General features: G+C 37.5%; 2 protein-coding genes across 2 annotated transcripts in view; both read left to right on the top strand.

Moving 5' to 3' along the window:
* The first annotated feature begins 37640 nt into the window (after positions 1-37640).
* LOC105033396 (uncharacterized) lies at positions 37641-93232 on the top strand. The gene is given in 11 exon segments (XM_010908168.3): positions 37641-37963; positions 38106-38267; positions 38270-40605; positions 40853-40982; positions 41090-41178; positions 47592-47827; positions 59537-59623; positions 60076-60175; positions 79331-81739; positions 92368-92509; positions 92711-93232. Coding segments are annotated over 8 exon segments (5013 nt in total). The 5' UTR covers positions 37641-37963; positions 38106-38227; the 3' UTR covers positions 81326-81739; positions 92368-92509; positions 92711-93232.
* A 43625-nt stretch (positions 93233-136857) lies between these two features.
* The window catches only part of LOC105033395 (probable aldo-keto reductase 1), a 7416-nt gene continuing 94 nt past the window's right edge, over positions 136858-144179 (top strand). The window contains 8 exon segments of the mRNA XM_073250416.1: positions 136858-137754; positions 137877-138044; positions 138143-138346; positions 138437-138595; positions 139789-139801; positions 143791-143888; positions 144022-144079; positions 144082-144179. The exon segment at positions 144082-144179 is cut by the window's right edge and continues 94 nt beyond it. Coding sequence (XP_073106517.1) covers positions 137695-137754; positions 137877-138044; positions 138143-138346; positions 138437-138595; positions 139789-139801; positions 143791-143888; positions 144022-144079; positions 144082-144179 — 858 coding nt within the window. The 5' untranslated portion in view covers positions 136858-137694.

Genomic DNA, 144179 nt, shown 5'->3' with positions numbered 1-144179 from the left:
GTCGGTAGCTAGAACACTTATTTTTCGAGTACAAGCCAACCAATACAATCCGATTCAAGGTTCAGACAATCTTTCTAATTTTGGAACCTTCCAAAATTAAGATCAAGACAAAACAGAGTATGTGAGTTAATCACATGAAAATATAAATTTAGCTCCTTTAATGAGCAAATAAAACTTTAAATGCACTTACATAATAAGAAGAGAGCTTTTCTGATTTCTCTCAAGGTGGTTGAAGACTTGAATGAGCTCTTGAGGGGTTGGTGAACTTGAAATGAAAGCTTCTTTAACTTCAAGAGGGCTTTTGCTTAGGCTGAAATTAATGCTTGAAGATCCTTATTTATTCCTTCTTTTAAGTGTCTTTTATAACTTCAAATGATGGTAGAAGTAATCTGAACTAAAATAAAACGTTGGAGATCATTAAATGAGCATTAAATGCAGCCAAAATGAGCTGAAACTAGCCGTTGCAGAGTTTTTCCGTCACAGGGTTGACTCGTAGGGTCGACTCATGCACATGAGTCGACTCATGGGGTGACTTCTGTGGCACAGAACAGAAAATGACTGTTCTGTAATTTTGACGTACACAGCAACAGAGGTCAACTCAGAGGGTCGACTCATGCACAGGGGTCGACTCAATTGGATGTGCCAGTCAAAAAATTAAGGTGCCATTCAGCCCCTTTTGACGTGAGTCGACTCATGGGATCGACTCAATTTTATAAATATGATTTTCTTTCAAAATACACTTCAAAAATATTGAAATTGCCTCCAATAGATCACAAATCTTTTTCTTGCTCTTGAGGCTTTCGAGTTAGGACTTGGTGAAATTACAATTTTATTCTGAAAAATAATAAATCTTTTTTCAAACCAAAATTATTAGTAACCCTCTCAAATGCTTTGTAATCATCAAAATTAATTCAAGGAGCAACAACATTGAATCATGTACTTTGTCATTCTTTTCTTTCTTGGATATTACTACCTCATATTTTGCTATATTTATTTATGTTTAAATTTCTTAGAGTACATCCACCCAACATCATGGACCTAAAAATCATTCGAACACCCCTCTTCCCTCACAAGTAGCATTCTACTATAAGCACCTCAAGGGGACCACCGGCATAGAGAACAATCTTGATCTTGATAGGATAGCAATAGTTTTGACCCTCATTTCTCTAGTTCCTAGTATATATCAAACAAATTATATATAGAGAGGCAATATGTCACCAAAAAGACTAAGTTATAGAGAGTACCTCAATTGTACCCTCCAAGAGTAAATCCACCTTAGGCCCTAGTTCTAACCAGCAATCTCAAATTCCCCCTTGAAGAATTTGATGCATCAAATACTATATCATAGGCATTATCTTTTGATAGAGTCTTATTCTATCATCTGTTATTGACATGGTATAAACAGCCCCTTCTTTTATGTACTCTTTGATTTAGTGGTGGTGAGATGAGAATGAAGGATGAGGAGTGGAATGAAGCCTTAAAGGTGAAGCACTCGAAGACAAAAGTCACTGGCTAAATACCGATTGAAAAAATCTTGAATCCGAAAGTCGACAATCAATATTTTTATGATGTGATATTTATGAACTTTTGGTGTTGTATATAACTATAAAATGGTCAATACTAAGCACAGAATCCTAGTGAAAGTATTTTGAATGGTTTCTTGTTGTCGAATATGAACTTCATGGATGAGTGTATTGTTGAGATAGGTTTTTAATTGGACGCATGTGGATGGTTGTTGTTGTAATAAGACTATTTTATGGGATGCCAAATGGATATAGATTTCTTGCTATCACTTGCTAAGCTTTATAAGTTTTTTTCCAAAAGATTGTGCTTAGTTTAGTACTGAGCCTCGGACAGATGCCAAGTTTATTTGATGATTTTTAATTGAATATATTCTTAGCACTCTAAATTGCTAGATGGTTGTACTCAATTTATTGATGAGATTAAAGCGTTGTTTAGTGTTGAGTTTTGTATAGCAAAATGGTATTTGTTGAATGATTTGGTGTTAAGTTTTGAGCATAAGTGATACTTAAAATTATAGAGTAGCCAATCAAGCTTCATAGTGGTTTTAGGTATCATCTGTAGTATCTAAGTTGGAATGTATTGGGTGAAACATGGATGAATAAATTTTCATAACATGTGTCAAGTTTATAGCTCAGTTTTGTACTAGTCTTATGCCACTCAGTCTGACTCAAGTTCAGTACTAGTTTTTATATACAGCCACTCTAGTATTCTTTGCTATTTCTCAATGTTTAATGCTCCTATTTATACTACATTCTAAATAATAATAATTCCCAAGGATGAGCATATGCAAGGACACTTGGCAATGTCGAGGCAAAGCAACAATGAAGATGAAGCAAGGAATTACAGAATAGGTTGAATAGCTTTAAAGTTATAGATAAAGAAAGGATTTACCATATTAAATTTAAGGCCGATTAAGTATGATAACCTACAAGATTTGTCCATCAGCCAAGCAAAGGGATCATGACATAGTATAAGATATAAACGGTTACCCGAATGTGTGAGTAGGAAACAGCAGGTTCCAGCTACTAGAACCATTAGAATTAAAGGTTGGGTGTGGAGATAGTCAGTAATAAAAACAAGTAACTGCTTGATCATTTAGAAGAGTGTATATAAATATTAGATATAATCCTAGAAAAAGATCTTTGGCCAATCAAATATATATCAATTATCTTTAGAAAAAATTATGCAGATGCCCCCTTCAACTTTTCACGATTTGCACTTACACCCCAAATATTTCAATTTTTTAATTAGATCCCAAAAGTAATGAATTGGTTGTAGTGTGGCCCCAGTGTGGCACCAAATGTCCACCTAAGCTCTAACATCATTAATGTGAGTATGAAATGACTAATATACTCTTAGGTTGCTATTCATGCTAAAACACAACTCTTCTTTTAATTCAGTTGATAAGAGTATTAATTGAATTTTGTGTCTAAACTTACCTTACGTGACAATCCTGTATTTATAGATCCTCATGGAGATAGACGACTAAGCTATATTGCAACCAAAACCTAAGTTTTAGAGTCTAACTGAAAAAATTATAACTTTTGGGAAGCATGTGCAAAGCATGAAAAATTGAAGGGGTGCCACTATAATTTTTTTCTTATCTTTATTTACTTTTGTGTTTATTTTTATTTATTTTTTTATCCTAATTTATCCTTAGCTTATAGTTCTTAATCTAGATCCGTAACCCTAGCTACCTCCTGCTTCTTCGATAAGGTGATGCCTTGGTAGTAAAGGTTTTTGAAGCTCAAGGTGGTAGGATCCACTATCATACTTCTATCTTTCCGATTCTGGACATAGGTGGCATTATGCCCATGTTGTTGCATGACCTGGACAAAGATGCCTGCACACTTTCTCCAATAGAGAAAATGTTTATATGCCTTTTCAAGAATACCTAATGGGACAACACAGGTTGCTATTGAAATGCCACCATGAAGGAAAAATGACAGTCAGTTAACAAGACTACTAGAAAGTCCACTTCACCATTCTTTTGAAGAATCTCAGAGCTCCCAAGCTAAGCGGAATGGATAAGCCCTCCGGCTTAGCAAAGAATTGAAATTCTTGGCGACTAGACCGACTTTCCTCCTTTGGATCTTATTTTCGAAAGCTATCTTTTTAAGGTAGAGGTAATTCACCTGCTAGTCCATAGCAAGATATGTTTCATAATTCAAGTTCTATATGGATGAAAGCTAGTAGGACTTATAGAAGTTAGGATAAATTACAAAAACCCCCTTTGAGGTTTTTGTTTATTACACTTACATCCAGTAATTTATAAAACCTACATTTACATCCACATAAATTAACAACATTAGTAAATTGTTTATACAATATAAAAAGATAAAAATACCCCTGAGGTCTCTCTCTCTCTCTTAATTTTTTTAATGATGCTTCTCTCTCAAATCCGAAAAAAAACCTATTATCCTCCTTCCATTTTCGTCCCTCCTACTGCCCTCTGCCACCTCCACCCCACCTCCCTCCTCTTCATGGCTGTGTTGAGGGTTGCGAGGCATCTGGTGATGGTGTCATCAATATAGACAAGTTCTAAGTATATCAGGGTGTTGTCGGGGTTGAAGAAGACAATAACAGTATCATGGATCCATAGAACTGGGGCATGGCATCAAATATAGGGTTGGATGGAAATATGTCGAGGACATAGCTTGTGATGGCAGACTCAGCATGCTTGGGAGCATCCATACATGGTTGTCTTTTCATTGATCCACTAGAGCTAGCGGGTGGCAAGTGGGAACAAAATAATATACCATTAGACATCAGTTGGAAGAGGAACTTGGCAAGAACTAGAAGAAGGAATATCCCAAAGGCCAGAAGAATGATGAGGACTCATGAAGCTAGGCAACCAACTATGCAGATGATCAGATAAAAATATCATCCCATACATAGAAACCTAAAAACTATTAAAGTACATAAGAGAGGAGGTTGGTCCAAGACATGGTTTCACTAAAAGGATGGGTCGCAGGGAGGAAGTAGTTATGTAAAGTAGGTGAGGAATGGTGAAGCAATCCAGCCATCACTTGTAGGCAAAGCATACAATGCCTTTGTTATGATTCCAATTTCAGTTTTCTTTAATGAAACAATCTATAGTTGGATTTATCGTAGTTGGCATCTCAGAGCGATATGGTGCTGAACCAAGAAGTAGTGATACCAATAAGCTTGCCTGCCATAAAGCCAAAGAATAAACTTACCAATACCTGATACTGATGTTCCACATACCAAGACCTCCCTCTCACTTTGGCATGGGGCAACAAGATGGTGATGGTGTCTATAGAAAGTGATAGAAATATATAAAAATAAGCCATCAATAACATACCCAAATGTTCCACATCCAAAAGATCAGTGACCAAAACAAAAGTCATGAAGGATGGCCTTGGTGAAGGTGAAGTAGGCCATGTGGGGGTGGCCCCATGGCCATTGACAATGAAGAGGTGGATGGTGGTGATGGAGAGGCCATATATGTGGCTGTAGGCATAGGTGATCTCCTCGGCAGTCTTCTTGCCAACAGCGAAGAGGGTGGCAGGGCGGTCATATTAGATATATATCTTAGAAGCCAATATGGCTGACACATTGTAATAAATCTATAGCACAATTTTATACTTAATACATTGATCAACAAAAAAGTAAATTTAATTTTTATTCAAGTGTGATGTATCCTTGAATCGTCCATGAAATTAATACTTCGATACATATTCTCAAAGTATTAAGAATTAGAAATATGTATAAAATTTTTAAATACTTCCGATCATAGTATCATCACGAGAATGATGATCGATCTGGATAGACCAGTACACATATCACTTTTTTTGAGATAGATGAGTCTCTAATGTATAGTGTAGAGATACTGAATAATAAGTGTAGATAGTTGTTAGAGAACAACTAGTATTGAGCGTGACATACGAGAGATCACTTAAATTTTTAATCAATCATCAGTGATTGTCACGATCCTGTAGTTGTGCAAATGATCTTTTGACCTATGATGGTATGACTGCTCATAGTGAGGCTACTAAAATTTAACTGACATATAAATATGACCTCATTGAAATATTGTAGTAGATGTTGGCGACAGTTGATCCACTGTAGGAGTAAGATGTGCATCTAGATGGAATCTATCAACCTTGATAGAGAAATAATTCTATAAAATTTAGAACCTAAGTTTGAAAGTATTGGCTACAGCAGTATGATTGATAGAAAAAAATTTTATGAGGATCACAATTGGACTTGAGCTAATCGAATTTATCATATGACTGATGATGAGATTTAACAATTTATCCATGACCTGTCATCTAGTCGAGACTCATGATAGAGGAACTGAATTATATGTGAACTATATCTTGAGGTTCTTTTTCGATTCTACTAGGTTGCCACTATATACTGCTAGGTATCACTTGTGGATTATGAGAGCTCACTAGGATTGCTCTGGATCGATAATCCTTGATGAGTTAGAGTAGAATTTTTCGATCTATTGAAAAAATTTTAATGATACTATAATAGAGATCATAGTATATCTCACATCAGATAGAATTAAACCTATAGGGTCACACAATAAAGAGATTAGATCTGGAATAAGCTATTAGGCTGATGAAGTTTCAATTGATTTAGAGAACCCTATTGAGTTTAGGATAATCTTACTAACACATGGTTGAATTCAATTCTTCTTTACATTTGAATTTTTTATTTGATAAGATTAATTCAAGTTAATTACCTACTAATAACTTAAATAAATTAGATTCATTGGACTCTAATTATTAGGTGTCTAAAATTTTGGATTATATGAATTAAGAGATCAAATCCTTAATCAATTTTTTTGATTATTTACATGGGATGTCACTTGATTTGATCAAGTTGGGTGTGCCCACCTAAAAGAGGGTGTGTGGGACCAGCATGGGACATCCTCTAGGCTCCATGTGGCATGTGAAAAAGTGGATGCAAAGGCTCCAATATTTGGCGCCTAATAGATCTCCTAAAGGGATTAAATTTCTAAAGCAATAAGGATTCCTAATGCAAGTAAGACTTGTATTAAGAGGCTATTTGATTTTGAATAGAATTTAAATCTCTTGCCTATTTAAAGAAGTTTTCTCTAAGGCTCTTTACATCAAATTTCTAGTAGCCCATGCCTCCCATAAGATCCCCCTATGCCTCCCTCTCTTCTCTCCTTTAGATCCAATGCTCAAAGGAGTTGGGCGTCCTCCATCTCCATGGCCAAGAGGAGCTTGGGCATCCCCTCTTCCTTGCTGATTTTTAAACATTGATTGCTTTATAATTAAAGAAAGAAAAGTAAGAGAAGAAGAGAAGAAAAAGATCAAGAAAAGGATCAAAGAGTTGATCGTGATCCAGGCTTCGTTCAAATTCACAGAGTGATTATTCTTGGAGAAAAAAGATCAACATCAAAGAGGACTATTCCAGACTGTTCCTGAGTAGATATCCATAGAGGCTAGATACTTGCATGGCTTAGAGAGAATCTACTCTCTTTTAGATTTAAATTTGAAGAAAAAAATTTTAAAATAGGTATGTTATTCGATCACATATTTAATTTAATATAAAATTCAGCATGTGTTTAATTTCAGCATATGATGTAAATTTATATATTTTTTATTTTATTTATATATGATTTAAATTAAAAAATATTTTAATCTTTTATTCTACTATGATGTTTAGAAAAAAAAATTTGAAATATACATACATTCTCTGACATGAAATTCCAATAGTGGTATCAGAGCCACGAATTTTATATGCATGAAATTGACATACATATTTTGAAAAGAGTTTCATAATTTAATTTTTTTTAATGCATGATATATATAGATGATTACTTTGAATCTAAAATTTATTTTAGATTTAATTTTTAGATGATATATTTGATATGTGAAGGTATGCATAGATCTAAAATTTATTTTAGATAGGTTTCTAGATCATGTATATATGATATATAGATGCATGCATAAATTTAAAAATTATTTTGATCTGATTTATGATTCATACATGAGATGTATGATTGCATATTTAGGTTTAAAAATTAATTTCAATATGATTCATGATTTGTATATACGACATATGATATCATGTTATGATCTAAATTTTTGTTTAAATCTGAATTTACATACATATATGAGATATATACTTGTATGTTAAATTTAAAAATTAGTATCATGATTTAAAACTTATTTTTATATAAAGAATTTAGATCAAAATTTTGATTTTAGAATATAAAATTTATATTTGTGTATGAGGATTTTGGGCATAGGTAAGTCAATAATTAGATCATTAATTAGATTCATCTAAGATTTTTAATTTAAACATAATGGGTCTAATTTGATTAAGTAATTGATCAAACTGAGTCAAGTATTGATTAGGATTAGATCAATTAAGTTTAAAATTATACAATTATTATTGATCTAATCGATTAAATCTCATATGTAGAATTGATTAACCTAAAAATTAATTCGGCTTGATGGCTTGAGCCTGATTCACTCAAGCTAATCTATTTGGATCGATTAACCTATAGGTTCCAAGACAAGTAATTGGAAGGTGGTTGTTTAATTGATACATTCACTTACCTGATCAATTTATTAGTATCTAAAGAAAGCAATAGGGGGATCCCCATCGATCTCCATTTACTTGGCTAATTTGAAAGATTGATTCTTAAATAAGGTTGTCTGACGGTTTGGTTTAGCCCATGCCAATTAGATCGATCATATGATGACTGATTAGATGAGACATAAATCTAAACCTCTCCATAAATATTAAGTCCATGGGTCTTCCACCATTATAGATGTGTGGGTGTGGTATTGATGTTGATTATTCTCGACTGATCACAGTAGTTCAGTTACACCGAAAACACACAACCACTCTATTAGAAAGAGTTACTCCAGGATAGAGATGTGGTTGGGCCCAATAACTATAAGGTGAAAAATTCAATAATGGCTTTATACCTGCTTGTGAACGATGGATTAGATTTAACTAAAGAGTATGGTCAATAACTGTTAGGTAAGCCTACATAACTTAGAGATCAAGTCGCTGCAACATGCTTAGAGAAGTATCTGAGTAAAGAATTATCCATACATCGATGTGTATGTTACCAATAACTGTTAGGTGAGATGCATGGCATCGGTGGGACCGCGCACCAACTAAAAATTCAGTTGTCATGTTAGAATTTTTGTTTTCCATCTGAAAAGTGGAGGGATCCAAAAAATAATGGAAGTCTTTGTTTGCTTCTTAAAGTTTTTAGAGCAAATATAAATTTAAAGTATAAAAGTCTAACTTGAATTTCTACTCTCATAGTTAAATCATGTCAGCTTCAAACCCTCTAGCCCACATCCTTGAATCAATTATTTGATCAAAATTAATTATAAAGACTGGCTTAAAAAACTCAAATTATCCTGATTTCTAAAAAAATTAGATCGTGTACTCGATCAAGAACCCTTAGAGTTACCAAACTGTCCTACCACTGAGCAAAGAATAGCATATGAAAAGTGGATAGATGAAGACAGTCGAGTCAAGTGTGATGTGCTGGCTTCCATGTCAAATGAGTTGTAGAGCCAGCAAAAGTACATACCCACTGTCAAGGCTATGATCACTCACCTGTAAGAGTTGTATGGTGAGCAGAGCCACATAATGTACTTCAAAGTGTCTAAGAGACTCTTCAATCTGAAGATGCATGAAGGACAGTCAGTCCATAAGCACTGTATGACAGTGATCAAGGATATTAAGGAGCTTGAAAAGCTCAGACTTGATATGCAAAAGAAATTACAGATGAATTTGATCTTTCAATTTCTTACGAGTTCACATAGTTAATTTATTATAAATTTTCTTATGAACAAACTTGATTGCACTATATCCGAACTAGTCAACATGTTGGTCACTACTGAGAAAATCTTAAAGAGTTCAAGGAGAACTATTCTCACTGTGGAGTAAACTTCTTTATCCAAAAAAAGTCTGATTGGAAGAAGAATAGTAAACCTATGAAGAAACAGAAGAAAGAGAGTAAGCCAAAGAAAGACATTCCGAAAAAGGCTAAAGTAAAAAAAAATATTTCCACTATGATGCTGAAGGCCATTAGAGGAGAAACTGTCCACTCTATCTGGAAAGCCTGAAGACCAAAAAGGATAACAAACTTTTAGAAAGAATGCTCGTAATTGAATCTAACCTCACGGTTTCTTCCACTTCTGTTGGGTATTGGACTTTGGTTCGAGTGCTCATATATGTACTTCAATGCAGGATTTAATAGAAAGTAAGAGATTGAGAGAAGGTGACATGATCTTTCGGATCGATAATAGAGCAAAAATTACTACAGAAGTCGTTGGCACTTATCCTCTTTGATTACCGTCAGAATTTAGATTATATTTGAAAGACTGTTATTTTGTTCCTATAGCTAGTCAGAATTTGATTTTTATATTTGTACTAAAGTAGGATGATTTTTATTTTAATTTTAATAAAATTTTTATTTCATTTATTTATGAAATAAATTAATTGCCTGTGGTCTTTTAATTGACAGTCTTTATTACTTATATATTCATGCGAATGTAAATCTAAACGAGCAAATAGTAAGTGCTGTAGGTCAAAAGGGATCAAAGATGAAATTAACTAAAAGTACTTATGGCATCATAGACTAGTCATATTGGAGAGGACAAAATAAATAAACTGAAAAAAGATGGGATCTTTGGTTCTTTTGATTCAGAGCCATACCTAGCTTGTGAATCTTGCCTTCAAAAAAAATAGCCAAGTTATCTTTTGTAGGATATAGGGAAAGGGCCACCAAGTTACTTATCATGGTACACATCGATGTGTGTGGGCTATTTGATATGCAGGCCAACGGTAGTTATAGCTAATTCATCATCTTTATCAATGATCTATCATAATACGGATATATGTATCTGATGGAACATAAGCCTGAAGCCTTTGAAAAGTTTAAAAAATTTAGAAATAAATTAAAAAAATAAATAGACATACACATTAAGATTCTTCGATTAGATCGAAGAGAAGAATATCTTGATCAAAAATTTTAGAATATCTTAAAGACAATGGCATAGTCTCTCAATGACTCTTTTGAAACACCTCAGCTCAATGGGGTATCTGAAAAGAGGAATATGACCCTATTAGATATGGTCAGATCTATGATGAGCTTCACTAATTTATCTTTACATCTTTGAGGAAATATCTTATTAATTGCAATTCACCTATTGAATAGAGTTCCATCAAAATCCGTTCCTACCATACCATATGAGATATGGTATGGTAAGAAGTCGAGTCTAGATTATCTTAAGACTTGAGGATGTCCGACCCATATCAAGAGATAGATGGCTGATAAATTAGAGAATAGATCTATAATAGCTCATTTTGTAGGTATTTAAAAGAATCAATGGGACATTATTTCTACTTTTCACAAGATCACAATATGATTGTGAGTCAGAATACTATATTCTTAGAAAAATAATTTATCCAGGATGATGGCAATGGGAGGTTAGTTGAGCTTAAAGAGAAGATCTCTGAAGAGCAAAGAGCTATAAATCCTTAGAAACCTATTATTCATGAGTCAATAGTTGATATTCCTAAATCACCTCATAGATCTAGTAGGATCTCTCGATCTTCAGAAAGGTACATGGATATACTTACGGAGGAAGTAAAGAAAATATTGCTTATGGGAGATGAGAGTCATGGTGATGATCCTAATATCTTTGATGGGATAATGTCTGACATTGATTTTGAGAAATAGTTATATGCAATGAAATCAAAAATTGACTCGATTCACTCGAACCAAATATAGACCTTAGTGGATCCGCCTAAGGATATAGTATCTATTGGGTATAAATGGATCTACAAAAGAAAAATAGGTGCCGATGGTAAGGTAGAGACCTATAAAGCTGGACTCATGGTAAAAGATTATAGTTAGCGTAAAGGCATTGACTATCAGAAAATCTTCTCATTCGTAGCCATACTGAAATCATCCACACTCTGCTTGCTATTATAGTTTATTATGATTATAAAATCTAACAGATGGATGTGAAAACCATCTTTTTAAATGAATATCTTGAAGAAGATATCTACATGGAGCAGCCTTTGGGTTTCACATCTAGTGATGGTGATCACCGAGTCTGTAAGCTGCAAAGGTTCATATATGGATTAAAGCAAGCTTCTTGAAGTTGGAATCTTCATTTTGATGATGTGATCAAATCATTTGGTTTCATCAAGAATGAAGAAAAATCTTGTGTATACAAGAAAATTAGTGGGAATACAATTATATTTTTTGTATTGTACGTGGATGATATTCTCTTCGTTGGGAATGATATTCCCATACTGACCTCGATCAAAAGATGTTGTCTAAAAAATTCTCTATGAAAGATCTAAGAAAAGCATCTTATATTCTTGGAATAAAAGTCTATAGGGATAGTCTATAAAGACGCTAAGCCTATCATAAAAGCTATACATAGAGAAAGTGCTGAAGAGGTTCAGCATAAAAAATTCTAAAAGAGGACTCTTACCTCTTAGACATGGTATTCATCTTTTCAAGATGATGTGTTCGATCACATCTGAGAAAATCAATGCATGAGTAGGATTTATCATGCCTCAACCATAGGGAGCTTCATGTATGCTATATTGTGTACTCGATCTGATATTTTTTTTACTGTGAGTGTCACAAGCAGGTATCAGTCGAATCCAGATAAGGAGCACTGGATAGCTATGAAGAACATCCTTAAGTACTTGAGAAGAACTAAAAATTTATTCTTGATCTTTGGAAGAGCTTCTGAGTTGCGAGTCGAGGGATATACTGATTCAGACTTCATGTCTGATCCTGATAATAGAAAGTCTATGTCAGGATAAGTGTTCGCATGCAATGATGGTACAATCAGCTGAAAGAGTTTTAAGCAATCCATCATAGCGGATTCGATCACAGAAGCTGAATATATTGCTATTTTGGATGCTGCAAAAAAAGGCTTCTGGTTCAAAAAATTCATTGCAGAGCTTGGGGTAATGACATCAAATGCCATACCACTTTATTGCGACAACAATAGAGTCATAACACTTGCTAAGGAGCCGAGGTCTCATCAGAAATCAAAGCACATCGAGCGGTGGTTTTACATATACGTGACTATCTCAAAAAAAATATATTTAAGTATGAAGAGTAGACTCTACGGATAATGTGGCAACTCACTGGCAAAGCAATTGAGCCAACTAAAGATGGAAGTCCATTTTAAGAATATGAGACTTAGATTAGTGGCCAATTGGCTTTAGTTCAAGTGGAGATTGTTAGATATATGTCTAGAAGCCAAAATGACTGACATATTATAATAAATCTAGGGACAATTTTATACTTAATACATTAATTAATAAAAAGATAAGTTAAATTTTCATTCAAGTATGATGTGTTCTTAAATCATCCATAAAAATAATATTTCGATACATATTCTCAAAGTATTGAGAATTAGAGATATGTATAAAATTTTTAAATGCTTTCGGTCATAGTATCATGTGAGGATGGTGATCGAACAGGATAGATCAGTGCACAGATCACTTTCTTTAAGATAGATGAGTCTCTGATCTACAGTGTAGAAGTACTGAGCGATAAGTGTGGGTAGTTGTTAGAGAATAACTAGTACTGAGCATAACAATATGAGAGATCATTTGGATTTTTAATTAATTATCAGTAATTATCTTGGTGCTATAGTTGTGTGAATGGTCCTTTGACCTGCGATGGTATGATTGCTCGTAGTGAGGCTACTAAAGTTTAACTGACACTTAAATATGGCCTCATTGAGGCTTGTAATGAATGTTGGGATAATTGATCCATTGTAGGAGTAGGGCATTCATCTAAATGGAGCCTATTGATCTTGATAGAGAAGAGTAGTCCTATGAGATTTGAGAGGCTAAGTCCAAGAGTCTATGGCCACAGCAGTATAATTGATGAAAAAAAAATTCATGAAAATCATAATTGAACTTAAGCTAATTGAATTTTTATATGACTGATGATGAGGTTTGACGATTTATCCATGACCTGTCATCTAGTCGAAACTCATGATAGAGGGACTAAATCACGTATGAACTATATCTTGAGATTCTTTTTTAGTTCTACTAGGTTGTCACTACATACTACTACGTGTCATTGGTGGATTTTGAAAGCTCACTAGAGTTGCTTTGGATCGATAATTTTTGATGAGTTAGAGTAAAATTATTCTAACTTATTGAAAAAAAATTCAATAATACTATGATAGAGATCATAGTATATCTCACTACCAGATAGAATTGAACCTATGGGGTCACATAACAAAGAATAAGATCTAGAATAAGCTATTGGGCTTATGAAGTTTCAATCGGATTTAGAAAAATCCTATTGGGTTCAGGATACCCTTGCTAGCACATGGTTGAACCCATTTTCTCTTTATATTTGAATTTTTTATTTAATAAGATTAATTTAAGTTAATTATCTGCTAATAACCTAAATAAATTAGATTCATTGGGCTCCAATTGTTGGGTGTCTAAATTTTGGATCATATAAACTAAGGGATCAAACTCTTAATCAATTTCTTTGATTGTTTGCATGGGGCGCCACTTGATTTGATCAAGTTGGGTATACCCACCTAAAAGAGGGCATGTGGGACCAACATGGGGCATCCCCTAAGCCCCATGTGGTGTGTGAAAAATGGGTGCAAAGGCTCCAATAGTTGGCACCTAATAAATCTCTTAAAGGGGGTCAAATATCTAAGGCAATAAGGATTTCTAATGCAAGTAGGACTTGTATTAAGAGGCTATTTAATTTTAAATAGGATTTAAACTTTTTATCTATTTAAAGGGGCCTTATCTAAAGTATTTTACATCAGATTTTCAGCAGCCCACACCTCCCATATGATCCCCCCACACCTCCCTCTCTTCTCCCCTTTGGATCTAATGCCCAAAGGAGTTGGACATCGTCCATCTCCATGCCCAAGAGGAGCTTGGGCATCCCCTCTTTCTTGCTGATTTTCAGACCTTGATTGCTTTATAATCAAGGAAAGAAGAGCAAGAGAAGAAGAGAAGAAAAAGATCAAGAAAAAGATCAAAGAGTTGATCGTGATTCAGATTTCGTTCAGATTCGCAGGGTGATTGTTCTTGAAGAAGAAAGATCAACATCAAAAAGGATTGTATCAGGCTAATCCTAAGTGGATACCCATAGAGATCGGATATTTTCGTGGCTTAGGAAGAATCTACACTCTTTCAGATCCAGATTTAAAGAAAAAAATTATGAAACATGTATGTGATTCGATCATATATTTAATTTCAGCATAAAATTTATTATATGTTCGATTTCAGTGTGTGATGTAGATCCATATGTTCTTTATTTTATGCATGCATAATTTAGATTAAAAGATATTTTAATCTTCTATTTTGCTATGATGTTTAGAAAAAAAATTGAAACATACATGTATGTCCTGATACAAAATTCCAACAGGTCGGTAGGATCGGACTTGACAACAGGGGTTGAGGTTGGGTTAAGGCCATAAATAGAGGCAGAAGAGGCCGAGACGATGGCTGATAGGGAATTAGTGGCATGGGCGGGCTCGAGAAGAGTCATAAGGGTGTCAGCATCAACACAAGCAAAGACGGCAAGCTTGAGGTGACTGAGAGGGGTGTTGGCAGGGAGGGAGGCAAGCTGGAGGATGTGGGTGAAGGGCATAACATCAAGGAGCTTGCTGAAGAGGCCAGGGTTGGAGAGGTCACCATTGACGATGAAGATGTCGATGCAGATGAGAAGGGCATGATAGGCACACTTAGGAGATGGGTCGTAGGAGTCATCAACGAGGTTGAGATCGAGGACTCCACACCTCAACGGTGGAGGGTGACGGAGGCATGGGCGTCGGGGAAGCAGCGGCATCGATGATGAGGATGTGTGGGAGGGCAGAGGCACACATGCACTTTTTCCAAGAAGTGCCACTCTACAAAGGGGTGGTGGAGGTGGCACTGACGACGATGGATAAGGGGTGATGGGAGAACTGGAGGAAGGCGATGAAGAGGGCATAGGCAAAAGAAGATAAATGAAGCGGAGTTTCCCACTTTGATTTGGCCATTTTGTGGTTCAAGGCTACTTTTGTCATTTTAAAATTTATTTTGACTTGTCATTTCAATCGTATTTAATATTAACGATTTGACTAATGGCATGGGTTAAAGTGTAGGTTAAAAATAAACCTCAATAATATAACAATAGATTTTTCAAACTATTAGATGTTAGTGTAATTTATACCTAATCTCAGGGGATTTTTGTAATTTATCCTAGAAGGTATTATCTATCAAGTGGCCTTTATTTTAGGCTATTTGTTTGGCAACATGAGGTAGGTTTGGCTATGATAGAAAATAATTCTAAAGATGTAGAGGACTGAGACTTTGATACCAATATGATCTGGCTTTCAAAGATGTAGTTGTGATATCAACTAGATCAAGTTCCCATGGATGTGGAAGACCGAGGCTCTGATACCAACTTGCTCCCATAAATGTAGAGAAATTTGGCTCTTACGAACTTGATCTGGTTGAAAAGAATGAAGAATTCTCTCAACCTACTCAACTTGAATTTCTTAAAAAATATCAAAAAATTATGAAGGTAGAGTTACATCCCCATTTTTTTATAGTCCCTATTTATAATAGTAGTAAGGTCCTCCCTTGCACGATTTAGTTTAAATTCCTCTCCTAATTCAAATTGGACCAGATTTTCAAAAATAAATATGGTCAGTAGAAATAAACATGAAAATAAAACTAAAATCCTAAGAATGTAGATTTTGACTTCTGTATCAATTTTATCTTCTACCAATTTGCCTAATTTTTATAGATTAGGAGATATACTTAGTCAAAAGCTTTTCATAATTTTTTTTTACTTTAATAAACCTATCTTGAGGCTCAAATAATGGAATTTCAATCCATTTTAGCCTCCCCAGGGATCGACACTAAGTCATGTATGCATCTCGAATCGTACATCTTAAAAAAAATTATCCAATTTTAAAAGAAAAAAAGTCATCTTAATTAGGCATCACATGATCAAGTTATGGTCTTTAAAATTTAATACATGATTTGACTTTTTGATATAGTGGATCTTACGTCTAGATTCTATCTAATACTATCCATAGTACTCAAAATAATCGACATCGAGTCTGGTGATCCTTCTGAATATCTATAATGGCTAGAGTAATCTTCACTATCCTCCATGTGGCCAATATCATCTTCATCTTGATCTTTTTTTGGGGCTCTTTTGAGGAGAGAACAATCTATCTAGAAATAGTCGGGCTTCTTGCACTCATAGCATAAGGCTTCCTTCTCTTTTTCCTTACTAGCTTTCCGCTTGAGCAAAGACTTCTTCTTGAACCATTGTTTTTTCTTCTTCATAAATCTTTTAAATTTTTCATGATTAGTGCCATCTCCTAATCTTCATTTTCTTCTTTTACTCGTCGCTATGCTTATCATTTGCAATTGACTTTAATATCTTTTTTTTTTCCTTGACTTCTCCTTACCGTTTGACATCACAATTAGCTTATGAGTCATCAAGAATCCAAGCAATTCTTTTGAGCTTAGCTTGTTGAGGTTTTTGACTTTCTGTATTACCATTACTTTAGCCTCCCATGATCTTAGTAAGCACTTGAAGATTTTTCAAACAAATTTGCTATTAGTGTAAGATTTACCAAGAATTTTCAATACATTTGTAATATCAATAAATCTGATAAATATTTTAATAATGGACTCATTTTGTTCCATTTTAAATAATTATATTTATGTATAAATATATTAATATTAGATTTTTCTAATCTGGTTGATACCCTCATGGATAAATCTAGCCTATCCCAATTTTTTTAGTTGGAGTACAAATAGAAATTTTATTGAATTCATTTGAATCTAATAAATAATATAAGATATTCATGACCTTAAGATTTAATTGGGCTTTTTTTTATCTTTATCATATTTTCTTTCAGATTTGGATGAAACAACATCATCAAAATCAAGATGGTGGGTGTGTGAGGTCCATTGATTATGACTCTCTACAAATCATAATCAAATGTCTAAATAAAATATGTATGCATGCTTTTAATAGATGTAAATAATGGAGGGTGATTAGTTGATTGACCTTCAACAAGTAATAATCCTATTTGAGTTGCCATCTGATCTTTTTCTCTTGATTGTTAGATCAAAAGGGACAGTGTACGAAGCTTTCATACCCCTTGTTGCCTAGATGTAGTAACCTAAGAGGAGAGGATGATTTAGATTTTTAAAATTTAAATAAGAACGTGCATCAATTTTAGTATTAAGATATGAGAGTGAAGTGTATGCACTGAGATTTAGCAATAATAACTAAGAAACATAGAACAGAGATGTAAAAATATGGCACGATCACAACTACAATAAATTTACAGCAGTTTGATGCCAAACTCAGCATCTACATCCACTCTCCAAAACTCATTACTTAGAAATTTTAATATAATCATCTAATATTATAGTTGATTGTTTTAAATTGGGCTCACAATCAATTCAATTAATTTTTCTCAATAAATCAATCAAAAACTATTCTTAAGACACACTCAGGCTTGTTAATACATCATCAAATTTTGGGCTAGACTATTTATGTCCCATAAGTTTGTATCCCAAGAAACTTGTAAGAAATAGAAGAAATACAATAGAATAAAAAATGAATGAGCTAAAGCTCAAAAATAAGAAAATCTCATTGAAGCACAGAGAAGTCGATGATTGGTTGCTTGTGAAAGCTTTGACTTCCTTTTCGATGAATGAGAGGCCTTTAATAATTATTGTGGATGTTCTCTTAGTCGCTCACTCAATTAACACTCTTAATTTTTTTCTTTTACTCAAGGGGTTTAATGCACTCTTGTACTTCAAAACTTGTTTGAGTATCTTAACATTCATTCTTTTACTTTTCAAATTGAATCTAAGTCTTAAATATTCTTTATTTTGGTTGAAAGAGGAAACATGGCCATCAAATAGGCCAGTAGCCATTGGGATCCATTTCTATCCATTGAAAGTTCTAAAAAAAACTAGTTGATATGCTATTAGACATGGAGGGGTTGACTCCTCTTTTTCAAGAATTAACTCATCATCATATAGGGTCGACACGTCTATCCTACAAGTGGGCACTTGAAGCACTTTTGTTTTTGACTATCCTTAGTATTGTGTTTGTGACCATTCTAGGGTGACTCTTGGTGAAGCTTTGGTCAACTTGTATTTACCATGAGTTGATTCTTGAAGTGTTAGGGTCGACTCCCAAGGGACTATTTTTGCTTTCTATCTTCTCTCTGAGATCATCCTGGGGTCTACTTATCTCATCTTGGGGTTGACTCGTCCTTATTTGGAATTGAGTCTAGCTGCTCTGGGGTCATCTCTTTAGGAGGTTGATTTTGTAAGATTTTTATTTTTTGGCCTAAGACTATTTCAAGGTCGACTCTTGTAAACATGGGGTCAACTCATAGAAAGTGCCAATTTACTCCAACATGCTAGGGTTGACTCATGCATTTTGGGAGGTCGATTCCTGGAACCTCCAAAATCATGGATCTTTTTTTTAAGTCTACAGATATTTCAGAGTCGTTTCTTTACCCCAGACACTTGTGTCAATGATCTTAAAAGAACTTTTGACTTAGTTTATTTAAGAGGATTGCTTCTTTAGTTTGATGGGCCATAATGAGCAATTGAGAGATCTTACAACCAAACTTCAAACACATAACTAGTATCATTTGTACTCAAGTATTTTGGTATCATCAAAATCAAATCTTAGGTCAACATTAAAGTGTCCTATAGTAAACCTAGCAATAATGGCCCTATATTGGACAAATTCACTAGTTAATATCTTCGACATGGAAGCATCAGAATCTTTGAGAAATCTAACCTTCGAAGTTTATAACCTATGAAAAGGGCAAGATTGAATAGTGCCTTGATTATGCCAAAAAAAAAGCCTTGGAGAGTCCTTAGGATCTAAAGTTTGAGGTGTAGGAGAGATTATCCTACAAGTAAAAATATCAGATTAGAAGATCAGACCAAACATGTAAACACAAATGTTTGAATATCAGATTGATACTTGAGCCCAAGGTTGAATGGCCATCCTAATTGATAGATGGCTATTAGAAAAAAATGTTGATGGAATGGTGCTGATACAAATTTCTACTATTGAAGTTAGTCATCCCCTAATGGCAACAGATATAGGGCGCAATTCTATCACCCTATCATACAGCCTACCCTTGTTCTAGGGGCAAGGGGACTGCTACATCAATGAGTGCCACCATTCTTTCTCTGGTGATAATGCAAGTTTAGGTTGAAATACATGCAAAAAATTTTATTTAGGCTGGAAGTCAATTATTCGACCTATTAGGCATCCCCATATTGAATATGTGTGAAACAAATTCTTGTATTTTGAATACAGTACATAGTGATATCGATTGGCCATCAAATGAAATAATTTTTCATTGTATATGTTGTTCGGCCAAAAAAGCCAATAAATTAGTCTAGCTTAAAAATTCATAGTTTTACAGGATGAAGGGTGTCTCTAGGCTCCTAGCTATGCTCTTAATCTATTCTCATACATTTTAGAGTTGCTCAGTCTTCTCCATGGATTCGTCCACTCTAGAGAGAAGTTTAGAGAGTTAGAAATTACAATCATGGAGCTGAGCTCGTGCTTTATCTAGGCCCTAACTTCTCTTCACTATTCTTCTCCTACTCAACTTGGACTACTTTCGGAGCCTTCAACCTATCACGAGCTTTGGTCAACTAAATTTATAAGGAGGTAATCAAGCACTTTGCTGATCGAATCTGCTCTTAGGGGTCATCATAGCATTCAAGATAGGTTTTAGCTTGTCTTTGAGGATGGCCACTTCAAACTCAAGCTCTTCCCTTTAAGAAGTCACTCTCTCGATATCCTCAACCAATGAAGCTAATAATTGGTGAGTCTAAATGAAGTATGAAAGACATCTTTCAAATTGATGAAGTTTGTCACTTGATGAACTAGGAGATCGGTGGTGTACAAAAGATTGTAGATCGTGCTCTGAGCCATTTTTTGAGGACTAGCAAGGCCATCAAGATCATGATTGATGACACATTGAATTTTCCTCCTTCCCTTCAGAACTTTAGCTAAGGTGTTAGGAAAAAAGGGCCATTGATTGTGGGCACTTGGTTGAGTGCACGATCAGTCAAGTTTTGTGTGAGTTAGTGAAATAAAGATGGAGGAATTGCAACCAATACGAATCTACAAGCAAGAGTTGACTCATTAGACTAAACCATATGCAAAGAGATAAAGTTAACTACTTATTTTAACTCTTTGGCTAGTGACAGAGGAGCTCAAAAGTGATAGCTTAGAAGCAGATTTTGGAATAGGTCTATTAGAAACAAAAATGGTAGGGGCTCTATGGTGTTAGTCAAGCCAGCCTCAGCTTTTATTTTGGATCTCAAATAGATAATTGTTATTCTAAATGAGACTGTTAAGATGACTTGGTATGTACCAATCAATCGAGGGAATGGGTTGGATCCTCAAAAAATTTGTTGGTTAATTATTCTCAAAGTTAAGGGAGTTCATGGTGGGATTTGACTGATAGTGAGGTAGTGACATTAGCTGAATCATTAACTCTAGATAAAAATCTTTTGTTAGACCTCTCACTATCCTCTTAGATTATTAGAGGGTCAGATGGTGTATTCTCGCACAAACTTGTAGCTTGCTTCCATTTATATTAAGGGTTTGGTAGAATAATTGGTCTGGATTTATGTTCATAGCCATCTTTGGCTTAAGGACTAATGACTCGGCCGCGAGCTAGGCAAGTTAAGCTAGAATGGCCTCTAGAGGAGTTGTCAAATAAAATAGGAGGGTGACTTAGTGAAGGAATGGTATTAATCAAATTATTATAAACTCATCCTTATAGTCAGGGCTCATAGAAATCATCCTGTGATAAGCCTGCAATATTCAAATCAAGCAATATAACCCAGTTAGAATGATGGAACTATCAATATTGGATTCAACAGAAGCTAGTAAGTCAATAATCCTAATCTAACAATAGGCCTTGGTGTTGACATCCAGCCAACCATGCGTGACATAGCCAACCATAAGTCAACTATTTACACTCCATCTCAACAACTTAGAAAGCAATAATAGATGGGTGTCTCATGGACTAAATTTGATAAAATTATATGAATAAAAGTCAAGTGATCCTTGCTAGGCTTGATATAGTTTACTCATGATATACTCCAAGGAAGGATAGATCGAAAGATAAAGATTCAGCTATAAGCAAGCCGAATGATCAAGATAATAGTGATCAATCACAAGGATGGGAGAATTGGTCTCAATGATGTTCCAAAATGTAGAAGACTTGGATATATGATGGTTAAGAAAAAATGTCCAGTAGAATAGGCCAAAGAAAATAAATGATAGATCAAGATCGATAAATATATATGAATATTAGTTTGCTAATTAATCGATCCAAATAATTATGCAGTAGTATAAAGACAACCATATTGGTTATGAGAACCACCAAGAGTGAAAATGAGACATGGATGACAATTGTCAAAGTGGATAATTATTTTATTTTATCATAAATAATTGGATTATACTCTATATTGAGGTCCTTTGACAATCAATCCAATGAATCTTTATCTTTTATCTTTGTTTAATCTATTTTTTATCCTAGGAGTAGATGTAACTGTGCTTTCTATCATAGCTTAGTACTACACCTATATGGTTGCCCAGTGCTATGCCTCTTAGGCTCTTACAATAAGCTAATACTACACTCTTGTACTATGCTTCGTGCTATAACCCCTTATCCACTTTCGAATAGTAATGTGATAGCAGTGAAAGTCTTTGAAGGTCATGGCACCAAACATATGCTACTTTCTATCCTTTCTTTGATTTCCATCATCATCTTTCCAACTGATCAAATATTGGTGGTACACCCATGCATACTATCCCTATTGCTGTGGAAGAATCAATGTCTTTCTTTGCTAATCAACTAAATTTCCTCACACTCATTGAGATGGGATAGAAAAATGTTAAAACCAACTAATTTATATATACATTGCCAAAACCATTTCTTCCTGTGTTGCTCTTTATCTTAAATTTTGCTCTCAAATTAAGCTTGGTTTTTAATTTTTGAAGCTATTAATGGATCCCAATGACCCAGCATATTTAACAACATAGAATTTTTTAGATTTCTTAATAGCATCACAAAAAAGTCTCGAAGGATAATTTTGTTCTCGAAACATACTAAAAATGCTTTACTTGTAGGCTATGAAACAAAAGAATCATTCATTGACTTCTTTAGTAGCTAAGAACACCTACTAAATTAGAAGAGTCAAGGATGGTGGTCGCTTATTCAGACTGAATTTTGACCATGTAGGCATCCCACAAGCCTAAAAAGTTCTTGGCCATAATGGGTTAGAAGTAAAAGGGAGGAAGGTAGAATTCAAGCATGATCATTAGAAGAAGAAATCAACTAAAGTTGCAAGTCTATGATTAAGAGTTGATCATACAAAGAAAATAAAAAATACAAAGATAGGTATGAAATTGCCCTAGGCCAGGTCAAATTAACAAGCAAAATAGTTTAAATGATAGTACTTGACTGCACACTTGTTGTTCTCTGATTGCTTCGATGGTAAAACCAACATGGAGATCTCTATAATAAGGAAGTATCTCTATAGTTCTCCCATAGCTTCGGCCTCTTTAGTGGACATGCTAACCGAGGAAAGATGAGCCATGAAGGTGTTAGCATCTAAAGGAAAGGATAAAGAAGGGAACCAATATGTCAGATTAAGTTTGCGTAGAACTTTTTGAAGTAATCTAAGAATGGGTCTTATCAAATGATCATTAAGAAGAGAGATTAAAGGGACTTTAGGGAGGTCAATTGTAGTACGTAGGGGTGGCAAAATAGATAATCAAGTTGGATTCATATTGAATCATATTTGGGTTGACCCATTTATGCCTCAACCCAAACCTGACCTATTTAAATAAACAGGTTAAACAAGCAACCTGTTTAACAAATAGGTCAACCCAACCCAACCCAATTTAACTTATTTATCTATATATACAAATTTTATTGATAAATAATAAGTATTAACAACATTTAAATCTAATCCCATAAAAATAATGAAATATAAAACTAAAAATACAAACTTAAAACTTAAAAGTCGCAAGCAAGTAGTAGAAAATTACAACTTAAGTTCAATTAAAGTCTTACAAGTTACAAATTAAATCTGACAAATAAAGTTCAATTAAAGTCTTACAAGTTACAAATATTCAAAAAAAAATATAAGCACTAAATGTTCAACACAATAGGATAGAGATAGAAAAGTTCAAGTTCATTAATTCAACTTAGAATTGGAGTACTCAGTTGGCAAAGTCTCCTCTAACTCCATAGAAAATTTGTTGATGTCACAGCACAAAATATCTTTGGTAAGATCCTCCAATTTCAACTTTGTAAGCTCTACAAGAATTAACAAATAATAATTATCATTTATCTAATTTAAAATCAGTTGAATATAATAAATTATTTAATAGAGAAGAGATAAAAAAAATAATCATCTTGTTCTCCAAATAGCCAACCTCTAGTGCAAACTATTACCTTAACTATATCTGGCTTAAGTGCACTATGAAATTGATCGATCACCCATCCACCAATACTAAAAGTAAACTCAGATGCAACTATAGACACAAGAATGCTTAGAATATCACGAGCCATAGTAGCAAGCTCAGGATACCGAAACCGATTTGCTTTCTAAAAGTTTAGAAAAACTAAACTTACATTCCTATCTACTCTTGGTTCATCCAAATAAAGCTCTAATTGACTCTTTTTGGCAGATTTAAGTATATCATCACTTTCATATGAATCAAATTTTCACGAAAATAATTAGAAGATAGATTAAGAAGAATTTCAACCACACACACAAAATATGTAAATAAACTAGTAAGTAATTTAGAAGATAATAAAAGCAATGAAAATTATTTCACCTGCATAAAATTGCTTGTGTTGCAGCCACAAAATGAACTGAGTTGAGATTGACTAGCATTGCTACTACCAATATTTTTAGAAGATATAAGTGCCGGAGAAGACTTGGTTGTATACTCCTCAAAGAGTTTAAACAATTTGTCATGAACCTGAGTATGTTCAGAAAACCACTAGATCCATAAGCCTTCTTATAACTAAAATCCATAAATTGAAGCTAGTAGCGAGGATCTAGAGCAACAGCTATTGCTAATGTGACACCAAATTCTTTCCAATACTTCTCAAATTTATCCACCATTCTTTTAGCCATAGCTTTCCTGTATAGATCATCATTTCCCTCTTATTGTTTTAAAGTTAGAAAAGCCATGAAAATAGATGGAAAATACAAGTTGGCTGTAGGACAAGCAGTGCCAAAGAAATGCATTGTAGCTGTTGGTTTTCCGTGTAGAGTGCATGCATGTGCATTTCAAAAAAAAAATTTAAACAATACAGTGAAATTAAAATTAAAATATCTTTTAATTTATTACGTGCATATATAAAATATAAAACATATAGATCTACTTCATATGCTGAAATTGAACACATGTTGAATTTTATACCGAAATTAAATATGTGATCAAATCACATACCTATTTTGCTTTTTCTTTCTTCAAATCTGGATATAGAAGAGAGTGGATTCTTCCTTAGCCACACAAATACCAATCTCTATGGATATCCACTCAGGATCAGCTATTTAAAATAGCCCTTTATGGTGATGATCTTTCTTCTCCAAGAACAATCACCCTGCGAATCTGAAAGAAGCCTGGATCGTGATCAACTCTTTGATTTTTTCATGATTTTTTTTTCTACTTTTCTTGCACTCCTTCCCTTAATTTAGCAGCACTAAGTTTGGAAAATTAGCAAGAAAAGAGGACCGTCCAAGCACCTTTGGGTGTTGAAGATGGTGGACGCCCAAGCACCTTGAGCATTGGAACCAAGAGGGAGAAGAGAGGAAGGCATGAGATCTTGTGGGAGGCATGAGACTTGCTAGAAATCAGATGCTAAGATCCTTAGAGAAGGATCCTTTAAATAGATAAAAGGTTTGAATTCTATTTAAAGCCAAACAGCCCCTTAATGCAAGTCCTACTCGTATCAGGACTCCATGTAGTCCTAGATCTTTGACCATGCCTAGGAGACCAAAAGGTTGGCATCCTTTAAAAAATTTTTACACACCAACTAGGGCTCAAGATATGCCCTAGTTGGTCCTTCACACCCTCAATTGATTGGGCATGCCGAACTTGATCAAATCAAGTGGTGCCCCATACAAACAATCAAAGAAATGTTTAAGAGTTTGAACCCCTAATACATATGATCCAAAACCCTAGACACCCAACAATTAGAGCCCAATGAACCTAACTCATTTAGGTTATTAGCAGATAATTGACTTAAATTAATTTTATCAAATAAATAATTCAAGTACAAAGAAGAAATTGGGTTCAACCATATGCTAATAAGGTTATCCTAAACCCAATTTGGTTTTTCTAAATCCAATTGAGACTTCTTAAGCCCAATTGCTTATTTCAGACCTAATTTCTTTATTGTGTGAATCCATAGATCCAATTTTATCTGATAGTGAGATATATCATGATCTCTATCATAGTATCATCGAAATTTTTTCAATAGATCAGAACGATTCTACTCTAACTCATCAAGGATCGTCGATCTTGAACAATCTAATGAACTCTCATAATCCATTAGTGACACCTAACAATATGTAGTGGCAATCCAGTAGAATCAAATAGAATCTCAAGAAATAGTTAACGTATAATTCAATCCCTCTATCATGAGTTTCGAATAGATGGAAGGTCACGAATAAATCATCAAACCTCATCATCAATCATATAATAGATTCAATTAGCTCAAGTCTAATTATGATACTCATGAAATTTTTTTTTCATCAATCATACTATTATGGCCACAGACTTTCAGACTTAGCCTCACAAATCTCATAAGACTACTCTTTTCTATCAAGATCGATAGATTCCATCTAGATATATACTCTACTCATACAGTGGATCAACTGTCGTCTACATTCACTATAAAGACTCAATAAGATCATGTTTATGTGTCAGCCAAACTCCAGCAGTCTTACTGTGAGCAATCATGCCATTGCAAGTCAAAAGATCATTCATACGACTATAGCATCGAGATGATCATAACGATCGAATAAAAATTTATGTGATCTCTCGTATGGTCACACTTTATACTAGTAGTTCTCTAATAATTATCCACACTCATCACTCGATATATCTACACTGTAAATTAGTGACTCATTTATCTCAAAAAAATGATCTGTGTGTTAATTTATTGGGATTGATCATCATTCTCATGTTGATACTATACCGAGAGCATTTAGAATTAATTATACATACCTCTAATTTTCAACATCTTAAGAATATGTATATAAGTATTAATTCTATGAACGATTCAAGGATACATCACTCTTGAATGAAAATAAAATTTACTCTTTTATTGATCAAATTAATATTTTAAGTATAAAATTATATCTTAGATTTATTATAATGTGTTGGCAATATTGACTTTTAGGATATACATCCAACAATCTCTCATTTAGACTAAAGCCAATTGGCCACTAATCTAGGTCTCATCTTCTCAAGGTGGACTTCCATCTTTGGCTGGCTCAATTGTTTTATTAGCAGGTCTACCATATTATTCACAGAGTCTACTCTTCATACCTCGATATATTTTTTTTCAAAGTAGTCGCGTATGATATGAAGCCACCACTCGATGTGCTTCATTTTCTGATAAAACCTCGACTCCTTAATGAGTGCTATGGCTCTATTATTATCGAATACAATGATATGGCATCTGATGTCATTGTCTCAAGCTCCATGATAAATTTTTTGAACCAGAAGCCTTTCTTTGCAGCATCCAAAGTAGCGACATATTCAGCTTTTGTGGTCGAATCTGCTATGATGAGTTGTTTGAAACTCTTCCAGCTGACTACGCCACCATTGCATATGAATACATATCCTGATGTAAATTTTCTATCATTAGGATCAGACATAAAGTCTGAATTAGTATAACCCTCAACTCACAGCTCAAATCCTCCTCCAAAGATCAAGAACAAGTCCTTAGTTCTTCCTAAATATTTAAAGATGCTCTTCACAGCTATCCGTACTCCTATCTGGATTTGACTGATATCTGTTCGTGACACTCACAGTAAGGATAATATCAGATCGTGTACATAGCATGGCATACATGAGGCTCCCAATAATCGAGGCATAAGAAATCCTACTCATACATGAACTTTCTAAGTTGTGGTCAGACACATCATCTTGGAAAGTTGAATACCATACTTGAGAGGTAGAAGTTCTCTTTTAGAGTTTTCCATGCTGAACCTTCTCAGTACTTTCTCTATGTATAGCTTTTGTGACAGCCTAGCATCTTTTTAGATCTATCCCTATAGACTTTTATTTCAATAATATAGGATACTTTCTCAAGATCTTTTATAAAATTTTTTTGAAAAAACATCTTTTGATCGAGGTCAACATGCGAATATCATTCCCAATGAGAAGAATATCATCCACATACAATACAAAAAATATTATTATACTCTCACTGACCCTCTTGTATACACAAGTTCCTCTTCATTTTTGACGAAATCAAATGATTTGATGCTTCATCAAAATGAAGGTCCAACTCTGAGAAGTTTACTTTAATCCGCATATGAATCTTTGCAGCTTGTAGACTCGATGATCACTATCACCTAATGTAAACCCAAAGGCTGCTCCATATAAATATCTTCTTTAAGATATTCATTTAGAAAAGTAGTTTTTACTCATTTGTCAAATTTATAATCATAATAAGCTACAACAGCAAGCAAAGTGCAGATGAACAGCATGGCTACAGATGAGAAGTTTTCTAAGAGTCAATACCTTCATACTGACTATAATCATTTACCACGAGCCTAGCTTTATAGGTCTCTACCTTACCATCAATTTATTTTTTTTTGTAAATCATTTACACCCAATGGTACTATACCCTTAGGTGGATCCACTAAGATCTATACTTGGTTCGAGTATATTAAGTTAGTTTCTACTTCATTGCATCTAATCATTTCTCAGAATCGATGTCAGATATCACCTCATCAACGGTATTAGGATCATCTCCATGATCCTTATCTTTCATAAAAAATATTTTCTCTACTTTCTCCATAAATATATCTATGTACCTTTAAAGAGGATGGGAGACTTTACTAGATCTATGAGGTAGTGGAGGAACATCAACTACTGGCTCATGAATAATGAATTCCTGAGGATCCATAGCTTTTTGCTCATGAGAGACCTCTTCAAGCTCAACTAACCTCCCACTGCCACTATCCTGGATAAATATTTTTTTAAGAATATGAGTTCTGACTCACAATCACATTATAATCTTGTGAAAAGTAAAACTAGTATCCTATTAATTTTTTTAGATATCAATAAAACTAGCTATTACAGATCTATCTTCTAATTTATCGACCATCTATCTTTTGACATAGATCGGACATCTCCAAGTTTTTAAATAATCTAGACTCGATTTATTACCGTACCATATCTCATATAGTATGGTAGAACAGATTTTGATAGAACCTATTCAATAAATATATAGTAGTTAATAAGGCATGTCTCCAAAGATATAATAATAAATCAGTGAAGCTCACATAGACAGACCATATTAAAAGGGTCCAGTTCCTCCTTTCGGATACCCCATTGATCTGAGGTGTTTCAAAAGGAGTCCATTGAGAAACTATGTCATTGTCCTTAAGATATCTCAAAAATTTTTAACTAAGATATTCATCTCTCGATTAGATCGAAGAATCTTAATGGATTTATCTATTTTTTTCTACTTCATTTCTGAATTTTTTAACTTTTTAAAAGCTTCAAACTTATGTTTCATTAGATATACATATCCATACCATGATAGATCACTGGCAAAGGTGATGAAGTAGCTATAAACATCTCTGATCAGTACATCAAATGGCCCACACACATCGGTATGTATCAGGCTAAGTAACTCAGTGGTCCTTTCTCCACATCTCATAAAAAGTAACTTGGTTATTTTTTCTCGAAGGCAAGATTCACAAACTGGGTATGACTCTGAATCAAAAGAGCTAAGGATCCTATCTTTTTAAGTTTGTTTATCCTATCCTCTCCAATATGGCTTAGTCTATGATGCCAAAGTACTTTTGGTTAATTTCGTCTCTGAGCTTTTTTTGACCTACGCACTCACTATTTGCTCATTTAAATTTATATTTACATCAATATTAAGTGATAAAGGCTGTCATTAAAAGATCATATGCAATCAATTTATTTCATAAATAAATAGAATAAAATTTTTATTGAAATTAAAATCAAAACCATCATATGCTAGCACAGACATGAAAATCAAATTTTGACTAACTATAGAAACAAAATAATAGTCCTTTAAATCTAATCTAAATTCTGACAGTAATCGAAGAGAATAAGTGCCAACAGCTTCTGCAATAACTTTTGCTCCATTGTCGATCCGAAAGATCATGTCACATTCTCTCAACTTTTTACTTTCTATTAGATCCTATATTGAAGTACATATATGAGCACTCGAATCAAAGTCCAATACCTAATTAGAAGTAGAAGAAACCGTTAGATTAGATTCAATTATGAGCATACCGTTGAAGATTTGTCATCTTTTTGGTCTTTAGACACTTCAGGTAGAATGGAGAATTCCTCTTCTAATGGCCGTCAGTTCACAGTGAAAATACTTTTTCTTATCTACAGCCTTCTTTGGAACATCCTTCTTTGGCTTGCTCTCCTTCTTCTGCTTCTTTGCGGTTTCTCTTCTTCTTCCAACCAGACCTTCTCTTGATAAAAAGTCTACTTCACAGCGAGAATAGTGTCCCTTGAACTTTTTAAAGTTCTCTCAGTAGTGACCAACATGTTGACTAGTTCGGGTACAGTGCAGTCCAGTTTGTTCATATAAAAATTTATAATAAATTGACTATATGAACTGGTAAGGATTGAAGGATCAAATTCATCAGTAATTTCTTTTGCATATTCAGTCCAAGCTTTTCAAGCTTTTCTATGTCTTTAACCACTGTCATACAATATTTATGGACTGACTGTCCTTCATGCATCTTTAGATTGAAGAGTCTTTTGGATACTTCGAAGTGTACTGTACAGCTCTGCTCACCATACAACTCTTGTAGATGAGTGATCATGCCTGATAGTGGACATATGCTCATGCTGATTCTGTAACTCATTTGATATGAAAGCCAGTACATAACACTTAATCAACTATCTTCATCCATCTATTTATCATATGCTACTTTCTGCTCACACTAGGATGGTTTGATAATATTAGAGGGTCCTGATCGAGTACATGATCTAATTTTCAAAGTCAGGATAATCCTGAGATTTTTAAGTCAGTCTTTAAAATTGATTTCGATCAAATGATTGGACTCAAGGATACTGACTAGAGGGTTTGAAGCTGATATGGTTTAACTGTGAGAGTAGAGATTCAAATTAATTTTTATATTTTAGATTTTATATTCGCTCTAGGAACTTTAAGAAGTAAATAAAAAAAACTCACTATTTTTTCGGATCCCAACACTCTCTAGGTGAGAAGCGAAAATTCTAATACAACAACTAGATTTTCAATGGGTACTACGGTCCCATCGATGCCATGCACCTCACTAACAGTTATTAGTGATATGCACACCGATGCGTGGATAACTCTTTGTCCAGATACTTTTTAAGCATGTTGTAGTGATTTGTTTGCTAAGTTATGTGGACTCATCTAACAGTTATTGACCATACTCCTTAGTTAAATCTAATCCACTATTTATAAGCAGGTGCAAGGCCATCATTGGGTCCCTCACCTAATAGTTATGGACCCAATCATATCTTTATCCTGGAGCAACTCTTTGCTAATAGAGTGGTTGCATGTTTCTGATGGAACTAAACCATTGGATCAGTCGAGAACAATCAACACTAGTAGCATGCCCACACACCTACAAAAGTGAAAGACCTTTAGATTGGGTCGGGTTGGGCAACCTACCCAACCTGAAAAAATTAAATAGGTAAAATCAAATCATTTTCAGGTTAGGCAGGTTGACCCAAAATGATCCGAACCCAATTGATTCTTAAACAGGTCGACCTATTTCCGAACCGACCCAAAAATACCTAACCCAAACCTACTAATTTAGCTTGGGTTCGTGTTGGATTGGCGGGTTGGGTCAGACATTGCCACCTCTAGCAGTATGGATCTTCAAAAAATACACATATAGCTTAATTGGAAGATCTATAAGAGCCTCCACAACTCCAAATGCTAGAGGTAAAATTCTTTATGCTTTGATATAGGTAGGCCAAAACCAACGATGCCAAAATATAGGTCAATTTTCATCTAAGGTAATGGCCAGTCGACTGTGTGCTTTTATGGTTTTGACTAATCAAGAACAAAGGAGCTTACAAAGCTCGACAATGATGAATGATATTCTCGTAAGGAGACCAATTCATCTCAATGGCAAAAAGCCTTTATGTAAGAGGTACAATTGCTTATTTTGCTAAAATTTAGACCAAAGTCATTCTTAGGAATTTTGATAGGATGTTTGCATAAAACACCTCACTAGTAGGTCTAAGATTTAGGCATACTCCCAAATCCAAAAAGTTGGGGCAAGATATCTCATAATTAAGATGTAGTGAATTAGTTTAGGGAGACTAGAAGCATAGAGTAGTAAGCATCAAAAACTGGCTAGCAAAGAGGGAGAAACTCTGAAAGGAAAAAAGATGTCTAGAAGGCTATTTGCTTTCCACACAAAAGCTTTGTGCAGTAAATTCATTGTTTCCAAAGATTGCAAGGATAGATCTTGGTCAACCAAGGATCTCGAACATAAATTCATCACACCTCCTCTGAGCAATAACTTGAAGGGCCTCCAGATTCATTTTGATGGATAGTGGTCTAAGAAAAAATAAGAGTGACAACAAAGGTCTGAATAATGGAGGTTATAGGGACAACAAGGATGAAGAAATAAATTAAGCTGCAAGAAATTGGTGCTTCATACTAAGGTGTATTCCAACAGGATTTGGTTTGATTATGAATCTTCAAAAATTGGGTCATAATAATTTTTAAGGAACAACCAATACTATATGAACATGTGGCCACTTCATGGAGGAAGAGAAAATATTTTGGGCGGTACCTTAAACAGATGTGAAGATAAACATTAGAAGGCGCAGAAATCCTATAGAAGAATTTATTTGAAATACTTCATCGGCACTGATGTTTAATGCAAGTATAGATATGATATTTGGTACATCCTATCAATCTTCTAACCAACAATTGATAAGATGTGATGGACATTATTTATATCACATCTAAGTAATAGTAATACTCAAGAATGAGCACGTGCATGGTCACATGGCAACATTGGGACAAAGCAATAATTATGGGCTCTCAAACCAAGTATACAAACAAATGGGATAATTTAATAGCTTAGAGGTCAAAGTTTTGACACCTTAGGTTGCACCTAAGGAACAAACTGAATAGCTGAGGGACAGCTCAACACACATATACCATATAACGCTTGACAGATTGAATGGAAGAAATATGGGTCAAGATAGGTTGAATAGTTATTCAAGGCATAATAATTGAGCAAAAAATTATCATGGAAAGCTTGAGGTTGATTAAGGATGATAATTTATGAAAATTTGCACATCAACTTAGTGAAGGGATCGGTATAGAATGTGTATAGTTACTAAAATATGGGACTGAAGAGTGATCGGTTCTAGTGTTAGAACATCATAAGTGAAAGGTCCAATGTGGACAATATCATAATAGAAATAGATAATTGCCTGATCATTTATAAGAGGATGTGTAAATATTAGAATGTAATCTTAGAGAATGACTTTTAGCCAATCAATACATATTATATATTTTTCATTATATCAGATATTTTTTCATATTTACATTTATCTTCATTTATCTTGCTTTATCCTAGCTCACCCTTAGCCCATAGTTCTTACTCTACATTTGTAGCCCTAGCTAACTCCTCTAACAAGATGATGGTGCCCTAGTAGTGAAAGTTCTTAAAGATTTAGATAAAAGGATCTACTACCACCTCTATCTCTTGCCAATTTTAGATATTGGTGGTATGCCTTCATGATTGCATGATTAGCTAGAGATGCGCATATCCTTCCTCCTGATGGAAAACAAGTCAATAGTTGCAAAGCAATAAGTGACTAAAAAATAATGGCTCATAAGTTTTTGTAATAGTTTTAAGTATCAATTGTAGTATCTAAGTTAGAATGTGTTGAGTGAATTTTCATAATAAACTAGAATTGCTAATAGATAAAATTGATTTTATGATGTCAAAAGTACTATAATATATCATTGTAGTTTGCGAATATCATGGATAAGGATAGAGCTAACATTAAATAGCTAACTTTTTGATTCATTATGTTCTTGGCAAAATACAAAAACCCCTTCAAGTTCAATTAAGAAACACTTGTAACTCAATAGCTTAAAAACTTTCCGCTTCCTTCTCTATTACTTCATTTGTAGGTGCTTATGGATCAAAGCTCTTTGTGCTATAACCATATCATCCTACTTCCTAACACTCCACTTCAATGCTACCACATGCCCTTTGACCATCCAAGAAGCAACTAAGCATTATGCCAACAGTTTCTACTAGCTTTATAGTCCTAAATTTATTTTCTAGATTTGACTTTTTTGGATCAACTTGTTGAAGCAAAAAACTAATTTTGATGAGTACAAAATGTTAAAATATGATACTAATAATTGTGTGTTCTTAGAGTACTTAAGTTATTTTGCAAGGAAGCTAAATAAATTGCAAGTGATTTGAATTCTTAGAGATACATTAGAGTTAAATTTTCTAAGTTGGAAAGAATTTTCACAAGATTAATAGTGTTCTACAGTGAAAGAGTTGACCCCGAATTGAGTGGAGCTAATCCTTGAACGACCATGGACTTAAATAGTGAAGTACTAAAATTTAGGATCTTAGGAGTTGGCCCAAACATAAAGTAGTTAACTCTAGCATAACAGTCAACCCTAACATGCAGTAGTCGATTGGACGAGTCAAGAATCGACCCCAGTCAGGTAAAAGTTGACCTCAAAATGTCGTATAGTAAAACAAAAGCTAAAATTTTGGCACTTCAGGAGTCGACCCCTATAAGTCACAAGTTGACCTCAAGAAGCCAAAAGTCAAGTGCAAAATGGTGCTAGGGTGAAGAAAAAACTATGATTTTCAATTAATTTAAGATTCCACTTTAGACAAACAGGGTTGATCCTAATCTAAGGAGTCGACTCCTTTATATGTAACAGTTCTAACAGCTAACTTTTTCTATATATATAGTCCGAATATAATGGCCTATTAGTTTCAGCTCTCCAACAGTCCAAATATCTGCTCCAATCATTATTGAAGATATAAATGCTTTAATATTTAATTGGAGAGTAAGAGTATTGAAGAGTTTGAAGGAAAAATAAGAGAGGCATTAAGTTCCACATTCATACTCTTCATTACCATTTCAAAAGCATTAATTGGAGATTTTTTAAATATTAAGTGTCATGCAAAGAAAGCTTCTCTCCAACAAATCAAAGAGTGCTTTATTGATTTTAATTTAGCTCATTAGGGAGCATTATTGTATTTATTATTTTTTGATTATTTCTCATCATATTTGTGGATGACATAGGTTGATCCATGCCTTAAAAATGGAGTGTAAATGCTTATCCATATCTATAAAATGGAGTAACTAGCTTGGGTTAAGCTAGAGGTTTTGGTAGATGGTATTTGATATTTGTATTCATCGTAATATCAATAGTAGATTGAAAATTTTTAAGGAGAGAGCCTTAGAGAGTAGGTGTATGTGTCTGGTTTGGCATCAAACTGCTACAAATCTTTATATTTACGATATTATTAATTGTGTTGCTTGTTATACTCAAATATGAGTTAATTAGCTACATATATTTGCTTTCACACAACTCATACACTCTAAAAATTTGTTTTTTGTTGCACATAGTTGTAAAGTTTTTTGAAAAAATTCAATCCATCTTCCCTTTTAGATTTCTTATCTAAGCAATACAACTTGTTAATGACCTCTCTCATATATAGTGAGGATGGAATATCATGTAATGGAAAAAAATCTATATCCTCTTCTTGTTTGCATCAATAATTAGAAGAGATTTATGAGATATCAGTTAGATTAGAAATCAGCAAGCGTCATTCTTTGTACATTAAGCATTCACAAAACTATCATCTACAATTAGCTATGGTCCATGTGGTTTTCAAAGGAGCCTCAACCTATAGTTCCAATACAAAAAGAAGCTTTGGTCGGAGTTTTCACTTAAAGCCATCATGGTTTCAGAGCTTTAGATGAATTTCCCTCCAAGGTTTCCCTATCACTCTACTCCCTCTTCCTTTTTAATTATATCTTCACCCCACTCAACCAAATTAGGATTATCTACGTACCATGAAACCTTATTTTGAAAAAAATTAGTTGGAAGGGAGAAAGGAGTCACATGAGTGTTACGGGATCTTCTCCCCTTCATGCCAAAATTAAAGTCCAGTTCTGAAGTAGTGGAAAGGACATTGAAAGAATAGGTCTGTTAAGTTATTATATGACAATTGGATGACAATGATTGCTAAGATAGATGGATGTTTGAGCTATATTGATTCTAAAAAAAATATTTTGTTTAGTGAAAAATTTAAATTTTTAGAATAATATATATATATATATTTCTTAATCAAATTTGAAGAGATGTTTTCATAATTTTTCATATAATATATTACTTAGATGAACTTATTTTTTCCTTTCTCTTTTATTGTGAAGCACTTGTCACTTAATAACAAAAGTTTAAAAGCTATAATCATCATTAAGTGTACGGTGATCAACTAAATGACAAAAAAAAACAAAAAAAACTAGTCCTTAATATTGAAAGGACCATTTTGATTCAATTAGGATGATAATTTATGACTTAACCTACAATTGACCTAGTTTAAGCAGATTTGGATTTCGCATAAATGGATTCAAATCATAAACGAGTCAAGCTATTTAGACCTGCTTATTAAAAAAATCAGATTCAGGTATAGGCCTCTGACTTGTTTAACTTATTTTGATTTGTTTGATAATTCAGCAACTTGTTTAACTTGCTCTTGACATATTTAACCTATTTAAGACCTATTTAATTTGTTCTAAAATTATTTAATCCATTAAAAAAATATTTAGTCTGTTTAATCTATTTAGCCTATTTTGATAAATCTAATAATTAAATTATGTATGTCGAGTCGGATTACCTATTTGCAAAAAGAGGTTGGGGTTGAATATAGATTTTTGACTCTTTTGTAATAAATAAATTAGATTTGGATTGATAAAGTTTTGATCTAACTTGTATCTAACTCAATGCAACCTGATCGCTAATTTTAGTCCCAATGGTGAAAAATTATTCAGTATATATATTTTTGCCCAGAGAAACAGCATCAATATTAGTTTACAAACGACTACAAGTACAATTCAAAAAAAAATCAAGATTTCAATTAAATATATAAAATTAAAAAAGATGTGTTTACCAGACAACTCAAGATATACTAACTCGTAGAATTGAAACCGGATCAGATACTATCATATCTATATCCATATTTATTTTATCTAACAAATACAAATATGGATATGAATATTATTCGGATACAAAAATTCATATCTATATTTATTTTAAACAGATGCAGATACAATTTGAATACTAAAAGTACAGATATAATTATAGATATAATTTAATAATTAAATTTTATAATTATAGAATCAAAGATATTACTAAATAGATGATAAATCAAATTAATAACATATTTATATGATTGTATATATTTTTTTAAAAATTAATAAATATTATATAAAATTATATAGAATTATATATAAATTTAAATATTTAAATATAAATCGGATGATTATCTATTTATATTTATATTTAATTTTTTTGATAAATATATTATCAATATGAATATTAATCGATTCTCAAAATTCTATCGTTATCCAACTAATTCGGATACAAAATAAATACGGATGGATAATAACTATACCACTTTCACCGCTACCAACTGGGATATCAGAGCCGTCCATCGTGTCCCTTTAATTGTTGTCGTTATTTTAGCCGAGCAGAGGTCCATCCCCCGGCCGGCCACGCCGAAGCGCGAAGCCTGGAGGGAAAGAAACCGAAGAGACGCGACAGACCAGGGGCCAAAAAAAAATTTTACACACGGAAAAAACCCACACCCGGCCCGGAGGGAGGGGCGGCTCGAAGCCCAACTTCAATGCTCCAACCAAGTGTTTAAAAGCTCCCCGAAGAACCCCCCGAAATCGCTGTTTCCTCGTCTCTCTCCCTCTCTCTTTCTCTCTCCTCCCGAGTCCTGATTTCCTCTCCCTCTTCTCCCCTTTCCTCGTTTTAGATCGATTGTATCCTCTCGAAAGCTGCTGGAATTCTAGGTACGGGGTTTTTTTTCTTCTTGATTTTGGTTTTGATTTCGGGGTTCTATTGGATTTTTTGATCTGTTCTATTGCTTCAGATATTTTGTGATTATTTTCTGTTTGCCTTTGGTTGATCGATTGATTAATGGATTGGGGGCAGGATGGATGGCGGTGGCGGTACGGGCTTCTTGATTTCTGGATTCGATCGGTTTTCTCGATTGGATTTGGTTTTCGAGTGATTGTTTTCATCTGCGTATTGAGATTAGGTCAAGTGGGATTGGGATGACTTGCGAGGAGAAAGAGAGGGGCATTGGGAAGAAGGGGAAGGGCCCGCGGACGCTGCATGCGGACCCAAGGTTATCAGGAAGGAGAAGAAGAAGAGAAGGCTGATCCTAAGTGATTCGGAATCGGACGAGTTTCTGATTTGTCCTCGCCGGAAAATTGATCACGGAGTTGATCAGAATGGAGACAACTCCAGTGTTGGAAAGAAGAAAGATAAGCGGATGAATCAGAAAAACGAGATTTTGGTGCATAGAAAGAAGGCTATGATGTCTGATGCTGAGAAACAAAGGGAAGTAGCGGTCACTGATAAGAAAAGAATGACCGGTTTAGCTTTAAAGAAAGAGAGGAGAGAAGCATCTGATTCTGAAATCCCTCCGAAAAACATCAAAATAGATTCTTTGAAACGTGGCAGAGATAAAATTGAGGTAATGGGTGATAAAAAGTTGAAAATTGATTCTTCGAAATGTGGTAATCAAAGAGGAGATATTAGCATTGGTCGGGCTCTGGGCTCTAGACCAACTTCTCCTGCTGGTAAGGAGTGGGATGACATGAAACAAAAACAGACGCTGTCTAATCTTATTAAGAGTGGCAAGATTAGCAAGTCAGAAGCGGAAAAAATAAGGTGGAAGGAACGTCTGGGTTGTCAAACTCATCGGATCTCAAAACATAAAGGCCATGCTGCAAATGCTGACAAGAGACTGGAGGGTGGTATCTTGCTACAGAAAGGTGTCAGGATTCAAGGCAAAGGTGGTGTTCTGAGGTTTTTACCAAGTAACAAGAAGGTGTCTGGGCTTGAGAAAGTCCATAACCAAAGGGGTGGTGAAGAAAGATCAAAAACTTTAGGGTCCCCTGGCATTGCTAAACTCCATATGACTATGCAACCTGCCCATTCTGGAGAGAGAAAAGTTCTGAGAAAATCAAGTTCCACGGATGTGCCAAGCAAAAAGCAATTGAACAAAGGAAAAATTTCTTCACCAGAGAAAGACAAAGTTTGTGAGCCTAAATCAGAGCACCAAATGTTATCCCCACAAAGAGAATCGAGTTCCACAGATACATCCACGCAATCTTTCACTTCTGGAGGAAGAAAAGTCCTTAACAAATCAACTTCCACCAATGCAATAGGTAAAATTCAGTTGAACGAGGAAAAAATTCCTTCATCTGAGAAAAACAAACTCCATGAGTCAAAGTCTGAGCGAAAAATTGTATCTCTGCAAAGAGAATCAGAGAATTTGGATGTGTCACATGGCAAGACTGACCTTGTCATCAGAGGGGAGAGTAGCTCTAGTTTGAAGACTCCGCTTCTGACCAAGCAGAATATGAGTGAAGCAAGTGTAGGTCGTAATACTGCTAAGCAGAAGATTAGAGATCAGATAAGGAAGATGCTTTTGAATGCTGGTTGGAGGATCGACTTAAGGCCTAGGAAGAACAGAAAGTATGAAGATGCTGTTTATATATCTCCCCAAGGGACTGGATATTGGTCAATTACAAAGGCTTATGAGGTGTTTCAGGATCAATTAAATTGTGCACATGATGATGAAAGCAAGGATATGTTTGAAAAGTCATCTAATTTGCATTCTGGGAGCAGTCCCAACTTTGAAGGGACAAGTTTTCAGTCTCCTGCCATAACGGTGAAGGAACTGAGTATGTTGAGGAGGAAGGTGGTGAACAAGAGAGGACATAAAGTGAGGTTTGAAGAATCTGAAAACAGAGTTGGAGATAGCACAAACAGAAAGACAAAGGAAACATCTAAGATGAGAGACCTCAATAGACCTTTAAAACATAAAATTACAGGACTTAAAGGGAGAAAAAAGTCAAACTGCACTTCATGCATTGGTGTCTCCACAGCTCATAAACATCTTCAAACAGGAAGAAATAAACAGAGAGGGTGTGCTCTGTTGGCTCGTGGTGCTAACCAAGAGACAGAGGTTGAGATTGATGATTATGTTCCATATGCCTGGAAACGGACCGTTCTCTCATGGATGATAGATTTGGGAGTGGTGCCTGAAAATGGAAAAGTGAAGTACATGAACAAGAAGAAAACACGAGCAAAGCTACAGGGTTGGATCACTAGAGAGGGCATTCGTTGCAGTTGCTGTAGTAAAATTCTTACTGTATCAAAGTTTGAGCTTCATGCTGGTAGCAAACTTCATCAACCATACCAAAATGTATACGTGGAGGATTCTGGACTTTCACTGTTGCAGTGTCAGCTAAATGCATGGGAAAAACAGGATGAATCTGAAAGGCAGGGATTCTACAATGTAGATATTAATGATGATGATCCAAATGATGATACCTGTGGCATCTGTGGAGATGGTGGTGACTTGATCTGTTGCGATGGTTGTCCTTCAACTTTCCACTTGGACTGCTTAGGCATTGAGGTACGGGAAAATAGGTACTCTATACATTTATGAAACTGCTTATAATATCGAAAGAAATTGAGAGGAGTGGGAAAAAGAAGGTTACCTAGAGCCAGTATTTTTTTATGGCCCCCATTGAAATTTCTTTAACTTTGGTTTCTGGACCTTTTATTTTCTTTTTCATATTTCCTGCATCATCACTCTCATCCTGGTCTTGTTTGGAGCAGTATAGTTGTTTTCATTGAGTTCCTAACCATTCTTTTTGTAGATGCTACCTGCTGGAGATTGGCACTGTACAAACTGTTCATGCAGGTTTTGTGGGTTAGTTTCTCCTGCTGTTCAAGAAAGTAGTTTACCTCCTTGTCCATTACTCTTGTGTGCACAGTGTGGGAAAAAATGTGAGCATTCTTTATCATATTCTTAATTGTATGTTCTTTGTAATTTTTCTATTTTTAGACCTTGATAGGTGGCAAAATATGATTAAATTTATTGGCATATTTTGTAGATCATCAAAATTGTATTCCTGAGGCGGATGCTATCTCTGTTGGTTCCAATTATTCTGAAACTTCATTTTGTGGGGAGAGCTGCAGAAAGGTATCCCCGATAATTTTATGCTGTTGATGTTTATTATCCCAATCCATTCAGTTCATATGATATCAATTATATTCTTCTATCAAATTTGTAAATTGCTTGTAGAAAATCTGGAACGTCTCTAGCCAATTATGAAACTATTTTAACTATTCTACATACTCAAGTGTGCTAACCTAGGCTTGCTAGCTTCTGCATAACTTGAATTCTGAAGTATTGATTCCAGTACTCATCTTCAGTATGCAGCATTATTAGATGTTTGTTTATATACAAGTCAGGAATTCGGGATTGTTTTCTAGCCCAGCTCAGTGATGGTTTGTTTTCCTCCAACACCTTGCACATAACTGAGATGTAATGCTTTCTGGATTTTATAAGTTATGAAAGATCAGAGGAACTTCTTTACAAACACTGGATGCTGCATTATTTCCTCCATAGTATGGAGCTTTGCTTTTGGGTATTGAAAATAACTTGTAAAAACCTTACAATAATCACCGAGTTTCATCATAGATTTATTGAAATCAAGGTTTCTAAAAGTGCATGGTCTGCCTACCACTCCATACTAAGTGGCACAGGATGCAACATAGTGTACCAGTATCGAACCGCTCCATACCAAGTGGCACGGGGTGCAGTATAGTGTATCAGTACCGAACTAGTATGGTGTCTCATACTATATGGACACTCGATATACCATCTTGTATTGTACCGAACCACATATCGACACTGTAATAAGATGGTACTGGTATTTGGTCTGGTACCGAGATGGTGAACCTTAAAAAGCAGCAAATTATTTAGATGGTCAAGATATTAGATAGTACCCGAGAAAAATGTTGCTTAAGCAGGGGCCTATGTGGCTTGTTTTCCAAAATAAATGAATTCATATCAATGGACAAATTAGAAAACTAGAAATAAGCGAGTAAAAAAAAAAAAGAAAAATGATAAAAAATGTAAAGAAAGTGGATGAGGAGAAGAGAATCTGCATAGGTGGCTTAGGCATATGTGGGCCATTTGTGTGTGTACGTTGAAGGCCATCCACATATATGGGCTGCCTAAACCCTTATGCAAAGCAGCTATGGAGGTTCTTGTGCATATGCAGTGGCATAGACTGGTTTCTGAGGCTATGGGTCAGCTTATGGTAGCATGAGATTTCTGATGCTCTCTTTTGGGACCTTATTGTGTCATTTTAATAATTTAACATCTAAAAATCAATCCTTATGGTGTGTATAATGAAGGCTCCAAGCAACTGCTTTGCAGATTTGATCTTGCCCTTAGTTTGCACCATTTGCATAGGGAAGCACTAAGATTTGTATGACACAATAAAGATCATGTCATTATGACACCATTAAATAAAGCTACTTATCTTTTATTTTTAGTTTGTGCCAAAATGTAATATTTCAGCCTTGGTCCTTCATTTGTTAAGTCATGTATGGGTTTATAAGAGAACAAACGGGCAACTTCAGAATTTATGCCAAGGATTTACCCACAGGTGCATACTGCCCTTATCACACCATACCACTAAGGTGGTACCAATGTGCACCTAATTATGATACCGTATCAACACATGGTACAGTATTCACTTTTGTTGTGGTGGCCCTAATAGGCATATTGTACAGTGGAATACTACTGCACCATACTAGTAAGGTTCAATTTGGGGATCGAGACCGGTAATTCAAATGCTTGTACTATATGAAAAAGTATGATTCTTTGGATTTATCAATGCATACCACCCTTCTCATACCCTACCACTAAGGTGGTACTAGTATTGTATCAACTTATGGTGCCCACCTCAATATGTGATGCTGGCATTGAGAGTCATATTGTGTGTTGTAGTGCTGTACTATACTAGTAAGGTTCAGTATGCTGATCAGAACCGGTAATTCAAATGCTTTGTACCATATGAAAATGTATGACTTTTGGAATTGCTTGTAGTAACTTACTTTTCTTGGTTGGCTATGGTAGAGAAAGCATCCAATTGAAGGTTTTTGATTAGATAATCCTTAAGCATTGATACTAAATCATAACCATTAGAGTGTTGTCATGTTATGCTTGTTGGTGATCCAAAGTATGGAACCAAAACAGTAGGGATTGAAAGGTTTACATGATATTTGGTTTAATACTATAGTTATGGTTAAGGTTTTACATCCCAATAGGATGGGGGCATCCTAACGATCCTGTCTTGTTTCTGTAAGAAAAGAGAACCGGGATGGGGTTGGGACTCCAAAACTCATCTATGCGGGGAGAGAAGAAAAAAGAGAGAAAAAAGAAAGGAAGATGAGGAAAGGGCAAAAGTGAAAAGAACAAAGAAGAAGAAAAATGTAAGAAAGAAAGGAAGAGAGAAGAAAAAGGAAAGGAGGAAAGAAGGAAGAAAGGAAAGAGAAAGAAAAAGAAAATGTAAAAAAGAAAGGAAGGGATAAGATAATGAAAGAAAAAGAAAAGGAAAGAAAGGAAGTTAGAAGAAAAAGAAAGAAAAGAAGGAAAGAAAAGAAAGAGAAAAAGAAAGGAAGGAAGAAAAGAAGAAGGGGAGGAAGATGGAGGATATCTACTGGATGCATGATCGAGACCATTGTCGGGATAGAATAGGACAGTAGGGCATTCCATTTTCTGGAGATACCGGGACCTCCATCCATGGAGATACCATTCCATGAAGTACAACCAATTTCTTGCACAAGAATTTGGTCTGAGACAACCCCACACCAATATAATTCCTCCTTATACTTAGCTGTGGATCTGGGTTGTTGAACTTTGTTCTGGGTTCTAGAGCTAGCTTGATATTAACTGGAGCATTTATGATAACATATTGGGCTTGACTCAAAAGGTTCCCATTCATTGGTGAAGCATCATCTTCATCACCTAGGTCGTTGGACCCTGAGTGTTCTTTAGTGCAAAATTCAGCCTTTTCTTTTTCATAGGACATTTTCAAAGGTCAGGCTTCTCTGGTATCCTTGCACTTCCATACGGTAGAAAATGATCAACTGATTTACTTGCCATACAAGGAATGTTATCGACCATATTCTTCATAAGATTGACTGGTATATAGTGTTGCACGTGGTATTGCTTAAAGAGCATAAGACAAGCTCTTTGACATGCTTTTCCATGAGAGTTGAGGAAGACTCCTGCTGCTTTACAATGACTTCAATGCAGTGGCTACTTGGCTTATCATTGCCTCTAGTAAATCTTGCTGGCTTTCTTTCATATAGAATCTGAACCATGAGAGCATGTCGTACCAAGGACCGGTTATGGGCTCAACTAATCCCACTTGAGGAATCTAACCTTCATGCCCGGATCCTCCTGAGGACTAGAGTTCATCTGTTTGCGGAGAACTTTTACTCCAAGTTAAGCTTGTGGATTCTGTCTGGATGGTGTAGCCTGGGGCATTCGATGTTCGTCTGCAGAGTTGTGGGTCGGACTTTCCCACAGAATCTAATGGTTGAACATCACACCTTTTCGATGGCAACATTGTAGTTTCTATCGATGTCCTACTGGGCATGCCAGAGAGCTTATTGCTCCTCTTTTTCCCTATAGGAATGGCATCACAAGGAGAACAAGTCTATGACTGGGCTGGATCGATGCATGGGTGTGCCATTGGTATCTGAACAGGAAAGGTTGGATGTTTGTGGATTCTATTGCTCTGACCTTCAAGGATTTTCATTAAGGTACCACCTTCTCAAGGAAAGGTTTTGTAACTATGCCGCTCTTCTAAAGACTATGAGCTAAAGGATAACTAAAGATAAAGAAAAGCAACTAGGAGATAAAATGAAGTATTGGTCATTTGATTAGTGAAGGGCCTTTTAGATTACAATTAGGCATTTATACATCAATTCTTGTAACCATTAGACAGTTGTGCCCCTCTAGTATTGACACCTGTCATATCTGGTTTGCACCACTTCAGCCATTTTCTTGTGACCGTTGCTGCTGCTAGTTCTAGTTGCTAACTATTTGTCTCCACTTCCCACATGCTGAACTTTCGGTAATGATCTCTGCTTCTCACTTCTTGCTCTGGGGTCTCTACCCTGTATTAGGTTGATGACTTAGTTGCCTGAATAACAAAGAGTACAGTTGGCCTATATTTCAACACTTAAGCTTTTAAGGTTGGCTATGCTTACAATTGTCCTATGTTTTACCACTTATCCTAGAGACTCGGCCTGTATCTCAAGTGACCACCTACTCAGCCTAGTCCAACTGACACTTTCTAAATGTCATTCGGCCTACTTTATGTGATACCATGTGGTGACTTGATTGGCCTACGTTGTCATTTTCTAGTCTATCTTTTGACTGTCATTTGGCCTTCCTCAAGCCTTACCATGTGGCATTATCTTAGCTGATCTTCATATCATTGATTGAAATGTGATGTAAGTAGTATCATCCAACACTCTTGACTCTAACTATTGACCTCTGCATTTGTCCTGTCAAATCAGACCTTAATTCTCATCCTTTACAATGGTTAGAGCCTCTTATTATTATTACTCCTGGTGCTGCTATTTATCTGCTGTCTAACCAGCCTTTAAGCTTTCGCTCTAAGTTAAGATGTGGTGTAAACAAGTTGTTATTTTAAAATTGTTATAAAATGTGCTTTGAGTTTGTAGGAAACATGTGCTTTGAGTATGAGCATGCAAACCACTTAATTCTTAGTAAATTTTTAATAGATGCTGATTGCCCTAGCACATGTGGCCCACCCAGTCAAAACATGTTAGCTTTTCATATGCACAATACAGGACTTGGACAGAAATCTTGAATTAACATGTTTGTTGTAGGTGCTTATCGTGCAAATTATCCCCTTGTTTCCATATATGCATCTCGTACTTGTGGGTGGTTTTTGGTGTTGGTTCGTGCTAAAAATCTTTTTTACTGTTTATTTATGGATGCATCTCAAATGCTTGATACGTTGTATGGGAATAGAAGCTATGGTGCATTCCTCATATTGGTAAGGATAGTAATTTTAGAATCTTTCCACTTTGTGCAAGTAATTCACCCCTCACTTTATGAGGAACCTTTTCTTCGTAAGTTATTAAATGTTACGTAAAACTAAGGCAAATATTAGAGTTTCAAAACAAAACTGAAATATTTCTTTACTGATTATTTTAAATAAGTGTTTTAGCCTTTTCATTTAATGTGCATTGCATGTGCGTATGTACTAGTTTTGTCATTAATGAACTTGAAGATCTCTTGTAGTTCATGTAAAAGAGATCTTGTAATTTGTCACAACGTGTGTAAAGTACTTGTCTACTATTTGCAAGATGAGAACCATGGTTGAAGCTATTCCATTAAAATGGTAACTTCTCTAGTAAACACACCATTCTCATCAGTTGTTATATACCCCTATTAGTTTTCTTGCCCTTTAGATATTGTTTTAGAGATGAACTCAAAAATTTGGAAGCATGTATTAGTCAATTTAAACAATAATCTGATTGCAACGTATCAAATACCAACTTTTCATTGGATGATGAAATCACTGGCATTCACCAAATTCTCCTTTTACTTGAATCATTCAAAATTTCAAATACTAGATTTGAAAACTGACCATCATGATACAAGACACCCCCTATCTTGATGTATTGAGGCACGTTTGAGGACGTACAATAATGTATCATACTATGATATTTCAAACCTTGGATAAACCATGAGTGGATACGGGGTTGTACTGCAGTACATATTATACCCTGGTGTAACCTTATGCTTTTGTACCATGGTATATCAGACCTTGGTCACGCCCAACAAACATGATTAGATCACAATCATCTGCTATTGTTCTTCCCCTTGAATTAGACTATTAATTACATGCATCATACTTGCAGAATAATTGATGCAAAAAAGAAAATTTGATCTCAATAAAGAGTAACACAAACATTTCATTGGTTGTTGGGATTACAACCATTTTCACAAAGCTAACTGTTTGATAGGTTACTATCCATGTTTGAGGATCTAGTTTGTAAATGCAAAAACATGTTATATTTTTAAAAGGCTTGCATACCATTTGAATCTTGCACTCTATTGAGACACCTAAAATACTTTGATGCTTGTTTTTTTATGCTTATTTCAACATCTGGATCCATCTTTCAGTTTATCCTCTATCAGTTGATTATTCCATCTCCTAAAATTGAGGTAGAAAAAAGAGTTCTGGTATTCCTTGTTGTTATGTGATATGAACATGTGATCTTTAGCTGGAAAAATTTCATTTTTTCAAATGCCTTGTCCAAACTGGTTTGATATACCTAAGAACAACAATTGGATATAAAAGAAAAAAACTAGTTTCATTCTGGCATTTGGCAACTTGCATTTTGTTTGCTATAATCATTCTTCCAATTTTGCAACAGGGACTCATATTCTGCTTGTATACAAACTTTGGTGGAACCATTATTCTCTACCATGAAGCTGCCTTATGCATTATAGGGATCACTTTGATACTTGTTTTTTTACTGCTACAGGTGTACAAACAATTGCACAAGATTCTGGGTGTCAAGAATGACTTGGAAGCAGGATTCTCATGGAGTATTATTCATCGTTTTGATGAGGATACTCAGGAACAGTGTGTGCCACTCCAATGGGATGAATGCAACTCCAAGATTGCTGTTGCTCTTGCAGTCATGGAGGAGTGCTTCATACCCATCATAGATCAGCGGAGCAGCATCAATCTTATTCATAATGTTGTGTATAATTGTGGGTAAGTATTGGTTGCACTCTTAGCAAGCACATATTTGACAAAAGCAATTCAGTATTTTTTTTATTACTGAACTATATTGCTACATATCCTTTAAACATTACTTTTAGTCTTACAATATTTTGAGGATTATTATCTTCCCAAGATGTCAGACAAATATCATATCATAGCTTAACTTTTCGTGATTACTTCTACCTATTTCTGTACAATATACTTATCATATGTTCTATTTTTGTATTTCCATGCTTACTTTTTTATTTTTTAAGTATTTGCAGGTTTTGTAATTTGCACTGTAGCTTAACTCTATGCCTTGTTTATCATATAGCTGCTGAAGACTTGCCACCTTTTGTTTCCTGACTATTCTGAGATATTTGTATCTTTAACAAGGTTTTATAAACTGGTACAGAACTCTGGACCCTTTTTTTTATCAGAATGAAACATTATCGGAATGTTATAGTTCTGACAGATATAACAAAACTTGCAGCATCAAAAGGAATGAAAAGCTGTTGGTACCGATTGGTACAGTTGGTATGATACCATTGTTATGTATTGGTACAGACTAGCATGGCTGGTATGTGTGAGTATGGGTGGTTCTGGTATCCTGACATCCAGACTAGTGCTGATTTTGTGACGAAATAGTAGGGTGCAGAACTGTAGATGGTACTGTCCTATTTGATGATTTTTGAATCCACGTTCTTTACCATTTCTTTCTTGATATGTTAAAATTTCTCTTTACCATCACTAAAGGCTTCCAAGGTATTACTTGTGGTTAGGGGGTGGCAATCTTGTCCTAGACCCATTTACTAGATCCAACCTGGACCCACTTAGGGTATAGGTCAGCCAACACCGACCTGCAGGTCATGTTTAGTTTGAGTCAAGACCCCTCAACTTACTTGGTCATAGGGAAGAGTATATATGTAATAGTATTTTTTAAAATAAAGATATATAACTTTATGTAGTGAGTGTCATGAGCAGCGTTTGCCATACCGTGCCAAACCGGCCGGTACACTCCGTATCATACCGGACCGACAGGGAACTGGTACGATTCGGCCGGTAAATTCGGTACACCGGTAGTACGGAAGGAAAAAAGAGAGAAAGTGAGAAAGAGAGAGAGAGGAGGAGAGGGAGGGAGGTGGGAGCCTCTGGAGGCCGGCGGTGGCCGGCTACGGCTGCCAGAGGGCTTCCGAGCCCTATATCGCCTGATAGGGCTTTCAAGAGAGTGAGAAAGAGAGAGAGAGAGCGCTTGGAGGGGGGAGGGACCTACCGGACGGACGGCGCCTTTGTCGCGAGGCCCCCGATGGCCGGCGAGCCAACGCCGACGGTCTGAGGGCGGTGGCGCGGGCGGAGCTCCTCCATGGCTCTGCCCCTTTCTTCTTTTTCGAAACAGACGGTCTGTTTCGATTTTTTTTTTTTTTTTTTTTAAACTCATGAAGTTGGCAACTGCGTTGCCGACTTAATAATTTTTTTTAAAAAAAAATAAAAATCATGAAGCCGGCAAATTATTTGCTGGCTTCACTTAAAACTATCTTTTTTAAAAAATCGCGAAACAGGGGCGACGCCCCTGTTTCACGCCCGCGGCGCCGCGCGCACGGACTGCGCCCTCCGGCGGCCCCGCCGGCTCCTTCCCCTCCCTCTTTTTCTTTCTTCCTCCTCTCTCTCTCTATTTTCTCTCTTTCTCTCTTTTTCTTCTTTCAGTTCGGGTCGTCTTCGTCGGTTTAGTACGGTACGAAATCGTACCGTCGGCCGACCGATATAGCCGGCGGTACCGGTTCAGCATACCTTGGTTATAAGCCTTCAGATGTTGACCTAATGGCTTGTAATTTTGAAAAAGAATAGATGGTATAGGGTTTGTAGTGTATTTGTTGTCAATATGTTTAGTTTCTAATTCCAAAACAACATTTATTGTAATATAACTAAAATGGTTTTGAGAAATTAACTTATTGTAAAAGTAATCCATATAATATGAAAAAAACATAGCCAATCGATCAGGGTTTGCCTCAGCTACATTACAGTATGGTACAGTGCGGGTCTGTCCTTATCATCTTGGAGCATAGTGAAACATGGAGAGGGAGGGGGAGATGGAGCACTAGGAAGAGAGGGAGGGCTGGAGAGGAAGGAGAGGAAGAGAGAGAGAGGTCACTACTCACTTGAGAGAGAGAATGTTTTGATGCCATTGGAGAGCAGGGTGGAGGCAGGGGTGGTGATGTTGTCGATGAGGATGAGGTTGGGGAACAAATGGGGAGCAATTGTGCGATGATCAATGTCAAGATGAAACCCCAGGCTAGGGAGGGAGGGGGAGGAAGGGGGGGAGAGAGAGAGCCCCCGCTTACTTGAGAGAGAGAGAGAGAGAGAGGATGGTTCAATGTTGCGCAGAGGGCGGTAGAGGTGAGGGTGGACACATTGTCAATGAGGATGAGGTTGGGGAGCAATCTTGCATGGATCGATGTCAAGATAAGATCCTAGAGAAGGGATCAATTGTTAATGGTGAGTAGGCAAAATGAATGAGGGATTGTGTGTTGGTGAGAGCAGAGAGAGCTGGAGAGAAATCCCCTAAAGGTTCCCGAAGAGGCATGGATGTCTCAATGAAAAAAAAGCATTGAATTTGAAGTATTGGATTCAGAGCAATTTATAATCCGAAGATTCTGATCTGACCTACGTGGCCGGCTATTCTGAGTTAGCATCAGTTCACTTCGGGGTTGGTTTAGCATTCCTTGCTATCAGCCCTAAGCATGCAATAAAAAGCCCAAAAATAATGTGCCTAGATTGATGAAAAGGCTTAGCAGGTCGGATGTGGGTCAGGCGTGTTGATCATAGGTCAGGTTTGGGTCAATCATTCTTGACCTACTTCAACATGGGTGTAGGTTTTGGTCGAGTCAGTATGCCCTTGATATATGGACTTAGCCCAATTCGAGCCCTATCAAGCCCATTGGTTGCCACCTCTGCTTGTTGTGATGTCTTATTACAAAAGAGTTGATCATGTCTTTAGAAAAAAGCCTTGAGAGACCTTAAGGCAGGATAGTTGTATGCTTATGGAGGAACATAATGCTGTGTTGAGCGGAGATGAACTCTAAAGAGGACCTAAGAAATTCTCTGAGGTACACATAACCAACCCAAACTACCTAGTTGGGGGCATATGATATTGAATCAATGTGGCAATGAGTTAGGGCACAGCTAATATTGATGATTATTAGTCCGAACAGAGCATATGTGCCCGATGCTAGTTGGTTCAGACCAGTTTTGACTAAGGTCCACAAATCTAGTCTTGACAACCATACTGGTCGGTACATTGCTAGTTCAGTACAGTACGTAAACATCCCATATCGAGACATAACATTTTTTTTTTCTTTACTCCCACCCATAATATTGTTCGAAACTATGCAGTATGTGATGATTCTACTTAGTTCGGACCGATTTGGCTCATATACCAAACTGAACCATGGTGACAAACCAATATCTTACTAGTACAGTCACATATGGGGTAGTACAGGTCGGTATGAAACACTTTGATTTTGATTGGTTTTGCCCACTTCGAGCCAACATAACCCTCGACGCCCTTGCTCTCTCCCAATCTAAAAAATCCTTCAATCCCCTATTTTTCCTCTCCCGATTTATCCCTTCTCTCCTCACCTCTCTTCGGTGAGTGATCCACAACAATTCCATGAGCATGCTGCCCTGGTTGTTCGGAGCCTTGCATGGCCATCAGTGCGTGTCTATCTCTCACGGTGATGGAGATGGTGGGCTGAAGAAAGCTCAGATCCAGCTCGGATCTTTCTTTTCTCCGATCTCTTGCTCTCTCTTGTCTCCTCCTTTTGCTCAATCACCCTCGACGCTGGTTTCCCTCATTGATCAGCCTTGTCGGCACTTCTAGCACATTTGTCACCACTCTATTTATGCCCTGCTTCCCCCTCTCCATTTCTAGATTTAAGGAATCAGCACCTTAATGGCATACCATGTATTGGTACAATACACCATGACATGGTGCATTTGTGAGACCTTGAAATCTCCTTTCGAAAGGAGGTTCATTATGCATTGTATGTCCAAACATCTTCAAACTTTCTTTTTGGACCAAGCAAATGGAGTGATCAAAGAAGCCTCTCCTTGACTCAAGATGAGAGATCGTTGATTAGCGGTCAGAATCTTTCCCTAGTTGGAAAGTGTCCAAGGGAGGATAATAGAGGGTTACCTAAGCTGGGGAAATGGAGATTCTAGTTTGTGGTGTGCTATGAAATTCAAGTGGGCTTATCTCATTTTCAATTTGGAATTGAAAAGTCTGATGGTTGATAAAAGCTACTATAGACCATGCTTTTCTGCATGAAGCTCACAAGAATTTGTAGTTGTATTCTACATTAACATTTTGAGAAAATAGGTTGAAATAAGTGCTCTTCGTAAATACCATCTCAACATGTGACTAGAGGTACAGACATGGAGTTATATGATATCACTAGTGACACTGGACCAAGGTGTAAATTGAGGGGACTTGGTTATTAGCAAGGTTTGAAATATTAAGTGATTCAGCATCTATCTATTGATACATACCATACCAAGGCCTTCTTGATACAGGGACCCCTGGTTTGGAAGCAGGGAGACTTCGTTTGGAAGCATGGAGGCTTGGTTCATGCAAAAGCTATCGAAACCACCCACATGCTGCACAAACCAAGGGTGGATCTAGTGGTTTAGGGTTGGATTTATGCTGTTTTGTCCTAGATGATCTCAGAGTCAGACCTTTCCTAAACTGAGCAGTACATCTAAGTACCGCTAAGGAAGTGAGTTAAAGGGTGATTTTTTCTTGTTTTCAGACATTTGAAGGTGGAAAAGAAAAGTAGAGGGAACATACTGCTATAGGGATATTTGCATCAGATTGACCAATTTGAAGCCATAGTTAAGTTAGAAATGCATTCTAAGCTGGTTAATTTTTCTTCCATGTACTTCTTTCTGAAATTTCATTGATAATCTAAACATTATATCATGCTAACCAGTGAAATTAGGGAAACTTTACCAAATCTAGATTTAATTTTATTTGATCACTAGATTAGGGGTGTAAACAAGCCAAACATAAGTGAGCTGGGTCAGCTCAAGCTCTGCTCAAAATTGTGTGGAGCTAGTTTTACATCAACTCAAGCTCAAGTTGGGCTAGAGATGCTGAGCTCAAACTTGGCTCGTTTTATGTTGAGCTGGTTCGAGCTTTAGCTTGAATAGTTTCTCAAGCTTGGGCTTTTAGGTATGGTAGAGGAAAAATAAAGAAAAAAGAAAGAGGAAGATACCAATGCTCCATCTCCAATTTCTTTTCTTTCAAAAGTAGAGGGAAAAAAGGGAGAAAATGAAATTCTATATCTCCTACCTCTCATCTCTACAATTTTGAATGATCCAAAGCTACAATCACGGTCACAATGGAAGGAGACATCATGAGAAGGCTCACTCTATTCAGCCTGAGTAGCTCTTGGTGTTCGGGTTAGAAAAGGGGGGAGAGAGGCAGAGGTGGAGTTGGAGATTAGAGGGATTCAACAAAATGAGAGAAGGGTTGGCGTAATGGCTGGAATATTCGAAAAAGGGGAAAGTGGTGGACTGCTGTAGATTTCCACTTATTCCATTGATTCTTTAGATGTAAAACTAAAAATTCCAATTAATAAATAAGTATATATGGCATTAGATTTGGATCTACCAATTATGGATTAAAAATTCCAATTAATAAATAAGTATGTATGGCATTAGATTTGGATCTACCAATTATGGATTTTATTCCTTAAGTAAAGTTTACTAATAATTTAAAGTAAATGCGAAATTACCTTTAATTTGTAAATAATCAAAAATAATATTCTATATAAATGAATAATTAAATATCTAATTTTGAGCTATATTAACCTGCATGCAAGTGAGCTAGGCTTGGGCTATGTTTAGCTCGGTTACTTGTTGAGCTCAAAATCCTGAACTATTTTTGGCTTGTTTGGTAGTTGAACAAGCATATATTGAGCTATGGTCGGTACACTCTTGTTCGGCAAAGTACTTTTTTATCAATTATGGGACCTTTGGTGGACATTTCTTATAAGTAGCCATACCAAGGCAACCATCAGTTAGATGTTGGTTCAAGCTCATCATCTTTCTCCCACAACTTTGCATCGCACCACTTGCTCTAGTTGTGAAGGCCTTAAATTATCATGCTGGTCCTAACCTATGTTAGTGTCCTCATTTTTCCTCCTTGGATCAATTTCTACTAGTTTGAAGAATGCATGTCATAACCTCATTCATCTTCATAAATTATGTAAAGTCAATCTACATTTTTTTAAAGAATAAATAAAATTTTATATTTTTTAAAATAGCCACTTTTACAATTTAATTTCGCTTAAAATTTGTGATAATTTATAATGCTACTTAAAATCTTTGCTTATTGTTCTAGAAAATGTGCCCAAATACCGATATTCATAACTTTTCATGATTTTTAGTTGAATTAATAATTATTTAATTAATTGAATGCTTGAAAATTAGATAATTTATATTGTGTTTCCAAAAATATATCTGCATTATCTATATATATCACTGATTTTTCATAATGTTTATAATTTCTAAATATTTTTAAGTGATATTTAAATAATAAATTAGTATTTAACTATAAGATATTTGGAAAATTAATTTTAATTTGGACTGATGTAGAACCTTACTAGGTACTACCTATATTTATTTCAATCTAAGGGCATGCACTTGTAGCTACTTATATTTGAAATTTATCTGAAATTGGGCTTAGTCTTGAGTAGTCATAACCATGCCCAAATTAAATTCATATCTAAATAAGATCGCAAGTAACATGCATTACCTCCAATATGCCACCAATTTTTCAGAAGATTTTTGAATCTTATTTTATTTTTTATTATTCTTTAATTCAAAATATGTTTTTTAATCTAAAAAATTACATGATCAATGAAAAAATTATGATTTCTTTTTCAATATGTAGGTCATCCTTAGATCTACAGTATATCATGACATCATGCTGAAAAACCAAAATCTTTGCATGATTTCCCCTCATTTTCCAAGTTTTTGCCTATGTCAAGTATGAAAAAGAGAGGAATGGGGATCATGGAGGGGATTATATCTGTTTTGGATGGGGTTTAGCCTCAAATTCAGCAAGAAATCCCTCTTTCTTTTCCTTTTTACCCCCGACTCTTTTTTTTTTTTTTTTTTTAATGGGAAGTCATGGGAGGCCTTCATGGCCTCATCCCAATCCCCCAATTATTGTGGCAGACTGCTTGAACTGCTCCAAACTTAGTGGTTCTGCTTGGCTCATCTTGATTTAGACCTCTTATTGCCCATAATTGACTGTTTTGGTTTAGTACTCCCGAAACCAGATAGTTTGGGACAATTCAACCTACTCTGTATGGCATTGTAGGCCATACATTTTAAAGGTCCAACCCACCAACCTGGGTGGCATTGCTTTAGGAAGTTGACAGTTGATTTAGGCATTCATAGATATTTCATAGTTCATATAAACGGTGCCAACAAAATGGTTTGAGCTTGCCATATATTTTAAAGGTCCAAACCACCAAAGCTTGGTGGCATTGGTTTCGGAAGTTGACAATTGATTGACCATGGAAATTGATTTAGGCATTCATAGATATTTCGTGGTTCATATAAGCAGTGCCAACAAAATTGTTTGAGCTTGCTTCAGGGTCTGATCCCCAAGATCTGCCCATAATTGTCTAGCTGATGGTAAACCACCAAAATGGAATGATGTCAGCTTTGCATTGGAATGGTGTAGTACAATCGACACTATATCATGAAACTGGCATTTGTATGGGTTTTGGGACATTGAAACCTTGTGACAAAATGGTCAATTAATAAAAAAACTGGTGGATGGATGGTTGAGAATCAATGAGAATATATCATGACATCCACTATGTGAGGCAACTAAATTTGACCAACAGTCAAGAAACTGAAGGCGAAGCTTCATCTGACATCTCAATGATGAAACAGTAGATCAGTGAAGATCATTATGAACAAGTCCATTACAAGGTCAAATTGTTTCATGGAAACGAATGATCGAGTTTTTTGTTCCTTAGGTATATGATTTTCAATATCCTATGCTAATCTATCCCCATTATTTGAACCGGTTTGTCACTAATTGTGATGCACCATAGATTGCAAGGATTGTCGACTTGAAACCATATCCCGTGCCGATCAGCTGGCGATAGAAGTGGGTATGCTCCCATATCGGACCATATTGGGCCCGAACCGATCTGGAAATGAGAGAAATTGAGGAGGAAAAGAGAGATAATGAGAGCGGGGAGGGAGAGAGAGAGGGAGGGAAGGAAAGAGAGGCCAATGGAGACACCAGCGGTGGCCACTGGAGGGCTATGGAGGCTGTCGGAGGGCCGTTGAGGCCTTCCGGGCTCCACGGTCCTTTGTGAGACAAAATGCGAGAAGAGAGGGAGAGAGATAGAGAGGGGAAGGGAGAGAGAGAGGAGGGAGTGGAAAGAGGTGGGGAGGCCATCAGGTGGCTATCGTGTGGCTGCTGGACGGCCCAAAATTGCCTTATGATAGCCATAGGTTTGAACCCCTGTTTCGAATTCGTGGTGGTTGTAGGGCTATTTTGGACTATCCGATGGCCGCCCGACGGACCTCCGATGGCCTTCCCACCGCCTTCCGCTTCCTGTTCTCTCTCTTTCCTCTCTTTATGTCTTTCTTCTTGCATCTCGTAGAGGATCAGAAGCCCCAACGGCCTCGACGGGCCACCGCCAGTCTTTTCCTTTCCTTCTCTCCCCTTCTCTCTCTCTCTTCCTCTCTTTCCTTATCGCTCGCTCCATTTTCGCTAGCATTTTGAATTGAACACCTGCACCACATCGGTTAGTTGCTAGTACAGTTCGGCATGCCTCAAAAGCTCAAACTATTCGGTCTCGGGTGGTTCACCGAATGTTGATAGACCGTCTTATTATCTGGTGATGTAAGCATTTGCGGGACCATCAAATTATAAGCATGATGTGCATTTAATATTATTCATATATCAAGAGCAATATCTAAGCTTTTGAATCATTTGATATGGAAGATCTTTGGTCAGGCATAGTTTTTGTGTATATATGTGTACATGTATGTATGTATGTGTACACACACACACACACACACACACACCCACACACAGAGATTTGGCTACCATTGGCATCGATAAGTCCTACTGAAAATTGAGCTTTATAATAATTTTGATGGTTTTTTTTCTATAGGTTTTTCATGGATCTGAATACTGCTATATCAAACATCTTTTCATTTATATTTGGCAGGAAAGGTTTGAAAACATTTTAATGTGGTACTAATTGAAGCTAGCTATTCTACTTCTACTTCTTCTTTATAGGTTCCTCGTGAAAACGAGTACTGCTTTATTGAAAAGTGTTTTTGGTCCTTTAATGTGGCCCCTTGGATGCCACCCTAAATTATTGCAATATTTTTGAGCTATTTCCTATTTGAACTGGGTTTACTTTTCCTAATTGAATTAAGTTTACTTGTCCTATTAGATTTAGCTCAATGGTTATTAATTGTATTTTCCTTTTAGAGTTAGGATTTCTACTTTTGTTAGGGGTAGATGAGATCCCTATTTAAGTGTAGATGTTGTATGGCTTCTTCATTGTTGAATAAAGTTTCAGACTCTTGTCTTTGGAGCTAATTACCCTTGAAGTGATTGCTGGAGGCCTGACCCTCTTGCAGTGGTCATTCCAAAATCCATTTTCTTTTATTTTATTCTACAATACAACCGGGTTCATGTCATCCTTCTCCTATTTGTCTAATATATAATATGTTTGGTCTCTGTGTTTGAGGATTAGCCATGTATTTTATCAAAGATTGTCATTTTCTGCACAAAAATTTTAATAGTATTTCAGATTTATATTATTTTGTGTTATTTCAGATCTTCTCTTGTCCTCCTCCTCCACTCCAACCATCTGTCTAATATCTTAGGATTAGCCCCATATTAAACAAATGGTTTCCATTTTCTGCTCAAAAACTTTAATAGTATTTCATACTTTGTATAATTTTAAAAATTATTTCTGATCTCAGTTGACTATAGAGATTTTGTCCCATTTGGCTCTACATTATTCCATTTATAGGCTTTTGGAGTATTTTGTGTGTCTAATAAGCAAGTCTGTAGTCACATTTAAGCAGTTCTTCGTAACAATTTTGCTCTTCTTGATAAATTCTAAATGCTCTTCTGGTTCCCACATCGGCAGTCAAAAGTCTCCTTAAACATCATTTGCATTTAAAGAATTTAATATGATTAAAGTAAGCTAGAAGATCTAAAATTAGTATAAAAATGAAAAGATGCCCTATAGTGTGTTTGATCACACTGTAAAACCAACTGCTTTAAGGGACCTTTTATTGTCCCTATCTTGCTCCATATGTTTTTGATTCTGCTTATGTGAGTGCTACCATCTTAAGGTTTTAGGTCATGAGTAGTGAGTGGATGGCCATCATGTAGCCATTGTTTAGTTTAACTCATAGAGTCTCTGATACAACATTTCAAGTTTCACCAGAAATTTGAAAAGAAACTAATATGGTTTGACTTTGACAGCAGATCTTAAACAGGAATTTAGGAGCTTTGGCAGAAACTAAGTTATGAGAATGATTTTTTTTTTTTTTTTTTTTGATTGAGGATTAATTCTATATATAAATTATTAATGCTATTTTTTGCTGTTTTGCTTTTTATATTTCCGAAGTGCTCTCTCTATATTGCACTTATTTTACAAGTGTTGAGAAGATAAAATGCACTTGAGGTTCCAAATAATTTTTGTAAATTTTCTGACATAAATTTAGCTATACTAATAATCATTTAAATTGTGTTCTTATTTTTCAATCAAACAGAAAATGATATACTACAGTCTGAAGATATTGACATTTAATTTTTTGAAAGGATATTTCTTTTGACTGATTCATTACAAAACCGATAAAAATAGTATATATGATTTTCAACTAAATCTGTTGAAACTCAAAAATGAAACTCATTTTGTCAGAAAAAATGAGCTTTTGAATCTTGTCCAATACTAATAATATTATCCTATAATCCACTAGGAGATTTATTTATTTATTTTTTTGATCTTGTCATTGTGCAGAATTGCAAGTGACTTTCGCAAGCAATGAAATTATACTTTTCTTTTCTTTTAGGGCTATTCCCTTCTTTTGCACTTGAGGAAGAAACTCTTCTCCTTGATCACATCATCACCTACAGCTACATGACTAACTATTTGTATAATCAGATGCATTTTTCTGCAAAATTAGTTAGGATGAGATCTGATTATTACAAAAAAATAAAATAAAAAGAAACTAAACTAACTTTGAGAGCTGAGAGTCTGAGACAGTTAATTTGCACAGAGACTGGATGCGGAGTTTTCCTATTTCATGTTGATATGTTAATTATTCAGTAGTGTTAGTATGAATTCAAAGTTTTCATAAAACCAACCACAATGTACAAGGCCAATGGGACGGGACACTGACAGTCTGTAATAGAGCTAGAAAACATGAAACTCCATGTATTTTATTTGATTGTAAAATGACTTTTCCCTCTTCATATTAATTAGTAATCATTAAACATATAACACATAATAACTAATTTTGCTTTTATTATCCTGCAGTTAATCACTTTATTCACTCTTTGAAGTTATCAGAAATTGCTCTTTGCTTGCACCATTTTTCTTTCACAATTCTATACTATCAAGCTGTTGTGACACCCTCAATCACTTGCTTCTGTAGGTCAAATTTCAATCGGCTGAACTACTGTGGCTTCTATACTTTTGTTTTGGAGCGAGGGGATGAAATAATCTCAGTAGCATCTATCAGGTTGGTGATTTTTTGTATCTATGTTTCTCTTGTGCTGAAGATATATTGACAGCAGAATACATGAAGATTGATTTGAGATTTGCTGAAGTAAAAAGATTGTTCAGATGGCTTTGTGCTTAAAATTCTTTAGTGCAGTTTGTTTTCAGAAGTGAGGTAGTGGTGCAAATGATAACCTTTTCCCATTGTATCTGTTCTGGTTCTGAAATAAAATTTTGATGTCATTTAGGGGAGAGTTTTTACTCTTTATTGTAGAATTCATTCAGTGGGAATTAATGGAAGATGGGTTTGCTTAACTACAGACTTGGATCTTTACCTTCATGTGAATTTTTCCATAGCCATTGCGTTTAAAGCTATTCCCTAAATATGCTATTTCTTTAAACATTGAATTTACATTATTATTTTTTCATTCATTATCTGAATTTCTATTTCTTTTATTTTCTGTGGCAAAATAGAATCCATGGAACCAGGCTAGCAGAAATGCCTTTTATTGGGACAAGAGATATGTATAGGCGCCAAGGGATGTGTCGTCGACTTATAAATGGAATTGAGTCGGTATGTAACCTCGATTTTATTACCATTTCGAAGCAGAGAAGTTTAGCCAATATATTTTGTTTTCATTTTGGTCAAGGCACTCACTTGTTAATCCTTTTGTGGGACACTAAATTGATAATAGTTATCAGCACTATATTAGTTGAGTATTGCTCTACCTTTTGAGGCTATCCACATCAAGGAAAGTTGTATTGGTTCCAGTATGGTATTGATATATACCACACACTGTACCAGTTTGGTACTGGCACTCAATTTTTTTTTTTTTTTTTCATTTTTCTTGTTTTTCAATATTTTTTTTAGCTTTGGGAGAATATTTGAGAGATTGTAGTTGTTTGAATTATGATTTCAACACTATTTTGATATTCTTTTATGTCATCATGGTGTCAACAGATCGTATGATTGATTAGTGGATGTAATTCTAAGATAAATTGATATGAAGAATTAATGAGTACTATATTTGAAAATATAAACATCAAATTGATTTGAAGTACTGCAACATCTAGTATCCACATGGAACGTCTGTCAGTCATAGACATTAGTATCCTGATCATAATTTGGGCTTAGGGTCTGAATCCAACTCAGATAATAGGTCCACCCCTCCATCCATAATCTGAGCCTTTTGACTAGCCACCTTGATACTGATTGGAGATTGGATACTTGGCTAACCATCTCATCTGATGAAAGATTGATGCAGCGAAATCCAGCTAACACTGTGAAGGGTAGTAGCCACCCATATATGACACATCAAATGAAGTATATCCATATGGGTTATACCTTAGCTGTGCAGAATAGGATCCAATATACGATTCACATTTAGATATGTTCAGGGACCCTACTTCACATGCTAGATCATCTACAACAACAACGCTGTGTCATGAACCACCTCGAGGGGCCTGTCTTCTTTCTGCAATCGCATCTTTTCAAGCCTTCTGATGTGCATCGTGGTCTATGTCTTGCGTGGCATGGGTAAACTGCAATTCATTGGTGAATCGGCTAAGATCATAGGGCCATAAGTTGTATGCACATCCATGTCCACTATATTTCCTTGGCCACTAGATGTATCACTGCCCAATCATTATTATCATTCATATTGCAACATAATTTGGACAACCGATCATCTAAGAGCTCACTGGTCTTAGAATTTGAGCAAACAATCTCCTTCTATACTCTTTCCAATGAATCCACAGTTCTCTTCCTATTTCCCTTTTTGCTGATTTGAGGAACTGCTTTCTTTTCCTGGATGCCCTTGCCTATTTGGCTGTATTGGGTGGCTTGACTGAGTCCATAACCATTACCAGCTTGACCTTCATGACTAAACCGGATATCGTGATAACTTCTTAGCATCTTTCTATCAAATATGTAGGAGGATGCCTTGGACATAGAGTGTTGGGATGATGATCAACTCACTTCTGACCTCTATAGTTGCTTGGCTGGTTGTGAGCATGGCATTTGTCGTTCTGTCCATTGTTTTTGCATGTACCGCAACCTCTCTTGTTATGAACTTAGCATGTTGAGAAGGCAATCCTTTCTCTTCAAGCTTTGGCTGCTGTTGCTAGCCCTCAAGCCAACCAATCATCGGATCCTCATCATATATCAAATTGTTGTGGAGTAGATCATCATACTTTGGCTCTATCACCTCTTGAATGCACTTCAATCTGAGCCTTAGATTATAGTGGACATGTATCAGGTCATTCAATCACTTTTATGTCAGGTGGTTCCTCTGTTTGTTGTGAAGTAGGATGACGGTTGGCTGGTTTCATTGACAGCCATTGAAGGAGACTGTTTGTGGGAGGATCCAACTCGTTAGCCTCTTGAGGTGTTTTAACGACAGCCCAAAGTGGATTTGACAATATTTGGAGCTCAAATCTCCAATTTTTTGGAGTTCCCCTCTCCTTTTCTCTAAAAGATGAAAACACAAATGAGAGAAGGCATGAATGACCTTCTCTACACCTCCCTCAAATAATTGGGGTGGTATAGGCCCTGAATTGCCTTGAACCGAGTGAATCGGGCGGTTTTACATGGTTTGGGTTGATTCAAGCTAGTTTGGAGCCCTATCAAGCTGCTAAGGTGAATTGATCTGGTTTGCAGTCGGTTTGGGTTGGTACAGGCCAAACTGGGTGATTTGGGTCAGTAAGGCAAGAACGGGCAGTTCGGCCTTCCCTGAACCACATAGTATTTAAGGTGCTACTACCTATTTTATATTTCCATGAATCCATAACCATCGACTCTTGTCTTGACTATTTGGGTCAGCTATTTAGTTCCTTTTTTGTTGATCAACTTATTCTCATTGCTTAACGCTGTCATTGACCTATCCAAATTGACATTCCATGTGCAATTAGGGTGGGAAACACTGGCTTCTATTGATAAGGGTTCTTGGACTTCAGGATCTTGTCAAAGCATAGTTGAGGTCCACACTAAAGCCTTTATGATCGAGAATAGGATCCATGAATCAAGAGGAGAAATGTTCTTTGGTACATAAATAAGCCTAATCTTTCAGAATGTGCAGGGAAGAACTTATGCAAATTGAGAGCTCTAGAATGAGTGGCTGCTACTCACATTTCCATTAGTAGCATCATAGGCATAGCCTTTTAATACTGATGTGATGACAGTCTACCCTCCTTTTGGATTAATATATGCAATTCATTCAGAAGCTTTGATCTAGAAAGTTAGTTCATATCCTTTTTGCTTTCTTGAGATGAATCAAGTTATTTATCAATTTACAGGATTATATCAGGTTTGCTTTGATTTTTAGACATAAATGAGGCCATCTTGAGGTTGAGAGGATTTTTAGATTGTATTCCATTTAAAAATATGAAATGCAACTACATATCCTTCAATGATGGAAAAGACCAAAATTCTTGTCTAGCACTACGTTTATGTTGATGGCATAGATTTCCAATATCCAAGACCTTTAATTAGCCACTCTTTGCTATCTCTATCTATCCTGTTCATTTTGGTTTTCTTGTCTATTGCGACAGGACTAGGAGCCACACTTCTCTAAGTGGCTGCACTTGGAGCCTTGCATTTTTTTTTTTCCTACTTGTTGTTAGTGCAAGGGTAAGTTCTTTTGATGCATATAGCCAGAAAGCAGCTTAGATCTTGGCATCAACAGTAGTGGACCTTGCTACAATGTTAGCCCATATCTGAAGGTCATAACAGATTTTTTTTAACAATTTGGTGTGCTAAGTACAGTCATGAATGACCTTGAAAAATACTCAAATTGACAAATTTGCTAGATTTCAAGGGTCGCTGCCTTCTATTGTTTGCTTAATAAGAAAGGAAAGGAAGAGTTTGGTGAGGAACCAGCTAGAATGAATTTAACAATGACCTTTTGAAAGGATTTATGAATAATAGAGGACCACTGTGTATGGCTGACATATGAAATAAGGTTCACTATGAAACTGGAGCCATGGCCTTCTTTTCTTGTAGTATGTACATGTTTATCTTAACTGTTGAGATATGATAGAAGCATATAATGGATGCTTTGTCAGAGGCAGATTGATATGTACATGTATGATATGGTCATACAGTTTAAAGAGCAAACATACTGGTATAAGCAACCTTTCTATATATATACTAGAATAGATGAAGCTATAGTTTGGGGAAAACTACTTGTTTACTCGGGGAAAACACTATAAAAGAATGATTAAAGTGGTGCACCTGGATGTTTGAGGGATACATAGATATTTTCAAGATCTACCAGATGAAATCCAAAATCATGACATTGAAGTTCAGATAGTAGCTTGATGCTTAGTCAGGCTTTGTGTGAGACTCTGCAATATACATGCAGATGAATGAACTCCACTAGCTTATGCTGGATATGGGAACTGTTTGAAGGATTCTGGATACTGGGGCCTTCAAGCCTGGGTGCATATGCTAGCTTCTTAATCTTATTAAGCACTACGGGTTGTTCCTTTCAAAGATTATCAAGAGAGTCTTAATATGAGTAATTAAATGCCTCTATTTTTCTTAGTTGAAATCATAATAGAGTTTTGCATGCTTGATGCTTCTAGAAATGAAAACCAATCATCTGAAGCAAATGTCAAGTTTGTATATGTTCTCTGTCACGTGAAGAATCTTCACTGCTGGAATGAACACTTCATTAATATATAGGAGGATGGTGTAACTGGCATCCTTGAATTACATCAAATAAACAACATGGTGAGAATATCGGATCATGCATTATATATATCAAGCATTTGAGTAAACAGAGGGAAACAAGGAAACTTGGATAGAAATGATATCTTTCTTAGGAAATTGGACCAGAGGTACAATTATTTCTAGTGAAATATGCTTTGATGTGGCGTTCAATGAGTTGAAGAGCTTGTTCTGAATTAAAATGATAGATATGTTAAGGTCCTATCAAGTGGCATGAACAATAATTCTGTTCATATTAATTCATAGCTACATTGCTTTTTCTTTTTTTTAAGACCAGTTTTGAGAAGACCAATATTTGTTGTTGTTCCTATAGACATATTACTCGGGAACAATAGTAGTATGATAAGAGGTTGATCCATGTTGATCTTGCTCATGCTTATGCTTTCATACTTGAGGGTCATAAGATCACTTTAAAATGATCAAAGGTCTAGCCAGTTCAGAAGGTGTCTCATAAGTTTTTTGTAGTTTCTAGCAAGACATAATTTGGAAAAAGTAAAGAGAAGGGTGGCATTTTTATATAGTAGCAGAAGAAATCTGTTTTAGAATGAAATAAAGGGGTCATAAAGATTATTTTGGACTTTGATGACTTGATTCTAGAAGATTTACAAGATAATTTGATAGCCAATAAGGGACTTTCAATATTTGCAGATGTTGGGGCAATACAACCGATCCTCGACTCCGACTCTACATCGGCCGAATGAACATATTATGTCGACTCTCAATCGGCTGACCGGCCAACAGTCGGCTACTGCCGACTAACAACAGATGATTTAATCAACCTCTGACCAAAGACCATCGGCTTATTAGAGTTACCGACTGATGCTTGTTCGGATCTACAAGATTATCAATAACCGACGTATGGTCCGTCTATCTTCTCAACACACCTTAACCATTGCGAACGGTTATCAACTATGTGTCACGACAATTAATGGGAATAAACGACCCACTAACTCCATAATTATGATCCGATAATTTAGCGCCATAAAAAGTGGGACCACGTGCTCGACGATTACATTAGAATCATCTATAAAGGGGGGTAAGTGAGCAGCACCGATAAGGATAATTTTTTGGCTGAGATTTTGCTACATTAAATCTTTGATTAACTGTTCACCAACTCTCTGATTTAAGCATCGGAGGGTCTCCGTCGGACACAATTCCGGTCTGTGAGGACTTGATTTTGCAGGTGCTCTTCACCGGCGACAGGTGAAAGGGAGTTGGCCGCAACCGATTGGCGCATCAGGTAGGAAGAAAGCCACAGTCAACTATGTTGAGAACCAGAGCTCAACACTTGATTGGATCGACGAGGCAGTCTTCCCATCGGAAAGACGTTCCTCCCCTATCTTCGGTGGCAGAGCTCAGTTTCTCGCATCTTGTGGTCACCACGGACGCACAGATTGTTGCACTCATGCAGCAAATGAAAGTTTTGATAGAGGCGGTTCAAAGCCTCCAGCAACAGCAAACCCAGCAGCAGCAGCCATCGCCAGTGGAGTAACTGGTAGTTCAATCAGCGCTGTCTAGGCACAGCCGTCGTCCTCTGTGGCGCTCGCCCTCATCTCCAGAGCGACCGTCTAGACACTCCCATCGAGACGGACAATCACATTCTCGGCACTTTTACCGTGCCACCCCCCATTCGCGGCGTTCTCTCTTTCCTTCTCGTGCTTACAGTATCAAGAAGGGAAAATGGCCGCAGATGCCTTCTGCTTTCCTTCGAGTTCTTTGGGGGGTTCATCTCTGGAGTTTTCCAGCAACGGTGACTTGATGACTATGAATGCAAGTTTCGAGAAATTGATCGTCAGCTTGCCCGACTTCAAGTGGAAGGTCGAAAGTCTTCCAATGACTACGACTTCCATACTGTTCAGCCTCTTTCTCGATGCATCTTGGATGAATCGATTCTCTCGGTTCAAGATGTCGCAGATGGAGTCATACGATGGCTCCATTGATCTGATCGACCATTTGAGAGAGCTATAAGGCTCTCATGATGATCCAGGGGACAACCGATGCCCTCTTATGCATTAGCTTCCCGGTAACTCTTCAGAAGGCTGCTCGAGCCGAGTATTTCGGGCTTTAGTCGGAAAGCATTAATTCCTTTGAGCAGCTTGAACACTCTTTCGTGGCCCACTTTAGCATAAGTCGAAGGCCGCCACGGACGTCCGACAGTCTCTTCTTAATCAAGCAAGGTGAGATAGAGACAGAGATTTTGTGGCTCGTTTCAATACAGCCACGCTTGAGATCAGAGACCTCAATGAAGATATATCGACCATGAAGAGGGGTTTGAGGGGATCCAGATTCACCTACTCTTTGGACAAAATCCTCCTCCGGACCTATGCTGAATTTTTGGAGCACACGTATAAGTACATTCACGTGGATGAAGCTATTTCTGACTGATGCCAAACAGACGGAAAAGGTCAAAAGAAGAAACAAAAGAAAAGAAAGCTCCGGCCGAATCAAGTAGGCCGATTGTCAATAAGTGAGCTTCACCTCAAAGATGGAGTTCGAAGCCGAACTATGACAGGTATGACTCCTATACTCCTCTCTCTGCTCTTCGTGCATAGATCCTGATGGAGATCGAAGAAGCAGAATATTTACGACACCCCCTATTAATGAAAGCACCATCGAGGAGCCGAGATAGGAAGAAGTGATATCGGTTCTATCGTGATCATGGTCACGATATCGAACAGTGCATTCAACTCAGGAACGAGATAGAAGTCTTGATCCGATGAAGCTATCTCGAAAAGTTTCGAATGGATCAACCGACTCAATCTCTTGCTGACCAACAATCTCAGCCACAAACTGAGGAGACTATCAACAATCGACCGAGTGCAGGAGTGATTAACATGATCTCCGGACGACCAAACTGAGGGGTAACTTTCAAAGAAGAGTCGGTGAAGAAATGATGACTCGATGATGTAATTATTTTTTCGGAAGATGTTCGGGAAATTCAAACTCTCCATGATGATGCTATCATTATTTCGACAACGATAGCTAATTATGATGTAAAAAGAATTTTTGTAGATAATGGAAGCTCAACAAATGTTTTATTTTATTCGATTTTCTTCCGAATGCGACTACTGATGGATCGACTCAGAAGAGTTTCGATGTCATTGATCGGTTTCACTGGAGATGCTGTTACTGTGGAAGGAGAAATCACTCTCCTTAATCGCGAAAACTGAACCACAACAGAGTGCTGTACTTTTGACATTCACGGTTGTCTGAGTTTTTTCGACTTATAACACCATACTCAGGTGATCTGGACTTAATGCTCTGAGAGCAGTAGTCTCGACATATCATCTGTTAGTCTGATTTTCGATAAAGAATGATGTCGGAGAGATGCGTGGAGATCAACAACTTGCTCGACGTTGTTTTCTAGTTTCCACACAAAATAATAAACTTGAAGACTCTTTGTTCGTTGATAAATTGGACTAAAAAGAAAATGAACAGAGGGGTGAACCAACCGAACAACTGGTTTCCATCCTATTAAAAGAAGAAGATCCTGAGAAGACGGTCCAAATTGGATCGCGGCTGTGCGATAGCAATTAATAAATCTAAGGGCAAATGTCGACGTTTTTGCTTGGTTGGCAACAGACATGCCAGGAATTTCTCCGGAAGTAATAACTCATCAACTCAATATTGATTCGAAGGTCAAGCCGGTGAGACAGAAGAAAAGGTCTTTTGCTTCTGAAAGACAGAAGGTTATCGACGAAGAAGTCGACAAGCTCCTCGCAGCTGACTTCATCAGGGAAGCTACTTATCCCGATTGACTCGCCAATGTAGTGATGGTGAGAAAGGCCAATGGAAAATGGAGAATCTGCATCGATTATATAAATCTGAACGAAACTTGTTTGAAGGACAGTTTTTCTTTGTCGAAGATTGATCAACTAGTTGATGCGACTTCGGATCATCGACTCTTAAGTTTCATGAACGTCTTTGCAGGCTACAATCAGATTCGGATAGCACCCAAAGATGAGGAGCATACAACCTTCGTAATCGATAAAGACATTGTTATAAAATAATGTCTTTCGATTTAAAAAATATCGAAGGCACTTACCAACGGCTTGTCAATAAGATCTTCAAAGCACAGATTGGGTAAAACATGAAAGTTTATGTGGACGACCTGCTGGTAAAAAACTCCCAAACCTCAGATCACGTTCGAGACTTGGAGGAAGCTTTCAGCACACTTCGACGATATCAGATGAAGTTGAATTCGACTAAGTGTGCATTTGGAGTGACTTCCGAAATTCTTTTTGGATTTCTTATGTCACAACGAGGAATCGAGGCCAATTTCGAGAAGAGAAATGCTATCATCAACATGAAGTACTCGAGCTCAAAGAAAGAGATACAACAACTCAATGGAAGGATCGCCGTACTTAGCCGATTCATTTCGAGATCGACCGAAAGATGCTTGCCTTTTTTCAAGACCCTGCGGCAAACAAAAGATTTCTTATGGTTGGATGAATGCCAACAGTCCTTTGAAAATCTAAAAAATTACCTTGCATCCCTGTCACTACTGACAAAACTGAAGGTGGGAGAAACTCTACATCTTTACTTGGCAACTTCAATGGAAGTGGTCAGTTCGGTACTCGTCCAAGAAGATGAAAATCGAATTCAACGATCAATCTACTACACCAGTCGTTGAAGGCAATCTTGCATCGACTTTATACGTCGAGTCGAATGGCAAAATGGACAATAAAACTCGGTGAATTTGATATACAGTATCATCCACGTCCATCAATGAAGGCACAAGCTTTAGCTGACTTCATCGCCGAATGTACAATATCTGATAATAAATCTGAAGACGAAGCTGATGACAATAAAACAGGCCACGACTCTTGAACTCGATTTGACGTCGGTATGGGTGCTACATATCGATGGAGCATCTAATGCAAAAGGTAGCGGGGCCGGTTTCATCCTCACCAATTCTGAAGGGGTTATAACTAAATATGTCCTTCGATTCAACTTTAAAGCTTCAAATAATCAAGTCGAATATGAAGCACTCTTAGCCGGCCTAAAAATCGCCAAGGAGCTTGACATTGACAGCCTGAAGGTCTTCATCGATTCACAATTGATTGCTGGACAGGTCAAAAGTGAGTTTGAAGTCCGAGAGCTTATTATGATGAAGTACCTTCAGAAGGTGAAAGATCTTACCTCAGTCTTAAAATATTTTGAGATCTTTTACATTCCAAGGACAGAGAATGCTCGAGTCGATGCACTTTTACGACTCACAACTACTTTAACTCACTGGATCGAACATTCGTCGAATGTCTTGAACAGCTGAGTATTGATAAAGTCGAGGAAGTGTTACAACTCACTGATGAACCAAGCTGGATGGATCCGATTGTCTAGTACTTAACTAACGAGACTCTCCCTATGGATCCCTTAGAAGCCAAATGACTTAGATGGATGGCCTCTCAATATATTTTAATGAATGGTCATCTATACAAAAGATCGTTTTCTCTTTTCTTACTGAAGTGTTTGGGACCAACAGATGTCGATTATGCACTTAGGGAGGTTCATGAAAGGATTTGTAGAAATCACTTGGGGGGCAAAATTCTAGCTTACAAGGTCCTACGACAAAGATATTATTGGCCCACCATGAAGAAAGATGCGGCTGAACTTGTCTGAAGGTGTGAACCATTCAGAGATATGCAAATATACAACACCAACTGGCAAGTCAGTTGACATCAATTGTTGCGCTATGGTCCTTCGCACAATGAGGGATTGACATACTTGGTCTTTTTCCTCCGGCATCTGGTCAGAGGAAGTTCATAGTGGTCGTCATTAATTATTTCACCAAGTGGGTGGAAGCTGAACCTCTGGCATAAATCACTGAGAGCAAGATGGAAGACTTCATTTAAAAATCAATCATATGCAGATTTGGTTTGCCACACACCATCATCATTGACAATGGTCGACAATTCGACAATTAGAACTTTAAAGAGTTTTGTGCGAAATTTTATATTACGCACAAACTCACATCAGTCGGTCATCCACAATCCAACGGAGAGGCGGAAGTAACCAACCGAATAATTCTGCATGGACTCAAAATCAGATTAAATGAAGCTAAAGGCCTCTAGGTAGAAGAACTATATCCGATCTTATGGGCATACCGAACGACTTCTTGTATACCAACAGGAGAATTGCCATTTAATTTAGCCTATGGAACAGAAGCAATGATCTCACTTGAGATCGGATTATCTTCAACAAGGGTTGAGCAATATAGTGAGCCGAGCAATTCCGAATGTCAGAGAGCCGATCTAGATCTACTTTCAGAAGTTCGACAGCAAGCTCAAATTTGGATGGCAGCATATCGGTAAAGGTAGCCCGATATTACAATACAAAAGTTAAACTGAAGGTTTTTCATTCAGGAGACTTGGTCCTAAGGAAAGCGGAAGTCTCGAGACCTCTTGACGAGAAAAAGTTATCTCCGAACTGGGAAAGATCCTACAGAATAACGAAAACTCTTCGATCGGGCGCATATCGGCTAGAAACTCTAGAGAGAATAATCAGTCTCCGAATATGGAATGCAGACAACTTGAAAATGTATTATCAATAAAGTTGTCCGTGTATACATTATTCAGAAGAAACATTGAATTTCAGAATTACAAGTTTCAATCAACTATAAAGTAGTAATGGACCGATAGATAGATGGTCAATTCATCAACTATCGACTATTTTTCGGTTTTCCACTGTAAAAACCAACATATCAATTATACTCTGGCTTTCATTGTAAAAGCCACAATACCGACTGTCTCGGTACCGAACATATCCCGGCTTTCCACTATAAAAGCCGATCATAGTCGAATGACTATTATGCCGACTTAGTCTTAACTAAGTGGAATGCTATGCCAATACGATCAAAGTTGGATTGAAATTATACCGACTTGATTACGGTCGGTTGAAGGATATTCGGTTTGCCACTGATTATCAAATAACTTGACGTACTAACCCGACTAAGGTCAGACGCAGGGTATTCGGCTTATTACCGTTTATCCTAATGCTTTAAAGTATGTCAAATGGATATTTGACTAACGGATAATTCTACAAGTACTATCGAACGTTTGGTTTGTTGATTGATATTCGGTAGTTAAATGATTACTCTACAACATTACAAACACACAGAAAAGAGAGTTTATACTTAGAGAAAATTCTTTCCATTCATTGAAAAAAGATTACAAAATTGGATTGAAGTCCGATTATAAGTATTTGATTACAAAAAAAAATAAAAAATTACATCGATTATCAATCGCCATCTCCGTCTCTTTGCTCCGGTGTAGCATCGAGGACTTGGACAACTTCTGGTGCTGTTGGTGCTCCATCTTGAGTCAGCGTGGCATCTTCTTCAGCTGCTCCATCTTCTAATGTTGGAGGGACGATGCTGCTCAAGTCAAGGTCCGGGTATAATTTTCGATCGTATCTCGGCCATCCTCGTACCTGACGCAGTAGGAAGGAATCTGCCTTCGAGGATCTCTTCTTTGAACTCTTCTGAATTTTTGAAATCTTCGATTGCTCAGTTCAGGGCCTCCCTTGCCGACTCTGCTTCCTTCCTAGCCAGCTCTGCATTAGCTCTTGCGGAAGCCGATTCCTCATCGGCCAGTGCCAACCTTTCCAGGCTGGCTCGATGTCGTTCACGTTCGGCTTCGAGTTCAAGGATGCACCCATCTCTTTCTCATCGAAGTCGGTGGATGGAATGTTTCTTGCTCTTGATCCGCAATTCAAGAGCCGAGATGTTTTGACGAGCCGATTCAAGTTCGGCTCTAGAGGATTGAAGGTCGGTAGACAGACGGGAGACTTCCTCCTGAAACTTCGCCTCCCGCTCGACCGTCGCCCGAAGTTGCTCAAGGGCAGCCACCTTCTCAGCATTGGTGACCGTCACTTTATTCATCCATGTCCGACAGAAGTCGGCAACTTTTCCATAGCCGGTCTTCAGATCGAACATGTCATATACCAACTGCAAACAGAGGATACATCGGATCAGATCACAAAAAAAAAGTATGAAGGAAAACTTACCCCGAGTATCATCGGGTAAAAAGAAGAGAACATTTCGGTGACAGTTTTGTTTTTTATTCTCTCGATCGGTCGGGAGAAGAGCAGCTTGGATGAGCTGCCTGGCCAATGTCGAATTGGCCAAGGCCGACTCATCCTCGGACACTTTGATGTCAAAGTGAACCGTGTGACCTACCGACGTTGCATCGTCCGTCGAAATTGTCGGTGCCTTCCCTCGATCTTTTGTCAGCGGTTCCGCGTTTGAAAATGCGGGGAAGCTGGAGCTTGACTGCGCTCGAGAGTCCTGTTGGAGGAACGTCCGGTGCAACCGCTGATTGGTCCGACTCGGCCATGACTTTCGCTTCGGTCCGAGCCTCTGTTGATGGAGCCGTCGATGGTGCTGCAGCAACTCTGTCTTCTCCTGTCGTTCCATTTTCGGTAGACGGTACTTCAGGAAGCACTGTCGGGGCCGACAATGCTAGAACCGGCTCAGGAACCGATGTTGATGGTATGTCAGGTTCCCTCGTCGATGTAGATGTAGTTGCCCGATCCTTTTTCGGCGGTCGGGAGGGTCCAGCTTCGGATGCCACTGCCCTCTTCTTGACAGTATGCTGGCGAATATCGGCGGTCGATACTCGCACCCTCGACTGCATAGCTGCAATCGGATCAAAGAAGTTAGTACAATTCAGAAACAAATATGCTATACCTAAATTGATGACCGAATTAAGATCGGCATCGTAGAGAGCTTGTTCGGTCATTACTCTCTTTGTGGCGGGACCATCATGTCCTTCAATCAGTGGAAGTCTTTCCGATCGTCGACCTCCACCTGACTATTCTCGTTGGGGCCGGTCTTCGGATCACCCTAGTGCGAAGGGAAGCCCCAGGGAAGAGACGAAGCAACAAAAAAAAATTAGTTCTTCCATCTGTGAGTAAACGATGGAAGATCGGTAATGAAGGAAAGGTCTTTTTTTGTGTTGAAGAACCACCAACCCTTGATCTTAGGATGGGGTTGGAGAATAAAGAAGGTGCGAAAAAGAGAAGGACGAGGCTCGGTCAGTATTAACCGACACAACAAAGCAAAGCTAATTATAAGCCAGATCGAGTTCAGTGCCAGCTGAGCGGAACAGAGACCATAATAGTCCAGAAAATTTCGGACGAACTCCGGAATCGAAAATCGAAGACCCATCCGAAGGTCTTCGACATAGATGGCCACCTGGCCCGAAGGAGGAGAGTTCACCCGACCATCGGCACCAGGCGCAAAGAGCTAATACTGCTCTGGGATATGATATTGTTCCCGAAGCCGTTCAACATTAGGTTCGGATAGTGAAGAAGCCTCCACTTCCAGACCCGATGGGGAGTCGTCGGTCGGATTCTCCGACCGACTATCTCGAGAAGAAGAAGCCCTAGCCATGGGAGAAGAAGACTAAAGAGAACAAAAAGGAGATGGACCGAAGGAAAAAGGAAAAGAACACTTGACCGGAGAATCAAGAAAGAAGACGAAGAAAAGACTCTGGAGTTCTCTAGTGCTGGGGTGACCTTCTAGCAGAGCTTCCGCAGCAGAAGATAATGACAAAATGTAAAGTAAAAGTTTGGCCAAAAGCGACCCTACATATATAGGATCTCTTAACGGCTAGGATGGAAGCGATCAAATCGGAGTCTCATCAGATGACGACACGTGACGACATCTAGATTGACTATTGATCGGATGGTTTGACGTACCTGCTCTTGATCGTGCCACCTTACCGTCATCCGCGTGAACAGCTCCGATCCAATGACATTCGGACATGTGGCTAAAATCTATTAGTCAGGATCATATCGTCCGACGTTGAATTATCTTCCTGAAACGACGTCCGATACAGATGTCTGATACCGAATTGTCCTATGACATGACGGCCTAATAATGGTTTTGCAGCCATCGAAATGACAAAACAGTCGAAGAACTCGTACTCAAAGGTGACTGGCAGCCAAGTTAGGGTTCGAGGTGACATGTGACAACTTCTTTCGTCTAATGTGACAGGCCACGTGATGAAATATACGTCGAACCACCTTGGACTTGAGAGTGAAGGACAACTGTTGGGGCAATACAATCGGCCCCCGACTCCGATTTTACATCGATCGAATGAACATATTATGCGACTCTCAATCGGCTGACCGACCAACAGTCGGCTACTGCCGGCTAACAACAAATGATTTAATCAACCTCTAACCGAAGATCATCGGCATATCAGAGTTACCGACCGATGCTCGTTCCGATCTACAAGACTATCGATAACCGACGTATGGTCGGCTTATCTTCTCAATACACCTTAACCGTTGCGAACGGTTATCAATTATGTGTCACGGCAATTAGTGGGAATAAACGACTCACTAACTCCACAATTATGGCCCAATAATTTAGCGCCATAAAAAGCGGGACCACGTGCTCGACGGTTACATCAGAATTATCTATAAAAGGGGGGTAAGTGAGCAGCACCGGTAAGGACAATTTCTTGGCTGAGACTCTGCCACACTAAATCTTTGATTAGCTGTTCACCAACTCCTTTTTGACTTAAGCATCGGAGGATCTCTGTCGGACACAACTCTAGTTTGTGAGGATTTAATTTTGTAGGTGCTCTTCACCGGTGACTGACGAAAGGGAGTTGGCCGCAACAACAGATATCTTACAAGGGCTACCTGCATATGTTAACTCATATCTATTGATTCCTATATGGAATATAAAAAACTAGAGCTCCAAGTTGACTGTTGAAACATGATTGTGGCGACTGGTGAGAGCTCCCCCCCCCCCCCTTCTGTAGTCATCAACCTTGTGAAATTATACATATGCCTGGTCCTATAGTCATCTAAAAGTTTACCATCTGGTACTATTCCTATTCAGAGGCTAAAACTATTCCCATAAAAAAAGGATGTTAGTAAGTGCACTTGTAGAAATGATCAATCATGACTTTTAGGCAAAGTGATGCTTCAAGCAGTTTTTTCTTTTAGAATGATGACTTGCATATCACGAGTATATTGGCAGGTATGTCCTTTACATCGACCTTAATTGTCCTAATGAATTAGATGTCCAGTTATGAGAGTTCTTGTATTGACCAACTTCACATGAATCTTGATTTGTGTATTGGTATGTGGGCGAATGTTATTTTCCAGATTTTTTTTTTCTCATTGTTCAAGTGAATTGAGAGAAGGTCAATTGGTCAAGGCTACCATTGATGGGCTTCATCTAGAATATTGATCAATTGCATATCTTTCATCCAATAGCCTTGTTATATCATTGATTTATTTGTGATATTAATACTATTTTGGTTCTAGTTTTGGATTGCATGATGATTGCTGCATGCCTACAAATTGGTTATTAAGGATTTTGGTGTCACACATTAGAAAATAGGATAATCAGATAGGAAAACAGGAAGAAAAGATAACAAAGAAGAAAAGAAAATAGAGGAAAGAATGTGTGGAAAAGAAACAGGCATTGCATGGTCAGAATCCCTGACCATGCATCTCTCTATTTTAATAGGTTTGCCAGCCGGCTATTAAGGAAACAGGAATATTTTTCCTTTAAAGTAGTGGCTTTTTGCATATGATTCTTTTATCAGATTATGGCTTAGTTAATGGGCCAATTACAATTCAAAATAGCAAGTAGAAACTTCTAATGATGCATAATAAAATCAGGCCTATCTTAAGACATATTTATTTGGATAAAGAACAAATTAGACTCCAAATTTGTATATTGCTTACCAAAATCACGGGTACCATGGAAAAGTTTGCCCGTTGAATTTTCTTATCAAATTTTGTTGAATTATCAAGGAAGAGTTGGATATGATTCTATGCTTGTTGTTACATAATTGTTTATCCAACATGACACTTCATAGCAAGGTTTTAAGTTCCAGCAATAGCAGGAGGTGCAGGGAGACATCATATTAATCTGGTATCTAGACTTAAAACATGGTACAAGTGTCGTGCCAACTCCATAAGTGTACAATGTGCTGGTGTGTGGGTCTGCCATATTGAATTAGTATGGTCCCTGTACAAGGTCTTAAATTGCTTCATAGCACGCTTTTAAGGCATTTGATGCATATATGACTGCTTATTTCTTTTAGGTGTTAGTCTTATCATGGAACTCTATTATTATATCTTGTTGCACTGAGACATAATTGTTCTGAGCTGTTTTTGTGAGTTTATGGCCAATTTAGGGACAAATTTCTTGTGTTTTGGTGCTTATCATTTAAAAATGTATGATCAAACCAGAGTAGCCCTTCAAGCTTTTGTTCTTGATGTTCTAGTACAAATCAACTTTTTAAGCTAGTATTTTGAACCTATAATATCACATTTTTAGCACCCTAGTTGATGACTTCACTCATCATATTCAAGATTTACAAGTGGATATCTGCAAGATCATTGCTTAAGCAGTCAAGGGTATATGTGGAATCAACTTTGAAATGGCCTGTAATTCATTCAATATGGTGCTAGGGGGATTAGAATGATGTTCTATATACGATCGTTAAATATGCAGTCTACCAAGGTATCTTTTTGTGAAGATTGCTATGTAAAGTTATTTTATGGGTTCACAAGCGTTACTGAATAACTAGCTTAGAACCCCGTGCAATGCACGGCATGCATTTATTTTTTTTAAATAATATTTTTATAAATTAAAAATTTAATATAATATAAAAGATATCATGATATCAAATGTTTTAAATGAAAATATAAACATTTAAAAATATTTAAAAAATATAATATTCAAAATATATTTTATTTTATTTAACTATTCTATTCTATTTATTTTATATATATTTTAAATTCATGTCAATTTTGAGACATAAAAAGGTTATGTTTCCTAAGATTATGTTTCCTAAGTCATCTGCCATAACTTTCATTAGGGTACTCCCATCTTCAGCAGAAAGGCAAGGCATGGAACAAACCGTGCAAGTGTGTGCTTAAAATTTTTTCACCCACATGAAATGCCTTCGTTGAGGAACATTCACTATTAATAATTAACTGGGATATTAGAAGTTTGAAAATTCTTAAATATTATAAGGTGCGTCGAACTTTCTCAGCTAATTCCCTCTCTCTCTCACATTCTCTCGGACCGACCTCGGCCATCGCCATGGCTTCCCCAAAGCCGCCACCACCCTCGCCAGTCGATAGCCACGACGTCACCCCTCGCCCGCTCTCCCTCCACCGTCCTCCGCGAAGGCTTTGTCCCAGATCCCGTGAAGGGAACGACTGCCGCTCGAGGTCTTCTTGCTTGCCGCGGCGATCGCATTCGCATTCTCGGCCCCTCTCCGGACCTCCTCCGCAAATTCTCCCCCCTCGCCGATGACTTCTCCCCCCTCGCCGACGACGTCCTCAACCTCCATGGCCGCTTCGTCCTCCCCGGTCCGAACCCCCCTTCGTCCTCGATCCGATTTCAAAATGTCGTCCCTTTCCCATCTAATACCCTCTCTCTCTCTCTCTCGCATTCTCTCGGACCGACCTCGGCCATCGCCATGGTTTCCCCAAAGCCGCCACCACCCTCATCGGTCGACAGCCACGACGCTGTTCCTCGCCCGCTCTCCCTCCACCGTCCTCCGCGAAGGCTCTGTCCCAAATCCCGTGAGGGGAACGGCCGTTGCTCGAGGTCTTCTTGCCTACTGAGACTAGGCCTCCGCCCAAAGAAGATCGTGATTCAGCCTGTTTCCGTTGCACCGATCCGATTTCAAAATGTCGTCCCTTTCCCAGCTAATTTTCTCTCTCTCTCTCTCTCTCGCGTTCTCTTGGACCAACCCCGGCCATTGCCATGGTTTCCCCAAAGCCGCCACCACCCTTGCCGGTCGACAGCCACGATGCTGTCCCTCGCCCATTCTCCTTCCACCATCCTCCGTGAAGGCTTTGTCTCAGATCCCGTGAGGGGAACGGCCGCCACTCGAGGTCTTCTTGCCTGCCGAGACCCAGCCTCTGCCCAAAGAAGATCGGTCCAGCTTGTTTCTGTCGCACCGATCCGATTTCAAAATGTTATCCCTCTATTGCTTCCACGCGGCGGATGGAGGCTTCTTTATTGAGAGACCTCCGTTTCTATATATATATATTAGATATCTCATTTTTTTTTCTTATTTTCTTTCAGAAATTCATGTTTAACTACATCTTTTCAACTACCCTTCATCAAGAGTTTGAACTTTGAAGAGCTAAATGCAACTCTTCTGTTGAATGATTCAAAATTATGTTCTTATCTTCTTTTTGTTAACTAAAAACTCTGTTCCTTATGTATCTCCATTGTTACATTAAGTATGACACTCACTTTGCACTCAATGTTTGTAAGGTTGATATTTTTTCCATCCTCTGAAGCTTATCTTTCAGTGCTTGTTATTTGTTTAGACTTAAGGTCACGATTACTTGTATCTCCTCTGTCTGCTGATTATTATTGCATTGGACTGGGGCTTGCAAGTTGCAAAGAATAGGGCATTGCTAAGTTCCGCTTCTTTGAGTCATGTGTGTGAATTGTAGGAAAAAGTAAAATAAATTCTCAACAGATGATCTTGTTAGGGAATTGACAGGGCTTTAGAAAATGCAAGAGCATGTATGTTTTAGTTACCAGGTGGTCTCTAATCCATGCAGTGACTCGTACCTCAGATGGGTAATTGATTCCTTATGTTTATTTGATGAAGTTGTTGAATTCAGATGCATGACTATATCCTAATAGACTAGTGTACTTGCAGAATTTCAAAATTTGTGCTTTTGCACAATCTTATTTTCAATTTATCATCTCAGGCATTTCCTTAAGTCTGATTCTATCCTTGCAGTACTGTGACAATGTAGGATGCCTTAAAGGATCTTCATTATGGGGCTTTAAAATCATATATAATTTTGGCTTTTTCTACAGTTCTTACAGTCAATTTGTAATTTTTTTTTATATATATTCCCCACCTCCGTCAGATGAGATTTGTTGCTATGAAATTAGTTATACTTCAAATTGTGTTTGTTTATATCTCTGATTCTTCCTAAATTTTCTTTTCTTGTGGAAATATTTTTTATTTATCATATCTTCAGGCTCTCTGCTCTCTCAATGTTGAAAAACTGGTAATACCTGCTATATCTGAAATGAAAGACACCTGGACTACTGTTTTTGGCTTTAAGCCTCTTGAAATTCCACAAGAGAGAGAAGTTAAGTCCACAAATATGTTGGTTTTCCCTGGTACTGGTCTGTTACAGAAGCCGTTGGTAAAGAAACATTCAGTTGAACAACATAGAACTGCTTATGTCGCTGACAAGGTTGAATCTGATATGAAACATCATCAGATGCTTGAGGGGGCAAATGAATCTCCTGTGCTTTCTATTCCTAAGACCAACTTCCCTGGTTCTAATGATGACCATTATGAACATCAAGTGAAAGATGTAGGAATTAGCTCCCCTAGTTTTGGTGGTTGTATAGACTCTACTTCTAAAGTGTCACCTGTATCTTCCGATGCTTATGGATCTGAAGTTCAAACTCCAAAATACAAATCTTCAGAGACCACAGATTTTGTAGACTTGCATACTCACCCCGATTCTTTCTATCAAGATGATCCTGTGGCTGAAGCTCAATCTCAAGAGAATTTTTCAATGGAACCAAACACTGGTTTACATTCTAAGGTTACGATGGATGATAATCATGAAGTCAAGATTGTAAATGCTGCTATGGTACCAAAGCTGCATGAAATTAATGATGCTTTATTACAAAATACTGAAGCAAAATGCATGTCTCCATACAGTATTCCATGCTTCTTGCAAGAATCTGGAGCGAATACTGCACCTAGAGATCCTGACATAGATGGTAATCAGTTGCAACATAATGTTGAGGCTCATTTCACATCTGGAGAAATTGTTGCTCCTATGCTGCAAGAATATACAGGGAATAATCTACAAATTCCAGTCTGCTCCATGAGGCATAGCGTGGATCATACTCATCACTGCAGAACTGAGGAGAAAAGCAAATCTAAATCTTCATTTTCAGTTGTGAGCAACTTTGAAGAATCTAGTGAGCTTATTTTGGATGGCAATAATGGTGTTGATGATCCTGTTCCTACTTCCAAAAAAAACTTGGTGGCTTTTGATGAAAGCTCTGGATGCTCTAAGTCTGGAGTTTTTGATGGAACCATAGTTACTGTGGCAAAGGAATCTCTTCTAATGTCTGCAAAGCCTGAAATGCATGCTGTTAATGGGGATGCAGTGCCTGGAATTCATGAGGTGAAAACTGAATTTGCAGCTGTTGAAAGTGAAACCTATGCAAATGATGAGGATTCTGAGCCATATGCTATGGTGAATGCCAGTAGAATTTTGAATATTCCTGATGGAAAAGAAAGCCATACTTCTTGTGGGATTAGCGTAGCTCATGATTCTGATATAATCACTAAGTCTATCTGTCTCACTAATGACAATAGTGTTCACGTTTCTGATGCAAGCTTTGCTCCAGATGATTCCAAGTTGCTTGACAAAACAATTGGATATCATAATTTGTCTCATTATGTTGCCACCGGTAAGCCTCATCATGAAAATCATGACTCCCTCAAAACCTTGCATTTATCTTCTGTTTCTAAGTGTGTTTCTTCTAATGGTGGGGATATGCTGAAAAACTTCCATGAAACAAACTCTGGTCCATTGGAACAAAATCCTTGCGGTTTGGGTGAAAATTCTGCTCAGCATCAGATGTCGGTCAGAGTTGGTGAAACTAAGGGTGCTGCTTGTGAACCAAACATTTTATCTTGTGTGAATAAGAGTTCTGAGGTACCGGGTAAATCTCAATATACTGATGTGTTTTGTTCTTTGACACCAGATGCTGGCATTCATGTTCTTCAGCCTACTTTAACCAGATCGAGCGAGGCTGCTGTTGATGTTCCATTTGGACCTGACCAAGCTTGTCCTGAAGCTGCAAATGATATTGATGTTCTAAAAGATGAGTTAGTTCCTGTCAGTACTTTTCTTGCTGGTGGCCTAAGGTCTGTTCACTGTGCTTCGGAGGTGGTAACAAAGTTAGATAATGGCTCTGACTCCAATAATGAATGCTGATAGGAGCATTTTGCAAGATAATTTCAAAATTGGCTCTCATCTATGTAATCGCATGGTATGTGACTGTTTGCCGGTGGGCTTGATACCTTTGAGTTTGGGATTTATGAGGTGGTTAATGGACCCAAGCAGGGGAATTGTCTCGTTTCAGGCTGTGATTATTCCAGGTAATAATTAGATAGCAACAGTTATGCTATCTTCCATTGACTTTATTTAGCAGTTAGAAATGAAATTCTACAGTAATTGTGTACTCTAAGAATGGATGGCTCATTGAAGACAGCATTTTATGGTGACTGATAGCATTATCCATCTCAGTAATGTTCAAGTTTCTGTTATAATTATTTGCCGTCACTCCTGAGACATCTTCAATGGTGCTTCTTGTGCTTCTTTTGCATAGTGAGCTAAACAATTTTTTTGGTAAGGCACTAACTTTCATGGTTATAAGTTGACGAATGATTATAATGAATCTATACATTGCTAGCTGCAATCTAGATTGGATTAGATTACTTGAAAGTTATGTATGAAAATCGTTGTTTTTGCTGTTGTATATCTATCAATTTCCTCCCACTATTCTAGCGTATAATATCCACAATGGCATAATTTGGTCATGCTGATTGTCCAAAGAGTGCATTTGGCTGTTCCATAGTTTCAGTCAAAAGCAGTCTTTCATGGTTTCAGACACTGGAGTTGAATTCAGGCATGTATCCAAGTGTCTAATTCAGCAACAAAAAATATAAAATGGTAGGGGAATTGTAGAAAATTATATTTTAGCTAAATAAGATATTTTTAGAATATTATATAAAGGAAACTATGAAAAGCTATTACTTATAAGGGTCTTTAAGTGCACATGTTTCTTATCTGAACTTCTCAATTACCCCAAGGATATAAGGAAAATGACATTTTGTAGTCATTTTAATACCTAAATCTTGGACCATTCTTTGAAAAGAACAAAAGTTGCTTCTAATGTCATTATGGCGAGAGGAGTTGTTCGATGGGTGGTAAGAACTTGGCGAATGCTAAGGTATAGAGGATTAAAATCATTAAACCTGGTTTAGATGTGAAGATGGAGTTAGAGCTAAAAGCATATTGGATATGCATCAGATGTTGACAAATACGGATATTGATGTGGATATAAGTTGAATAATGAAACCGTATTATTGGGTAAAATATTATTCCATGTATATGTTTTAATCATTCTAGCTATATAAGCCTCCCAAGTCCCAACTTAGATATTTAAAACAAACAAATGATTGTATGAAAAACAATAAGGGTATAGTAGCGTCCCCACTTAATTATCCAACCTTTTGTAAATGAACCTAATAATTTTGCTAATTACATACTTTGGATTAAAAAGTGGATCATTAAGGGTGAGATCCACAAATCAGAAATCCATTAGATAGAAGTTCGATAACAAAACATGAGATATAAAGTTAAAGCAAATGGACAGTGCCAAATACGAAGGATAGGACATCTAGAGTAAAAGAATCATAATCAAGCAATCTAGGCCGTGGGAACATTGACTTTCAAAAATTTCTGGAAGAATGGCAATGCCTCAAATGTGGATGAAGGAACAATCAAATAGGTGTGGTTGGTTAAGGGATAGAAGAGGAAGGGAGAATAAAACAACACAAAGTGATTAATTGGTACGAAGAATCTGCCATTTGAGATAATGCTTTCATCGACACTACCTATTGAGAAAGAACCAGACAACAGGACATCTCATAGTTTGGATCCAGAAGCATGTAAGAAAGAAACTCACCTAGGGGAAGAAGAAAAATGTTTAGACTGGGTTCATCAAACCGGTACTAGGGCTCATACTAGCCGGCGAGTAGGTTGGTCTGGTACAAACCTGTACCGTGCCGTTCCAGGCTGAAACAAGGAGATGGAGGGTGGGAAGAAGGAGAGGGAGAGGCCAAGGAGGTTCAAGCCATTGATGGGGAGCTTTGAAAGCTTCAGATCTTGCCACGAGATTAAGAGAGAGGGGAAGAGATAGGGTGGAGAGGCTGAGGATCTTTGAGCCATCGATGGGGAGCTTCAAGAGCTATAGATCTGGTGATGGGACCGAGAGAGAAGAGGGGAGAGAGACTCACTTGTAATGAAGGTCGTCATCCCATGTTGTCTTCATCGACTCGACAGGGGTGGTGGGCTGCAAATGTGAAGCTTCAAAAAGGGGAGTTCTTACAAAGGCTGAGGGAATATTAGGGCTTTGAAGGGCCATCTCTTATCATCTGAATCAAAGCAGTTGAATCGTACAAATAGCAAACCAATCCACTTTGGTACACCTGGATTTGGCCAGTTTGGCAGACCTTGTGCCTGGATGGTAGCAAAAATCTGCTCCATCAGCTTTGTACCCATTTAAATAGTTTTTAGGTTCATGAATCAGTTAGAAAACCCCACTATTGGAAAAGATAGGCATGGGTGGTGTAAGGAACCAGAAGAAAAGAAAAGTCTATTTTTTACCTTGACACTAAATTTTTTGGGTGTTTTGACATGTTGAGCACTTGGGGCCTCAGGACATATCATGACAGTCCTTGACAGACACCATTAAATTCTGATGCCTTCATTATTGTGTGTTGGCTTTTTACGCTTCTATATGAAAGATTATGAACTCTAGCATAAGAATTGGCAACCCTTTTATCAAATGTTATGAAGAATCATAGGTCTATCCCATTATTCATTATATGTTTATATTTAAATATATTTGCACATACATATATAAAATACATATATAAAATAGATAGAGACATGTCCTTGTGTCCAAGTTTTATAAGATTTCCATGTCAAATTCTTTTGGAAACTTCGACATTTGACACCTATGTCACATGTCCATGTAACATTCACTGTCAGTTACAAAGGAGGGGGAAAATAACCATCCCAGCACTCAAATGGATAAAAGGAGTAGAGATGAGCTTCTATTGTTAGAAAGCGAGGGGAGAAAGAAGAGGGATAATTTGCCACTTTGAGAGGGTTTAGGAGAGGGCCAGCTGAGTAGATTAAGTATCCTCCCTAATAAGAACTTGTAATTGTTCAAAATTCTCATTTTAAGTTATACCATTGAATCCTAGTATTTGGTGCTCCCATGATCTAACAAACTACACCTACCATGTTATCATTCACTTTAGTTGTCCCATATTTGTTGTCTTGTTCCAAACATGTTACCAATTGGTTGTAGACAACCTGATGCGATAGATAAAATAAGCCATAACTAAACTCCAAGTAAGTGTTGCTCTCTTGTTCTCCTTTCCTTCTACTGCTTCTTTTCTTCTCCAGGCTAAAGAGCCTCTTGTTTTAGACAAGAACTTGTTGGCCTCTCAACATCCAAAGGCCCCTGTATCAGCAGATTCCTAACCAATGGTGCAGCTCTTGAAGACACATCATTTGAGAGCCTTATGACTTCGGCAAGATTTGTGGCTTGGGAATCTCTTAGATGCCTACTTGAACGTGCCTCTTTGACTAATGTGTTGACCTGGTGCTTTGCTGCATATTACACCTTAGGTATACCTTCAACAACATGGTATGAAAGATGCATTGGGAAGTGAAATTGGAATGTAACAAGCTAATCGGCATTAGATTGCTTACCAATCACACATCTCTTGAAGGCACATGTTTTGAGAGCCTCATATCTTCAACAAGGTTGGTGCCAAGGTTTATAGTCTTGGTACCAAACCCCATACCAATGTCCAATCATTATACTAGATACCAAGTATCTGTACCATACATACCTCTGCAAAAAGACTCAGTTTGGGGGTTGTACCAAGCAAGGTATGTCATCTTGATATCGGGCCCTAGACTAGTGCTACCCTATCATTGTGTCGGCACGCCCGATATGGGGGCCAGTTTGACGTATTGAGTGTCAATACATCCTCTGTACCATGGTATGGTCCGTACTACTACATTCTATATGGTATGCCGTACCTTGATACCATGTTCTAGTACCCTACTGGTACTATACTATACTCCCCATGCTGAGCTGTATAGTTCGATCGGTTAGTGCTTTGTGTATTTAGGTCACCTACTTGAAGGCAACTTGCAGTTGCTAAGCAAGGTGTTGCATTGATTCCTTGTTGCATCTTGCATTGTAGGCATGCCTTTAACAACATGGCTGACAGATTTATCGGAAGTGAACAAATAATCTAACAAAATGACTGGTTAATGCTAGAAACTAAATGTGGGTCCTAAAAATAAAAATTTAAAGAAACTCCTACTATTAAGCTTAAATAAGCAAGTCATAGGAGCAAGTAAATTCCACCTTTGACACATGAAAAACATATATGTATAGATACTAGAATTTAAGAACAAGCAGCTTGAAGCATCAGTTCTTCTATAAATATTTGTTTCTACTAGTTGGAGTGCATATGCGGGTACACATGGCTACTCTCAAAGATTTTAGATATTCAAAAAAGACTAGCATGTGCTAGATGTAACATGTCTTCCTATGAAATTGTTAAGATTTGTTTGGTATTTTATGAATTACTATGATTTTCCATTTTTATGGGCATGGGACTCTTTCAATAGAATCATGGAGATTCCAAATAAATGTTTCTTCCTTGAATACCCAAAGTCCAGCTATGTTAGGATCCCTTTTTTATGAAGTTTTACATGATAGGAATTGATAAATTGGGAAATTTTGACAGCTTTTATTTTATAAGGGTGTTTGTTGCTTCTTTCTGCATTGAAAAATTGAAGTTGGCACCCGCTGTCTTCAGTGCTTATGCTAGGAGAGGTCCTGAGTTTGCCTCAAGAAGGTGGCACTTCCACCACTATTCAGGGAAAAAAAAAAAATGAAAAGCTTGAATCTTACTCTTAGTATGGAGGATATCATCTTTGCTTTTTTCTAAAAAATGGGAAGGATTTGAAATTGTCTCACAAACAAAAGACAATAAAGGACTTGCACATTGGACTTGTAAGCCTGTTACTCGTGTGATCCACTATTTTTCACATTTTATCGAAAGATTAATTATAGTGCTTGCATCCTTTGGAAAGTTTTTGATGTCTCTCTATCCTTCATAAGTTTAGCTGTCTTTTGGTCATCTGATAAATGTTTAGAACTTTAAATAACTCTAGCCTGATCTATGATAGCAATTTACCTCCTTATAACTTTACCATGTTTTAAATTCCATAGATGTTCATGATCAAGATTTTTGCCTTTTAATAGCATGCATTTCAATCTATGAAAGCTAAACCCCATGCCATACATTGTAAGCAAAATAATGCTTGTAATTCTTAATTTAGAAAGATGCCATAGCACATTTGAAAGGTTAATGAAAAGGTGGCATAAATTTATATAGAATTCATTAAATCCTATTAAATCCAGATAACATTATGGAACCTATTAAATCCAGATAACATTATGGCTTAGTCTATTATTTGTGAATTGCAATGGCTTGGCAGATTCACATGTCGGTGGTTGGATCAAGTTGTGAGAATGGTGCTCTTGATAATGGTTAGGATATGGGCATTCATCATTTTATCTTTGATCAAGTCACATCCCTAATTGACGTTCCATTTGGTCTTAGTTGAGCAGATTGAATTTTGATTTCATAAATCTCAATAGTTTTGGTCCAAGTTTCCATCATAAATGGTAAAATAGTGAAAAAAAAAACAAGCAAGCCACTATCAAAGAGCTTCAATCATTGAAATTCCTAAAGTTTATGTTTTATTTTCTAGGAAAAACTGTTGATGTTGAATTTCTCATTTTGTCTTCTTTTAACTTTGAAAAGGAAAGAAAAAGAAACACATGACCAAATTGACACGAATTAACCAATCAATATGAACAATGATCTAGTGGCCCCAAAATGATAAGAAATTTGGCTTAGATCAGTTCGTTTCAGCTTAAATTGGCTGAAACTCATTATGAATGTTAAGTTTCGGCAATTAGCTTTGGCTTAGTTCTGCTGAGATTGATCAATTTCAGCTATATGTCATCCAATTAATTACAAGATTCAAGCTCAGATCCACATACCAAAACTCATAATCTTGTAAATCTGCTCCAGGAAAGGAGGTGGCTCAAAATATACTTCTTCGAAACTGCTTCTCTTTCCTCAAAAATTTCAAAGTTCCCTTAAGGTTTGCCCTCTCGAGACTGGACCACGTACCAGTACCATCCAATTACATTGTTGGTATGTTGTACACTACAAGACAGCAAGATATACGAAATGTTGGTACAATCAAGATTTTATGTCCTGACGAAATGGGGGGCATCTTGATCGTCCTGTCCCATTCTTATGAGAAAATGGGATCGAAACGAGCTCAGAACTTTGAAATCCATCCTTGGAGAGAAAAAGAAAGAGGAAAGAAGGAACTGAAGGAAAGATAAAGAAAAGGAAAAAATGAAAGGAAAGAAGAAGAAAAATGAAAAAAAGAAAGGAAGGAAGAAGAAAAAGAAAGAAAAAGAAAAGACAAGAAAGGAAAGTAGAGAAAGGAAAGAAAAGAAGGAAGAAAGAAAAAAAGAAAAAAAAGAAAGAAAGAAAAGAAGGAAGAAAGATGGAGGATATCTACTGAAATACATGATTGGGACCGCTGTGATGACGGAATGGGACAGTAGGATGTCTTGTTCTATGGAAAAATCAGGGCATCTTTGTCCCACGGGATTTAAAACCTTGGATACGATATGAGATCTTAAAGCCATTCTTTTTTTTTTTTGGTACGGTATCGACTGGTATGGCAAACTTTGCTCCTTGTAGTTGTTTGGGAGGGAGTGGTAACCTCTCATATTTTGTTGGAATTAAAAGCCCAACCGCTTCCAGTGCTATTAGGAATTGCAAAAAGTTTTATGCAAAGTATGCTATCTCGGTACTAAACACCATACCAATGCCACCCTGTTACTGTGTTGATACTTCTAGTATAACGACTAGTTCAATATACTAAGTGTCGGTATGCTTTCCGTATGATGTATTGGTTTCGGTCCCAATATGGTATAGTACCCCTTTTTGGTGTTGATACCTAGACTGCCTTGTTCGGTACGATACAGCATACCTTGGGTCTATGTTTAATACTTTGAGAATTCTTCTTGAAGGCTACGGTTTAGTCTACATGAATCAATGGTACCCCTTGGTAATTCATCATTTCCAGTACAAGAATAAGGAAATTCAGTTTTTTCTCATACTTACACTTTTGAATAAAATTAATACATTTTTAAATATCATTGTTTTCTTAACTTTCTTGTTTTATTTCTTTGCTGATGAAATACATTAAAGTAATCTCAAAGAAATTTTGAAAAAGATTTCTTTGCTATATGTCTAATATTTAGGTAGATAAACGTCTACCTATTGGTTGTGTTTGCAAATAATATATGGTAGATAATGTTTAGCCTTAGAAAGCTTTAAAAATTACTTAAGGTATGTTACCATACAAGTCACAACCCCTTCTTTTAACTCAAAAAGGTTAAAGAAACAACCTAGAATTGACATAGCAGACCCAAATATACTTGAAATAATGAGGAAATCAAAAAATGATCCCCAGTGACACTAACCAAGTGATCACTTAGTTTACCCTCTATTACCAATTTGGGTCTAATAGTTAATACCATCCAAACTAAAGGAAACTAGTGTCATCATGAAAGTTTACACAGGTGCCTGGTGGATGGTATCAACTAATGTTTGAGGCAAACTAGTTGATACCATCCAAACATAAGCTTCCATTGTGCCAAATGTTCACAGCATGACACTTCAAAGTGGATGTTAGCTGGATAATGTCATGTCTTACCATGTCCAAGTGTCCCAAAGCGCTGACACTTCCACAAACCTTAAAAATGGAGTGTCTATGTAACATTACTAAAACTAGCTAAAACCTGAAACTGATGGTCAATTCTAGCTTGATCAACTTATCTGTTCTAGCCAAAAAAATAAAACCTTGAAAATAGTTTTTTTTAATTAAGCATTACACCTCCGTTAAAGACCTCTCTAGTCGTCTTAATCTGCTTAGCTTTCTACACTGGTCATCCATGGTTTGGCTCCAAGATAAACTACAAGCTAAAAATAGATGTTAACATCCAAGCAGAACAAACCGTTATAGCCATATACTACAGAGCCAACAACTCTTAGTGAACATTCAACTAGGTGAAAAACTGAAAGTCAAGCATATATTTACCATGAAAGCCATACAAGCGAGTTGCCCATTCCCACTTGCATTTATTAAATGTTTTACATATAACTATCTGAAAAGCCAATCCTCTTATAATAATTATAAGCTGAATGCTTCTATGTTTTCTGAAATATAATACTTTAAAAGGCAACTCATGCAGCTCCCTTAGCATTCAAGTTCCTTGGGTCCTAGGCATCCTCCACATGTGAATGACTTCTTAATAGGTGCCTAAGCTGCCAAGCTGGCTGAATTTGGATTATCAAATCAGACAATATCAGGTCAAGTTAAGGTGTTAGTTGCTGGGATGGTCAGGTTTACAACCATCATAGGCCTTTCTTGTTGGTGTCCCAACACCCATATAGCTATATGGTTTTGTTTAGTTTTGGTTAGGTGTTTATCATTTTGCTGAGTTGCTTGTTAAATTAATTTGAATTGTTATGCATGTTCTTTTAGATGATAGATGATAATACACTAAAATATGTTATCAAATAGATCTACAATTGTTTCACTGATGTTCCTTACTTTTCTTGACCTTTTGATTATTTATGGCATTCTAGTTACTATATGATCTTACAATATTTTTCTATCTATTAAAACATGTCATTTAGGTCCATCTGTAAGCTCTTTTGCTTGAGTATTATGTGGTCTCCTAGCTGCTTACAATCTACAGAAACCTTTTAAACATTGATACAGACATCCTGTGGACTTTGACAGAACCATGTATTGCAGAAAGAGCATGACAAAGACCAACATATGCATGCACATACTTGAATTAGTCCCAGTGGTGTCTTATTTCATTGAATTTGCTTGTTAGGAAGAATGACATAGTTGAAATAGGTCTGGAAGTGCATCAATTAAATTAGGTGTGAGTCATGCTAACCTTTACTCATCTTCTAGTATCAAGGCCAACATGACCTAAACCAGATGACCTGAACCACTATATAATCAACTGGGCTAACTCAAACCTAGCTAGTTGACAAAGTATGGATAGAGATACTTTACATATATGAATGTGAGTCGGATGCAAAAAGCTATATTCATATTTATTTTAAATGGATGTGGATAGAAAGTGGATACTAGAAGTATGGATATAAGTTAAATAATTAAACTTCATGTCCATAGAATCAAAGATATTATTAAGTGGATGATATCAAGTTAATAGCATGTTAATGTGGTTATTTATTTTCCTTAAAATCATGCATGCTATATAAAACTAAATAGGGTTATAAATGGAATTGGATGTTCGGATACGGATTGGATTGTTGTCTATCTATATCCATATCCATTTTTCTTTGATAGATATGGATATTAATCTGGATATTAGTTGGATGCTCAAATTTCTATCCATATTTGGATAGATTCGGATATGAAAATGGGTCCGGATTGATATTATCTGATCCACTATCACCCCTAACGGTGGAGATCGATATTTTGGCTAGGGTTAGGTATTTTCTATGTAATCATCTAAAAGAAAGATAATATAAATAATGTGACATAGAATTAAGCTAGAATACTTCTTAAGCTTTTGGAATCCACATGTCGATCTGCAATTTTTCTAAATTGCTTAGAAATTATTCTCTTTTTTTTTGCAAGTCTGTTACCTTTGTATCGAGAGTGCACAAAATGAATGGTGGCAATGTAGCTAGTGAGCAAAGATATACCATTGACTTGTTGATCTTGGTCAACATATTTTTTGAAACATTTACAAGTTAAAATTTGGTTGATTTGGATATTTTAGACCACAAATCAAATTGAAACATAATATTATATTGAAAAATTGCATATTTTGAGTCCATTGGATGCTCGCGTAAAGGACCTTATAAGTGCAAGAATTTTTAGTTTCTAGCCAATTTAGATCTAAATCATGATCAATAGTTTGGATTTTTATTCTGCGAGGTATATCATTGATTTTCATTAGGAAGTATTTGGAGCCAAATCTTTAGAAGTCATTCTAGCTTTACTTGTATAACATATGTTTAGATATTAATAGATTCAAGTTATATAGGATTCTGATTAAATTGGCCAATTAGCTCTCCAACAAATTTGAAACAATTTGTCAATAGGTAAGTTTTGCTAGTTTTACACTTTGACTCGTGTATCCTGTTAGTCAGTTTAGGTAGATCTGGCTTGTGTTGGATAAACGTGTTTCAGTCTAATACTCCAGCCTTAATTGGAGATTGTACACCAAGGCATGGTGCTTTCGTCTATGTTACCCAGACACTCCACTTTTTAGTAGTCTAGAAGTGCCAAACCTTCCACATTGAAGTCTCTTGTTGATGTTAGAACAACGTTTCTTGAAACTCAGCACTTAAAAAGTGTCATGTTGGGGACTCCTTGTTTTAAACACTGGACATTTCAAGCAAAATGTCCTTATATTTCTGATATAAAGTTATCAAAATTATATGGACATGTTAAGCAATATATCATTATATTTTTTAATACAATATTATTGTAATTATATGAACATTTCAAGTGAAATGTTATTATATTTTGAATATAAAGATATTATGGTTAATTATCATTTTAAGTAGCTCAACACATCTCAAATGATTCTACAAAATAAAGGAGGAAACCTGCAACCTCATGGCTATTCCATTAATTTATTGTTAAATATGCATCAAAAGAAGCAAGCACACTATATACATAGACACACCCTACATATGTAATATATAATATGATGCATATATGTGCTGTGTCCCTGTGCTGAGATTTTTGGATGTTGCCATGTTCAATGGCTGAGGATCCTAGGAAGACCTTTTGGGTATGTTAACTCTATTTGTTTCCGACTCTGGCCCTTACACATATCAATAATTGTAACTGATCTTGCTTGATACTTTACTACCATGTTTTTCTGTATTTGCTTTTTCTAGTTATCCATTCTAGCATTTTCCTTTTGTTATGCAATTATATCTTCTTTACTGAAGTCATAATCTTAACCAGTATAATGATTTGTGGTCTGACAGATTGGTGATTCGCTACAAATGGAGATCTGGGTTCATATGCTTGTTGGCTGCAAGGCATTCAAATAGTAGATTGCAGTGGATCATTGTTTGTCAGGGACTGTGGAATTTCTAATTATTAGTTCTTCTCTTCGATGTGGATAAGGTGCATCTCTTGTTCCCAATGGCAATATCCGCTCAGATTTGCCTATTCTAAAGCATTCAAACTTGTAATGCCTGTAGAGTGAGAAAAGTTAATTCTTTCTTATCCAAGGGTATGGCCTAGTGATATGCGGTGTCCACATATATTTCATCAATTAACTAGATGACTGTATTAATCTCATTTAAACACCATCCAAATATGCAGGGAATTGAGAGATGCACTGATAAAAGTTAGAGATCTCCAGCACAAACTTTAGCAGCTGTACAGATTTTAGGACAATTCTTAGTAAGTGTAGCCAGTACTACGGCACAAGCGTGACTTAATCTGACAAAAACTGTTGACCAGCTACCTATAATGGTTAACTTGCCCAATTTGGTACGAGGCAGTCAGTTTTGCAGGAACTAATATGGCTGCTCAATTGAGAAAATCGTGCACGTAAATTTGCAGAGGATGAGGTGCTGTTTTATGTAGAGATTCTTTACCTATTTTGTACTTCTTGTACATAAATCAACTTGCAACTTTTTGTGTTTCTTATCAGTCTCCACGGCCAGAAATTCAATTGTCAGAACATCCCTTGTACCAAAATGGTCAAAGTACCTGTACATGTGAATCTTTTGATAAAGTTCTGTTTAGATTTGAGCTTGGACTACGAGGACATGTAAGCAAATTAGATCCCGGAATATTGCAATCAGTTGCTGAAGTTCCAGTAAAATCTTTGGCTGAAAATCATCCTATGTAGTTAAATGTTTAATGATAATCAGCAGGTAACATGTCTGGGCATCCTATCACCTAATGATCAGGATGGTGCACCAAGCTCTCATTATTTAGATGAGAAGTGATTGTATAACCACCTAATTCCAATATGTTGATGTTAAAGGGTGGGATTTGGAGCCAAAGTTTACTGAAATTATTCCAATGGTTACTATCTATAACGCATGCAGGGGGATGCAATTTAGTTCCGAATGAGTGCAAGCAGTAGCAGAGTCAGAGAGCTGCATGTGGAGGATAAGAATGCATCACTGTAGAGATCGATATGTCAATAGTACCTGTGGATATTGTTGCCAACACCGTTAGCATCCATCAAAAAACCAAAAAGAATATGATTTTTGGTCCATATATAGCATTTGCACCGCACAGGACCGTGGATTTTTAGTTGACAAGAAAATAATGCGGCAAGATGCAGCACATTCACTACCGTCATCACCCTGTTGGCTCGTGTCGGTGATTTAATCATAAATCTTGCTCTGCTGCTGCTGCTTACGACAAAGACTCCTGGATGATATTTCTTGCCTGCCAAATCCACCCACATAAGCTCTTGGTTGGTTGCATATCGGTCCAGTTCACAGGCTCTTGATTTGAGCCCAATACATGGTCCACAGGGGATCCAGGGCAGGTGCATGTCATGGTAAAACCTGTCCTGAACCCGACCCTTTGCCCTATCAACCTTTTACTTTAGTAGCTCAGCACATCAGAACAGTTGAGCGTGTGACAAGTAAGATGCCATGATTCTTAGTTCGTATTTTTAGTCGATTACTTTTCTCAATTGAAGGAACATTTGATTTTTTTCCAAAGGAACAATATTGTTATTTATTATGTTTCCATTACTGTTGAAAAATTTTAGTTTGTGATGTCCTATGTCTTTAGACTATTATTTTGTTCAATGTTATGTGAAGCACTAAGATTTATTTTTATATGCCTTTTTATTGATTTGATTTATATACCAAAAAAAAAAAAAAATGTAGGCTTACAGGACCTAATCCATCCACCCTATCCAGTCTAATTTTATCTGCCTTGAGGCAAATATAGATAATGGCCTGCCCGACTCAAACCCGATTATTGCCATGACCCCTCGTCGGTTCACCAGTCCAGTCTGTCGGCAGCAATGGTAATGGCGGTCCCCCACTGTGCATGGGTTGCTGAAGATTGGGCCAGAATCAAGCATCTGGCATTCTTGGACGTGATTGGAATCTTGGCTCCTCTTCTATCCTCAGATTTGACATTCCTGAACTTCATGTTATGCATGGTCTTCAAAATTTGGCCTCTCTTTCTATAGCCTTGGAAATTAGAAGCAATCTGAAACGACCTGTAATTTGAGAAAGGATAGTCTGAAGATACTTCAAATTTGGTAGTTTTGCAGCAATATACCAGGTAATTCAGTCTCTAGAATACGGTGCATGTGACCCTTTGACTGCACCAAATTTCTATATGCAGCTATGATATACGGTCGTACTACACTACATATCGTGTACTGAGAAAGGCAATCCACTTAGCATGGAGCAAGGGCTGCTTAGCATTGTGTAATTGCGCTAAACATTCTAGGGCTTTGCAGATGTAGCCTATACGTATAACGTTAATGAATTTAGTGGCTGTATGAATAAATCGAGTTTAAGCTAATGATTAAGTTTGATCCGGCTTTCATTTGCGAGTGATATATGTATTAATAATGTTTGACGTCCGTTGCTACTAGTATTAGATAATATATGGTAAGCAGTGATTATTAGTTGTAATCTTTAGTGATATTGTTTATATATATATATATAAAGATATTACTACCATTATTATTGGTATAATTGTATTTAATATATTTCATTTATTTTTGAATAGTTAATAAATAATAACCTTGTATGCATATGTGGCTGGCGAATCTTTTATACGTTATGGGTCCCTTGACCATCCACATACGCGTACCATACCCTTATGCTAGAAGCGGTACTTTGCAAGGTGTATCTTGGAACTAAGCTGATAGTAAAGGACTTTTCTATTGTTAGAAGCTTGAATGGAGAAATAGGCTTATCAGCAGGAACCATCAAATTCATGGGCATGGCGCAGCCAGGTGAACATATCCACCGGCCCTTTTTCTCTTCGTGTCACTGCTTGGAGCCATCGATGCATGAGTGAACGGCTACAAATTGACACGGGGGAAGATGTCCTACGGAACACAGTTAACACAGGCAAGGATGCAGTTACACCAACGCAATATCTCCTTCGACGCAAAAGAAACCTGTTCATCTTTCTTTCTCCTTTTTCTCATTAGAGCATATACTATCTTTTTTTCTTTTTTTCATTAGAGCATATACTTAACACTAACTCGATTCCATGTTTTGTTCTATTGATGTTAAACTTCAACGCGGTGCTCATGGAACGGTCATGATTCGGCTTATTGTCTAATACTAAAAAGCCGAGATAGGGCATGTGGTGCGGACATCAGAGCCATCAAAAATCGGCAACATGATTTAAGGCCATACTTGGATTTGTCCACGTCACCTTTGGAGCCACCACTCTCCACATGCCAAGAGAAAAAATATGCATGCCAGCATGTGCCGTGCTCATGCCAAGTTGTGTCAAGCATCAAGCACCCACATGGAGTTCCATTTCTTCCTTAGAATTCCTTAAGAGTTCTTGGCTACTTACTTATTTTGTTGAAGGCTGATTTCTTTCCTATGGTAGATTATAATGCTTTACTTTTTTAAGGAGGGTTGATTTCTTCCTTGTAAAGATAAGAGATTCCTAAACAAACAGGACCCTTAGAGTCTTATATAAATCCTTGTATCTTTCATTAAAAAAATAATGAATGATTTTACAAACTCCACAAATACTTGTGTCAATCGCTCTGAGAGGGAGAGGGTGTGAGACCCAAAATCGCCCCACAAGGGGAGGGTGTGAGGCTCACTTTCTATCCTATTCCTTCTACTTAAGATTCAGTGTTCCTGCGACTCTGATCGACTCCACCATTTACCCATGCAAACCTATTCCGTCAAGAGAAGATCTGTCTCCTCCAGAATTTTTATCTGTCGTGCGAGAGAAAGAGTGATTTCTTATTCTACAGATCATATGCTGTCAAGGACCTTCGTTCCTTAACAGTTGATCTTTGATTTTTTTTTAATCCGATGTTGGTAAAGACCTAGTTCTTTATCGATGTATCTATTTGGTTAAAAGATTAAGAGTCCTAATCAGAGTAGTTTCTTAACCACCACGATCCGGATTCTTATCATCTTCTTGGATTTTCTCACGGGTTTAATGTTTTATTTTCTCTCGTTTTAGTCTTATTTTTTTTTTTGCATTTACTCATGAGCATGTTTAATTTCTGCTATCTGTTTATGAAATTTTCTATTGCTAATTGTTTACTGATCTCTCGAATGGTATTCATCTGTATCATTTAGATTGATCTCGCTTTAGTCTCGTATCAATCAATCACGCCTCCTGAGCAGAGTATAGGCAACTATACTGTCTGTCCTGGGAATAATAAGCCCCTGGCTGGACGTGATTTGTTGTTGATGAACAGAAGAGAGCTTGATCATTAGGATCGATTTTTTTTTCTCTCTTCTTTAGTGTTGTCCCGCATCAATTTGGTATCAGAGCCGGTTGATTAGGCCTTTAGTTTAAATTCAACAATTTAAATTTTCGCAAGTTAAATTTTCGCACTCTAAATTTCATACTTTACTTTCAAGCATTTTAATTTTTATTGCACCTTATTTTTGCATCTTAGAGTTGCATGACCACTAGATCAGGTATCTGGTACCAACATCCTACTTCCCCACCCAACACCAATATGGATCCCAATATAGCAGCCATCATTAATGCTCTGACTGAAAAGTTTGATGACATGAAAAATTTTATGAAAGCCATGGATGAGAGAATAGTGGTATTAGAAGAAGCTAGACAGAAACAACCTGAACCTGAGTCTCCCCGACTACCTATAGGACAAAGAGGTAGGAATCTAGAACTTGATCGACCTATAGGGGCACGCCCGCACCATAACCAGTTCGATCAAGATGAGCATATTCTTAGGAATGTGAAAGTCGAAGCCCTAAGTTTTGATGGTTGTCTAGATCCAAGAGAGTACCTAGAATGGGAATTAGGTATGGACCACTATTTTGGATGGTACGAAATGTCTGAAGCAAGGAGAGTTAGGTTTGCTAGGATGAAATTGGTAAGGCAAGCCCGACTATATTGGGAAAGTGTTGAGCATCTTCTCAATCAGAGAAGACAAGATCCGATAGAAACCTGGGATGAGATGAAAGAAAAACTCAGAGAGAAGTATCTCCCCACCTCTTACCAACAAAGATTTTTAGATCAATGGCAGAGGCTTACTCAAGGGAATAGATCAGTCACCGAGTATATCACGAGATTTGATGAATACCTCATGAGATGTGGAGTAGCCAAAGATAGAGTTGTTACCTTATCTAGATTTAGAGCTGGATTACGAGAGGATATTCAGCGTGAGCTCTTTCTGCGAGAGGTAACCACGTTGGAACAAGCTTATCAACTTGCCTTAGATTTTGAAAGATTTTCTAGATATTCGACTCTCCGTCGTTCTGAACCCAATCGAGTAACCCCTTCTGGATCGAGACCTAATATTAATCAAACTCCTAGTAACGGACAAATCCTATTGGGAGAAAAGAAGATAAAGAAAAAGGAGCTATAGGAGAGTTATCAAAAGGAAGTAGTTCTCGATCTCATTGCTTCAAGTGCCATGGTTACGGTCACTTTGCTGCACAATGCCCCAACCGATCATTATTCGTAAAAGAATTAGAAGGAGAAACTCTAGAAAATATTTAGGAGGAAGTTTATGAAGCTGATCCAGATTTAGCCGAGCAATTTGAGAGTACTAAGGACATCCCAGGTTATGCCACACCTGAGTCAGACCTTAGGCTTGGAGTCGTTAGGTATGTCCTAGCCCAAACTAAGAAAAGTGAAGACTGGCGTAGGACCTCTATTTTCCATACCTTCATAAAATTTGGCGATAAAATTTGTAAGGTGATCATTGATAGCGATAGCTGTATCAATGCTCCACCGACACGGTTAAGCGATTAGGATTAACTCCTGTAGATCATCCCAGTCCATACCGTGTGTCTTGGATTGATTCCTTTTCTATTCCCATCAAATTTAGATGCCGTGTGCCCATCCAGCTTCATTCCTATCAGGATCATGTGTGGTGCGATGTCTTACCCATAGAAGTCGGAAGTATCATATTAGGTCGGCCTTGGCTATTCGACAATGATTTACGATTTATGGCCGTACCAACTCCTGTAGCTTTACTCATCGGGGTAAGAAGATCACGATTAATCCTTCCCCACCTAAGGCTACTAATAGAAAGATAGGCGATTGACCAAAAAAAAATCTTAAGAAGAAAAGCCTCAATCTGATAGGTGCTAAAGAATTAGAGACGACCATGAGTGAAGGATCATCAGTTTGGATGCTTGTTGCTAGAGAAGTTCGTGAGGATTCTAAGATGGATTATCCTAAGGAAGTAGCTAGCCTTCTTACTGAGTTTCATGATATCTTTCCTGAGGATCTTCCAGATTACTTACCGCCTATGAGAAACATTTAACATGCCATTGATTTAGTTCTTGGATCTACCCTACCCAACTTGCCCCACTATAGGTTGAACCTTAATGAGCATGCCGAGCTACAAAGACAAGTTGGAGAGCTGATAAAAAAAAGATTTGTGAGGGAGAGTTTGAGTCCTTGCGCGGTTCCTGCACTACTGACTCCAAAAAAGGATGGTACATGGAGGATGTGCATAGATAGCCGTGCCATTAACAAGATTACCATTAAGTATCATTTTCCCATCCCTAGGTTAGATGACATGTTAGATATGATGGCCGGATCCACTATCTTTTTTAAGATCGATCTTAAGAGTGGTTACCATCAAGTAAGGATTAGATCGGGAGATGAGTGGAAAACTGCTTTCAAAAGAAAAAATGGTTTATATGAGTGGATGGTGATGTCATTTGGATTATCTATTACCCCTAGTACCTTCATGAGGTTGATGATCCAACTACTACGATCATTTATAGGAGTATTTGTAGTCGTATATTTTGATAACATTTTGATCTATAGTCGAACTAGGGAAGACCATTTAGATCACCTCCAAAGAGTGTGTCAAGTTCTTAAAACAGAAAGCTTGTATGCTAATCCTAAGAAGTATGCTTTTATAACAGACCATATCATCTTTTTAGGTTTTGTTGTTACCCCCAATGGTGTATCTGCTGATCCTGAAAAGATTAGAGTAATAATTGAGTGGCCGGTGCCCAAGAGTGTGCATGACATGCGGAGTTTTTATGGATTAGTAACTTTTTATCGTAGGTTCATAAAAGGGTTTAGCACCATAGTCGCTCCCATCACTGACTGCATTAGAAAGAAAAATTTTGAATGGACTAGGGCAGCCAATAGAGCCTTTCTAGACATTAAGGACAAGATGACTCATGCCCCAATCTTACGTCTCCCTGATTTTTCTAAGGTTTTTGAAGTAGCGTGCGATGCGTCAGGAGTTGGGATTGGTGGTGTCCTTAGTCAAGAAGGTCATCCGGTAGCATACTTTAGCGAGAAACTTAACGATTCTAAACTCAAATATTCCATCTATGATAAGGAGTTTTATGCGGTAATTCAAGCTTTAAGATATTGGAGGCATTACCTACTACCACAAGAATTTATTTTGTACTCTGACCATGAGGCTCTTAGATTCCTGAATTCTCAAAAGAAATTGAATCATAGACACGATAGGTGGGTCGAGTTTTTGCAAGCCTATACTTTTGTTTTAAAACACCGTGCAGGTGTAGAGAATCGTGCTGTTGATGCCCTGAGTCGTCGTCATACTTTGCTGTCCACCGTTAGTATAGAAGTTGTTGGTTTTGATAAGGTTAAAGAAAATTATGAGGAGTGTCCAAATTTTGGTGACATACTTACCGCTTTACGTAAGGGGCCATCTAGAGAACATAGTGAATATACCCTTCAGGATGCTTACCTATTTAAAGAAACTAGGCTATGTATCCCCCGTACATCTTTAAGAAATTTTTTAGTTTGGGAATTACATGCTGGAGGATTAGCTGGACACTTTGGTAGGAATAAAACTATAGAGTTGGTAGAAGCCCAGTTCTTTTGGCCAAGCTTGAAAAGAGATGTCGTCCGAATTGTTGCCCAATGTAGAACATGTGCCGTGGCCAAGCAGAGAAAATAAAACACCGGCTTATATATACCCTTACCTATATCAGACTGTCCTTGGCAAGATGTTAGTATGGATTTTATTTTGGGATTACCTAGGACAGCTAGGAAGCATGATTCTATTCTAGTGGTTGTAGATAGATTTTCAAAAATGGCCCATTTCTTGCCCTGTTGCTAAACGTCTGATGCGTCGAAAGTTGCAAGGATATACTTTGATGAGATTGTTAGACTATATGGATTGCCTAAAACCATTGTTTTTGATAGGGATGTTAGATTTATGAGCTACTTTTGGAAAATCCTATGGCACCTTTTAGGCACAAAACTAAAGTTTTCTTCTGCCTATTATCCGCAAATAGACGGTCAGACCGAAGTGGTTAATAGGAGTCTTGAAAATCTTTTGCGTTGTTTGATTGGGGAACATATGGGTAACTGGGATCTTTTGCCGCCCCAGCCGAAGTTGCATATAATAGCTCTGTTAATAGGTCCATTGGCATGAGTCCTCTTGAAGTAGTTCATGGATATCAACCTAGAAAACCAATAGACCTCATCCCACTACCCATGCATGCTAGGATTTTCGAATCTGCAGAGTCATTTGCACAGCATGTCAAAAGTCTGCATAAAGAGATCAGTAAAAAAATTAGTATGAGTAATAAAGTTTATAAACAGAATGCAGATTCTCATCGACGTGTTCAAGAGTTTGCAGAGGGAGACTATGTGATGGTTCGATTAGGCCTAAACGGTTTCCCCCGGAACCGTGAAGAAGTTACATGCCCGAGAGCAGGTCCGTTTAAGATCATAAAGAAAATCGGATCAAATGCATATGTTGTGGACCTACCTTCTGATTTTGGAATTAGCTCTACTTTTAACATTACAGATCTTGTCGCCTATAAAAAATCAACTCGGATACCTAGTGAGCCATTTGAGCCTGAACCAACCTTTGAGAGCGAACCTATCCCTGAGTGTCCACCAGCCAAAATGTCAGCAAAACACGATCAGATTGAGAGAATTTTGGATGAGCAGATCCTTTCCACCTGGAGACGAGGCTATCAGCGGTATCTGGTCAGATGGCGAGGTCGACCGGAGTCTGAAGATACCTGGTCACTCGAGAAGAGCTGCAATGCATTGATCCCGATCTACTTGAGCGTCACCAGAGCGGAATCGACCCACACTCGACAGGGTCGAGTTTTTCCCACCCGGGAGAATTGGTGCGGATACGAGAGCCATCAAAAATCGACAACATGATTTAAGGCCATACTTGGATTTGTCCACGTCACCTTTGGAGCCACCACTCTCCACATGCCAAGAGAAAAAATATGCATGCCAGCATGTGCCGTGCTCATGCCAAGTTGTGTCAAGCATCAAGCACCCACATGGAGTTCCATTTCTTCCTTAGAATTCCTTAAGAGTTCTGGCTACTTACTTATTTTGTTGAAGGCTGATTTTTTCCTATGGTAGATTATAATCTTTACTTTTTTATGGAGGGTTGATTTCTTCCTTGTAAAGATAAGAGATTCCTAAACAAACAGGACCCTTAGAGTCTTATATAAATCCTTGTATCTTTCATGAAAAAAATAATGAATGATTTTACAAACTCCACAAATACTTGTGTCAATCGCTCTGAGAGAGAGAGGGTGTGAGACCCAAAATCGCCCACAAGGGGAGGGTGTGAGGCCCACTTTCTATCCTATTTCTTCTACTTAAGATTCAGTGTTCCTGCGACTCTGATCGACTCCACCATCTACCCATGCAAGCCTATTCCGTCAAGAGAAGATCTGTCTCCTCCAGAATTTTTATCTGTCGTGCTGAGAGAAGGAGTGATTTCTTATTCTACAGATCATATGCTGTCAAGGACCTTCGTTCCTTAACAGTTGATCTTTGATTTTTTTTTAATTCGATGTTGGTAAAGACCTAGTTCTTTATCGATGGATCTGTTTGGTTAAAAGATTAAGAGCCATAATCAGAGTATTTCTTAACCACCACGATCCGGATTCTTATCATCTTCTTGGATTTTCTCACGGGTTTAATTTTTATTTTCTCTCGTTCCAGTCTTATTTCTTTTTTGCATTTACTCATGAGCATGTTTAATTTCTGCTATCTGTTTATAAAATTTTCTATTGCTAATTGTTTACTGATCTCTCGAATGGCATTCATCTGTATCATTTAGATTGATCTCGCTTTAGTCTCGTATCAATCAATCACGCCTCCTGAGCAGAGTATAGGCAACTATACTGTCTGTCCTGGGAATAATAAGCCCTGCTGGACGTGATTTGTTGTTGATGAACAGAAGAGAGCTTGATCATTAGGATCGATTTTTTTTCTCTCTTCTTTAGTGTTGTCCCGCATCAATTTGGTATCAGAGCCAGTTGATTAGGGCTTTAGTTTAAATTCAGCAATTTAAATTTTCGCAAGTTAAATTTTCTCACTCTAAATTTCATACTTTACTTTCAAGCATTTTAATTTTTATTGCACCTTATTTTTGCATCTTAGAGTTGCATGACCACTAGATCAGGTACCTGGTACCAACATCCTACTTCCCCACCAACACCAATATGGATCCCAATATAGCAGCCATCATTAATGCTCTGACTGAAAAGTTTGATGACATGAAAAATTTTATGAAAGCCATGGATGAGAGAATAGTGGTATTAGAAGAAGCTAGGTAGAAACAACCTGAACCTGAGTCTCTCCGACTACCTATAGGATAAAGAGGTAGGAATCTAGAATTTGATCGACCTATAGGGGCACGCCCGCACCATAACCAGTTCGATCAAGATGAGCATATTCTTAGGAATGTGAAAGTCGAAGCCCCAAGTTTTGATGGTTGTCTAGATCCGAGAGAGTACCTAGATTGAGAATTAGGTATGGACCACTATTTTGGATGGTACGAAATGTCTGAAGCAAGGAGAGTTAGGTTTGCTAGGATGAAATTGGTGAGGCAAGCCCTACTTTATTGGAAAGTGTTGAGCGTCTTCTCAATCAGAGAAGACAAGATCCGATAGAAATCTGGGATGAGATGAAAGAAAAACTCAGAGAGAAGTATCTCCCCACCTCTTACCAACAAAGACTTTTAGATCAATGGTAGAGGCTTACTCAAGGGAATAGATCAGTCACCGATATATCACGAGATTTGATGAATATCTCATGAGATGTGGAGTAGCCAAAGATAGAGTTGTTACCTTATCTAGATTTAGAGTTGGATTACGAGAGGATATTCAGCGTGAGCTCTTTCTGCGAGAGGTAACCACGTTGGAGCAAGCTTATCAACTTGCCTTAGATTTTGAAAGATTTTCTAGATATTCGACTCCCCATCGTCCTGAACTCAACCGAGTAACCCCTTCTGGATCGAGACCTAATATTAATCAAACTCCTAGTAACGGACAAATCCTATTGGGAGAAAAGAAGATAAAGGAAAAGGAGCTATAGGAGAGTTATCAAAAGGAAGTAGTTCTCGATCTCATTGCTTCAAGTGCCATGGTTACGGTCACTTTGCTGCACAATGCCCCAACCGATCATTATTCGTAGAAGAATTAGAAGGAGAAACTCTAAAAAATATTGAGGAGAAAGTTTATGAAGCTGATCCAGATTTAGCCGAGCAATTTGAGAGTACTGAGGACATCCTACGTTATGCCACACCTGAGTCAGACCTTAGGCTTGGAGTCGTTAGGTATGTACTAGCCCAAACTAAGGAAAGTGAAGACTGGCGTAGACCTCTATTTTCCATACCTTCGTAAAATTTGACGATAAAATTTGTAAGGTGATCATTGATAGCGGTAGCTGTATCAACGCCATCTCCACCGACATGGTTAAGCGATTAGGATTAACTCCTGTAGATCATCCCAGTCCATACCGTGTGTCTTGGATTGATTCCTCCTCTATTCTCATTAAATTTAGATGTCGTGTGCCCATCCAGCTTCATTCCTATCAGGATCATGTGTGGTGCGATGTCTTATCCATGGAAGTCGGAAGTATCATATTAGGTCGGCCTTGGCTATTCGACAATGATGTTACGATTTATGGCCGTACCAACTCCTGTAGCTTTACTCATCAGGGTAAGAAGATCACGATTAATCCTTCCCCACCTAAGGCTACTAATAGAAAGATAGACGATTGACCAAAAAAAAATTTTAAGAAAAAAAGCCTCAATCTGATAGGTGCTAAAGAATTAGAGACGACCATGAGTGAAGGATCATCAATTTGGATGCTTGTTGCTAGAGAAGTTCGTGAGGATTCTAAGGTGGATTATCCTAAGGAAGTAGCTAGCCTTCTTACTGAGTTTCATGATGTCTTTCCTGAGGATCTTCCAGATTACTTACCGCCTATGAGAAACATTCAACATGCCATTGATTTAGTTCCTGGATCTACCCTACCCAACTTGCCCCACTATAGGTTGAACTCTAATGAGCATGCCGAGCTATAAAGACAAGTTGGAGAGCTGATAAAAAAAGGATTTGTGAGGGAGAGTTTGAGTCCTTGCGTGGTTCCTGCACTACTGACTCCAAAAAAGGATGGTACATGGAGGATGTGCATAGATAGCCATGCCATTAACAAGATTACCATTAAGTACCGCTTTTCCATCCCTAGGTTAGATGACATGTTAGATATGATGGCCGGATCCACTATCTTTTTTAAGATCGATCTTAAGAGTGGTTACCATCAAGTATGGATTAGATCGGGAGATGAGTGAAAAACTGCTTTCAAAACAAAAAATGGTTTATATGAGTGGATGGTGATGCCATTTGGATTATCTAATACCCCTAGTACCTTCATGAGGTTGATGACCCAACTACTACGATCATTTATAGGAGTATTTATAGTCGTATATTTTGATGACATTTTGATCTATAGTCGAACTAGGAAAGACCATTTAGATCATCTCCAAAGAGTGTGTCAAGTTCTTAAAACAGAAAGCTTGTATGCTAATCCTAAGAAGTATGCTTTTATGACAGACCATATCATTTTTTTAGGTTTTGTTGTTACCCCCAATGGTGTATCTGCTGATCCTGAAAAGATTAGAGCAATAGTTGAGTGGCCGGTGCCCAAGAGTGTGCATGACGTGCGGAGTTTTCATGGATTAGCAACTTTTTATCGTAGGTTCATAAAAGGGTTTAGCACCATAGTCGCTCTCATCACTGACTGCATTAGAAAGAAAAATTTTGAATGGACTAGGGCAGCCAATATAGCCTTTCTAGACATTAAGGACAAGATGACTCATACCCCAATCTTACGTCTCCCTGATTTTTCTAAGTTTTTGAAGTAGCATGCGATGCGTCAGGAGTTGGGATTGGTGGTGTCCTTAGTCAAGAAGTCATCCGGTAGCATACTTTAGCGAGAAACTTAACGATTCTAAACTCAAGTATTCTACCTATGATAAGGAGTTTTATGCGGTAATTCAAGCTTTAAGATATTGGAGGTATTACCTACTACCGCAAGAATTTGTTTTGTACTCTGACCATGAGGCTCTTAGATTCCTGAATTCTCAAAAGAAATTGAATCATAGACACGATAGGTGGGTCGAGTTTTTGCAAGCCTATACTTTTATTTTAAAACACCGTGCAGGTGTAGAGAATCGTGCTGCTGATGCCCTGAGTCATCGTCATACTTTGCTGTCCATCGTTAGTATAGAAGTTGTTGGTTTTGATAAGGTTAAAAAAAATTATGAGGAGTGTCCAGATTTTGGTGACATACTTACCGCTTTACGTAAGGGGCCATCTAGAGAACGTAGTGAATATATCCTTCAGGATGGTTACCTATTTAAAGAAACTAGGCTGTGTATCCCCCGTACATTTTAAGAGATTTTTTAGTTTGGGAATTACATGCTGGAGGATTAGCTGGACACTTTGGTCGGAATAAAACTATAGAGTTGGTAGAAGCCCAGTTCTTTTGGCCAAGCTTGAAAAGAGATGTCGCCCGAATTGTTGTCCAATGTAGAACATGTGCCGTGGCAAAGCAGAGAAAATAAAATTCGGCTTATATACACCCTTACCTATATCAGACTGTCCTTGGCAAGATGTTAGTATAGATTTTGTTTTGGGATTACTTAGGACAGCTAGGAAGCATGATTCTATTTTAGTGGTTGTAGATAGATTTTCAAAAATGGCCCATTTCTTACCCTGTTGCTAAACGTCTGATGCGTCGAAAGTTGCAAGGATATACTTTGATGAGATTGTTAGACTACATGGATTGCCTAAAACCATTATTTTTGATAGGGATGTTAGATTTATGAGCTACTTTTGGAAAATCCTATGGCACCTTTTAGGCACAAAACTAAAGTTTTCTTCTGCCTATTATCCGCAAACAGACGGTCAGACCGAAGTGGTTAATAGGAGTCTTGGAAATCTTTTGCGTTGTTTGATTGGGGAACATATGGGTAACTGGGATCTTTTGCTGCCCCGAGCCGAATTTGCATATAATAGCTCTGTTAATAGGTCCATTGGCATGAGTCCTCTTGAAGTAGTTCATGGATATCAACCTAGAAAACCAATAGACCTCATCCCACTACCCATGCATGCTAGGATTTTCGAATCTGCAGAGTCATTTGCACAGCATGTCAAAAGTCTGCATAAAGAGATCAGTAAAAAAATTAGTATGAGTAATAAAGTTTATAAACAGAATGCAGATTCTCATCGACGTGTTCAAGAGTTTGCAGAGGGAGACTATGTGATGGTTCGATTGAGGCCTGAATTGTTTCTCCCCGGAACCGTGAAGAATTTACATGCCCGAGGAGCAGGTCCGTTTAAGATCATAAAGAAAATCGGATCAAATGCATATGTTGTGGACCTACCTTCTGATTTTGAAATTAGCTCTACTTTTAACATTACAGATTTTGTCGCCTATAAAAAACCAACTCGGATACCTAGTGAGCCATTTGAGCCTGAACCAACCTTTGAGAGCGAACCTATCCCTGAGTGTCCACCAGCCAAAATGTCAGCAAAACACGATCAGATTGAGAGAATTTTGGATGAGCAGATCCTTTCCACCTGGAGACGAGGCTATCAGCGGTATCTGGTCAGATGGCGAGGTCGACCGGAGTCTGAAGATACCTGGATCACTCGAGAAGAGCTGCAATGCATGGATCCTGATCTACTTGAGCGTCACCAGAGCGGAATCGACCCACACTCGACAGGATCGAGTTTTTCCCACCCCGGGAGAATTGGTGCGGACACCAGAGCCATCAAAAATCGACAACATGATTTAAGGCCATACTTGGATTTGTCCACGTCACCTTTGGAGCCACCACTCTCCACATGCAAGAGAAGAAATATGCATGCCAGCATGTGCCGTGCTCATGCCAAGTTGTGTCAAGCATCAAGCACCCACATAGAGTTCCATTTCTTCCTTAGAATTCCTTAAGAGTTCTTGGCTACTTACTTATTTTGTTGAAGGCTGATTTCTTTCCTGTGGTAGATTATAATGCTTTACTTTTTTGTGGAGGGTTGATTTTTCCTTGTAAAGATAAGAGTTTCTAAACAAACAGGACCCTTAGAGTCCTATATAATTCCTTGTATCTTTCATGAAAAAAATAATGAATGATTTTACAAACTCCACAAATACTTGTGTCAATCGCTCCGAGAGGAAGAGGGTGTGAGACCCAAAATTGCCCCACAAGGGGAGGGTGTGAGGCCCACTTTCTATCCTATTCCTTCTACTTAAGATTCAGTGTTCCTGCAACTCTGATCGACTCCACCATCTACCCACGCAAGCCTATTCCATCACGAGAAGATCTGTCTCCTCCAGAATTTTCATCTGTCGTGCTGAGAGAAGGAGTGATTTCTTATTCTACAGATCATATGCTGTCAAGGACCTTCGTTCCTTAACAGTTGATCTTTGATTTTTTTTTAATCCGATGTTGGTAAAGACGTAGTTCTTTATCGATGGATCTGTTTGGTTAAAAGATTAAGAGCCCTAATCAGAGTAGTTTCTTAACTACCACGATCCGGATTTTATCATCTTCTTGGATTTTCTCACGAGTTTAATATTTTATTTTCTCTCGTTCCAGTCTTATTTCTTTTTTTGCATTTACTCGTGAGCATGTTTAATTTCTACTATCTGTTTATGAAATTTTCTATTGCTAATTGTTTACTGATCTCTCGAATGGCATTCATCTGTATCATTTAGATTGATCTCGCTTTAGTCTCATATCAATCAATCACGCCTCCTGAGCAGAGTATAGGCAACTATACTGTCTGTCCTGAGAATAATAAGCCCCTGGTTGGACGTGATTTGTTGTTTATGAACAGAAGAGAGCTTGATCATTAGGATCGATTTTTTTTTTCTCTCTTCTTTAGGGTTGTCCCGCATCAGCATGGTTATTGGGAGGTACAAGCGGGAGAGAATCGAGTATGGAGCGACAAGCGGGAGTGCTGGCCCTCTCTTCCCCGGGAGCCTCTAGCCCTAATCCTCCTCATGCCAGGACAAGCTCGCCTCCGTCCCCCGATTTCAGGTCTAAAAATAAAATTCCTCCTCCTTCTCGTCCCTTGATCCCTGTGATCCCGATCGACCTCTATGTTTTTTTTCTTGTTGCTGCTTGCTTCAGTTTTCTTGCTCTGGTTTTGATTCCATTTTTATTTTATTTGGCGACGATGGCCGATCGAGCGGAGCTAGAGGCAGCGGAGAGCGCGGCGAGAGGTGATTAGGTGAGTGCGGACGGAGGTGGTGGAGAGCGCGGCAGACGGAGGCAGAGCCGGAGAGAACGGAGATGGGGAGGTGAATCAGGTGAGCAGATTTTTTTTTTAATTTTAAAAATGAGACATTAAACAGGTTGAAATTTTTTCTCTTTAGTGGATTATAAGCGCAAATCAGATCGAATGATCTATTTACTAAATAAAATTTAATAAACAAATTGAATTTAGATTTAAATATTTTTTTATTTAATTTATGTGGATGTCATTCCACTCCTGTTTATCTATGAGAAATTTTATATGCACCGCAGATGGTGTAAAAAATTCGATATGGAGTGCATCATTTTATTCGATTGATTCACATAATCATCATTTTTTGATACGTATTTAATGTCTACAGATCAATTTTTTTATTTAAAAATTTTATATGATAAAAATATTTTTATTTTTTGAAAAAATTATGACATTTTGTAGCGTATTATAGTCTAGAATGCCATAATATGGTTCAAAATTTCATAATATGAAAAAGGTATTTTTGTCCAACTATTTTTTTTCAATGTGTATTTAATATCTACAGATCGATTTTTTTATTTAAAAATTTTGAATATTCAAAATATTACTGTTCTTTGAAAAAAAAATATGACATCTTGTGTATGTTATGGTACCTTACATTATATTATGATATTTTGTGAATAAAAATTATGACGTTTTGAATGTAAAATGTCATAATATGAACATAAGATATCATAATTTTATCAAAAAAATATATATTTTTATTATATAAAATTTTAAAATAAAAAAATTAATTTATAAATATTAAATATATAATAAAAAATAAAAATTATATAAATCCGTGGGACAAGATGGTGTGCCGTTCTACACCGCCTGTGGTGCACACAGAATTTGCCCGGATGTTATTCTCTGCCCCCTGTCTCGGTTCGGTCGTCTCAGAGCTCTCAAAGGCATTGGATATGGAGAAGGTTAAGGGGTGGTGACCGTAGATAAGATTAGAACCGGTTGAGAGAGAGAGGTGCACCAAAAGTTAAGCCTTTACCGTTGTGCATTGATTGCTGTTGGGACAGTGCTTTGTTGGCTTCGTTTCTAAAGATTCCAGAGTCCACACATGTGCCCACGGTATCCCTGGAGATATCAGGCGGAAGCGGTGGGTGACGAGTAAGAAAAATTATTTGTTAAAACAAATCTAACGTACATATTTTATATCATCTAATAATAAATTAATATATTATTTTAAAAAAAAATTTACTCAAAATAATTGAAGTAAACTTTTTTTTATTTAAAATTTTGAACAAGTATAGATGACATAATACTTTTTTACCTTTTTAGAAGGTGTGTTGGTTTTTTATATGATGGTGTAAGATATACATACTAGGCTTTATTCTGACCAATAATTTCTCGATGAGTTGACAAAATGTAGAGGGAAGATATAAGCCCAATAGTAAATAATAAATATTAAATCTTAAATCAATCATGATCACATGAAAGTGACATGCATGATATCAATAAGGTTCTTATCTTTAATTGTCAGTTTTTTTGGATTATCCTTTCACGGCTCGATGGCCTAAGATGGATATGTGACAGGCTGTTGCATGATTTAATTCTTTAGGACATACAACATAAGTCTTTATATTCAAATATATCATATCAAATTAATTTAAAAATAATAAAAATAAATTTATAATTTTATCAATTTAAATAAAAATAATTTATTAATAATTAATATAATTGATCAATATAAATCAAGATCAATATTTATTTAAAAATAAATTAAGTAAATATCTTTTAAAGTCCTAAACTCCTCACTGGTCGTAGCCTCCATATCTTCTTCTAAATCTGAAAAAAAAAAAAAGAAAAGAAAGAATAAGTTTTACGGACTCAGTAAGTTACTAATATCACTGAGGGATCAAGCATAATCAATTTTTTTTCAAATATAGTAATTGACAATAATAGACACAATGCCAACATATTTTTAATTTTTAAAAATATATTATATATAATAATAAAACATAAAATTCTCTCTCAATCTTTGATGGCTATAGCCATGATTAGCCTTATGATAAGATCCAAAAGAGATTAATCCTTGAATATAGAATAAATAATCTATCAACATATAGTAATGATCAGCCCCATTGGCTAGGTCCAGAAGTAAACTAACTCTAATGCACATGACCACAACTCACCCCGTAATAGAGTAAAGAGATTAGTTTTAAAAATGAATACATGACACATCAGTGTGTGCCAGTAATCAGGTCCAACTGGCTAAATCCAAAAGGACTAGCTCTGTCAATAATAAGCCTCGGCTGACCCGATCCAGGAGAAACTAGTTTCTATTCATGTGGTCAATGATTAGTTCTGTTGGTTAGACTTAGATCATAGTCTAACTAGAGAGTTTTTCTCATGACTTTTATGATAGCCAACATATTTATTTTCATAACATTTTTCAATAACTTTTCATATTTTATTTTTTTTGAAAATAAGAGACATTTTCCATTCAAAAGTCCATGCAAGTGTAATATGATGCAACATAAAAGAATTATCATAATTAAAATTTACAATCATATTAGGATAACACTATATTTGATCCATAATTTTAAATTTTATTTTATGCATAAGATACGTACTTTTGCAAACTTTTAATTTTCTAAATACTATAACTTTTGTACCATTTCTAATTTAGAAATATATGGAATATATCAAAAAAATCTTAGAGATAATGGAATTTACAATCGATCGGATCCAAAATTTATGATCTTTAGCTCACAGCCCGATCTGTAGATTCGGTGGTTTTTCAGTGATGAAGGCTTTAATGCAAGCAATTCACAAGTTTTATTAGCCTTCACTTCAAGAAAGATTAGGATAAATAGAAAGAGGCTCTCAGTCTGGCTCCGATCTACATCAAGCTTTGGGTCGATTGATGAGTTAGATCTATATGATTCAGGTTGGTCTAAGCTCAATTAGATTGGGTTCTGATTTACAAGGTGGGTTTACCGAAATGTTGACTCCTTTTTGCTCCCCTCTCTCTTCTTTTCTTTCTTATGCTCTCTTTCTCTCTTTCTTCTTTTCTCTGTCTCCTCTGTTTCTCTTTTTCTTGTCTCTTTCTTCTCTCTTCCATCTCTCTATTTTTATTTCTCTCTCTCTTCTCTCTTTTTGTCTCTCTCTCTCTCTCTCTTTCTTTCTTTCTTTCTTTCATTTCTTTCTTCCTCTCTTCCCAAGCCAAACTAGAGATTTCATTAGGGGAGGGTAGAGAGGAGGAGGGGTGGGGTTGGCGGTGGTTAGTGGTGGTGGCATGGCAGAGTACCAATGGCTAGAGGCGGTAGTTCTACCATGCACAGAAAATCCAAGAGAAGGTAAAAGGGGTGCTACTCCTTGCCACCCAAGTCAAAAGAAAGAAGGACAGGGTGGGAGGAGAGCTTACCAAAGGTGGTAGTAGCAATAGGTTGTGGCTGGCGGTGAGGAATTTTGATAGTAAAAACACCCAAAAGCTCCTGAATAGGATGAGACAGGAAGGATTAGGGAGGAAGGGGAGGGGTTTTCAGGTGATGGCGCTAGCTCGATGGTAGCTGGAGGTAAGGAAGAAGGGAGAGGGAGGTGGAGAGGGGTTGATGGTGGATTTAGCCGAAGGATAGGAAGGGTTTGGATGGGATAAGGCCAGCCTAATGCCAGTTGTTCATCAGTTACAGTTGCCCCCAATGGCCACCGATTGTCCTACCGACCTGTGACACCCCTACTGGCCATCGTTAGGTGACTTTATCTCCCATAATGAGAGATCGGAATAGAAGATCACGATTCTCCTATTCTGATCTCATTTTTTTTGGGATTTTAAACTGAAGTTGGCAAGTCTTGCCGGTTTCAACCTAGAAGAAGCCTAATTGGGTTGGGTTTCACATCCTCTCCTTAAAAAAAAAAAATTCATTCTTGAAAATGACATCGTTAAGTCAAGAAATAGTTGAGGGTACTTGGCTCGCATTTTATCCTCAAGTTTTCAAGTTGCTTCTCATTCTATATGGTCGCTTTATTGGATTTTGACATAAGAAATGATACATCGCCTCAAAAGTTGATCATTTTTGTCTACAACTTTTACTAATTGCCCCTCATAAGATACATTTTTTCTAAGCTGAAGCAGTCCAAACTCTATCATATAGCTAGGATCAAATACATATTTTCTCAATATGGATGCATGAAAAATATTATGAACTCCAACAAAAAAGGACAATAAATCAAGACAATAAGTCACCACTCCAATTTTCTTTAAGATCTCAAAGGGTCCCATATATCTAGAGCTTAGCTTACCTCAAATTCTAAATCTCATCACGTCCTTAGTAGCATGCACCTTGAGGAACGTATGATCTTCCATTTAGAATTTTAGTTCTCTTCTCCTATTATCAGCATAGCTTTTCTATTGACTCTGAGCTGAAAGGTGTCATTTCTTAATAAGTTAGATCTTATCCATTATTTGTTGAACAATATTTGATCCAATAGTCTTCTCTCATCAATATCATCCCAACATATAGGGATTTTATATTTTCTGTCATGCAAAGCTTCAAAGAGAGCCATCCAAATGTTAGCCTAATAACTATTGTTATATGCAAACTCTACTAATGGTAAAAATATTCATCTCAAGATCTCTTTAAATCTAATGCACATGTCCTCAACATATTTTTTAAGATTTGGATTGTACTCTCTGATTGACCATCTGTTTGAGGGTAAAAGACTGTACTAAACTCTAACTTAGTTTTCATGGCTTGATGCAAACTCCTTCAAAATTGAGAGACAAATCTCATGTCCCTATTAGATATAAATAGATGCCGGAGTACCATGAAATCTTACAATTTCATCTATATACAACTTGATTAGCCTTTCTAAAGGGAATCTAACATTGATAGATGAGAAATATGCTAACTTGATCAATCAGTCTACAATCACCCAAATAGAATCATATCCTCTAACAGTCCTTGGTAGCCCCAAGATAGAAGCCATCATTATGCATTCCCACTTTCACACTGAAATAGCAAGGGCTTGTAATGGTCCTGCATGCCCCTGTAGCTCGATTTTCATTTGTTGACAAGTTAAACACTGAGCTACATGCCCAGCTATTTTCTTTTTCATATCACTCCACTAGGTATTTTCTTTGAGATCTCTATTACATTTTCATACTCTCAGGGTATACAGTATAGGCAGAGTTGTGAGCTTCCAACATAATTTTTCTTTTTAATTTTACATCATTTGGAGCACATAATCTATTACCAAACCTCAAGGATCGATAATCATGAATTCTAAAGTCAGGTGCCATAATAGATTGTACCTTCTTTCTAATCCTTTCTAGATCATTTACTTGGGATGCTTTGATTTTATTAATAAAGGTAGGTTGCACACTAAGAGCGGTAAGTAGGGCTTCAAAATTGTGCAGCCGTATCTTGATGTCCAGTTTTTCTAGATCTCAAAGAATTTTTATCTATGAAGTAATTAAAGCTGTTATACTACCTGTGGACTTCCTACTTAAAGAATTTGCCATCGCATTTGCTTTTACAAAACGATAATTAATGGTCAAATCATAATCTTTAATCAGCTTTAACCGCAGTCGCTATCTCCAATTTAGCTCCTTTTGTATAAATATATACTTGAGACTCTTATAAATCTATAAAAAATTCAAATGGCACTCTATGTAAATAGTGGCTCCAAATCTTTGTGACAAAATCTATTGCAACCAGCTCTAACTCGTGGATAGGATAGTTTTGTTTATATAGTTTAAGCTATTTGAAGGCATATGCTACTATCTTTCCATTTTGCATAAGAACACATCCTAACCCTTTCTAGAGGGATTGCTATAGATAGTAGAATATCTATTTTTGGATGGTAGCGTAAGGATAGGAGCAGACACTAAATACCTCTTCAATTCTTGGAAGCTTCTATCACACGTCTCTATCCAATTAAATTTGGTTCTCTCGTGGGTCATTGGGTCAGAGGTACTACTATATGAGAGAATTCTTTTATAAATCTTCTATAATAACTAGTTAGTTTGAGAAAACTAGGACCTCCATCATCTTAGTCAGTGGCTCTAATCTACAATTGCTTCTATCTTCATCAGGTCAACATATATGCCTTCTTTATAGATTGTGCCCAAGGAAGGAGATGCTCTTAAGTCAAATTTGGCACTTTTCAGCTTCGCATATAATTTTTGCTTCTTTAGTATAATACTATCCTCAAATATCTTTCATGATCCTCTTGACTCTTGAAATATATTAGAATATTATCTATGAATTCAACCACACATTGATCCAAATAAGATCTAAATACTTTATTCATCATATCCATAAAGGCCATGAGAGCATTTGTTAATCCAAAGGATATGACCAAAAATTTATAGTGCCCATATCTGATTTGAAAGATTGTTTTGGATATGCATCAATCTTGATTTTCAATTAATGATATTTTTAACAGAAGATCAATTTTAAGAAATACTTGGGCACCTTGAAGCTAATCAAAAAAATCATCAATCCTTGACAGAAGATATTTATTCTGAATTATCAACTTATCAGCTTTTTGTTGTTAATGCATAACCTCAGACTTCTATCCTTCTTTTTGACAAAGAGTATCAGAGCACCCCATGGAGAGATACTGCACCTAATGAAACCCTTATCAAGGTGTTCCTAGAGTTGCTTCTTAAGCTCTTTTAATTTAGCTAGAGCCATTCAATAAGGAGCTCTAGAGATAGGTCCGGCACCTAGTACTAGATCAATTAACAACTCTATCTCTCTATCTGGAGGCAATCTTAGCAGATCCTATGAAAATATGTCAGAAAATTCTCTCACTATCAGAATACTTTTTAACTTTAACTCTTCTTGTTGAATATCTAAGACATTGGTCAAGTACCTCACATAATTCTTTCTTAACATTCTGCAAGCTTGTATAAATGATATAACTCTGATAGAGATAGTCACTCCACTACTAGAGAAGCTAAACGATGCTTATCTTAGAATCTGAATGGTCACCCTCTTCCTGAAGCAGTCCACCATGGCATGGTATGAGATAAGCTAGTTCATCCTTAGGATAACATCAAAGTCCCTCATCTCTAGAATCATCAAATCAGAAATAAGATCATAATCTCGAATGCTCAAAGTACAAAATAGACAAACTATATTAACCATGATGGTACTCCCATTCAGAGTAGAGATATAGAACTCATCATCCAAGAGCATAGGTACAATGCCAACCTTTCTAACCAACCTAGATGAAATAAAAGAGTGGATAACCCTAGGATCAAACAAAACACAAGCATGTGCAGACCCTACTTTGATAATACCTATCATAAATTGAAGTTCTACAATTACTATAAATCAAAACTTTCAACTTATAAGATCATGAATTTTTAAATTAAACTAAGTTTAAAAGTATCTTGGAGTACCTGTCACTATAGCATTTGATGCCTCGTAGCAAAAATACAGGCCTAGGTCTTTTGCTTTGGATGTCCTCCTTGCTATAAGCATTGACCCTGTTAAGAGGTTGGTACTCCTAAAGTAGTTTGAGCAGATGGTGGTTTGGGTATATTCTAAGAGGACTGCTGATATTTAGAGTTCTAGTAGTGAGGATAGTCCACAGCCTTGTAGCCTTGCTGACCACAACCAAAATAGGCTCTAGAGAATCAGTGACAATTTTGCTCCAAATGGAACCTCCACATCTACCACATCGAGGGTTTTTTTTTGGCTTATCTCCATTACTCTTTTGATGTGTACCTTGGTGCTTTGACTGACTGCCAGAGTAACCATCAGATCTAGACCTCTTTTTCTATTATTTTTCTCTTTCCTGCTGCATGTTATCAACCGCTGCTCCACTATTTTTGCTATGTTGACAACCTCCTAATAAGAGACCAACTGTATCTGTCTCACTCTAGCATGGATCTTGGGCTTTAGCCTTGTCTCAAATCTTCAGACCTTGACGCCGTCAATTGCTACGAGATCTAGAGCAAAGCGAGATAATTCTATAAATTTGGCCTCATATTGGGCCACCATCATATTCTCTTGAATCAGTCTTGTAAATTTACTTTTCTTCTCAAATCTGAGGCTCTCAAAAAAATACATACTCATAAATTCTTGATGGAATGTGTTCCAAGTGATTGGCCCATCAATCTTCTACTGTCGCTTCATGGCTTTCCACCATTCAAATGCTTCTCCCTATAATTGATAACCAGCAAAGTGGATCTTTTCTTAGTCGGTGCACTCCATGCTAACAAATGCCTGCTGTATCTCCTTGAGCCACTTTAATGACTCAGGGGGATTAGTAGAGCCTTTAAAAATAGGTGGTGCCAATCTCTTAGATTCTCCTATTCCTTATTTCGACCTTGAAAATTGGCCACCTTTATTTTCTTGTTGCTCCATATGCTATATAAGTTCGGTTATGGCTTGTATAAGGTTTGCCATCGACCATCAAAATTGGCCATCCCTTGATTATTATTTGGAGTATCATTCTATTGGCAAGAAGGGTTAGTTGCTTGGTTCTCACCTTGCTTTGTTGATGGGCTGCGAGTTGACCTGGATGCATTGGTAGCTCAAGCAATGCAAGTAACTCAAGAAGCATTACTAGCATCTCGAGAGGTGTCATCAGCTTGGGAAGCACTAGCTATCCGAGAGGCACCACAAGTTTGAGAGGCAATAGGGGTTCAAGAGGTATAATCATTCTAATAAGTATGGTACATAGTCACCATATGAGAATCCTCCATAATGTTCGATAGCCTTCTAGATCAGATTCGAGCCATCACAACCTATTTTATAGGGATAAATTATTTTTAGTATAATTGCTAATTATTTTATTATTATTAGTGATTAGAATCATCCAATCACAATTTGAATTTTATCGTACTCTCATTAACTAACTTAAACTATAGGATCTTTTAACCTAATTTCTGATACCACTTAATCTATCATGCCCCGACCTAATGGCTTAAGTTGGGCATGTGTCAGATGGCCGTACATCCCTAGGATTAACCCCTTAAGATATGCAAGGCCTTCCTTCATATTCAAATATATCATATTAAAACATACTTAGACGATGCTAATAAAAGCAAACTTTTAATTTTATTAATTCAAATAAAAATAGTTCACGGATGACTCATAAGAAATTAATATAAATCAAGATCAAAATTTATTCAAAAATAAAGTAAGCAAATATTCTTTAAGGTCCTATGTTCCCCACTACTCGATCCCAGTCCCCATATGTTCTTTTAGATCTGGCAAAAAAAAAAAAAAGAAAAGAATGAGCTTTACAAGCTTAGTAAGTTATCAATATATTTGAGGTTGCACTTGGTGCATCACTAGATAATCTGAATTACCTTCAAGATAGATTGCTACCATTAAATTACCAGTGATGTTGATTACTATGTTTGGTGCAGGTAATGTTGTAGTAAAATTACTGAGAATCTTGATTGATATATTTTGTATAACAATCAGATTATCGGTAATGTGAAATCAAATTTTTAAAATATCCTCAAATCAAATCTATTAAAAATTTATATACTATAACTTATACTCAACATCATCCTAGCATCATGATTGTCAGATAGCAATATGCCTGGTCACCGGCCACCGCCCGTTGCCCCTGCAGCAGCCGCTACTTCAGACTAGCACCCACCATCGCCAACATTGGTGACCATAATTTTTTATCTTTTTTTAATTAAAATATATTTATAAAAAAATATCAATTACTTTAACTTCATATATTATAAAATATATTTTTTGAGAGGTCAACAAGATGCTCGATTTGATTGCTTCTTATGACATAGAGCATATTGGTTCGATATTGTGGAAAATTTTTCATGACATAAAGCATATTGGCTCAAAATATGTTGATAATTGATGCATCTAGAGTTATTGCAAGCAAATCTAGAGCCACTGCAAGCTTGACAAATGGATTCACATGTTTGGAAAGAGAATCCATGAAAGTTTTGAATTCAGACATGGTGTGCTTGTATGCAAACAATTTAACAAAATAAGTATTAAACTTGGATGTGCTCTGGCTAGTAATTAATACGCATGTTATCAGTTACATCCATAAAAATTTAATTCCACCAATCTTGCTATAAAAGACAAAATGGTATGAAATTTTGAATTACGAAAGGTGATATAAAACATACGGTATAGCCAAAAGGATAATTCAATGGATAACTTCTTAGAAGGCTTTGCTTTCAAAATACGTAATTACAATTTAGTTGGGAATAGAAATTCAATTAGTATCTTAAAATCTGGTAATATACAAATTGTAGTTTATACAGTAAACTGACAGATATCCAATCTCACATAATCAGAAGAAATGGGGCAAAAAGTGCAAAAACCTAAGATATGGTCTCCTATTTAACATGCGGTCAATAATTTTTTCAACTAACTACCATGCAAATTGATCAGCAGCAACCATTGCTCGAGATGTTGAACTAATTGAACCTTCATACCTATCAATTGGATCACCAAAGAAAGGAAGAAACCATTGCTTAAAGTTGGAGGATTATTTTTCTAAATTAGATGCACTTATTTGTAGCAAACTACGTTTGATTCTCTATTAGATAGTGTCAAAGATATAAAAGATATTTTTATTTATTTCTTATCCTTAATTGTAACCAACAGAAAAGCTCCCATCTGTATAACTATAACACCTTTACCATCGGATATTAACACATTCACATGCTAAGCACAGAACCAATGCTTGTGAATTTTTTTGAAACATGCATTGATGAATCAAACAGTCACATATCTCCCCACCTTTCTCTCTCTGAGTTTTGAATGAATATTGATTTAATATGATTGAGCCTAAATTCTTTTGTAAGCATATGAATTTAAAAATCTAGAGAAACCTGAACTTTTTGCATGGGTTCATTATTTGCCAAGTCCAAGGTTTCTACATGCCATCATGTGTTTTGAAGTATCTATTTAAGGGATAATAAATGCTGGTTTTGCAGAAAATCAGCCACCAATCTCCCCGTCTTTCTCTCTCTCAGTGTTGAATGAATACTGATTTGATACGATTCAGTCCAAAGTCTTTTGTAAGCATATAAATCTGAAAATCTAGAGAAATCTGAACCTTTTGCATGGGTTCATTATTTGCATAGTCCTAGGCTTCTACATGCCATCATGTGTTTTGAAGTATCTATTTAAGAGACAATAAATTCTGATTTTGTAGAAAATCAACAGGTGGTATAATATACTTAGACTTCCTTTCCAAATTTCTTTCACATCCACAAAGTGTTCAAATACTAACCAAGAGACAAAAAGTGATTATCTTAACAACGAAGAAACAAACAATACAGAATGTTGTGGATGTATGAGGGATTATTGGCTATCAAGTTGCCCTGCTCTAGTGTCGAGTTTGATCCTCTATTGTTCAGGAAGTCCAGTGGCATGTCCAATATAAGATCATAAGAATAACATTAAACTATAGATTGCTAAGTTGAATGGAAGATATTTTTGTGGAGCTGTCTCAACTGACCATGATGCAACCTAAGTAATTGGAATGCAACAACTTTTCTCTTTTAATGCATCAGCCATCTGCTAACAATGTTTGAGTAATAACATATATATGTGCAGAATACCAATCATCTTACAGTTCTCTGAAACAGGCAAAGATCATTCTGTATACAAGGATATCATGTGTCTTAGAAAAATTATATGTAAGGATCATGTACTCACAAAACTACGAAACTTCAAACTTTCATTATTTGTTATAGAATTCAATATATGTATTATCAGTTTCATGTATTTCAACTTTATGGAGTTGGAATATACAACATATATAGACTTCTAGTTGCAAATCATCTACTACAAGTAGCAACTAAACAAATTACTAAAGTCAGATTCTATAATTTTAATATTCTGCTCTTAGTATGGGAAGTATATCTCTAATATATCCTTCTCAATAAACAATCAAACATCAGCAAAAAAAAAAAAAAAAATCAAACATTAGCAAAAAGTATTTGTAGTTTGTTGGAACAACTATACATCACAAAAGTTAACATATTCCAATCCAAAACTACTGATAAAGCATTTGTAGTTTGTTGGAACAACTACACATCACAAAAGTAAACATGTTCATGCCAAACTATTATAGATAAATCAACCAAACAACTATAGCACTAAGGACAACCACAACTAGTAAAATAGATATCCTAACTATGACCGAAACTATGGACATCTAATATATAATATTTTCTTAACCTCTGAGCTAGTAAAAAGAAGTAAGATAGACTTGCACTATCACCAGCAATTATCAATCCAGCTTTAACTATCAATAAATCATGTAGCTCCAAATCTTCAATCTCAGCTATTGCCTCATAAATCTTCTTTTTCAATTCTTGATCGTCTGCAAAGAACTGGAAACAATTAACTAACTTATCAATATCTTTATTTGAAGCTTGATACATTATTCTAAGATTGCTTATAATTTCAATCAAATTATCTATAATAAGAGCAACTTCTTCCTCATTAAAAAATTTTTTCTTGATCTTGACTGGTTCTAAGATGAAGAAGCACTCTATTGAGGATGACTAATAGAAGTTTGAGAAATGGAGCTATTACTCTCAAATTTGGTAGGATTTATAAATTAGACCTCCTTCTTACTATTCATCACATTTGTAAGGATTTCAACGGCTGCATCTGCAGGGTCCTCAACCCTCTGACCTATTGCTCGATCTTTTCTAAATATGATCGAGAGTTTTTTTAAGTATAAGAATGGCTAGTTCCCAAGACCAGATGTTTGAGGATGACTCTATTATAAAGAACCAATATAAATTGAGCAAACTATACCTAAAGCATCAAAAATTAAATAAAAATAAGAATTAAGTAATATGTTGTACATTTATCTTGACCTACTTGTCCCATATATCTTGATCATAAGTAATATATTTTCTCACATCATCCCATCCAAATCCTGATGTGTTCAACATATTATAAATAGCACCATATTATTGTTTCAACAACTTAAACCTTGAATAGATGTGTAGCTAAGTCTTGATGCCACAATTAGGTATCTTGTTTGCCATCATTTTCTCCAAATGGAGTAAGAACCTAGGCTTGAAATTGCCACCTTTTCCCCTCCACATAGGATCATTCTTCAAATCAGACATACATCCAATTAGTATAATATCTTGCTCCGCATTCCATTGATGTTTCTTCTTCTGGTTCCTTTTTTGACTTGAGGAAGCATCCATATCTAAAAGATGATTATTTAATACAAAAGATAAGAGATATTCATATTTCAAATCTAAATGACAACAATAATAAGTTGATTTAAAAATTCTAAATGATAGTAACAAGGTTCATATTAAGACAAACAATCCAAAAATAACATCCGAAATGCAAAAATAAAAAAAAAATCTTGATACATCAAATAGTAACATAGGATATAAAGTACATAGTAAAATTTACAATAATGTTGAGCATTTTTTCAAACACTAGATTGGTCCTACATTTCTTACGCTAAGTCATCCCTAAATTGAGTCTAAGCATTTGTACTCTCAACGTGATCAATCATTTCTTCTTCATTATTATTTTCTTCTGTCAGAAGGACATTAGGCATCTTATCTTTAATTGGATCAATTGACATCTCTCTTCTCGTATGGTTATAAAGAAGAGCATGTGTATTAACAATTATTGCATGTATTTTTACTGGATAGTATGACTTCTATCCAAGAATCATCTATCTTATTTTAAAATATCCAAAGCATCTCTCAATAACATTTCTAGTAGATGAGTCTTATGGTGTTATCGATTGATAATTTTTTCTTCAATCATTCAAATGATATTGTTGACCCCTAAATAGAGTTAAAAATCCTTCTCCATTTACATCTAGCATCATACAAGTAAAAAAAATCTAACATAAATAAATATCGTGTTAGAAAAAAAGTTCGACATATGTGTTAGAAAATAAGTTTGAAATAATTAGAACTATTATCTTATGACATTTTTAAACAACTTCTTCTTGATAAAGCATTTCTTAGTACTCTACCATCTATAGCTGATCTTTTCCAATCAGGTAAAATATAGATAAATTGCATATCTTGACTGCAAACTCTTAGAACATTCATAGCTATTTTACCTTTTTTTGTTCTATACCTCGACTTGTCAATATCAAGGATAATACATCTAATGTATGTCCCATCTTAGATACCTAAATAATTCTACAATAAAATAAATATATTATTATTATAATATTATTATTATAAAATACTTTTTAAATAATTTAAAATTAACGTAATATTTATTTACTTAATTAGAAAAATTATCTTGAACTATTTCCATCTATAGTCAGTTGAGATATCAGGTATGGGCTCTTATTTCTTGAGAAATATTTTATGGCAAAGAAGAATAGACTTCAACACAACTGTAAACTACCTACTAATTGTCACTCTTTACAAATTATCTTTTAATTATTCTATTTTTAGCATGGTGAGCATAACCATCTCCTCAACATAGATATTTTTGACGTTCAATAATTTTTTAGTAGTTTGTAACATATCACATGCATAATGCATGAAAATTTCTCCTATCCATATGCATATTTTTTATGCATGCCAGCTCAGAATCATATACAATCCTTCTTAAACTAATTTTTCTGGTCTTATGTCTATCATACTCACTAAGATCAACTCTTCTAGCAATCGGTCCATCTAAATCACAATATTACCATAAGAAAAATAATACATTTCAATGATAACTTCTAAGCATAATAATAAGTATTATGAAATCTAGCAAAATATTGTAGCAAAAATATTGAGCAAAATATTTTACTAAATTACATGTTAAAATATGGAGGTAAATAAAAAAATTCATTATAACAAAAAAAAAGGTATTATGAAAATCATAGAGCACCAACATGGGTGCTTTGTGATTTATGGAACACCAGTAGCTTGGAGCTCTCACACCAATCGCCCACCGCTCACATGCCTCTGTGAACCACACTATGAATGGCACCATGTCGTTGTTCACTATGAACCGCCACCAGTACCAAAATCTGCTGCCCAGAGACTTCACCCGATGGAGGAGCTCGTCGAGGTCATGCTCTCATCCACAGCTCGTGAGAGCACGAAAGCCATATTCACTGTCAGGGCCTTCTCGAGCTCGCACCCCAATGCTGTCTCATCCAGCCCTGCCACCCATTGGCTCATGGAGACAACTCACCCCATAAATGATAGGCTATAGTGACAAAAAAAGAAAAATTTGACTTACCGACCGAAGAGCTGTCACTAGTGATGAGTTGAACGATGATGATTTGACCAGAGACCATGTGAGAGGCAAAGATTTGGGTGGCTAGGGTTTGTGATGCAAGAGATTGAGGGGACAAGAGGAGTGGCTTCATGTGAAGAAAAAGAGAGGTTTTATTTGATTTTTTTGTTGAAAGTAATTTTTGACCAAAAATTTTATTATAAGATTATCAAAGATATGATAATTTGGATAGCCACATCTCCTCAAGGCTATCTAGATTACCTCATTAGAGGCAATCTGGATTGCCACCCAAAAAGTATATAAATGCATCAATCCAGTAGGCCCACTTTAAATTATCGATAATCTAAATAGATTGCAAACTACCAAATGCAATCTGAGAGATCAAGTATAATCAAATTATTTTTTAAATATAGTAATTGATAATAATAGATACATATATCAACATAATTTTAATTTTCAAAAATATGCTATGCATAACTGTAAAACATAAAATCTCCTATTAGTTTTCGATAACTAGGGCCATGATTAGTCTCATGACAAGATCTAAAAGAGATAGCCCCTAGATATAAAACACTCGATCTATCTGTATGTACTAGTGATCAGCCCTATTAGCTAGGCCTAGAAGAAAACTAGCTCTAGTTTATATGGCCACGATTAACTCTGTGATGGAGTAAAGAGATTAATTTTAAAAATAAATACATGATTGTTGCTCCTAGATTGATTTTGATGACTACAAAACAGTTTGAAGGGATACAAATATTTTTTATTTGAAAAAGACCTTATGCTCTACAGGGGCAAAATCGTAATTTCATCAAAACTCTGATTTGATAGCATCATCGTGTAGAACAAATGATATGTAATCTATTGGTGAAAGTTTCATGGTTTTTGGACTTATATTTTTGGAGTTATGAAGGTTTGAAGTTCATGAGTCGACTCATGAGTCAACTCATGAAACTATGAGCTGATTGGCACGCAAAGATTAGCCATGGCACGCTGGTTTTCTGGCTTGGCACGACCTGTGAGTCGACTCATGAGTCGACCCACAAGGCATGAGTCGACTCATGAGTCGACTTTTGCTGTTTTGGGCCAAAAAATCCAGAAACCAAATCTCTGGACTTTGCAACAGAGGTCGACTCATGAGTCGACCCCTGAGGCATGAGTCGACTCATGAGTCGACTCATATGACGGGATTTGCCTGTAACGGCTAGTTTTTGGCCAGATTTGGTTGCTTTTTAATGCTGCTTTTTGTGCTCTAACGGCTCTTTTTCTGCCTAGTTTGTTTTTCCTTGTCTCTTAAGGCTATAAAAGGTTTCAAAAGGTGGAAAACAAAAAGGAGAGAGATCCAAATATCCAAGAGGCATTCAAGTGATTTGAAAAGAGAAAATCAAGAGCATTCAAGAGGGCATTCAAGTGCATTCAAGAGAAGTTTTTCAAGCCAACTACTCAACATCATACAAGAGCTCATTTAAAAGCCTTCAAGAAGCCATCAATCAAGCTCACCAACTCCTCAAGCATTTACTTCATCTCTCATCCACTTTGAGGAAATCCAAGAGGGGCTTCTTCATTTGAGTAAACGTATTTATTGTTATATTCGCTCACTTAAGGAGCTATTCTTGTACTTATTTGTGCTCTAAACTGATTTTATCTTGTGAGTAATTATTTTTTTTTGGAGGGTTTTCAAAACAAGGAAAGGTTGATCCGAACCTGAAATCGGAGTGTATTGGGTCGGCTTGTACCCGGGAAACAAGTGGACTAGCTTGGGATAGCTAGTGTCGGAGTTTCCGACGGTTGTATTCGGGTTGAATACAAAGTATAGTGGATTGGAATTCCCAAGTAGGAGCTTGGGGAGTGGATGTAGGTGCAAGGTTGGCACCGAACCACTATAAATCATTGTGTTTGTGGCATGCTTTATTGTTTCTCTTTAATTCTCCATTATATCCTTGCATTCTTGTTTTAAGTAATTAATCTCAAACTAAAGTCTCTCTCCTCATTCATCAAGCTTTTGATATATAATTTTTACAAGTAATTAGTTAAGCCTAAAATTTTTAAAACCCAATTCACCCCCCTCTTGGGTTGCATAGCTGGGCAACAAGTGGTATCAGAGCCCGGTGCTCTAGCCCTTCTTTGATCTAACAATCAAAGAGCCAAAGATCTATGGCAACCCACGTCGGCACTTCTCTAGCCGAGGGGCAATCTACCAACCGACCTCCACTTTTCAATGGGTCTAATTACACCTATTGGAAAGCTCGGATGAAGATTTTCATACAAGCACTAGACTATGATATGTGGAGTATCATAGTGAACGGTCCACACACACCCACCAAGATAATAGATGGTGAGGAGTCAACCAAACCCGAAAGAGAATGGGATGAGGTTGATAAGAAATTGGCACAGTTAAATGCTAAAGCTATGAATGTTCTTTATTGTTCACTTGATGCAAATGAATTTAATCGCATTTCTACCTGTGCATCTGCTAAAGAAATATGGGATAGGTTAGAAGTAACCCATGAGGGAACAAATCAAGTAAAGGATTCTAAAATAAACATGCTTGTACATAAATATGAGTTATTTAAAATGGAGCATGATGAGTCCATAACTGCTATGTTTACTCGCTTTACTGACATAATTAATGGTTTGAAGAGTCTTGGCAAATCTTATACTAACAGTGAGCTTGTAAGGAAGATTCTCAGGTCATTGCCAAGAACCTGGGAAGCCAAGGTGACTGCTATCCAAGAAGCAAAGGACTTGAACACTCTACCTCTAGAAGAGCTTCTTGGATCCTTGATGACTCACGAGCTTAGCATGAAGCAACATCAAGAGGATGAAGTCAAAAAGAAGAGAACCATTGCCCTCAAATCCACAGCCTCTCCTGATGAAGAAACTGACGACACAGAAGATGAAGAACAGGATGAAGAAATGGCACTCATCACCCGAAGATTCAAGAAGTTCTAAGAAAGAGGAAACAGGGGATGAGAAAGAGACCTTTCACAAAAGGGGAACAAAGCAAAGAGAAAGAAAAAGATCAACCCCTTATATGCTATGAGTGCAAGAAGCTGGGGCATTTCAAATCCGAATGTCCACAATTGAAGAAAGGTCCCAAAAAGTTCAAAAAGAAGGCAATGATGGCCACATGGAGTGCGAGCGACGACTCAAGCTCCGATGAGGAGACTCAACAGAACATGCCAACCTGTGCCTTATGGCACACGATAATGAGGTAATTTCTGAAACCCCTAGTGAATTTACTTTTGAAGAATTGCATGAAGCCTTCAATGATTTAATTGATGAATTGAAGAAACTAGGAATGAAAAACAAAGAACTAAAATTGAAAAATCAGTCTTTAGTAAAACAAGCAGAAAATCTTTCAATTGAAAAATCTACTTTGCTTCAAGAGAACCAAAGCCTAAAGAATGATATTAATAAGCTGAAACCTATAGTAGATAAATTCACCTTAAGTTCAAACAAACTAAATATGATTCTTGAAAATCAAAAGGCCGTATATGATAAGGCCGGACTTGGCTATAACCCCTTAAAGAAACAAAAATTTTGAAAAATATTTATGTAAATTATTCAAGTAACAAGCCTACCAATACTACTTGTTTTAAATGTGGTAGAATAGGACATAAATCTTACACTTGTGCAAACATAACTATAAAGAAAATATGGGTTCAAAAGGAACCATCTTGACTAACCAAAAAGGACCCAAGAAAGCTTGGGTACCTAAAACAAAAACTTGATATTTGTTTGCAGGTGTGTCTAGCATCCCATGGAGAAAAAGGAAATGGTATCTGGACAGTGGATGCTCGAGACACATGACTGGTGATGAATCACAATTCATCACGCTTGATGCTAAGGATGGAGGGATGGTCACCTTTGGAGATAATGGCAAAGGAAAGATCATCGGGATAGGTAACATTGGTATCACTCCCTCCAAATATATTGAAAATGTTTTGTTAGTTAAAGGTTTAAAGCATAACTTACTTAGCATTAGTCAATTTTGTGATAAAGGGTATAAAGTAGTTTTTGAATCATCTGTTTGTATTGTGACTAGTCCTATTAATGATGGCATCAAATTTATAGGACATAGACATGGCAATGTTTATATGGTAGATCTAAATGATTTAGCCAAATTAGACATGCAATGCCTAGTATCCTTAAATGCTAAAGTTAATGAGACTAGTTGGCTTTGGCATCGTAGACTTGCTCACATTAGCATGCATTCTCTTTCAAAATTAATTAAGAAAGAATTAGTTCATGGCTTGCCTAAACTGAATTTTGAAAAAGATAGGATTTGTGATGCATGTCAACTAGGTAAGCAAACTAGAGTTTCATTTAAATCCAAAAACATTGTTTCAACTTCTAGACATTAGAGCTTTTGCATATGGATTTATTTGGACCAACTAGAACCACAAGTCTAGGAGGAAAACGATATGGTTTTGTAATAATAGATGATTATTCACGTTTTACTTGGGTTTTCTTTTTGGCACACAAAGATGAAACTTTTCATATTTTCACTAAATTTCATCGAAAAGTCACTAATGAAAAAGGATTTTCAATTCAAAATATTAGAAGTGACCATGGAACTGAATTTGAAAATCAAGACTTTGAAAAATTTTGTGATGAGAATGGAATCGGCCATAACTTCTCTGCTCCTAGAACACCCCAACAAAATGGGGTAGTTGAAAGGAAAAACAGAACCTTAGAAGAAATGGCCCGTACCATGCTTTGTGAAAGCAACCTTCCAAGATATTTTTGGGCGGAAGCTATTAACACAGCATGTTACATTTTAAATCGTGCTTTGATCAGACAATTTTTAAAGAAAACCCCCTATGAACTTTGGAAAGGAAGAAAACCAAATATTGCATATTTTCATGTTTTTGGCTGCCGATGTTTTGTATTAAATAATAGCAAGGAAAGACTTGGTAAATTTGATGCAAAATCAGATGAAGCAATCTTTCTGGGTTACTCCTCTACTAGTAAAGCTTTTAGAGTTTTTAATAAAAGAACTTTAGTAGTTGAGGAGTCCATTCATATTGTCTTTGATGAATCTAACGATCTTCCTTCAAGGAAGAATGAGGGTGTTGATGATGCAGATCCATTAATAGAAGGTATGAAGGAGATCACTCTGAAAGATTCAGCCACTCCAGAGGACAAGGAACAAGAAGACAAACAAGATGAGATAGGTGAGGAAATTCAAGAACAACCTCAAGGTACAAATGACCTACCCAAGGAATGGAGGTATGTTCACAACCACCCTAAGGAGTTAATTATTGGTGATCCTATGCATGGTGTAAAAACTCGCTCTTCACTTAGAGATGTGTTTAATCATTGTGCTTTTGTATCTCATTTTGAACCTAAAACTATTGAAGAAGCTGAAAAAGATCATAATTGGATTAATGCAATGCAAGAGGAACTTAATCAATTTGAAAGAAATAATGTTTGGACTTTGGTTTCAAGACCTAAAAACTGTTCAATAATTGGCACAAAATGGGTCTTTAGAAACATGGTAATGTAATTAGAAATAAAGCAAGATTGGTTGCTAAAGGATATAATCAAGAAGAAGGGATTGATTTTGATGAAACCTTTGCACCAGTAGCTAGATTAGAAGCCATTAGACTTCTACTTGCATATGCTTGCTTTATGAAATTCAAATTGTTTCAAATGGATGTTAAAAGTGCATTTTTAAATGGATTTATTGCTGAAGAAGTTTATGTAGAACAACCCCCTGGATTTGAAAATCATGCCTTTCCTAATCATGTTTTTAAATTAAATAAGGCTTTATATGGATTAAAACAAGCACCTAGAGCATGGTATGATAGACTAAGCAAATTTTTACTAAATAATAGTTTTTCAAGAGGTAATGTAGATACAACCCTCTTTATCAAAAGAAATCAAAATGATATGTTAGTTATACAAATTTATGTTGATGACATAATTTTTGGGTCTACTAATGAATCCCTTTGTCAAGACTTTGCTAAGCTTATGCAGGGGGAGTTCGAGATGAGCATGATGGGAGAACTCACCTTCTTCCTCGGACTCCAGATCAAACAATCAAAAGAGGAAATCTCCATCACCCAAAGCAAGTACACCAAGGAACTACTCAAAAGATTTGGAATGGAGAACTCCAAACCCATTGGCACACCAATGAGTCCCTCATGTAAGCTTGACAAGGACGATGAAGGTAAATGTGTAGACTTAAAATACTATAGAGGTATGATTGGATCATTATTATATTTAACTGCAAGTAGGCCTGATATCATGTTTAGTGTTTGTTTATGTGCTAGATATCAATCTAATCCTAAAGAATCTCATTTGAATGCTGTTAAAAGAATCCTTAGATACTTAAATGGTACTCAAACTTTAGGGTTATGGTACTCTAAGGACTCACAAATAGATTTATTAGGATATTCTGATGCTGACTTTGCTGGATGTAAACTAGATAGAAAAAGCACAAGTGGAACTTGTCAATTTCTTGGAGTTAACCTAATCTCATGTTTAGCAAGAAACAAAATTCGGTAGCACTGTCTACGGCTGAGGCCGAATACATTGCAGCCGAAAGTTGTTGTGCTCAAATCTTGTGGATTAAGCAACAACTCGAAGACTTTGGAATTAAACTTAATGAAACACCAATAAGATGTGACAACACAAGTGCCATAAATCTATCTAAAAATCCTATTCAACACTCAAGATCCAAACATATTGAAATAAGACATCACTTCATAAGAGAACATGTTCAAAACAAAAATATAATTCTTGAATATGTTTGCACCGAAAATCAATTAGCTGATATCTTTACAAAGGCCCTTAGTGAGGATAGATTCTGTGAAATTAGGAGAAATCTAGAAATTCTTGATCCATTTGCCTGAATTAATTTTCAAATTCCAATGATTTATGGTCAAAATTTCCTAAGAGCTCAATTTCCAACACCTTTCTTGGTCCCAAAAGCTCAAGTTTTTTATTCTAAAAACTCATCTTAGAGCTAAACTCCTTCTCCCCAAATTTCAAATTTTTCTGGAATTTATTCACATTTTTCCTGATTTTCTGAACTTCATGAGTCGACCCCCATGAGTCGACTCAATGGCAAACTTGTAATTCCCAGCAACTTCCAACGGGCTGAAGGGTTTATATTTTGAATTACTGTTCGTGAGCCGACCCTCACGCTCGTCTTCCTCCTTCCGAAATCCATTCTCCCTTCTCCCATTTGCTCCATTTCCAAGGCTTGAGCTAGTGGAACTCCTCCCGCCTCCTCTCCACCGCAAATAGCCACTCCGGGAAAGGTTCTTTTGTGACCTCTTCCCTTGTTCTTCACGGTTGGAGCGTGCCCTAGCACTCCACCGTCCTTCTCAAATCCACCCGTTCTCTCCTCCAATACCTCAAATCACTCTCTTGTAATCCTTCCTCCACTCCTTCACTTGCTCCTCAAGTCTCCTCGCCTGCTATTGAAGAGGGTATGGCACCAAAAATGAAGCTTCCCCAAAGGAGAAAGTCTGTCCGAGAACTTGAAGAAAATGTCAGAAAGAAAAGGCAAGCGGCACAGTCCTTCTCTGCTCTCGCTCCAGCTTCAGTTCAAGGTCCTTCACAGTCCTCTCAAACTCCCAGTAAGAACCCTCTCTCAGATAGAAAAGTAGAAACCGGGAAAAACATTGACTTCCAGTTCTTTGAAAGTGAGGATTTTCTTTAGCAAGTAAGATCAAAAATCAGGGATGGAGCTTTTACTGTTCACTCAAAGAAGTCACCTTTGTTGACCTTGTTAGGGAGTTTTATCAGAATCTTATTTATGAAAATGGGTCAGTAACTTCAACTGTGAAAGGGATTGATATCTGTCTGGATCCTGTCATTTTAGGGGAGATTTTACACTTACCTAGTGAAGGTTATGCATACATGGAACTCCCCGTGAAAGAAGAAGGTATAAGTGTTATACTTGGAGGAACCTACCAAGGGAATTTGAATAAACTAGAGGCCAAGATTTTACCTATAGAAATGAGAATCTTACATCAAATGGTCACAAAACTTTTCTTCCTAGGAGTGGTAGGCACGATCTTCTGTCAGGCAGGGACATATGCATTATGTTTCACATTATCACAGAAACCCCCCTAAACCTCCCACACTTATGATAGAGGCCATGAGAGAGACTCTGAACAGATCTAAGGCACATTTGCCTTATGGTATGGCCCTGACTAGAGTTTTCAGGAGGTTTGGAGTTAGTTTGAGGGGGAGGCTCCCACCAAACTGTCTCATGTTGATACCTTCAACCTACACACCTTGCATCGAATGGGGTTCACAAAAAGTGGTGGTGGTTGGATCAGGGGAGCTGAGGAAAGAACAGAAGAAAGAGCAGAAGAGAGAGCAGAAGAAAGAGCTGAGGATACAGCAGGAGTCAGAGCTGAAGAAGAAGAAGGTCCATCATCTCCTGTTCATGACTTCAGGGCAGCTTCACCAGATATACAGTTCTTTCCGGATCCAGAGACTGGCCCTTCTGAGTTTACCAGGATACCCACACCTGTGCATCAGCCAGAGAGCAGAGCACCTCCGCCAGAGTTCACACTGTCCGATTATCAGATTGAGCGGATTGCACAGCGTATGGTCTCTTTGATGTCGAGTCAGATGAGCAGTACTTCATTTGTACCAGGGGCTACTTCTACTGATCAGACTTTGACTCCCCACATCTCCACAGTGTATCAGATGATGACAGACCAGTCCATCCGGATTCAGCAGCTTGAGGGCACTATTTTGAGATTGACTGGCAGAGTCCTTGACTTGCAGGGCAAGTCTTTGAATTGGCCCATCCTCAGCCACAGGAGTCTTCGATTGAGGTCACTGATCTCACTGAGAGCTGGCAGACTTAGAGGAGCTCTTGAGGGCGGTTATGAGTTACTGAGGAAGGAGATCAGAGGATCAAGTGAGCAAGCTACTACTCAGTTCACTGCACTTCTCCAGGCTGTCTCCAGGGCACTGACTGTACTTGACTCCATCAGACTTACCCTTTCAGTTCAGTCCCTAGCTTCTCAGCGTTCTCAGCCACCCAGTTCCTCCCGTTCGCCTTCTCGTGCCAGTTCTTCCTCTCATGCCAGAGGCAACGGGGTCGAGGACGCATCTCAGATCCAGATCCATCTGCTCCTTATCACATTTCTGATGATTCCGATCATTGACTTATCTTGATCATTTCTAGATCTTAGGTGTTAGTGTTTTGTCCTTTCTAGGATCTGTATTTTGGGGCCATGTATTGACATGAGCTAGTTGACTTTGTATGTTACTTTTTATGTTACAATCTATGTACTGAAACAATTATGGCTTTATAATATCTACCTTTGTTATGATGATTATCTTACTTTGGTTATATATTCTCTTTTGTGGAATATTGTTTTCTCTTTGTGGTATTATCATTTTATGATTGCTGTTAATAATTGCTTCATTAAGGGGGAGCAAACTCTACAGGAGGAGAAATTAAAAAAAAAAAAAAAATACTTCAGAAAAAGGAGTTAACCTTGTTTGATGATGTCAAAAAGGGGGAGAAATTAAACACAAAGAAATCCATCAAAAGCAAACACTACAAATTATGAGAAATTAATACATTGACAACTTTAAGTACAAATGCTAAATATATTGCAAATAAGTACCTTTCAAATAAGTACCTTTTAAATAAGTACCTTTTAAATATATTGCAATATACTCTGATTTGCTGTAAATCTTTGAATATGCTCTGATAGGCTTTGAAATTCCAAACCTACTCTGATATATTGAATACATTGCTCTGATACATTGAAAAATTGTTTTTACTACTCTGATACATTGCTAAATTTTTCTCTGATACATTGTAAAACTGTCTTCCCTACATTGATACATTGCAAAATTTTCATTTCTCTTGCTCTGATACATCTTAAACTTAAATGCTCTAATACTCTTTCCAAATCAACTATTCAATATGCTTTGGCACACATGACTAGTTTTGAGAATTGAGAAAATTTTTCAAAATACAGTTTGCTCTGATAATAAAATCAAATTTTCTGCTCTAACACCAAAACAATAATCCAATGAGCATTTCTTCCAATCTTTAAGCAAATGGACAAACCATTTATGCATACAACCATTTGTATCACATGCCAAAAGAATCATACTCTTTTCAAGCATATGCACCTAAAATACAATCTGTTGAAATTCATGATTCAGAAAAATGCTTTTGTTCAAATATTTTGTCATCATCAAAAAGGGGGAGATTGTTGCTCCTAGATTGATTTTGATGACTACAAAACAGTTTGAAGGGATACAAATATTTTTTATTTGAAAAAGACCTTATGCTCTACAGGGGCAAAATCGTAATTTCATCAAAACTCTTATTTGATAGCATCATCGTGTAGAACAAATGATATGTAATCTATTGGTGAAAGTTTCATGGTTTTTGGACTTATATTTTTGGAGTTATGAAGGTTTGAAGTTCATGAGTCGACTCATGAGTCAACTCATGAAACTATGAGCTGATTGGCACGCAAAGATTAGCCATGGCACGCTGGTTTTCTGGCTTGGCACGACCTGTGAGTCGACTCATGAGTCGACCCACAAGGCATGAGTCGACTCATGAGTCGACTTCTGCTGTTTTGGGCCAAGAAAATCAGAAATCAAATCTCTGGACTTTGCAACAGAGGTCGACTCATGAGTCGACCCCTGAGGCATGAGTCGACTCATGAGTCGACTCATATGATGGGATTTGCCTGTAACGGCTAGTTTTTGGTCAGATTTGGTTGCTTTTTAATGCTGCTTTTTGTGCTCTAACGGCTCTTTTTCTGCCTAGTTTGTTTTTTCCTTGTCTCTTAAGGCTATAAAAGGTTTCAAAAGGTGGAAAACAAAAAGGAGAGAGATCCAAATATCCAAGAGGCATTCAAGTGATTTGAAAAGAGAAAATCAAGAGCATTCAAGAGGGCATTCAAGTGCATTCAAGAGAAGGTTTTCAAGCCAACTACTCAACATCATACAAGAGCTCATTTAAAAGCCTTCAAGAAGCCATCAATCAAGCTCACCAACTCCTCAAGCATTTACTTCATCTCTCATCCACTTTGAGGAAATCCAAGAGGGGCTTCTTCATTTGAGTAAAGCGTATTTATTGTTATATTCGCTCACTTAAGGAGCTATTCTTGTACTTATTTGTGCTCTAAACTGATTTTATCTTGTGAGTAATTGTTTTTGTTTTGGAGGGTTTCCAAAACAAGGAAAGGTTGATCCGAACCTGAAATCGGAGTGTATTGGGTCGGCTTGTACCCGGGAAAACAAGTGGACTAGCTTGGGATAGCTAGTGTCGGAGTTTCCGACGGTTGTATTCGGGTTGAATACAAAGTATAGTGGATTGGAATTCTCAAGTAGGAGCTTGGGGAGTGGATGTAGGTGCAAGGTTGGCACCGAACCACTATAAATCATTGTGTTTGTGGCATGCTTTATTGTTTCTCTTTAATTCTCCATTATATCCTTGCATTCTTGTTTTAAGTAATTAATCTCAAACTAAAGTCTCTCTCCTCATTCATCAAGCTTTTGATATATAATTTTTACAAGTAATTAGTTAAGCCTAAAATTTTTAAAATCCAATTCACCCCCCCTCTTGGGTTTGCATAGCTGGGCAACAATGATGCATCAGTATGTGCCAGTGATTAGTCCCAACTGATGAGGTCTAGGAGGACTAACTCTGCTAGCAATTAATCCCGACTGATTAGGTCCAGAAGAAACTAGTTTCTAATTGTTTGCCTAATGATTATTCCATTAGCTAAATCCAGATCATAGTCTAATTTGAGAATTTTTTCTCATAATTTTCATAATAACCAACATATATATTTTCATAATATTTTTCAATAAATTTTCACATTTTACTTTTAGAAATCTGAAACAATTTTCATTCAAAAATCCATACAACTATAATATCATGCAACATAGAAGAATCATTATAATTAAAATTTACAATCATATCAAGGTAATATTATGTTTGATCTATAATTTTGAATACTATTTTATGCATAAGATATGTACTTTTTCAAACTTTTAATTTTTCAAATACTATATTTTTTTATACAATTTTTAATTTGAAAATATATATAATACACTAAATAAAATTATGGAGATACATGGAACCTATAGTCGATCAGATCTAAAATTTATGATCTTTAGCTCACAGCTTAATTTCTAGATCTGGTGCTCTTTTGACGATGAAGGAGAGCACAAGCAATTTACAATTTTTATTAGCATTTAATTTAAGGAAGATTTAACATAAATGAAAGAGATTTTCAATTTGATTTTAATTTAGGTCAAGATTTAGATCGATTCATAAGTCAGATCTATATAGTTTGAACTGATCTAAACTCAATTAAATTAAAATTCAATTCAGAAGGTAGGTTCATCAAAAAAAATTGAATCTCTTTCCCTTCACTCTTTTCCTTCCTTACTTTCTCAACTCTCTCTTTTTTTCCTTTCTTTCTCTTTCTTCCTTTCTCTCTCTCTTCCCTCTCTCTTCGTTATCTCTTTTTCTCTCTATTTTTATTCCTCTCTCTCCTCTCTTTTTCTCTTTCTTCTCTTTCTTCCTCCTCTCTCTCTCTCTCTCTTTCTTTCTTTTCTTTCTTCCTCTCTTTCCAAGCCTTGGGAGGGTAGAGCGGAGGAGGAGGGGTGGGGTTGGCGGGGGTGGCACAGCTGGAGTATCGGTGGCTAGAGGCGGTGGTCCAGTCGTGCACAGGGGATTTGAGAGAAGGAAAAAGAGATGCTGCCCCTTGTTGCCACGGCAGCGGTGCCCAAGCCAAAGAAAAGAAGGGAAGAGAGTGACGAGAGCTCATTGAAGGCGGCGACGACGACGAGTTGGAGCCGATGGTGGAGAATTTCGACAGTAAAACACCCAAAGGCTCCTAGATTGAAGGAGATAGAGAGGATTAGGAGGAAGGGGAGGGATTTTCAGGCGCTGGCGGCTTGATTGCGACAGCTCGGTAGCTGTTGAAGGTGAGAAAGAAGGGATAGAGAGGTGGAGAGCGGTAGATGGTGGATTTAGCAGAAGTATGGATGGGGTTTAGATAGGGAAAGATTTAGACAGAACAACGCCTACCTAATCCTGGTCGTTCATCGGTTACAGCAACCCCTAGCGACTGCCTACCATTTCACCAGCCCGCGAGGCCCCTTATCTTCTATAATGAGAGATCAGGGACAAACGATCATTATTTTCTATACTAATTTTTTTTGTATTTTAAATTGAAGGGCGTCGGTCCGGTACAAAATATGGTTGGGTAGGGTTGGGTTTCATGATTCTATGTTTCTTTTGAGAATTTCCATCCTCAGAGTGAAACTCACGCCAACCACGGTCCACGTAGGGTATTGTGCGCCCTGACCACCGCCGTCGTTACGAACAATATATAACGCGCACATAGCAATTTTTCTTCCAGATTCAACTGTGGAAACGATGAAGAAAGGGACCCAAACCCATACTCCCACAGTGAAGTTGGGATCCCAAGGACTGGAGGTCAACTCTTTTTCTCTCTCCGATCTTCCATCCCATTCTACTACTACTGCGATCATCACTTCTCTCTTCTTCTTGTCGACGGTCGTTCCGAAAAATGTTAGCTTCCCTCCGTTTTTCTTCAGGTATCGAGGTTGGGTTTCGGGTGCGGTGGTCTTACCGGGATCTTCAACGCGCCGGTGGCCGAGGAGGCGGGGATTGCCATCATCAAAGATGCTTTCAACAAAGGGATCACCTTCTTCGACACCGCCGACTTTTACGGACTTGGTACCAACGAAATATTGGTCGGAAAGGTCTGAGTTTTTTTTTTTTTTTTGTTCTATCTCTGATGAAAGAACTCGATGTTGGATTTTGGAATTAGAGCTGGAAATCTTGAATACTGGACTTGCAGGCACTGAAGCAATTGCCTCGAGAAAAGATCCAGTTAGCTACAAAATTTGGCATTGCCAAGTATGAGAATGATGTTCTGGAGATCAAGGGGACGCCGGATTATGTGCGGGCGTGCTGCGAGGCGAGCCTCGCGCGCTTGGGCGTGGAGTGCATCGATCTCTACTATCAGCACCGGGTCGATCTGTCCGTACCCATCGAAGATACTGTAACCACCAGCTCTCTGACTCTTTCTGTATGGTTTTGGCTTGCAACTATTAGAAAGTTGAACCTTTTCTCTTTGGGGGCTGCTGGATAGATGGGGGAGCTGAAGAAGTTGGTGAAAGAGGGCAAGGTGAAGTACATCGGGCTGTCGGAGGCCAGCCCGGACACCATTCGGCGTGCCCATGCTGTGCATCCCATCGCTGCTGTTCAGATGGAGTGGTCACTCTGGACCCGTGATATCGAGGAGGAAATCGTCCCCACTCTGCAGGTCCAGTTTGGATTCTACTCTTGAGCTTTTGTTTTTGTATTTTTTTTCCTGATAGGCATGCCTATTAGTTTGCAGCAACGTGGATTAGCTTGTTATTTGAAGTTTTGGTTGCTGCGCCGATGTGATATATTACACTAACTCATTGGCATAAGGCAAATTCATCATATCACAGGGAACATAGTCTTAACCTATTGTCACAATTCATTGCTCCATTCTGTAGTCTATGATCTCCTGATAGAGCTGCAAAACAGAGCAAGATGTAAAAAAAGGTTGTTAGTTTCTGTTGCTACCCATCTACATTTTATAATTTTCCAAATGTCTTGTAAGATTTGCTCTCCTAGTAGTTCAAGATTTGCTGGAATCACCATTAAAACAAATCATCCAATGGTTAGTGCATCATTGTTTTAGCAGCTAGAAGGAAAGGAATTTTCTGGGTTGAGTATCAAAAAGACATTTATATGTTGCAAGACTCTGACTTTAGGCATTTCCATTTAATTATGCTTATGATCCAAAATTTTACCAAAAAATGAAACTCAAGACCAGCATTAATTATTTCAAATCACGGGGATTATCTATCCTATGGAGAAATATGGATCCCGCAAACCCACAGTTCTCCTTCTCAAGTGACACTGGCCCAAAGCTGTCATCTCTATTTATTCAAAGTCCCACATTCTCTCACGTCTTTCTAGAGCAAGCACACCAACAAACTCCTGTTGAACTGACTTCAACAGGATAAGATTTTATGCGTGTCTTTCATATTTTTTGGCTAGAGCGATTCAGAATTTAAACACCAAACTTACCAACATACCTGCTTGAACCGATTGCTATAGCACCAATTTCTTTTATTCATAAAGGGAATCTTATAATGTGCTAATCACCATCCTTGTGGATTTGATATCAAGTGGAAAAGAGCGGACCTTGAAAGACCGAAAATCCTCTTCTCAATAAGTGGAGCATTTTGTACCAAAAAAAAAAGTGGAGCATTAGGTTCGGACTAGCTCTTGACCTCATATTAGATATAGAAGAAGGACGACCATTACTCTTCAGGGCAACAAAAAAGAAGCTTCAATACTTGTAAGAGACTTAGATGACTACAAAGGTAACCTTATAACAGTACATGCATCAACATATAGACATGGAGCCTATTCTCGAGCTCTATTTCTCTTGCTATCTACAAGGTTGATGTATGCAGCTATAATGCAGGTCTGTGGAGGTGTCATGGTTTGATGATAAAAGGGAGGCATTAAATGAGGTAGGTGGATGATGGAAAAATAATGGTGGCTGTTAGGATTTGACGCCTCGAGATTCAGCCCACATTGAGCCCACAGTGAGGTTCGCGGCGAAAAACGGAGTCCAACGAGACCAAATCACCTGAATCGGAGCTCGATGGAGAAGATACGAGCTTTCGAAGATAGCACGAAAACCGAGGCTGCGGAGGACCGCCGGCGACCGGCGGCGGGCGGCAGCGGCGCGCGGGACGCGCGTCCCAGGCCCGCTGGCCCGCGTGGGACGCGGGACCCAGGCCCGGGCGGGACGCGGGACCCAGGCCCGCGCGGGACGCGCGTCCAGGCCCAGGCCCGCGCGGGACGCGCGACCCAGGCCCAGGCCCGTGCGGGACGCGCGACCCAGCAGCCTGCTGGCCCATCCCCGGTCCACCGTGGACCGGGTGGTCCACGGCGCGGCTGTGGACCGCGTGGACGTTTCCCACTCGATTCTCGCGGTCCACGGCCCTATTCCGTGGACCGGAGCGCGATCTAAGGGTCCAGAGAGCTCCCGGTGTTGATCGGACGGCTTGGGACATGATTTGGCTTGATTAAGGATTCCTAATCCTTCTCTAATCAAATTTAAACCAGGTTTAAGCCTTTAAAAAGGCCTGAGACGAACAGAGAAGCATGGGGTTCGGTTTCTCGCCGCCGTACGAACGTGGAGAGAGAGAGAGGGGCGAGGGCGCTGTGAGAGAAGGAGCAGGAGGCTCCTGGACAGCGGTCGCCAGGCTCTTCAGGGGTTCAGGGGGTCTCCAAGAGAGAGAGCTTTTGTGAGGGGAACTTCATGTGAGAGAGAATTGGGTGTACAAGGGTTGAGGGTGAGGTCTCCTCTTGTAAAATTTTCTTTTCATAGTGAAGTTTGCATGCCCCGTGGAGGCGAGCCCTTTTGTGGCTGATCCACGTATTTTGATTGTTTTTCCTTTTGTTTTGTTTCTTCTTTCTTCCTGCTGCATCGCGTGGTACTGGAAAGATCTTGGGAGGTGGTGTCCTGGCCAGACATCCACCCAACAAGTGGTATCAGAGCAAGGCGGTACAAGGACGCAGATTGCAGTGGTGGTGAGCAGACTGAAGATGGAGAAAACAGGAACAATCAAGATGGAGATCAACAAGTTCGATGGTAAGAGCAATTTCTCCTTGTGGCAGGCAAGGGTGAAGGACGTGCTCATCCAACAGGGGTTGATCGATGCTCTCTTGTGCGATGAGAAACCGACCACCATGGAGGTGCGGGATTGGAAACGGCTACAGATGCAGGCGGTGAGTACCATCCGCATGTACCTGGCGGATGAGGTGGTGATCCATGTGCTGAGCGAGACTTCCCCGACGGTGCCTGTGGTCGAAGCTCGAGGAATTGTACATGGCGAAGTCTCTCACCAACACTCTTTTCCTCTGGAGGCAGTTTTACCAACTGCGGATGACTGAGGGACAGAGCGTGCAGGAGCATCTGAGCCACTTCCAGAAGATCCTCACCGACCTTCTCAGCGTTGGCGAGAACGTTGAGGAGAAAGACCAGGGCGCTGGTTTTGCTGGCGTCGCTTTCCCTTCGTACGAGTCCTTGGTGACTGCTCTTCTAGTGGGGAAGAGCACTATCAAGATGGACGAGGTCACCGCGGCGTTACTCCAGAACGAGGTTCTCAGGAGGGAGAACCAGCTTCGAGCTCAGGTGGCGATAGCTCAGCTTTGATGACTTCTGGAGGAGCAGGAGGCGGTAGACGGAGCGACAGGAGATCGCATCGAGGGCGGTCTAAGTCCAGGAGGGACTTGAGCAAAACCAGGTGTTACCGGTGTGAGGAGTTGGGGCATCTAGCCAGAGATTGCCCTCAACTGAAAAATCGGACGGTGGCTGCTGTAGCGACGGCCGCAGCGATTCAAATGGAGATGTCCTGGAGATATCTGACGAGGTATCTACTTCTTCCCAGCAGTGGATATTAGATTCTGCATGCCCCTATCATGTGTGTTGCAGAGAGGAGCAGTTTGACTCCCTGGAGAACAGTGAGAGCACTGTATATCTGCGAATGGATCGAGCTGTGCGATCAGAGGCATTGGGACGGTCAGCTGGAGGACACATGACGGTGCAGTGAGGAGATTGGGGGAGGTCCGATACATACCCGATTTCAGGCGGAATCTTATCTCACTTAGCAGACTGGATTCGAGAGGCTACAGGACGGTAGCTGGTGGAGGAATCCTGAGGGTGCTACGCGGCGATAGATTGTGCTGGAGGGGAAGAAGGGAGCAGAGGACATTATTACCTGGCAGGGAACCCAGTGCGAGGTGGAGCATCGGGAGCCAGGTGGAGCCCGAGCAAGGTGGAGCTCCAGGAGGCGGATCGGGCACGAGACAGGAGACTCGGGAGGACGAGAGGCGACGTCGCAAGGTAAGATTCCTATTGCCGCAGGATGATGCCCGAGCAGGTCTCAGGTCAGGAGGAGCACAGCATACGACGGAGATGGGATCGAGCAGCCTGGCTCGACTCCCATGTTTGCCCATCCATGATCAGCAGGCGATTGCCCCAGGGCATGGGGGCGAGGAGATCCAGAAGCTCTCGAGTTTGGAGGAGGCCGAATATCGAGTCGAGGTGGAGATTGTTAGGATTTGACGCCTCGAGATTCAGCCCACATTGAGCCCACAGTGAGGTTCGCGGCGAAAAACGGAGTCCAACGAGACCAAGATCACCTGAATCGGAGCTCGGATGGAGAAGATACGAGCTTTCGAAGATAGCACGAAAACCGAGGCTGCGGAGGACCGGCGGCGACCGCGGCGGGCGGCAGCGGCGCGCGGGACGCGCGTCCCAGGCCCGCTGGCCCGCGTGGGACGCGGGACCCAGGCCCGGGCGGACGCGGGACCCAGGCCCGCGCGGGACGCGCGTCCCAGGCCCAGGCCGCGCGGGACGCGCGACCCAGGCCCAGGCCCGTGCGGGACGCGCGACCCAGCAGCCTGCTGGCCCATCCCCGGTCCACCGTGGACCGGGTGGTCCACGGCGCGGCCTGTGGACCGCGTGGACGTTTCCCACTCGATTCTCGCGGTCCACGACGGCCCTATTCCGTGGACCGGAGCGCGATCTAAGGGTCCAGAGAGCTCCCGGTGTTGATCGGACGGCTTGGGACATGATTTGGCTTGATTAAGGATTCCTAATCCTTCTCTAATCAAATTTAACCAGGTTTAGCCTTTAAAAAGGCCTGAGACGAACAGAGAAGCATGGGGTTCGGTTTCTCGCCGCCGTACGAACCGTGGAGAGAGAGAGAGGGGCGAGGGCGCTGTGAGAGAAGGAGCAGGAGGCTCCTGGACAGCGGTCGCCAGGCTCTTCAGGGGTTCAGGGGGTCTCCAAGAGAGAGAGAGCTTTTGTGAGGGGAAACTTCATGTGAGAGAGAATTGGGTGTACAAGGGTTGAGGGTGAGGTCTCCTCTTGTAAAATTTTCTTTTCATAGTGAAGTTTGCATGCCCCGTGGAGGCGAGCCCTTTTGTGGCTGATCCACGTATTTTGATTGTTTTTCCTTTTGTTTTGTTTCTTCTTTCTTCCTGCTGCATCGCGTGGTACTGGAAAGATCTTGGGAGGTGGTGTCCTGGCCAGACATCCACCCAACAGTGGCAGTGGTGGAATTAAGTAACTTTAAATTTTAAATTTGGTGACATGGTAGAAAACAGATGGAGGAGTAAGGCTTGTGGTAAACATTTGTGCATCTCACATGTGCAAGCTTGAGTACTGTTAGATTTATTAAGTGTATTTCTGAAACAATAAATGGTCATTTTTCTAGATTATTACTTGCTTGATTTTCTTCATTTATGTGTTGTCTACTTGATTCCCGAATGCCCATGTTTAATGATTTCAAACTATATGAAATTATTGTATAGCAAGAATCTTGTTTTGGTAATTTTGCAAATTATGTGATATAAACATATCTGGTACTTTTTGACAACCAGGAACCTTGGCAATCGGAATAGTTACATATAGCCCTCTTGGCAGTGGGTTTTTTGCTGGGAAAGCGAGCGTAGAAAGCCTGCCTGCCGAAAGTATATTGGTATCTTTTTATTAGACTTTCTTTTCTTGAATTAGTGTTACTGTTATCCCAGTATGCTTTCATGCTTGAAGTCAGATCCTTCTAATAGGAGGAGGGGCTTGCTTGGCTCATTACTATCACTATTTTTTATTAGGCTTACCATCCAAGGTTCTCAGGAGATAATTTAGAGAAGAACAAGATTCTACATGCACGCTTGCGAACTTGGCTGCAAGGCATCATTGCAGCACTGCTCAGCTAGCTCTAGCTTGGCTTCTACATCAAGGGAATGATGTTGTTCCTATCCCAGGTATT

The sequence above is a fragment of the Elaeis guineensis genome, unplaced genomic scaffold, assembly GCF_000442705.2.
Source record: "Elaeis guineensis isolate ETL-2024a unplaced genomic scaffold, EG11 Super_Scaffold_31900, whole genome shotgun sequence".
NCBI classification, from domain to species: domain Eukaryota; kingdom Viridiplantae; phylum Streptophyta; class Magnoliopsida; order Arecales; family Arecaceae; genus Elaeis; species Elaeis guineensis.
The sequence above is the reverse complement of the archived record's forward strand: the minus strand, read 5'-3'. Positions and strand labels throughout refer to the sequence as shown.